We start from the raw sequence: 144,179 nt of genomic DNA, 5'->3' as shown, positions 1-144,179 counted from the left end.
TTCATAATCACAACAGCTTTAAATGTCACAATTAGAGTTTTCTAATTGTGACATATAACAATTATTTCACCAAATTTTTTTCTACTTATGTTATTTGGCCAATATAGTTTTTTAAATGGCGTTAATAAACAAAAGGACCCCTGTCATGAAAGTATCTTTGGGATCATAAATGGCCATTACCAAATGGTAAAATTTTAAAAAGTTGATTCTTAAAGTTTAGTGACCTGATTCTGTACCCTCATCTCAAAGATATTTTGTAATATTTTTAACATCAACTTTTGCATGCGTCTCTTGGCTGAAAAGTGATAAGGTATTCATCCCTTGTCCCATTGGAATTACAAATAATTGGAGTGTAGGAGTTAGGGTTTGGAGGAGGAGGAGGAGAAACAAAATCAAATGAACAGATTTGGATGCCATAAGATCATAAAAAAGATTGGTTGGTTTTACTTTACAAGAAGAGTTTTCTTTTTTATATACGCCAAGAGTTATATTTATCTCATAGTCTCTGGTAGAGTGAGATCAGGTATGAGATTCATGCCTTGCCATAATTCTATTACTATATAAATTTTTAGGGGAATAAAAACCCTTTTTTTCTAGGAATTTTTATTGTGCTATGAATAACATCTTTAATTGATTATTTATTAATTAAAGATCAATTTAGATGAAACACACATGTGATGCATTTGGAAAATAAACTTCTTTGGTCAAAGACCTAAAACACACCATTCAAAGCTAAAAGGTATCATGTTGATGATTGACAAGGTATATGTTGTGAAAAAAATGTTATCTCAAAGTTGTCTCTCTGGCTCAAATGATTTTCTTGCATTTTGAAAATAGAAATTAACCTGATGTAAGTTTAAAATGTTTTTTTGAATTTCTTGTTATTCCCTAAGGGTTTGTTCTGTTAACTTTTAGGGAAATGATGATTTGGTCTTTTATGTAGGCTAAATTGTTATTGGTGAAGGAATGTGACAAGGTGACCTTTGTTTTATAGGTTTCAAATTAAGAGGCTCGAGTGAAAGCTCAAGATTTTATTAGAAAAAAATTATTTTTTTTAAAATGCTTGTTCTATCAACATGACTAATAATAAGTAGCTTGTTCACAATATCATGGTTTTTATGAAAAACTTCTTTGTATTTTGAGAATGTCACTTATTGATCCAAGTTGCTTATTTAATTAAAAAGTACTTTTAAATGTATGTAATGCTGGCAGAGGCAATCAACTAAAGACTTAGGATCACTGTCATTTGTTTGACTTGTTATATCTTTCAGTCTTTCCTTGTCATATTTCTTTGACTTGCATTCTTTTTATTGTTTTAGTGGAGCACTTTTATTTGGTCATGACGTTGTCATTTTTAATTTTGATTTAGACAAGCCTTCAATATTTGGATTTTTTGGGGGCTCTTTTGCTTTTAGATTTCTCATGACTTTTCTCGAGTTTTTATTTATCACTTGCCTCTTAATATTCTCTTGGGCTATTTGCCTTTTAGATTTTCATTGGTATCCTTTCAACCTTTATACCCTATTTGTTTTTGCATTTCAAAAGCGTTTTTGAAAAAAATAAATTTTATTTTTATTTTTTTCTTTGGTTTAAATTAATATTTTTTTGGTGTTTTTAAATCATTTTGATGCGATGATATCAAAAATAATTTTTTTTTTTTAAAAATATATTTAAATAAAAATAATTTTTTTGATACATTTCTAATTGAAAAGTACTTTAAAAAAACAACCACAACCACACTTTCAAACAAACTCTAATCTCTTTACTTTCTCCAAGTGTGAGGTGTGATCCTAGTCAAGGTTTTCTTGAAGAAAAATTCACACGAGCTCAAAAATAAACTGCAAGGGATTCATTTGTTTTTTGAATGTGAAAGGAAAAATAAAGATGGTCTTTTGTCATTACAATTGTAAGCAGTTGAAGCCGATAAACTTTGACTTTATCCAATATAGTTTGTTTGGATTTACAAAGAACCATGTTTTGTGAGTCTATAACTACAAAATCTATTACATGCTATTAAGCATACATCTAAAACATATAGCTTTAAAGACATGATATGTATATAGATTATATAATGTTTATGCCAGGTCAGGTAGGGTATTTGGTACTTCAATAGGCCTATAGGAGTACAAACGCTAATCCAAGATGTTCTTTAAGAATCTCCTAATGTATTCTTCCAAAAAAGGCCTTTTATGTTATAGATATCAATGTAAATTGTGCTTGAGGGTTTTTTCCAATGGAATTTGTATTCTGTTGTAAGTGACATCAAGGTGAAATACAGGTTAAACATGTAAGAATATGAAAAATCAGTCGCCATCTAGTTTTATGATAACTAGGAACCCTAACTGTTTTTCAGAGGTTCTGAGTAAGAAGTTGGTTATATAATAGGAAATATAAACATTATCTTTATACATCCTACGTAAAATAAGATGCGTTGTTATTTGTTTTTAATGATAAAATGTGTGCTTTCATGTTAAGGTTTGTCTAAACTAATATATGTGTATTTTTTTATTATGAAATATAAAATCATTTATTAATTGCTTCTATTACCCATTAAACAATTTTATATAATAATGTCTAGTGATGATTCATTTATCTTGTATTGCTTTTATAGATAAATACAATTAACATGTTATTAAAATATTTTTTAGGTGGATATTTATGATTAAGTCACATATTGAAAAAAATTATTATCCTTTAAGTCAATTTCTAAGGATAATGCCAAATGCTGGTCTATTTATTCTTAGTCGATCATAAATAATAAAATCCTTAACCAAAACTTCAATAATTATTTAATTGAAAGGCGAGCAAAAAATATTTTTACTAGTAATTTTACTATTCTTTTGGTCATCTTTTAAGGATTAATCTCGTTGAGAGTTTATTTTTCCTAACTAAATGCATGAATATTTATGACTTACAAATATTTTTTTCAAGGTAATTTAATCGAATTTAAGGATAAAGTCCACTAAAAGTATTTTTTATTTCTAGAATAAAAACGATTTTTAGATTTTGTTTTTCATTTAATGTCAATTTATAATAATAAACCACAAATGAAAATCTACTAGCTGAAAATATATTTTTCTAAAGTGATCTTATTATCATTTTTGGATTGATTTTTAAGGATAGAAACTGTTGAGGTTTTTTTTATCCTATATCAATCTACGGTAAGAAAACCTCAAACAAATATTTATGAGTTGAAATTTTTTTTTTCTCCAAAGCAATCTTATTATCATTTTTTAGATTGACTTCTAAGGATAAAACCCCTTGAGGATTTTTATCTTATGTCAATAAATGTTAATAAAACCATAAATAAGTATTTATGAATTGAAAATATATTTTTTGTAAGAGAATTTTATTGTTATTTTTAGATCGACTTCTTAGGATAAAATCATTGTTTTTTTTTTTTTTTTTTTTTTTATCGTTTGTCAACTAATAATAATAAAACCAAAAATACACTACACAATCATAACAACAACCACTACAAAAAATCAACCTAATAAATCAAATTAATTTTGTCACACAAAAAACTCTGTAATTACATCACCATATCATAAATCAAACCCACCCTTATCATTCAAGAACGTATCCAATAATAATTCTTAATAATCTCAATCATTCATAATAGATTGTAAATCAACACCAATAATCAATACATTATCACAAAATCTCATCAACATGTTTTTAAAACATATTTGGGTTTGAAATTGACCTTCTAGATTAGTTGAAATCGACTAAAGATCACTAAATAAGAATGAAATAGCTTCAGGGAGGGTAACTCACGTTTGTCTTTGGCTGGTGGTGCATTGAGTCACGCACCGATGACCTAAACAAATTGAGACCCGCAAGATAAGGTAAACCATCAATCCCTTTTTATTTTTTTGGCAAGTGGTAAGACAAATAGAGGTTTAATGAGGGAGATCTGACCATTTTAAGCTTATACTCTCTTTTGCTATCTCCTTTTTATAGGATTGCTTCTCGTTTTAGTTTATCATCATTACTTGCTATTATTGGTGGTTGTGGAGGTTGAAAGAAAGGCTATTTTCATGTACAATGAAGTGGCTTGTTGTTATCGTTAAAGAGGAAATCTTTGTCGGTGTTAATGAAGGTCACGGTTGATGGTGATAAGGGTTGTGTTGTTGTTATCGTCCATTACTCACTTCATGTGTTTTCTGCCTTTTTCTTCTTGAACTTTTCTTTCATAATTTTTTAAATTGTTCCTTCCGTACACTGTTCATTCTCTCTCTTATTTATACTAACATCAAAAGCTTTTGACCTTTTTTATTCTATAACATTTCACAACCTTCCTTTTTATTCTTGTATTTACCCATTCATTTATTTTTATTATTTTTATTTTTGAATTGTTTGGAGGTGGGGTTTCTAAAATTCAAATTAATCTTATCTCTTCCATAATTATTTTATACTCACTAATAAAAATCTTACTGATTTTCTTCTAATTAATTTTTTTTCTTTTTTTTGAAAAGTTCGTTAACATGAAAATGATACCAAAATGATCAAAAACTATGAAATGATAGAATATTGGCCAAATTACATTGAAAATATATTTTTTTAGGATTTGTTTTTGCATTTCTATATTTTTTTTTTCATTTTTGTTTTGAAAATTTATTGAAAACAAGGGGTTAAAAAGGAGTTACAACAATTACCCCCTCTTTACAATATTTATGGTACAAGGATGAGTAAAAATTCAGTTTCCCTTAACTTTGTCTAATAAGTTTGTAAAAGAACAGAAATAGGGTATTTTTTTTTTTTTTTTAGAAACTAAACATCTTGCAAAATAAAGCCATATATGTATGACCATGAATGAGAGGATTAACTTGATATTCATACAAATAAAAATGAATGGATTAACTTGAGATCCATGTAAATGAAAATGAAATGATCATTCTGGGATTTAGATCAACTTGGGATCCTTGTTAAAGGATCAACTTGAGATCTATATAAAATGATCAACTTGGGATCCATACAAAAAAGGATCAACTTGAGATCCATCTGAATCGATCAACTTAGGATTTATATAAAAGGGTTCCACCTAGAAACTACATGAAAGGATCAACTTGGGATCCAAATAAATGAGAGGATTAACTTAGGATCTATGTAACAAACAAGAGCAACTTTAGATTCATGCAAATGAAATAATCATATGAGGATTTATGTTGATGAAATAAACATGATCATCTTGGGATCCACACTACTAAAACATGAATGGGATCATCTTGGGATCCATCAGATGAAATGAAAAAAATCAACTTAGGATTTTTCTAAATAAAAATGAAATTGGTTCAATAACTATATAGTTGAGCTTGACTTACCTGATAATGAAAATTGGTAAAATATGTCCAAATTAAAGAGCTTCACTTGCAATTGTTATCTTCCTCCTTTTCTTTTTATTTTTTTTTTGAAAAAAAAAAACATTACATTTATCTTCTTCAATTATAACGAGACTTATCAATTATGTCCCTTTATGGTTTCTTGATTCATCGACCCGATTGAGCCTACCATATGCAAATCTCTTGCTTGAATAGAAGAGCATAACTCTGTCTTTTCATAGCGTTTGTTGCCTCTTATTTTCAGTAATAGAAACTTTTTTTGACATTGCCCCTAAGTATGGTATTTGTGTGTAATTGCACTCATTGTCTACATTAATGGAGAAGTGGCGATCCTTTTAAAAGAGTTCATTAAATTCTCTACTACAAAGAACTGTTTCAAATTGCCTCCAATTGATTTGACTGTGTACACCCTTTCATATTCATCAAAATACACTTATGTGGTGATATATTCGTCATGTATTATGATCATTTTTCAAATGGTAAATCACTTTTTTAGCTATAGAGATGCTTTCTAGTTAGACCATGTTCTTTAAGGATGGTGTTACTCTTGATAACTGAGAGAATTCACCAAATCATCAACTACTATGGATTTTTTTTAGCATCATTGCCCTCAATTGATATAATCATGTTCATTCTTATGGAAACCATCAAAAGGTGCTCATGTGGCCACATCTTCATCGAATATTATTCATGGCTTTGATGGAGTTCCCCAAATCATTATTTGACTATTGGTTGCAATTCATTTCTTTAAGCTAAATTGCCTCTAGTTGATCGATATGTTTTCATCGGCAATCATAAGGTTCTCATAATTGCTTTATGGTTGCTTGCTTTCGATAACTAATCATAAAAAACAAATGCATTAACATTATTTTTATTAAGAACTTTGCAAATTCAATTAATGATTTTTTTAAAATTTATTTTTTAAAAAATCAAATTGTAGAGTTTGAGGATTATATTTTGAAGTTTAATTGTTGAAATGAAATTATAACGATCTAAATTTAAAAATATTTTGAAGATTAAATATTTTTAGCCAGACCCAAAACAAATTACTCGATTTCAGGATGTTATTTTATGGGTATCTTGTTGATTGAGATTAAAAAAAGTATTGATTTACTTATGTTATTTTATGAACTTTTTTTTTATTTAAAAAATACTGATTTAAAAAAAAAAATCAATATTTAACAACACCACCATCACCATATTTGCTCCCTTGAAAATTTGATGACCAGCTTGTGATATCAAAGAGTTGATAAAGAAGCTTTCGATTTCTCAAGGTGGTCGCTTGTGATTAGTATCGTGATCTTCTTGGCAGTAAAGTTGTGGATGTAATTTAGTTTATATACAAAATAATATTTATAGCTTTTCTTAATCATTTACTTTTGAAATTAAGAATTTCTATAGATTCAATCGCATAGACCGACGGTGAGAAATTTGTTGGACCAAAAAAAACAAACAGTAGAGGAATAAAAATAGGTTGGAGGGAGATTAATCTGCTGCTGTAAAAGAAAGGAAGACGAGGATAAAGAACAGTCCCTATCTACCTAGAAACTGGCAATAAAAGACCTTCACTTAGTTTTGCCTCTTCCCTCCAAATCCGAATCCACTAAACCCTAGAGAGGGCGAAGGTGAAGAAATCAAATCAGAGTGATTGGGTAGTAATGTTAAACAATAATAATACAATGGAAATGGTTGCTTCTCTATCTCACCCTTTCCATTGCCCCCTTCGTCTCCGTATGCATCCATCTCTCTTTATTTCTCTTACTTGCATTTATCTATCTATATTATTATTATTATTGAAAAATAAAAAAAATTAATAATAATTTTGTTTCAATTTGTCATATCTCTGCAGGGTATAAACGATCGAGCAATATTTCTCAACCGTCTCTGTTGCAGGTATTTCTCTCCACTTTCTTCTTCTTTTATGTGCTTGTTTAATTAATCAATTGCCTTGTATATTATTAGGGGTTAATTTTCCATGCGGTGATAAGATGTCTTTGCTCCTATTTACTTGTCCTGAAATGGGTCTAACCACACGCTTTGGCTGTTGCTTCTCTTTTGTCTGATGATTTTCTACTTTTTTCCATACATGATCTTGATTACTGTGATTTTGGGGCCAGTCAAATAGATTAAGCTTTTCAATTGTACCAAAGGGGTTGCGCCCCTCACATTTTGCCTTGGCTTTGTGTCGAAGACACAGTCATTTGTTAGCCTTCAGTTCAACATGTATGAACTGTCGTTAGTAGCTTCTTGTGTTTTTTTGTGACTGCTAGATTATAAAGTGATCCAGATGGTTCAGTGAGTTGAAGGGGTTTGGATTGTGTTATGACAATGTTTAGTGGTGTTGTGTTTCTGGAATGCTACATCTGCATCCACGGCTTACAAATTGGGGTTTAATCAACTAGAGATTTGAAGCATTATTCTCCTATCATATTGTAGACCTACATTCCTTAATGTCCATACTTTCTATATATTGGTATGCTCCCCTATTTTGGGATTTGGTGTTTTATCAGTAAAGTTCTTTTTTTTGCAGATTATGATTTTAGATTTCTTCTTCTGGGATTTTGCAACCCCACCTGCTTCTTCTCACTCTACACACACTTGTCTCTATATGTGCCTTTAGCCTGTCTTTCTGTATGCTGATTTAAATTTCATAGATGGAGTTTATGTATTAGAAGAAGTTCCTTTGCCCTTTCACACTGTTAAAACTTTGTTTCTGGACTTTATTTAGTATGTTTTCCTTAATGCAGTTCCGTGCTTGTAAAGAACCATTTGTTGGGTGCTCTACATATAAACAAGCTGTACTGTGGAATTCATATAACTGTAAGTAGCCACCTAGCTGTCTAAACTTACTGTGTACATGTGTCTTTCCAAGTAAATGACTACTTATTTCAATAAGTCTCATTTGGATGCTTACATATGACTTCATCTTCTTTAGTTCTTTCACTGCTTGTTCAATATGCTTGGGATATCTATTGAAACTCTCTACTCCAACAATTCAGTGATAACATTTAACGTGGCTTGAAGAATAGGGCTGTCTCCGAATTCCCTTTCCTAAAACATTGATTTAGTGGGGTTATAGCCGTTTGTACATTCACTGCATCTATGAAAATTTTAAAAAGAATTATTGGCATGCTTTGTTTTAGATTCTTGTATCCATGAATACACCTGCTCCTGTCTTTTCGATTAAACATCTTGCTTAAAAGTGGAGCAGGGAGGATGTAACCCCCCTTGCATGACCCAGACCACCTTGCTTACTGCAGTTGGCTGATGATTGACCATCTATTGCTGGTAGGAAGACCTTTTTCTTAGAAAAATTGTTTCTGCTCATGGAAGTCTTTTTAAATATCCAAGAGAAAGATGCCTAGAAACGGGTACCAGCATCTTTATATTAATCACTTTTACAGGTTGATGTGCTCTTAAAATTTGACAAATTTGGTAAATAGCAGACAATACAATAACCAAAACCAAAGATTGTAGCACACAGACATCATTTTAGTTCTGAGCTCATTTAAGCTGGCAATAGGATGAATTTAGCTAGTAAGAAAGATTAAGCTACTGGATACTGAAAAATATAGCCATATCGTACCCTTTCCAGATCTAACCTAGTAAGAAATAACAAAATGAAAACTTCAAAAAAAAAAATGAATCCAATATTTTTCTTGTAATTAATTGCTCCTGTGCTGTGAGGCTTATGAATCCTTTTGTTTTGCACTTTTTTTTACAGCTACTCTAAATGGTGCATCCTGCATTCCAAGGAAACATGTCTATGTACCATGGTATAATTATTTACAGGAGTTCAATCAAACAATGGTCCATAAACAAGCTAAAGCTTCCAGACCTGTAGTTGTAAGATCGGAACTTGCTGGAACTGGGATCCCAGATTCTGCCTATCCATTATCAGGTTTCTCAAGAATTCCTTTTGTCAGTTGCTTGGTTTTATATTTAACCTTATGCTAATCATCTTTCTTTTTAACTTGTTTAAAGTGCAGATATTACCTTTGGGTCAAAAGTTAGAGGAATAGGCTTTTATGCTGTTACTGCTATTGCTGCCATTTTCCTTATTGTGCTGATGATAGCACAACATCCTTTCGTGCTCTTATTTGATCAATACCGAAGAAAAGCTCAATTTTCCATTGCCAAAATTTGGGCATCACTGACTGTTGCTCCATTTTTTAAAATTGAGTATGAGAGATTGGAAAATCTACCCCCTCCAGATGTTCCTGCTGTATATGTTTCAAACCACCAGAGTTTTCTAGACATATATACTCTTCTTACTCTTGGCAGAAGCTTCAAGTTCATCAGTAAGACTGGGATATTTCTATTTCCCATTATTGGGTGGGCTATGCTTATGTTGGGTGTCATTCCCTTGAAGCGCATGGACAGTAGAAGCCAAATGGTAGCAGTTTCTTTTCTCTGTTGCTATTAGTATTTATGCTGCTGTGTTCTTTCAGGGCTAGGTGACAACTTACAGTCATCTTATTTTCTTTCTTTTGTTCTTGGTGAATTAGTGTTGTCACTGTTGAACATAGATTTGAAGTTCCGATGGCTATGTTTATACAGGAATGTCTCAAGCGTTGCATGGATCTACTCAAGAAGGGGGCCTCTGTCTTTTTCTTCCCAGAGGGAACACGGAGTAAAGATGGAAAATTATGTGCTTTCAAGGTGAGATCATGTTATAATTTTTATTATTCTTGCTGGCTGATTTGATTTAACTTCTTCCATTTCAAAAGATTGAGAAACCATTAGAGCAGTTTTTGGTTGTTGAGAATCAAGAAGAAATGAACTTGGCTCTTTGACCTTTGGCTCAGCTGGTTGGATCATAGACTTTGAAACTTTAGTGGAGTATTGACACGCTAATACGGCATTACAAGTATATCTGTGCTTTTGTTTATCTAATGTGTACGGGTTACCAATGCACTTTAACCCGCATTAGAAGCTTTTTAGCTGCATTTCTGTTTCTTAATTTCCTTAGGTGTCATCATCTTTGCTGTTTGAGAAACTGATACCCAGAGATGGAGTGTTGTATACTTTCTCTGTTTCTGGATTACACTATGGTTATCAAGAGTAACATGGGAAGGCCAATAATTCCATACTCGAATGCAGCTTTAATTCCTACATTCTCAAACCACTTGAAGAGTTAATATAGCTTGGTCCAATAGGATAGGTTACGCCTTTCTACTACCCTTCCATCCCCCCTCCCTTCTATATGTGCCTGTGCGCCTCAAGTTTTTAGCATCCCTTTTCCTCTGAATGATTGTTTTAACGGTTCTGGATGAATAAAAGAACTGATTTGTTTTCTATTATTCATGGTTTTCTGTTGCTGATAATATGCAGAAAGGTGCCTTCAGTGTTGCTGCAAAAGTTGGAGTGCCAGTGGTACCTATTACCGTGATTGGAACGGGGAAAATCATGCCTGCAGGATTGGAGGGTATATTGAATCCAGGGTCTGTAAAAGTTATCATTCATAAACCCATAGAAGGGAGTGATGCTGCAGTATTGTGCAATGAAGCTAGAAATGCAATTGCAGACGCCCTACAACATCAAGGCTGAGAAATCTTCTATTACTGCAGACTTTCTGGTTCGCTTGAAATTCTATCATGCTTGGCATAGAGGAATGAATCCTGAAGTTGCGGAGATGGCTGAATCCCGTCGAAGCGCTTGCTGTTTGCACTGCAAAGGCAACTGAATTACAGCTGAATCTGAAGAGATAATTAAGAAAATAAAATATACAAGATAGTATTAGCCTCTGACTTGCAACAAGGGAGGTTTTAATAACTCATGATCAACTGATGGGATTACCCTGCTGTAGATAGCAAATCTTGTAGAAACTAATACACCTTGTGTTTGGGTTCTTAAAGCTTTATGAGTTTTTGAGCGAATGTTTTTTTCCTCGCTGAGACGTGGAAAACAAATGACTTGGATCATCTTCTCAAAATTTCTTCAAACATAGAAGAGTTGGAAAAATGTTTATTTTTGGGAATTACTTGTCCATAAAATTTTGAAACAGCATGCAAGCTTTCAATGTTCCATAATGGAAAAGAACTTGAGGACTAATAAATTGTACTGGTTCTAGATGTATTAGAAATCGGGTTGGGTTTATTACGAACTTGAGGGCTAATACATTGTACTGGTTTGATTCCTTGCAGTGCGGGATGGAGCATCTTTAATCATCAAAAAATTTATTGATTACAAAAATAAAAAATTGAGTAGAAAAGTTTAGATCAAAATGTTATTTCTAGAAGTTGAATATTTGTTTAAATTTGAAATTGAATCTAGAAAATTTTAATTGATTTGAATCAATAAAATCAAATTTTCTAAAACCGGTGATCGCGAGCGCATGCATGTGTAGGCGGGCGTCTGAGAGAGAGAGTGAACACAACAGCAAAGCGAAGGAACAAGACGGTAACAATGAGCATAAAAAACAGCCTCAAGGGACTGATTCACCCCAACAACAAACTGAAAAACACGACAAATACAGAAGTTTGGCAGCAAGTTAATCATTCGCAACAGGACCATGAGCAAACTGAGAGGGAACAGCATTCGCTCCACAAACCTTCATCAGAGGAGGAACGCGCTCATTTAAGGAGTGTCTTGACAATAGCTTTCACATTCAACTTCTTCAGATCTGTGTAAGATTGACCACAGCCAACAAACATGACCGGTGAGCCGGAGATGTAAACCATCGACAATGCAGCTCCAACCTGCACCCATTAAAGAATATTGCACACAAGATTTGGATGGTAAATAAAACAAATAGCTAGAAAGAAGAAAAAATCTGACTGCTTTTTGTAACTCTTTACCTTATCATCAATGGTGTCAAACTTGGTGAGCAAAATCCCATCAATTAATCTAGGATTGGGTGAAGTAGATAGGTCGGCTAATTTCTGCAAGGAAAAAGAGCAAGGAATGTTGCTCGATAATCTGAATCTGGATGCAAGAAAAATAAATAACACAATAAAAACCAGGTTATAAGAACTGAACCTGATTGAACTTTGATAGCTGATCAACAGCATCATTTCCAACCAAGGCCTCTCCAACAAACAAGACCAGATCAGGATTGTTGAGGTAAATTAGCTTTGAGAGAGCTCTCATTAATGGTTCATTGTCCTGAAGTACTTGACATTGAATTAGAAAAAGAAAACGAAAGCATACAGATAAGCACATGAGGTAAAAATATTGCCTGGTGCATTGGGTTATTAAGATTTGTTGTTAAAACAGGGATGATCCTATTGAGTTCTTCTATTCCATTTATCTCATCATGTATTCAATTTAGCATTTTATAGTTATATATGCTTTTACAAGAAAAAAAAGTTAGCACAATTCTTGCTTCGCAAAAATGACAAAAAAGGAAATCAAACAATATCATAATTTATATTACACCAGATGGTTCTACTTAATCTCAGTGATAAAGCATTAGATCATAAAGCACCTGCATTCGACCAGCAGTATCAACAAGAACAACATCAGAACCATTGCGTGTGGCCTCCTGAATTGCTTCCTTTGCCACAACCGCTGGATCTTTCTCATAGCCCTTTTCAAAAATAGGGATCTAACCAGGGAAAAAAGTATCACATCAAGTTTCCTTACAGGTATGAATCACAGAAACAAACACTGGATAAAGAGGCCAGATAACATCATCAATATTAATATGTGATATCAATTCCGTACCTGAAGTCTGCGTGCATGAGTCCTCAGCTGCTCAACAGCTCCTGACCTAAATGTATCACAAGCAGCCATCATAACACTGACCTTATGTTGCAGAAGCCAGTATGCAACCTGCAGTCGTGACATGAAAAAACAGCCTACCCAATAAGGAAGCATGCCTCGATGATAATTCTTCAATAATAATTACAACCACAAGAGCTTCAGCTTCACCTTAGCCAGATTTGTGGACTTTCCAACCCCATTGACACCAACAAAAACAACAACATATGGTTTCCTCTGTTCCTTTGCAGCATGTACATCTCTTAATATGTCGATAGAACGCCTAGGAGTTAAAATACGAACAAGTGCTTCTTCCATAGCTGCCTGTAGCCATAATACCAGATGAGCTATTACTTCTTCCTAAGTCAAACAGAAAAGATGGAAAATGAAGAAACTCAATGTCTTGATGCAACAAACCTGCACTGTTGAAGATATCCTTGTGAAAGATGACAGCTTTTTACCTTCTAGACTAGCTGCAACTGATTCACAAAGCTTCTCTGCTATCTCCTCAGCCTGAAATTGCCACAGCACAGTAACTCCATAAGAATGTTAGGTAAGATAGAAAAGTATGATTGGCACAGAACAGATTCACAAACAGAATATTTAGCAAATACGATAATGTACCACATTCTTGGTCATGAGCCTATCCTTAAGAGCTTTCAATGCTGGCTCCAGGTCTGCCTTGTCCAGGTTTGCCTTACCAGCAATACTGAGCCAAGGAAAGCATAAGAAAAGCGATGTAAGGATCATACAAGGAAGAAAAGCCTAGTCCAAGTTCTCAGATTCAACTTTGGTTGATTTGAGAAGGAGAAATGCTTCCGAAAATTCTCTTAAAAAAGGACTTTATGCACAATACACATGCCAACAAACAGGTTGACAAAGTCAAACCATGCATATCTATTGGTAGCCTCCCACATTCTGTCTTAAGATTCACGCACCACGTTTGATGGGCATCTCATAATGCAGGAGAGACAACATAAACAACTGTGGAAGCATCAGTCATGGTGAGGGAACAACAAGCCAACTAGGCAAGCCTTCACTCCAGTATACCGAGCCTCACAACACATATCAATCCCATGGAGTAAACTTCTAACAAGATATTAAATTATAGTAAATAGAACAGTTTGGTATGTCCTATGACACGATAAATTCCTTGCTTCTTTAAAGGATAGAATAAGATTGAACTTTTCTACATCATGGATATGCCAGAGAACACTAAGGGACCTACCGAAGCTTAATTGATAGTGATGGGTTATAACTTCTCAATTACCCAAAAACTAACTTTACATTCCAAAAACAAACGATAATAGTTATTGCCAGTGTCTTTAACATTAGAAAGCACATTGATACGCAATTGCCTCAGATGCCACCATGTGAAACCCACTATTCACGAAGAAAGGAAATCGTGGCTTTAAAACTCAAAAGGAAAAACATGGTTTCAACACCAATCCCAGAAGCACGAGTGAAAGTGATTAGATGCAACATACTGTTTGTTAAGAACCTAGACCTTGAAGAGATACTCTATATCCAGTACCTTAATGATACTCGAGGTAATGAACCAGTAATCAAAGAAATAAATAACAATCTAAGAATTATGATGAGATTTACCTCTGGAACATAGATGAAAACCATCCCTTCTTCTTAGCATCAGGCTTGCTGTCCTTACTGACTTCCTCATCTTCTTCATCTTCACTGTCACTGCTGACAATCTCTTCTTTGTCCATCATGCTTTCACCTTGATCAGCTGCCACAACTTCTATATTCTCATTCCCATTCTCCTCCACATGATCCGTAAAATCCAGTTTCGCATCTTTAGGTGAATCATCCCAAACTCTATTCTTCTTTGTTACCTTTTTCTTTGGGTCCACGTTGGAACCCTTGCTAACAACGCTAGTATCAGAAGTTTTTTTCCCACCTTTACTTTTCAGCTTCTGAAGTTTAGTGACATCAAAAGCCTCATTATTGGAACTCGCATTTTCTTTACCATTCGCGAGACCCATCCCTCTATTACCTTCAACAACAGCAGCATTATGATTCCCATTGGAGTGTCCATTCTCCAATTTCCTCCCTTTCCCATCGTCACCATTACCACCCTCATTCGCCTCACTTTTATTTTTTTTATTCCCTCCACCAAACCCACTACCCTTTTTCATCACCAGCTTCCTCCCGTCATTCACGCCCTTCCCCCCAGGCTTCACTTTCCTCAACTCTTCTGCCCTTGCCTCCGCTTCCTTCCTAAGCTGCCTAAAAGTCTCATCAAAATCAAAATACTCCACACGTTTGGGATCATAAATCTGGGAAAACTCATGCTTGACCATCGCCAACAACTCATCCACATACAACAAATGGAGAATTCGCTGATACACAGCGACAAAAACGAGGCCAAGGTCGTTATGGAAAGTCCATTTAAGGGTGTAAGAGGCGCCAGGGGCATCGTAATTGTAGGATGCTGTACCGGATCGTTCTTCCAACAGACAAGATCGAATCAAAGTATCAATGGGCGATCCTTTTAATGCATTTCCGAGCTCTTTACATGTCCATAAAATCAAACCTCCTTTAGTAAATATTAACAACTGCTCTAACATCCTCGATTTTTTCTTTTTAACAAACTAACCAACCTGCAACTCAAATCAACAACAACAACAACAGGAAACTTAAGAATCAGCTACATATTTCTGTCTTGAATTCGAAAATTGGTTTAGCGAAGATCGATAGAAACAAGAATTTGAAGGAACTGAGCGAGGGGTTAAAAAAAACAAAAAAAAGAGATAACATACCTTCGATTTTTCCGTTTCACAATTTGAGAACCCGAGATTTGAAAAAGAAAAGAATAAAAGAAAACTGACCGGCTGGGGTTTTCTGAATGTTCCGTTATTTATACGAGGTTATTATTATTATTATTATTATTATTATTTATTTGTATTTAATTCAAGTGGGGGATGGTTGTACGGTGAAGTAAAAGCGGTTTTTTTTAAGTGTTTTTAATTTAAAAATATAAATAATATTTTTTTATTTTTATATATTAAAATGATTTAAAATCATAAAATTTTTTATTTAAAATAAAAAATTAAAATTTTATAAAAAATATTATCCAATCACAAAAGCAAATATAAATAAAGATTATTTTTGTGTTTCAAAATTATTTTAAAAAATTTAAATTTTTTTATTTTTTATTTTAAATTAATTATTTTATGTTTTTAAATTATTTGAATATATTAATGTTAAGAATATTATTTTAAAATATTTTTAAATAAAAATTATTTTAAAAAAAAACCGTAATTAAACTTCTAAATAATAAGCAACCACCGGTCACTTACCAACCTCCTCACCTTTTTATTGCTCCTTTTCTGTCCTTGCATAATATTTTAAAATAAAGAATGATTCACTGCTTATTTTAACAATTTTTATGGTTGTTTTTCGATTTTTTTATCCATGTTTGGAAACATTGGCAAATTTATATTTTTAAAAAATTATTTATATATATATATTTTAAATTGTTTTGATATATATTAATCTTAAAAATAATTTTTTAAAAAAATAAAAAATATTATTTTAATACATTACTTAATCTTGTGATGCAACTTTTTTAGTTTAGTTTTTCTGGGAAGATATGAACATTACAGATAATAAAATTATTTTCTGTAACAACGAACGGTTTCAGAAACTAAATAAAGATGACAATTTCAATCATAGTTTTTAGACCTGGCCGGTTCAAGACCTGTATTTTAGGTTTTGACCAGGTTATTTGGTTTTGATCGGGTCGTCTGGATCAATTTTTTTAAAAAAATTAAAACAGCATCGTTTTAGTAAAAAAACAAATCAAAATCAACAGGTTGCAATCAAGTTTTTGACCAGATCTTGCTGGGTTAATCGGGTCATCAGGTCATCCAGCAGAGTCACACCAGGTTTTTTTTCTTTTATTTTTTCTTCAACCCGATCCGGTTCTAGTCCCAAGTCAGCTGGGTTTCGATCAACCCGCTAGGTCAAGCCAGGTTTCAAAACTATGATTTCAATAAATAGATAACAACCACACACAAGGTAAAAAAGGAAAAGCATCTGAAAATATTCTTAAACGTATGAAAAAGTTGATTCAAAACAGTCAGCAAAGGAGATTTCAGAGCATACCAGAGTCCTTCATCTCCAAACAAGAGTAATAGCCCCTCAGCATAAATATTTTTATAACAAAGTAGATGAAGTGGGCGCATGAGCAAACATGCTTGCAAGCCTTAACAACAAAGCAAAGACCTTTCTTCTTTCCATCGAATAGGCTGTGGGCTTGCAGAATTCTTGCCACATTGGTTGCATGTCTGTCCCCCTGAATCACAAGATAAAGGGAGATATATTAATGGAAGATTAAAGAGAAAAAACTATGAATAATTAGCGAAAAAACATTCTGGACGAAAGGAACACCAGTATGTGCATCAAAGAAATGAAAGTGATGAGTGGAACACAAAACATGTCTGGACTTCGGATTTATTTATGTTAACAGGTAAGAACAGAATCTGCTTGAGAAACAGCATACAATGGAGCACACATACTGTTACTGCCCTTCTGAACCTGAGTTGTGTATATATTGGTCAATATAATGAAAGAAAATGGAAATAACAGCGTGTGTTTATTTGGGAGTGTTGGTGGGCAGCGCTGGAATTATGATTTGTTGCAAAAACATTACATAAATGAAGAAAAAAGAGTAGAAAAGCAGCAGTTAAATCTAATTGGATTATAACTGATGGTGTGCCAGAAAAATGGCAGTGAGGAGAGTCAATAATGGCTAGGTAGCTAATTGTTTAATTACAAAGATCCAATTTGAATGAAATGTCATAAATATCAAGTCTTTATGCTCAAGGCAACAAAAGTCATCCATTCCGGTTCCAATTTGAGAAAACAAACAAAGGCTTCTCCTACAGCTTCAACAAGCGAAGAAAAAGAAAATCATTGAGAAACCTGTAAATGGAAGAAACATGCTTGGGTTTTCAATCAAGAGATTGAAATAGAAAAGGACATTGGTATTTTGATTCTTATAAAAAAGTATGATATGAGCTGATAAAGATATTTCAAGAAAAAAAAAATTGATTAGACATTTAATCAAAGATTTAAAGTCAAAAATAAAAATCTAAAAAGATTTATTGTCTCAACTTCTAAGAGAAGAAATCTCTAATAACATATAAGGATGAAGGGACATAAGTGATCGATAGCAATCCTGGACCTATAAAAACCCTTAAACACCATTTGAACCTGTTAATTCCTTTTCTTTTTTTGGTAGCCATGAAACCCATCCTTTATTATGTGTCTTAAAAAGTTCATTCTAATCAAACAAGTGAAAAAAACTAATAAATGACATTCTCAAAAAACCATTTATGAGAGTCGTGATGAAATGAATAGATATTCATCTTTGTTCATGTTTAGAAAATCTAAATATAAGACTTCAAACAAGTATTTGATCCTTCTTAAACCCAATGCTAATTGAGCTATCTCCTAAACCAATTATCATGATGAAATACATTTCTTCAAAAACTAATACAAATCATAAGAGTTTCATGAACATTTTTATTTGATATAACATTAAAAAATTTCAAGTTTTTGAAAAGACAATGTAAATCTTGCAAAGTCTTTGTTAGGAAAACTATCCTAAAAAAAAATCAAAACATGTGTCATGATTATTTGAAAAAACACATGATGTTGTCATAAGGCAAGGTGTTTTTTTATTCATTCCTAATTAGAATGGTATTCATTATGGCCTAAATACTCACAAAAAAAGAAGGCTATAAAAGTCAACTTGACACTCAAGCTTTGAAAGTAACTTACACGGACTTGCTCGGGTAAACTAGAAAGATGAATGAATTATAGATGAATTATTATATTTAATATAAATAAAAAGAATTATAGATGAATGATACTAACCTCTAAAAAAATTAAAATTACATAATGTAATAAAAAATATAATAATACCTAAAAAAAGGGTGAGTTGGGCAAAATTAAATTTTACGAACTTAATAAAATCACAACCATATTTTTCATCAACAACATTACACAATTAATCAATGCACAAATACAATGAGATATGTAGTAAGAGAGAAATGCAATGATTTTTATAGTATTTCAAACAACCATTTACTCCACTCCTTGAATCATCATTCAAGTATTTATAATTAATTACCAATTTTCTTAGCAGTAAAAACCTTACTAATTACACTAATTTTTTTTCAATGATTATGATTAGAAAACCTTATACAATCTTTTGACATGACTAAGATTAAAAGCTATCATAGTATTTTTCTATACTCAAGATTATATAACCCATCACAATCTTTTTCAATGCTCAAATTAAACCTCTCAGCTCTCAATCAAAAATTACCCAAAAGGTTCAAATGCCACTTATACTTTCATAATAATTATAACTCTCGTAAGGTTTATCACATTTCATAATAATTATAACTCTCATAAGGTTTATCACATTTCAAAAGAGAAGATTATAAAGGATTAAGTTCAAGTATTTATAGAATCAAATTAAAGAATATAATAGATGGATTTGATTGAATTTATGGTTTAAAGCTTGAAGAGAATAGAATAAGGAATAAAAACTTTTATCAAGAGCAAAAAAGGATTCCATTTTTTTTTTTCAAATAAGGAATAAAAACTTTTATCAAGAGCCAAGACACTACTTAACTAACAACAAGAATATTGCTTGCCATGCTTCTTTTATTTTTTGAGAGGAATCTTGTAAAAAACAATTGCAAAATCCAAGTCAATAAAAGAAAGTGCAACTTAAATTAATGTTGCAACACTAATAGCATATGATTATTTAAAAAATAATCTCCCAAACACCAACATCTCCAAGCCAACAGAGAAATGGGAGTTGGGCAATAGAAACAAATAGCAAGAGATAGTGACGTGGCGTGAAGATCTCGATGAAGAACATTCCCATACAAAAGCATTCCCTCAATGTGACTGCATAAAACAAATAAGTGGACGCAATAATTGTGAGTTAGAGAATAATATAAATTATATTTTAAAATTTTATCTAACAGTTTAAGTATTTGGATTGAGATAGTTCTTTGATATGATATCAGAGCCTTAATGACATAGTGGTCACGAGTTTAAATGTCACTATCTCTATTTATTTGATAAAATTAAACACAAAGTAGTATGAACCTGTGCAAGTTTCAAGTCCAAAGAGCTTTCACTTGAGAGAGTATGTTAGAGAATAATATAAATCATATCCTGAAACATCATCTAACAGTTTAAGCTTTTAAAGTAAGATGGTTCTTTGACAGACCGACTCTATAGCAAAAGTGCATCCACCATATAAGCAACAATATCAAGCAAAGGCACGTCGCCATCAAAAATTGAATGGAAACTGATATTGCCTGAGATGAAAATGTGCTTACATAACTGCATCAAGATTGAAGTGCATTTCAATGAATCTGATTAGATAAGGAATTGGTTATAGTAATTAACATCTTACTCCCTCTCTCTCTTCGAAGAACAACACGATAACCCTTGTTTTTCTGGTTAAAAAAGCCGAAGAGATGGTGGTGTCGACAATGGACTCTCACCAGCGAACAAAACATGTTGGCCTATGAAATCTTTCTTTTGCTTCGCTGCTATATTTTCAGAGTGTTATTTAAAAAAAAAAAAAAAAAAACCCAAAATATTTAAATCCTAGGCTGTTATAGTCAACTTTCTAGTCATCGAAATTATAATGTACGTATCAATCCTTATTGTTTTCTTTTTATCTATACTATTTAAATAACTTCATGCATCAATTAAATGATCTATTAAACTATATGATATTTCTATTTACTTAGGGAAAAAAACCCATGCAATTTTAAATTTATTTTTTGCTTTTACTTGTATTATAAAAAATCCATCTATGGATGAAAGAATTCATAGTTTTAATGAAAAAAACCCTCATGCAAGATCCATTTAATAATTAATTAAGAGCAGCATTAAAAAGAAGTCAAAATATTCAAAACCACTGTTTGCAGTCGTGTAGATTCTGGTTCACCGATTTGAATTCAATTTTACAACTTACGGTTCTCCAATTTGGAATTCAATGATAAAGAAAACCTCGAACCTTTTGAGCGAGTCGTGCCTTTTTCCCACGCCAAAGTAAGGCTTGCATTTAGCTTAACTATAATGCTGAAAATTAAATTAATTTATAATCTTATTATGATTTTAAATTCCTTGAATATTGTTGGCCTTTGATAACGAAATTTTTTTTGGGGGGGGTCAACTTATAGAACAGAAACTTTTCCTCGGTTTGCATGACGGTAAATCTGGGGTCTAAGCTAACGGATGTTGATCAATTCTAACACTATTTTCAACCTTCAAACCCATGGCTAGGTCAAACTCAGAAGTATTTAACGGTCAAACTTATAGCAAAGGTTGGGGCTCTCCGTTTATATATATATGAGACCATTAATTCTCATTGCTGCACCAAATCAAGAGCTGATTTCCCTCCATCTCAAGAAGATACCGCATTTAGGTGAATAGAGGAGGGAAAAGAGAAAAGCTTCAAGAACAACGTTCTGGTAATTTTTAAGAGATGGGGTTCTGTCACAGGGAAAGCAAGTTCATCATTTTTTTCATTTTATCGATTCTTTCAGCTTCTCTTCAACCTGGTGCAACGAGGCCATTAGGATACCAATTGCTAAAGCAAGAGGGGTTGTTGTTGCAGTCCCTCCCAAAAGATCCAGTGACGCCATCAGGTCCCAATCCATGCACTTACATACCGAGAGGAGCCCCCGGGACTTGCAAATTGAAAGGGATGAATATAGCTGGGAGTGTTGCACGTTCACCTCCTGCATTTTCCAAACATGCCGTGGATTCTTCCATTTCTAAGAACATCCGTGAACAAGTTCAAGTTTCTTAACGTTTTCTTTCTTTTAATCGCCAGAAATGGAGATGATGAGGCTTAATGATCAATCCTTATAGCCTCCTTATCCCTTGATTATATGTTTTTTTATTATTATTTGTTTGGAGCAACCATTTCAAGTTAAGTTCGGTTGTGATGTAAAAATAATGTATAACTGATGATGCTACACAAGAAAACAAAGGAATTAATTTGACTATTTTTTAAAAAACTTGAATAAATATCAATTTTCTTTAATTACGAGGCTTTCTCTAATTATATTTTATTTTTGGATCATTCCATTATTACGTGTTTCCCGACACTATTTATCTTTTTACTAAAAATATTTCATAGAATAAAAATTCTCTTTTCTTTTTGTTGGCTATACGAGTAAACGTGGATTAAATATATGATCTTATATCAAACCATAATCAACAGAACTTCTGTAAACAAGCTAGAAAAAATTGATCAAATCGAACAATCCAATGTGATAAGAACAGACATGTTTCTCTGTCCAAGCAGTCGAAGCTTTTCCCATTCTTATATCCCACCCGTCCCCTTCCCTCTCAGGATTCAAATGAACATGGAATCTCAAGTCTAATATATATACGTGGGGCATCTGTCATATCTTTAGTGAGACTAAAACAATATACTAGATGATAAAAGTTTTAGGGTGCTCCTTCGCTGTTTATATGATACGAACAGTGAAGGAGCTTCAAGCAGGAGTACTTGGAATATATTGGAGGCTTATATGATAATTCACCACCTGTTGTCTCTGTTGTTCTCCTCCAATGTCCCTGGAAACACAAGAAACAGAGAATCAAAACAAAAGCGTGATCATTGACCTCAAAATAATACCGAGGGCTGGATAAATATCTGATAATCTGTAACGTATTATAGAACCATGAGTAAGTCGTGGTAACAATGAAAAGGATATTATAAAAGAAAAACAAAGAAGCAAAACTCAAAGCTAGGTAGCTCATAGTCATGGAGCCTGATCCTAAGAGCTTCAAATGAACTAGCTTGTTTTGATGGTTGCATCAAGATTTGAACATGACTTGCCACATTCTCATACTTGTGCATTGTTGAAAGCTAGAAAGTGAAAGAAGTCTACTGGTCTTGTTGTCTCAGCAATTCTGATCAAGAAAAAGCCCCGCAAAAACTCAAATTTTGGTTAAATTTTCTCTGTTTACGCTTTCTGGAGGAGAAGCTTGAGATTCTGCATTTTGTTTCCAAGATTAAAGCTGTGAGAGAATTGATTATCACTGGTATCCATTTGTAGAGACATGGACTTCAAACAAAAATTAAGAACCAACTTGACAGAATAAGTAAAGAGAATATTACACCTGCAGACAATTACAGCAACAAATCCTATAAAATCTGTTAGTCCCATGCAATCTGCTGATTCCACTACATCAGCCTTGGAAGTCTCCGAATCTCAAGCAACTACATTCCTTAGTTAGAATGATTAATTGACATTCCCTTTGTAATACATGTAATTGATTGGACTTACCTTACAGTGCCGAGTTTCTGTAAATAGGAAAGTCTACCCCTGTACTAATATATATACTTGCATGCAACCTAATAGAAGTTACGGTTGTGAAGCAATAATTCTCAATCTCTCTGCTCTCATCCTTTCCTCTCCCATTGATTTTATATTTCTTATATGGTATCAGAGCTCTTTGGAGCTAACCCTCAAAATATCGATCCTACCCAAACCAATGGCCAACACACCCAAAACTGGAGAATCGAGCAATCTTGATATGCCAAAACTTATTTCTGAAATGTCGAAACTTTCCTCACCTCCAATCTCATCCCACTCCTTGCCCACCTCCTTCAATATCTCATCCTTGTTCACTGTCCCCATGGATCGCACCAACTACCTGAGTTGGAAATCCCAATTTGAAGACATACTGGAGATGCATGGCTTCACAGCAGTCATCAAAAATAACACAGAACCTCCCAAAGTGCAAGAAGATGGTTCTGTGCACCCAGAATTAGCAAAAGATAAATTGGTCCTGAGTTGGATCAAAGCAACTTCCTCCTCTTCCATCAAAACACTTCTCATCCCATGTACCACTGCTCATCAAGCCTGGACCATGTTGGCCAAGCGTCTCTCACCCCTTGCTAGCACCCGTGTACGGATTCTTCGAGACCAAATTCGCACTCTCCGGAAGGACAGCAGCACCACAGTGGTTGATTATCTCAATTATGCCAAATCACTCTTTGATTCTCTCATACAATCTGGTGCAACCATGGACGATGATGAATTAATCAGCTATGTTTTGGATGGACTTGGCCTTGAATACAAAGAGCTAGCCACAACGCTTCACTTGCATCCGGATATTGACTTTGATCAATTCTATGATTTAGCTCTCAGAGAAGAGCATTTACAGAAACGAATGTCCCTTACCATGACTTCAGGAGTTGCTATGGCTGCTGACCGTATGGTCAAAGAACGCCCCTTCCACTCAAACATGCCTAGTCATAATCACAATCTTCATCACGGATTTGGAAGAGGACGTGGTCGTGGCAGGAACTGGAATCAAGGGCGTGGAGCAAGGCGAACAGGGCATTGGGAATCAGCTCAAGGGGCTTGGTTTCCAGACCGCAACTCTCAGCCTCGCGACCCTCAATCTGCTGTTCCCCACCTCTTCTCCTGCAACTCTCTCTGATGGGCGTCCTCCTCTGCTTCCAACACCTCAAGGCCGATTCTCCAATACCCAACGCAGTGAAGTCACTTGTTTTCGATGTGATAAGCCGGGTCACATAGCTAGGTTCTGTCCTGACCGTAGGCCTCATGCATATATGGCAGAGAACTTTACCACCTCTCCTTCTCCTATTGCTGATGTGGAAAATATCAATTGGTGTCTTAATTCAGGTGCTACTCATCACATGACAGCCAACTCAACCTCCCTCCCCGATGCTCATCCTTACACAGGTACTGATACAATTGTTGTTGGAAATGGCAATCACTTAGCAATAACTCATATTGGCAACACACAATTGACCGGGGTGCAAAAATCATTAAATCTTAATGAAGTTTTGTGTGTGCCTGCTATTCGCAAAAACTTGATCTCTATCCGTCGCTTTTGTTGTGATAATGATTGCTACTTTAAAATGGATGCTAATGGTTTTTTCTGTGAAGGACAACAAAATGGAGAAGGTACTTCTTACTGGCAGTAGTTACGATGGACTTTATCACATTCAGACATCCTCTTCTATTGCTCGTCGAATCGCTTGTTATGGAAAGCGTACAACACAAGATGTATGGCATGCCAGACTTGGACACCCATCTCATTCAGTCTTTACTACATTGTTGAATAAGTACCACTTACCACTTGATGGTGCAATTGTCTCCAATAAAAATTGTCATATCTGCCCGTTGGGAAAATCTTGTCGTTTGCCATTTGAAGACAGGCAGTCTCATGCTCAATTTCCATTAGCACTTTTACATCTTGATTTATGGGGTCCTGCACCAATCTCCTCAAATTTTGGCTATCGTTATTATTTTTCCATTGTCGATGATCATACTCGATTTACTTGGTTATATCCATTGGCTAAGAAATCAGATGTTTTTACTACATTTGTTCACTTCAAAAAGTTGGTGGAAAATCGGTTTAGCTCTCACATTAAACAACTGCAGGTTGATGGTGGTGGTGAATTTACCAGCAAATTATTTCTGACATTTTTACGTGATTATGGAATATCTCATCAGATCTCATGTCCATACACTCCTCAACAAAACGGAGTGGTGGAAAGGAAACATCGACATATTGTTGCAATGGGACTCTGTTTATTGGCCCAATCCCGTTTGCCCCACAGCTTTTGGGTTGAAGCCTTCTCTACTGCGGTTTTTCTGATTAATCGCCTACCAACTCCTAAGCTTGATCACATATCTCCTTATGAGAAAATTACTTCAACGGACACCGGATTATGCATTTCTCAAAAGTTTTGGATGTGCCTGTTTCCCTCATATGGTCCCATACAACAGGCATAAATTATCCTTCAAATCTGCTCCATGTGTATTTATTGGTTATGATGATCATTACAAAGGCTATCGCTGTCTTGATCCTATCTCAGGTCGGATTTATATATCTCGGCATGTGGTTTTTGATGAGGTAAGCTTCCCCTACACACAACTTCAGTCTACTTCAATTGCTCGATCCACACCTACTGCTCACCTTGATGTTGGGCCCGGTTTGTACTCTGAAGAAACCCACAATTCTACAAATCCAACCCACTCTGCACCCATTATCCTTGCCTCTCCATTGGTCACAAACTCTGTCAACCCACAACAACCTTCCCCGACACCACCCTCTCTCTCCTAGTCCAATAGAAGTCGTTCCTTTCCCTAATTCTCCGTCACCCGTCACCACCATGGTAGGCCAATCCAGCCATCCTCCACAAACCAGCACTACAAACACCACGCCTGTCATCCACACCACAACCCCTTCACCCGTGTCAACACCTCTTTCTTCCCCTCTTGACCCATCTCTCCTTCCTAACTCTCCTGATACACTAAACCTCCTCAAAAATTCAAGAGTCTCAAGACCATCATCCCCTTTGGTCCTGAACCAAAACCTCTCTACTCTCACACCACTCCGCACCCTTTACCCCAGGCTCTCTCTGCCGCTTGCTCTGATCTCATGTTCCTTGAACCAACAAGTTTCACCCAGGCTTCCAAATATAGTCATTGGCAAGCAGCCATGCAGGATGAATATGATGCTCTCATGCAGAATCACACATGGTCTCTGGTTCCCGCCTCCTCTCACATGAACATTGTTGGCTGCAAATGGGTCTTCAAAGTAAAAAGGAAAGCTGATGGCTCTGTTGATCGCTACAAGGCCCGCCTTGTCGCCAAAGGCTTCAATCAACAAGAAGGATTTGATTATGCAGAGACTTTTAGCCCGGTGGTTAAACCGGCCACCATTCGCACCATCCTGTCTCTAGCTGTGTCCTGTAACTGGTCCCTTCAACAACTTGATGTTCGGAATGCGTTCTTGAATGGCTACTTGGAAGAAACAGTTTACATGAAACAGCCCCTGGTTTTCATGATCCTTCACGTCCTCAGGCTGTCTGTCAGCTCCATAAGGCTCTTTATGGCCTTAAGCAGGCTCCCAGAGCTTGGTTCCAACGTCTCAGTGCCTTTCTCCTTGCTCAGGGATTTGCCCATAGTCAATCTGATGCATCACTCTTCATTCATCGTTCCTCTTCCAGCACCATCTATGTTCTTGTTTATGTGGATGATATCATTGTCACCGGTTTCTGAACTCCAGCATGTCCACCGATTTCTTGATCAATTGTGCTCCACCTTTGACAGTCGCCGATTGGGTGAGCTTAACTTTTTCCTTGGCATGGAAATTACACGGTTCACTGATCATTTATTCCTCTCTCAAACTAGATATGCAGTTGATTTATTGAAACGATTTAATATGACTGATTGTAAACCATGTCCTACACCGTTACCGTCTGACACTCGACTCTCTTGTTTGGATGGAGATCCCTTATCTGATCCCTCTACCTATCGCAGCATGGTGGGTGGCCTCCAATATCTTACTCTCTCGCGACCTGATATTTCATTTGCTGTCAATCAAGTGTGCCAGTTCATGCACAACCCTCGTTCTTCCCATCTTCAGGTTGTCAAGCGTATTCTTCGGTATATTAAGGGTACAGTTGAGCAAGGTCTTGTGTTTCACCAGTCCGATGACTTCACTTTACGCAGCTTCTCTGATGCTGATTGGGCTGGCTCTGTTGATGATCGTCGATCTACCACTGGTGCTTGCATATTTTTCGGCCCTAATCTTCTTACATGGACTGCCAAGAAACAGTCTACTGTTTCTCGGTCTAGCACTGAAGCTGAATACCGTGCCCTTGCCCACACAGCTGCTGAAATCTGTTGGTTTGGATTCTTATTTCGCGAACTTGGTATCCCTCTTCAGACTACTCCTTGCATCTATGTCGATAATATCTCTGCTATCCACATAGCTGCCAATCCAATTTTCCATGCTCGCACTCGGCATATTGAGATTGACTATCACTTTGTTCGCGAATTAGTTGCTCGTAAATCTCTCCATACATTCTATGTTCCATCCTCTCATCAGCTTGCTGACATATTCACCAAAGGCTTGAGTCGTGATCGATTCTCTTTTCTTAAGTCCAAGCTCAATCTTCGCGCTGCTCCGTTACGCTTGAGGGGGGGTAAAGAGAATATTACACCTGCAGAGACAATTACAGCAACAAATCCTATAAAATCTGTTAGTCCCATGCAATCTGCTGATTCCACTACATCAGCCTTGGAAGTCTCCGAATCTCAAGCAACTACATTCCTTAGTTAGAATGATTAATTGGCATTCCCTTTGTAATACATGTAATTGATTGGACTTACCTTACAGTGCCGAGTTTCTGTAAATAGGAAAGTCTACCCCTGTACTAATATATATACTTGCATGCAACCTAATAGAAGTTACGGTTGTGAAGCAATAATTCTCAATCTCTCTGCTCTCATCCTTTCCTCTCCCATTGATTTTATATTTCTTATAATAAGAAGCACCAAGCCAACAACTAATTAAATATTAATTCATATAAAAACAAGAAAGATGATTCTAAGGTGATGCTTCTATTAATGTTGCCTGGTTAGCCACCATATCAAGAAGAAGAAAGAACTTCTCATAAAAAGAAAATAAAAAATAAAAAGAACTGATGTCTTCGTATAAATAATTGAATACTGCATGATTTGCCACACCCCATCTAGAATCAGAAACGCTGCATATTGGATTCTTTTTTCCTCTAAAACAATCAGAAACAACTCTGTTCAGCTTCACTCGGGGGGGAAAAAAAGAGGTTAAAAGGGCTGAGAGGCTTTGCCTAGAAAAACAAGTCATTGCAGGAATCTGCAAACTAGAATAGAGAATTGATAATGCAACATTTCATTAACTTTGCCTGTGAAGGCTAATTAGAATAGAGAATTTTCCATAATGAAGAGATGGATTTAATCGAACGTGTGACTTGATAGTTAATATGGTAACTAAAACAGTTAGTTTTAGCCACTTTGGTGAGCCGAGTGACTTGTTGATGAATCAGTGAACACAGAAGACATGAATGAAGTAAGAGTTTAAGAGTTGGAAACCTGTTTTTCTCGCCTTCCAAACTACAAAATCTTCCACCACCCTTAGCACTGCAAAGAAATTGGTCAAAAACTCCATTCATCCCTAATGGCATTAAGACCATATTTTGCTTTTCCTGCTTTGAATTTTGCATGGCGTGGCAATTTTATGGTCCGAAAGCCGATGCCACAAAGGGCCATGGTCATACATGTGGTTTGATCTAATTGGAGCTTTCTGAATTTCTGGTAAGTTAACAAGACCACTAATTTCTTTTTATTATTATTAACGTGGATATATAGATTAACTTGTGTGTATTTTGACTAATTTTTCAAGTTTTAAAATTAACAACCATATAAACTTTCAATAATTTTAAGATTTGTGGAGCTTGAATTAATTATCTTTATGATACCAGTAAGGCTAACTACCAATAATCTTTCAATCTTCAAGGGCTATTGTCAGGTCGGTTTCATGTAAATTCTTCTAGGGCTATAAATCCCATTTTCCCATTTCCCAATACTGGAGATAAATTCACAGGAGTAGCAAAGGATGTATTGATAATGTCCAGCAGCCTAAGGGATTATTACATGGAGAGTACTTGAGTATAATATTGGAGGTTTTTAACAATGTATGATAGGCATAGCAGTTGAATAAGATTTCTTCAATTTTAAGATAACAATATCATTTAAACAAAACTGTAGTAGAAAGAGAATAGTATTAGATCCACTTGACACGTGTAGGAAATATGAAAATATTTTTCTGAAAATCAAGTCAAATTTTTTCTTTGAAAAGAAAGTATTTTTCGTTGACTGGAAAGTATTTTTCGTTGATCAACTTTTCTAATGAAAAAAAAACACAAGAAAGTTTGGAAAGTAATTTTCTAGAAACCATTTTCTGAAAAACAAACACACCCTAAATCAAAAACAAATGAAAAGCTTTTTTAGGTATCAAACATGGTAAACAAGAGACACAACCATCACTTTGAAAGATGTTGCCCTCTACCTAATGCTTCCTCTTTTTAGGGAAGATGTGTTTAAAGAAGGTCATGTGGACATAGATATGATGTTTCCACCCAATAAGCAATATGAGATACCATTTAGCCATAACAACATAGCAATATTTACGGGTTCTTGATCAACCAATCTTTTTTGGATCAAGTTCTTTTTAAAGTGACCAATAGGGCCATTTTACCTAATGGTAGCCCAGATAATGAACTTTATAGACTTACAATTTGGTTTATGGCTAGCATGATGACTTAAAGAAAAATCAATCTTCTAGTTTTTATGCTTTAAAATATCTTGATTGATTCAAAATCTACAAATTTACTTTTTATATCTGACCATTTTCTTATAATGTTTTTTATTGTAAATCACATCGATCTTCAAAAATTCTTGGTGGACACCTTTCTATATATCAACTACAACTTCTTTCTTAAACATTTATTTAAATGGGATAATGGTATTAATGAATTCATCACAAATAAACCATACACCATATCTTTTGGTTGATTATAACTTCCTTTTAACCAATGGATTAGTGATCTTACATGCATGGTTAAAAGGAAACAAGAATAACTTTAGGAATTACAAGCATAAATATTTTAAGCTCACCTAAGATTAGTTGTTCGGGATTTTTCACTAGGAGTAGGTATAAATGTAACAAATATAGAAAGTTATTATAAAGAGGACAATGAGGCAGATCCAACATAGCCAATTTAAAATGATCTTATTGATCCTTTAGTATAAACTTGTTTTCATATCTTGGTGCAAGCATCTCATGCATTTTCTAACTTTCCTTCAAATATTTTTGGACTTCTGCTTTTAACCTTTGATCATGTTATATATTTGTGTGGATAATTGTTAATAGCTTTAATAAAGCAAATTTAAGGCCTAGAAACTAGAATTGCATGCAAGGAATGGTCATGCATGGTCCACCCTCTTCTTATCGGTCTATGATGGTTGGCTTTGGCCTTGTTTGTTTCAAGAAAACCACTCTTTGGAAAGTAGTTTTCAAACTTTTCAATATTTGGTGAACTCTGAAAAATTATTTTCCAGAAAAATCACAACAAGAATTCACAGTTTTACCGATGAAAATATTCTGTCGGTCTGTGATTGATAGTACATCGGTAAAATATTTACTAACGGAATCCGTCCGTCGGCTTACCTTTCATCGGTGATTGCCCATTCCGTTGCTATATCGGTCAGAAAAACAAAGAAATCATTTACCGACGGTTTTACAGACGGAATTTGCGGGCAAAAAAAAAATTTCCCCGCTTCAATAATACCGACGGATTGTTATTCCGTCGGTGATATCACAATTCACTGACGGTTACTTTCTATCGGTAACTTAGTCGGTGAATTGTTGAAACACCGACAGAATATACCATCTGTGAATTCGTCGGTATTATATCTTACCGACGGAATTAATCCGTCGGTCAATCTGTTGGTGAGTCATGAAAACACCGACCGAATTTATCCGTCTGGAAATTTATCGGTGATGGTCGCGGCTACTGTCTAATGCTGACGGATGTATTCCGTCGGTAAATTCCTTTGTCATTTTTTTTATTATTTTTTTTATAATTATTTAGAATACATAATATAAAATGATATAAATTAATGGTAATAAAAAAACAATTATGCAAATAAAATTTATATTAAGCATCAAAAACAAAAAATCAAAAATAAATAATATTCATTACAAAATGAAATGTTTCAAAAAAAAACATTAAATGAAATTTTAAATGTAAATAAAGTTTATCAAAAATTAATATAAAGGAGGATGAGGAGGATCAGAAGGAGGAGGAGGCTGGCTGTTATGCGGCCAACTTGGATTGGGTGCACATGTTTCACCTTGTGACATGTTTATGACCATTTGACGAAGCTCTTCATAGGCCGCTCTTTGTTGTGCAGATTTTGTTGTGTATTGTTCTTTGAGTTTTGTGTACGCCTCTGATAGGTGGTCGCACCTTTGTTGCAAGGCCACGAACTCCTTAGATTGGGAGCTCGATACTGATTGGGAGCTCCCGACGGTTGAAGCAGTACGGGTTGTCCGCAAGTTGTCGGCCCTAGTGTCGGAGAGCCCATAAACCCGATTCTTATCGGGTCCAACTGACAATCCAGCCTCCATCCACAAATCCAGATCGAATTCCGGATGGATCGAATGATCGTCCCCGTATGTCTCCCTCAACCGATTATTATAGGTCTCTTGAAAATAAAAAAAGTAATCATTATATTCAATTCAATAAACATAATAATAACTTACAAAATAAAATGGATGAATAAACATACCACAAAATGTTGAGTGCGGCTGTCAACGAACTGTTGCACCCCCTTTTGGCGGTCTTGACTTTGCACGTGCGTCTCCACAAACAACTCCATAGGGCTCGGCTCATGTCCAAGAGACGTAGCCTATAATGAAAAAAATTTATTAACAACAAATTAATTGATCGATATATTTCATTTAAATTAATCTTATCATCCGTTTTGTATGTGCAGCAAACAGAACGGGGTCGTCGGTGTGCGTTGTCACCGAGCCATGAATTGGCCGATTTCGGTTGCCAGCACCGGACTGTGAGCGTCGTGTGAACCGCTCAGACGTCACGTGCTTAAGATAGTGCGGCCATATATCCTCCAGGATGTATATCGGTTTGAAATCCCTCCAAACCGCAACATTGTTCCAGCCTTGGAACCCTCTATCCCTCGCAGTGTTTTTTGCCTTTTTTTGGGCTTCGTACCAAAAATCACGCAACCTACTTAACGCAATCGAAAATTACATTTCGAAACATAAATTTTTTTGTAAAAAAAAGTTGTATTGTTTTCGATGTTACCTAGTTGCCGCGTGATTTTCCCACACCCTCCTCACAACATTGTTATGTTCCTCATCCCAGCAGAATCGATTCTGTGTATAAAAAATAATTTTTAAAAATGTTAATAATTTATTTACAATTATATTAAGAATTTATTAGAAATAAGCTGAAAATTATATATTAACACGAACCTCAAATCTGGAAAACCATGCATTGATTTGAGGCATCCATTTAGGATGCTTGGATATCTGACTCCAATGAAACAATGGAATCTGCATCGACGCTTTAAACGCCGATGATATTACTCGGGCGGCCTTAGTGTTTGTGAACCTGAAAAGAATTGAAATTAATTAAATAGTGACTTCATAAATTTGTTTTAAATTTGTTTTTTTTAAAAAAATTAAAACCTTAACAAACTTACATTGAAAGATCGTCCTTCCATTGTGCCTCGTACTTGCAGGTCCATCAATTCCGCTGCGAAGGCATGCCGCTTCTGCAACATGAAACATCGCTGAAAGAGGCAGCATCAGCTGACGGCGCAAGTGGTGTAGGTGCCTCTTCTTGAGAGGCACCTAAGGAAATGTCTTCGTCACTGCTAGACGAACTAGATGCGACCATACGTGCAGCTCTGGTTTTCATTCTTTGCATCTAACCAATTTTATATAAATAATTATATAATTCAATTGAAATGTTAAAAAAAATTCGGCAGCACCTCCCCTATACTTGGATACTACTCAAATCTACAAACCTGCAAATATTAACAATAGCCACAACAAATTGACTCAATCTATACTAATTATTCCAACATATTCAATTACTAATCCTAGGTAAATTCTACATTAACAATTACAATTCAACAAATTATTCAATAATTATGTCAATATAACAAAACTATAAATTCAAAATAAATAGAAACAATTAAACACAAATCATCAAGTTAGAGTAAAATTAATAATTCTTCCAACATATTCAATTACTAAATCTAAGATAAATTCAACATTAACAATATTAATTCAACAAATTATTAAATATTCATTATGGCAATACAACAATAAAATATATTCAATAAATTTTTAAAAAAATATAAACTAACAATTAAAAACATATGCAATTACTAATTATTCCAACATATGCAATCACTAATTCTAAGGTAAATTCAACATTAACAATATTAATTCAACAAATTAATCAATAATTATATATGGCAATACAACAATAAATTATATTCAATAAATTAAAAAAATATATATATACTAACAATTAAAATCAATGGAAATAATTAAATACAAATCATGCAATAATAGAGTAAAAATTACTAATTATTCTAACATAGTCAATTACTAATTCTAAGTTAAATTCAACTTTAACAACAAATATCCAATAAATTAACTAATACCAATTATAACAACACAACAATAAAAAAATTTCAAAAAATTCAAAAAAAAAACCTACATCAAGAAAAGGAACGAAATATACATACCTTAATAATATGTCCAATTCAAAACTTTATCTACATTACAAAAAAAATACACCAAAACAACAAAATAAAAAAAATAAAAACAACTACAACTAAAATAAAAGGAAAATAAAATAAAATAGAAAAAACCACATACCTTTATTCAAATCTTGCAAGAGATTCAAGGTGAAAGCCTTGAAGGATTGAGAGCAAAAAATTAAAAATTAAAGGGTAGCGGAGGAGAAGAAAAAATGAGGGGAAGCGGCGGGCGCTGGAAGTTATAGGTTATATGGCGGATTTACCGAAGGATATTAAAAAGATATTATTAATTTTTTAAATCCGTCGGTAAAAGGTCAACAATTCGTCGATAATTTTTGAATTTCGCACCGAAATTTTTAATTGCCCTCCAACTTTTTCGCGGTCCATCAGTGATTCCGTCGGTAATATGACATGATCAGAGGTGCATTCAATTCACACCCATTGGAATTCATGCATTTCGTCGGTATTTTTGTCGGTAAAATTTGTCCACCGACAACTTACCGACGGATTAATCCGTCGGTATAAACATCGATAAAGTCGTCGGTATGGACGTCGGTGATTGTGGCATTTCGGTGTAAATATTTTTGAACTCTCTGTGAGATGCCGACGGACGAGTTTCCGTCGGTATGAATGTCGGTGATTGTGGCATTTTAGTGTAATTATTTTTGAACTCTCTGTGAGATGCCGACGGACATTTGTCCGTCGGTGATTGTGGCATTTTGGTGTAATTATTTTCGAACTCTCTGTGCAATGCCGACAGACGTCTGTCCGTCGGTATGGACGTCGCTAAAGTCATCAGTATAAACGTCGGTGATTGTGGCATTTCGGTGTAATTATTTTTTAACTCTCTGTGAGATGCCGACGGACTAATTTCCATCGGCATGGACGTCAGTGATTGTGGCATTTCGGTGTAATTATTTTCGAACTCTCTGTGAGATATCGATGGACATCTGTCCGTCGGTGATTGTTCAATGTACAATAAGTGTTGTGTTTGTATTTTTTGTTTACCTTCCTGTAAAAAATTCAATGATAAACTGTCCATCGCACAAAAACAATAGTAACAGTGCTTAAACAATAAATATATATTTCATGTTTCAAAATATATCATCCATAATGTAAATTACATTAAGAAAAGGGTTTTAGACAGGGCTTCATTTTGATAGTTAGTCTGAATTATCTTCTTCTTCGTCATCAATTGAATAGCCATCACCTTCATTGCAATCTTCAATATGGATATCATCTTCTTCATCAATATTTGCTTGTCCGCTAGAGTTCAAAACAACGTTCAACTCCTCTACGTCAACATCAACAAGACTATCATCGGAAACATGAAAATTTGAATTTTCTTCCAATTCAATCGAATGAGCAACTCGATATGGTTCAACCAACTCACTAACTTGAAAGACTTCATCCCGCACACTTGTTTCTTCGTTCTCATCCTGAACAACCTCGACACGACCCCGTGGTTTCATTTTTAAAATGGACAACCAATCAACTCTTGATTGATCCTTTCTAAATGAAGGGGTGTATGTGTAATAAACTTGTTGACATTGCTTTGCGAAAACAAAGACATCGTTTATGTTGCGGAGTCTAGCTTTTGAGTTAATTTCGACCAGACCATGGTGCATATCAAATCTGATTCCTCTGTCCCATCGTGTCATACCAATAGCATTTTGAAATAAAAAACACTATATTATGCTCGCTATGATATTGTAGTTCGACAACCTCTTTCTAATCTACCATAGTAGTCCAACTTCTAACTCACTACTGTGGGATCCTTTAACACAAACACCGCAGTTGTATGTCTTTCTTCCTTGCTCGTATTCTTCAGTATGGAAAACATATCCATTGACAAAATACCCGTTGTAGCACTTAACTTTTCTTTCAGGCCCGAGGCTTAGTGAAGACAATAACTTAGACGCACTTCTTCCCATTTGATAAACCTTGTATACATGTAATGTACATCAATAAACGGTAAATGAACGAGAATCTTGTAATGGCATGCATACGTACAGTAATTTTGCAAGTTAGAATGAGTTTGTGATAGTGCTTACATGTGTTCTAAACCATGCAGCAAATTGCTCATCTTGTAATTGAAAGATCTAGGAGTCGATCAGCTGTGAGTTATTGGAGAGCAAATATTGTTGATGTTGCCTGCAAGTGATAATGAGTGTATGATTTCACAATATATATAATTACCAATATTTGACTGACAAAGTTTAATTAGTATTACACATATATAAACTTACTGAATAAATGGTTTCAGCTCATCACAGTTAAATAGAACATAGTTGTGTGCTTGTTTGAATTCTATTTCCGACAAATATCTTCCTCGTACGACATTTTTAGGTGTGGGTCGTCCAGTATTGGAGAATATTGACAAGTTCCCACTGGAAGGCACTTCACCACCATCGTCATGCCGTGGAACGCGATTGATTCTTGTTCTCAGATGAGGTTCGAAATAGTACGAGATAAATGTTGATATCTCTTCAACAATATAGGCCTCACATATCGAAGCCTCAACATACGCCTTGTTCTTAACCTTTTTCTTGAGATTAAACAAGTACATGCATTGAATTACAATTCAAGTATTTCCAATTAAGAAAAACATAGAAAAAACTTTTAGATATGAATTCCATTGCAACTGTAATATCTCATCGTTCGAATGGGTACATCCATCTATATTGGACCGGTCCTCCAGTTTTTGCCTCGAACGGTAGATGTATAGGGAGATGCTCCATTGAGTCAAAAAATGAAGGAAGGAATATCATCTCAAGTTTGCATAGTGTCTCGATGATATTCGTTTGAAGCCTCTCAATATGCTCAACATTCAACTTACTGGAGCATATATCTCTGAAGAAATGATTGATCTCCGTCAGTGCATCCCATATTCCCTTTGGCAACAAATCACGAAAAGCTAATGGGATGAGTGTTTGCATAAACACGTGGCAGTCATAACTCTTCATTCCAGACAATCTGCAGTCCTCTATGTTAACAAGCCTTGATATGTTCGATGCATGTCCATCCGGAAAACGCAGACTCTTAAGCCATTTGTAGACTAGCAGTTGTGTGTTTTTCTCTAACACGAAGCTTGCCCTTGGTTTTACGACCCGTGACTCCTCATAAACCAACTCCATATTTTTACGGTTACAGTATAAAACTATATCCAATCTAGACTTGATGTTGTCATTTTTCTTCCTCTTCACATCCATGACGGTGTTGAAAATATTCTTCAAACACGTTCTTTTCGATGTGCATGACGTTCAAGCGTTATGGCGGAGGAAAATTGGTCTTCCAATAAGGAAGCTCCCAAAAGATACTTTGCTTTACCCAATTATGGGTCAAACCAAAACCAGAAAACTTTTGCTTACCTGGTTTGAAGGCCAAAACATTAATGTCACCGTTACTTCTGATACAAACATGATGCAATTCTTCACCAGAAAACGACGCCAGGGAGATGTAACATTCTTTTACTCTTGCCAATAAAAGAAATCTTTTCTTGTTCTTTTCTGAACCTATGATTTAAGTGGCAAGAAAGCGAGGGTTGACAGTCAAAAAAAAGAAGCTTTACCTCTGTTTTGTTAGCATGAATGCCTTGTTAGTTTTCCATGCAGTATGGACATGCGAGTTTCCCATGTGTGCTCTACACCAGAAAACATTTCATAAGCTGAAAAATCATTGGATAGTCCACATCAAAAGCCGCCCCTCATAAGAAAATTTTGTTTCCTCGATATATCATAAGTCAGAGCTCCAGAGGACCACAACTGCGCCAGTTCATCTATCAACGGTCGAAGACAAACATCTATATTCCGCCCCGGGCTGCTTGGTCCGGGTATGACAGTAGATAGAAACATGAACTCCGGCCTCATACACATTCCTGGTGGCAAGTTATAAACTGTGAGTATGACCAGCCAACAAGAATAGGAAGCAGCAAATGACCCAAATGGGTTGAATCCGTCTGTACACAACCCAAGAGAGACATTTCTTGATTCAGCTGAAAAGTCAGGATGCACACTATTAAAGTGTTTCCACGCTTCACCGTCAAAAGGATGCACCATTACACTGTCAACCGCATCATGTGTTTGGTGCCATGTCATGTGCTCAGCAGTCCTTCGTGACATGAATAACCTCTTCAGTATAAGTGTGATCGAGAAATATCTAAGGAAGTTTTTTTATACGCCACTAGAGTCTTTCCCCTGCTAGTTCTAGGTTTGTAACGCGAATGCCCGCATGTCATGCACTCGGTCATCTCAGCATTTTCAAGGTAGTATAACATGCAGAAGTTAGGGCACATGTCAATTTTCTGGTATCCTAAACCAAGGGGGTTTCATCATGGACTTCGACTTTTCCAGCATAGAAGTTCTCTTTGAGCCTGTTCTCTTCAGGTTAAAATGCTTCTTGCCTAATCAATAATTTTGTCATACCCGGCCTCACTCAGCCCGTGAGCTGACTTGATGGTGAACACATGTGCCATGGCAGACAATTTACTGTGGTTTGTGCAGCCATCCCATAATGGTTTGTCAGAATCTTTCAACAAATCAAAAAACCTAGCTGCCTCTACATTAAGTTCTTCTTCTACGATTGGACATTGACTAACATTACCTTGATTCATTTCTCATTGCATCCAAACCATGTTTCTGTAAGGATTAGTGTGTCATTTTTACCGCTTCATGCACGTTGCTAGCACTAGAAGTTGACCCAACCACCGTTTCTCCCCATTCTCCTATTACTAAACAAATACCTCTCCATGTGAAAAAACCCCCCCCCGCCCCATACCTAACACCTCGCTAATCCTCCACAAAAACCCTTCTATGTAGCAAGATGCATCATTACAACATCTGGATGCAGATACTTTTTATTTTGACACTTCCTGCATGGACACCTATATCGCCTCTAGTAAAATTTTTGGGAATAGATGTTGCGAAATTAATAAAACCCTGAACCCCGTTACAATAATCCATCCCTTCGCAATCCTTGGGTGAATCTAGATACATCCATGAACGATCATCCAATGACTTCTATCGAACCTCTATAAAATTATGACAAGACTTCTATCGAACCTCTATTAAAAATTGTGATGACATCATGTATATATTAATTAACTAAGTTAGGTAAATAAACTTGTAAATATATTACTTTACCTCGAGATTATCCAACAAAAACCAATCACAACTTCTCATAAATATATTAAATATTCATTATCATTTATCAACATCCATACAAATTAATATATATATATATATATATATATATTATATATATATAAATTAACAGAAATTACCACTCTGCAATACCATTCGATAAAACTATAAAAAAGACCCCATTAAGCAAGCTATTAATTATTTCCAAAACATAACATGTAATTCGGGTAATTCCACAAAGTTTTAACAATTTACAAACAAATACAATCTTACAAAATCTAAAATAAACCCCATAACAGGTATAAAATATATACATTCATAAACTACCCAAGTTTGTTGAGAAATAACAATAAAACATGTACATCTACTAATAAAAATACATATACTAAAAAAACAAATAAAATTGACATTTAAATGTTAAAATTTAAAAAGATAGAATTACTTACAAAAATTGATCTAAAATCCGTCGGCTAAATCAGAACACGGGATGTTGTGACCACAAAACTTCAAAGAAATACAACAGCTGAGATGAGAAAGATTTTTGTTTGGGGGCCGAGGGGGGGCTGGTAATATTGCAGATGGGAGTAGACTTAGGATTAGGAAGAAAATAAGGAGAAATGGGGAAGTGTCGACCCCATAAACACTATAAACACCCCCGCCCAACGGCAACGGCCCCCACCAAAAAGTCCAACCGCCTCGCCACCCCCGCGGGGTATAAGCCGCCGGCCGCCCCTATCCAAACTTCCAATGATTTTAGTCCGAAACGAACCCTCCACCAACAGAAAATACTAAAAAGTGCCCGATAGAGTGTCCAAATGTCTGAACCGTTGTTTCTAACAATTGTGAACAGTCCCGCCCGGGAATATCGCCCCCCACGCAACCAGTCACCCAAAAAAATTTGCTCAATCAAAAATTAAATACCACTTGGACCTGCTTTTTTTAAATCCCTTTTTTGTGTGGGGTGATTCTGTCGGTATTTTTTTTACGGGTTGCACCTGTCACGTCACCATACGGATCTGGCATTCAAATTTCATCGGGTGAATTTCCGTCAAGTATTTTTTACGCGTGAAACCGGTCACTTCACCCGTACGGGTCCCAGGTTTTGAATCTGTCGGTGTGATTTCTGTCCGGAAAAATTACCGCCAAAACCTCCAGCTCAAGTATCCGCCCTTTTTTTCATTAATTCTGAACTTTCCGTTCGTAATTCAGTCGGTAATTACCGACGGTCCTGACGGTTAGATTCCGTCAATTACCGACCGAATTACGGACGGAAATATTCCATCGGTATTTCGACCGAAAAATGGACCGACAGAATATGTCATCGGGATTCCGTTGATATTTAGCGAGTTGTCTGGTAGTGAATAGTTACCAACAAAAAAAAAAAAAAGCCCTTTCTTGCCCGAGAAAGTGTTTTCATCTTCTTAATTCCAAAAAATACTATTTCTTTTCTTTAACACATAAAAATAAACCACATTACAAATACACCTTCCACATATTAGTCTCTTTCAACAACCTCATAAAAATAAAAACTCTTGGTTATTAATATCATTAACTAATTTTTTTTTCATAATTTAAAAAAAATTATTTTGAGTTTTAAAAATGAAAATTTACTTCAAATTTTAAAATATTTTATATTATATGTATATTTATATTTATAAAAATAAGCTATATATTAAATATATAATAATAATTTTGTTTCCACAATTGTACTTTTTGTATCTTATTCTTTTATTATAAGTGGTTATATAGTTACATATAATAATAATAATAAATGCTCAAATAGTTATATTCAATGTTATATATATATATATATATGTTTGATAAACTAGTTTAAAAAATTAAAATATTTAGAAGTTATTTTTCATGGTATAGTCAAATACTGAAAATTATTTTCCAACTTGTTTTACATAATATTGTCAAACATAAAAAAAATTATACATATCCAACTTTTAAAATTTTATTTTTTTTAAAAAATTATTTTTCAATAAACAAACACAAGATTTTCAAATCAATATTTTCACCAACTACACCTTAGCAGCCCTTTCTCTCTTAACATCTTATACACTAAAAAAATCTAAAGACTGTGAATCATCATATTCAAGTATAGACAAAAAAATAATAATAATAATAAATTAAAAAAAAGAAGAAGAAAGAAGAGATTATTGTTTTTCTCTCTAGATTTTAGTAGAGTGGTACATGATGGGCTACTCTCATTCAAACATCAAAGCGGGTATACAATACAGCACAGTATAGATTTTGTCCCTTTTGAAATCTGTCAATAAATAAATAAATAAATATAGTAATCAACATGGAAAGATCTCTCTCTTTCTTCTTTCTTTTTTTTGTATTTTTTGATATGATATATATTGTTGCTTAGTTTGACGTCCTAAAGTTGGATATTACAATTATGGCTCGCAAATGGCTTTCACCTTAATATATTAGGAAAGAAATGCTCTCATGTAGATTTACCCGATAATTATGTGGTATTATTATAAACACAACCACAACGACTAAAAAATATGGAAGCTGGTTTAATTATTTATATAAACAGTAATATATTTTTACTATATTTTATAATAATTTTTCTGCTGCAGATGAGTTGGTTGACGTGCGGGTCGTGTCTAAAAATCATGTTTTAGATTCTAACCAATTTTAGTCTATTGGGTTTTTTCTTATTTTATTTAGTAATTTAACATATGAGTTTTTATTAATTTTATTTTTTATTATTGAATTATAATAAATAAATTTTATTTATTATTTATTTATTAATTATATAAAAAATTAAAATTCATAATTTATATTATTGGTTTTGGCGAGCTAGTCAAGTTAATCTACATATTTTTTTTGTTTTTTTAATTTATTTAATTATTAATGAAAATTATCACAATTCTCACATAATTTAATTAAATTCATGATAATAAAATATCAAAAGTTTTAAGTTTGAAATGGAATTGCTTAATTATTATATAATATATATAGAAATTGGTGAACACTGGAGGATTTAAACCCAATGATCTCTGAATAAAAAATGCTACGAAAAAAAGTGTCGGCTGTACAAAAAAAAAAAAGATATATTATCTTCAAGCACAACTGCTCAGAAAACTGGCATTCTCCCAAGTTGCCAAGATTATATATTTTTGGTCAAAGTCCGGCGCCGTAGCCGTTGGGAGGTGATGGTTGAAGTCACGACTAAAGAAATAAAGTGTTCTTTTTCAACGATCCTGTGCCCACTTGCCAAGACCCTTATTTCCCAGCCCACCGCTCATAAAACAGCCTCGAAACTTTTAACTCAAGCCAATAGATTCTGGTTTCTTGTCTACTCCAACCTAAAAACCCCAAAAGCAAGTCAAAATCATCAGAGGATGCCATTTAATGGATAGGGGACAAATGAAACAGAAAACATGTACAGATGTGGAATTTGCTTACTATTTTCTTGCCTTAATCTCTGCATATTCTCGTATTTAACATCAGACATGGCACGTCCAGTGGTCTGAGCTCTTCTTGCAGATGATCAGGAGTGAGTTTTCACGCCTGCATTGATCACATTAACTAGGGCACGAGTGTGCACGTCGATATAATATATGACCGGAGAGAGAGAGGAAACACATCTCGGAAATCATGGGCAGATCTCATCTGGATGAAGAGTTTGTGTACAGTGCAAGCAACGAAGAAGATCATATCATATAATTAGGTCTCTTGACCATTGAGGCCTGGGGTGTTGTGATTCACTGTTTGAGTATAGGAGAAAACACCATTATTGCATGTGGGGTTCAAGCATTCCATCAAAGACTTCTTTTTGTTCATTTATTTTTTTTCTTTTATCAAGGTAGCTCAAGTTTGGATAATTGGGTTCCAATGCGTGTATTAGCTCGCGTGTGGTCAAACACTGAAGTGCTGAGATCATGCATTAGCTCATGCCCTAATAAATTTCAAATGGGATCCAAGAGAAAATGTTTTTTTTTTTTTTTCCTTTTCATTTGGAGTTTTACAGGTATAGATTAGATTTTCTCTAAACTTCTGTAGGAAATCTAACAAGGTCTATTCAGAGTAAAAAACAGGAACAGGTATGTTCGACAGATGGGTGAAAGAAGGGCAAACAATCTGAAGCTCAGCGCCCATGAAACTTGATTAAAAAGCTTGAAATCAACGTTAAAAATGTCAGAATCTGAACATGTGTCCTTTAGCAACGTTTGTTAATCAATCAAAACAGATTACAGTAGTTAACAACCAGATCATACCAAATGAAACTTATGAAAATACACGAATAAGTTAAGAATATTGATTAGCTTCGTTTTTGCAGATATGGAAGCTGGTGATTTTCTTGGTGAAATGTTTTAACTGCTCCTTCAATAATTACAATACGTGTAATTAAAGACTGTGAGTGATAGAACATAAATTAAAAAAAAATGACAGCAGGTCCAGGCGCACCTGCTGTCCAGCAACGAGACCTGCTGTCAGGCAGCGAGCCCAACCGAGCCATGCGCCAGCGCTCAGTCCACTCATAATTCTCCCTTCTCTTCTTTTATTCTTACACGAACTTTACAGATTTAGTGTAACAAATCTGCAAGTCCGAATAAAAATATTCTCACAGCATCCTTTTTATGAATAACACGAACAATTATGGATGAAAATACTAAAATTTTGGAGGCTCCAATAATAATATTATTAATATGGTTATAAAAATTTTGACGAGACAAATCCAATAATATTAATGAAGGTTATCAACGATGATTAGAGTAAGCCATTTTATTTACTAATTATGATCGTTTTTAGTATTATTGGATTTGTATTGTCAAGATTTTCTAATGATACTGAAATATCGTTATCAAAATTTCAATATACCTCTAGTTATTATAATATAATAATGTTAATATAACAATATTTATTATTGTAATTATTGTTTTTGTTAACAAATGTTCACCTTCTTGAAAAGGTTCGAGGTTCAAGACTTTTTTATCTTTTTATTATTGTTATTTTTTTATTTTTTAATAAAAATGACATGGTTTGTTATTCAACTATAAATGCTCATATTTTAATATGTGAAATAAAAATTTAATTTTTATTATATAATATTCTACTATATTTAAATATTCATATGATAATATTTATTTTTTCATGTATTTTGTTTCTTTGCAAAATAACTAACATAAATAGTTGGTTGTATTTTGTTACATACTTGTTTCAAATTATTTTATAATCTTGCATCCTTAAGATCATTTGGGAAAGAAGGTTTTAGTTTTGGTTGATGCGTAAACTAGCCTCAAAATTTTATTATTGAATAAAAAAAATATTTGTTAGAAACGTTATAACAACTATCATCTTCCAATATAAAAGTGTCACCATCAAATATTACCACTACAATTCACTACCACTTACTTTTTTTGGACAAGATTTGATAGTTAATTTTTTTTTTCTTCTTTCATAAGGTTTCAGCTTTGGCATGTAGCTTAGATGCACATTTACTTGAAACTCAACTAAATATGTCAATGCATGAGTCACACACAAAACGAGTATTCAACCAATTTTGACATACTAGTAAGGTATTTTAGACTTTCCACTTTAGTTTATAACATCATTATTTATTGTTAATTTGTTTTTAAGCATATTCATATACTTCATAGTGTTGGGGTCTATATTTTTGTGTAGCACCCAAAGTATGATCGATGTTGCTAGGAAAGATTTTGAGGAGGAATAAGGTCAACAAGTCAACAATCAATACCCCTTGATGGGGTTGAAGGGATGGGAATGAGATTGATTTATATGAAATGTAGTGGTTTGGCCTTGATTTAGACTTTGTTATGCTAAACATGTTATGTTTTGTTTGATTTTACCTCCTATTTTTTATTAAAAACTTCGTCGCCACCTAAATTGTGAAAAAACATATTCCATCACTAATTTTGTTGGCATGTCCTAAACATTCTATAAGTTTTGTCAAAAGTTTCAGAAAGGAGCAAAGATTCTGATAGGATTACCAATAGATATACCAATGAAATTGCCTTTCCATTTACAATTATATCAGCGTTTTCACTAATATTTTTTGGTGTAGTTGTTATAACCCTGAAGCCAATAATTTCACAATAAACCCACAATCACAATAAAAACACTTGTGCGATGATTGAAACAATGAACACAAATTAGAAAAACATATATATAACAAAATTATCCAATAAATATAAATATAATGCATTAAAGCACCAACAAATGTCTTAAACATTTCCAATTTTGTTACGTAAAGAAGTATCACATTTAAATCAATTCAACACCTTTTACTCGGAGTCCATCTCTTCATGTCTAACATCATCTTTTTTGGTTAAATTCATGGTCATTCTCATCATTTTTGTTTACTTTTTTATGTGCACTATTACTTATTATTATATTTAACTCATCAAAATCAACCTCAACATAAGTATTTTAAGTGACATAAAAATTTATATTTTCTAACTCGGTAAATGGAGCAACTCAATATAGATCAACTAACTCATCCATTTGAAAGACATTGTCTCTCTCAATCACTTTATCATTACCATCTTCAATTACTTAGACATGACTTCTAGGTTTTGTTTTGACAACAGATAATCAAGCAATTATATTATGATTTTTTCTAAAGAAAAGATTGTGTGTACAATACACTTATTCGCATTGTTTGGAAAAAAAAAAAAAAAAGCATCATTGATGTTACAAAGTCTACTTTTTTTACATTAACAAATATTATCACCTTAAAAATAAATAAATAAATAAATTTATTAATAATATAATTATCACTAATATATTCAACTATTTATATAAAAAAAAATGAATTCATGATCCAATAACTAACAGACACTTCATATGTTAAAACACGCATATTAAATCTTAATTGTCAACTAAACCATAAAATTGATAAAACAATAGTAAGTACTTAACTAACAACCAAATATTTATTCAAATAAAAAATAAATAACATCAAGTGATACCCATCATTTCTTCAATTTTAACACACATAAGTTTCCAACAAAAAACCCATAATTGACTTAAATTAAGTGGAACTCAACTAATTGTCCATCATTTACTCACTTCAAACATATTCAACCTAAATTAATATATTTAATTATAATCAATTTGATACAAAATCATTTCCCTAAATTTATAACTTAATTAACCATACAATTGACAAAAAAAAAAAAAGATAATTGATACACATTAAATTGCCCATCATTTCTTCAATTCTAACACTACTAAGTTATAAAATCACACTCAATTTCATCAAGTGAAAAACTAAATCCACTTTCTCAAAACCCAAACAAATTCTAAAATACAAACAATACATTAATACAACAAAATTATAAAATAAGTAAAACATTTAAATACATATGTAAACTACAAATTCAACAAACAAATTTTGAATAAATTAACTTTAAACATAAATGGGTGTTAGAAAAATAGACGGGTTTTCTCATTTATGGAGTGAAGCTTGATAAAAAATGGAACCAATGGAGGGAAGTTGTGTCGATACTGAAAGGTTAGGTTGCTAAATTTTAGAGGGGGCTATTAGAAATTTAAGGAAATTAGGGTTAGGGTTTAAATTGGATTTAAGAAGAAGAAGAAGAAGAAGAATAAGAAATGGAGGGTAGAGAGAATTTTGGGTTTTAATTCCCTTTGAAATTGTTGATGAGAATTTTATTGGCAATTCAGTCAGCAATTTAACACGTTAGAAATACTAATAAAATTGTTTTAAATTTTTTTTATTCCATCATTGATTTCATTGAAAAACACTAATAGAAGTTTTTTATTATGATCTTTGTCGGTAAACTATGACAAGATAATTTTTTTATTTTCATTTCTATTGTTATTTTTTAATTTTCTAGTAGTGTTAATTTGGGTGTTGGGAATGTGCCTTTTTGTAAAAGTAAGTGAATTCAAATTGGGTTGCTTTGATCCCTCATAGTCTCAATGCATATGAATGAAGGCCTTAAGATTCATTTTAATTGTTGTATGTAGCGCGTATGGCATGGCGGGATGTCAACGAGTCACCACTTAGTTATTAATTTGGTTGGGGGTAACTAGGAGACTCGGGTGGACTGGTCTTATCTGAAATTCCAGGGTAAGGAACTAGTTATGGCTAGGAAAGGTATTAGTACCCTTAGCACATCTTACCTAAGATAAGCTACATTATATGATCTAAATGTGGTTTAAAAGTATTGATGGATTCCTAACCAGTGATCAATCTATGGTTCAGAACAAAGATTTACGCTCATGAATAAATTTAGCATTTTGAAATTATTATGGACTTATATGCTTAGATAAATTCTTATAGAAAGAATCTATATAGGTCCCCTGGCTAGGTTCACCTATCCTGAGAGGCGAAAGTGCTTTACATAACTCGTATATTATGGTGAAAAATAATTCCAATTAAATTTGGTAAACATCCAAAATAATTATTAAAATTTTCTAGTCAACTCATGGTCCTTAAATATCAGTGTACTTGTAGGTCAAACATTTATACCAAAATGTTAACCAATAATTTTTAGGAATTTAAATTTTTAGGGTTATCGAAATATTGGTGAAATCCTTAAGGAATTTTACAAACTTAATGTAAAATCCAAAAATGCAAAAATACAAAATCTTCTAAAACAATGCTAAAAATATTTTTTTTCTTGTTTTTAAAATGCAATTTTTATAAGGATTGGTTCATATGCAACAAGTCAAAAAATCATTAAAAAAAAAAATTTTACCCTACCAAGTTGACGTAAAACTTTTGGTTCAACCATAAACAGAACCAAAGTTCATGGTTTAACCCAAAAAACAAACCAAAACCTAAACCAAAATCTAAAATGAATCAAACTAAAAAAACTCAGAAACTCTATCAAAACGGATCAAAACCTAGAAAAACAAAGAATATTGAAAACATTCAACATAAACGCGGCAACATGAATTTCAAGTCAGACCATATATGGATAAACTAAGGACACAAATATGTTAGAAATCATGCAATGATCAATACTTTAGAAATCATGCACTTCGATTATCACTTAAAAACTATGATTTTATCAAAATAAGTTTTGGTTCATAATCAAAACCCTATGATTAAAACCTAATAAAAACATATTATTGATGTAAATAAACTCTATATTATTGATTAATCAAGTTTCCCAAAGGGTTTTGTGTAAAGAATTGAACCAAAATTGATCCAAATGATAGAGTTAAGGCAATGTTCTATCCAAAAACAAGAACAACACTGCCCAGCAAACACAGAAATGAAGATCAAGCTACCAAACCCAGAAAATAGCCTTTTATGCCTTTAAAACATGCTTCCTTAGTTCCAACAAACCACATCACCATAACTATTAACTTAGAGTTCCTTTATCAATCATTTCTTCCATTTTCCTCCTTTTTGCTCTGATTTTCCAAGGGTGTTTATAGGGTTTTGCTCGGATTTTTGATTAATTCAAACATAAACTGATCAAAAATTAGCCCTTTGAACAAAATAAGAGGGTTTTGGGAGTACATTTTATAGATGTGAGCTTTGTACTTGTATTGGTTTTACAATGGTGTTTTGCAACAAACTTGGTTTTTGTTTTTGTGGTTTTCCAAACTTAGAGACCAAGAAGCATATTTATAGCATTTTGATCTTGAGAGAAATGTGGACAACATTTGATAAAAACCCATTGAAAAGGCTTGAAGTGTGAAAATACAAAAAATATTATATAGTGGTTTTGTGAAATTGTTATCAAAACCATCGATGACTGAGTTACCCCACTTTCAAGGTTTCGTCAGAGCAACTCTAATATAAATGTCATTGAAGACCACCTGATCTTGGTAGAGGAGAAGCATACCTTTCATTTGGATCCATCCTTACTCAATTTCAAGGTCTGTAGCTCTACTTTTATTCGTTTAAAAGTGTTAACTCAATTAGCCTATAATAAAAAAAAAATGCAGTGATATTGGTTAATTAGGGACAAGATGTTGAATTTTTTTAAAAAACAAAAAGGGTTGTAAGTGTTTAATGATAATAACTAATCTTTATGGATGAGATTTTTTCAGTTGAATGCACGGTGGTGTTTCTAAGTGTCGATGTCTTGTTAGGTTCAAAAGAAGCCCTAAATCATATTAGATCAAGATTTGGATTTGTGAATCATTAGATCGACCAGTTAACTCAGACCTGGTTGAATAACTATGGTTTATTCAAACTTTTTAATAAATTAAAGTTATGTGTTACATTATGAATAGCAACGATATATATTAATTTAACAGAGAGAGCGGCAGGTTGGTCAACTATTTGAACCCTCCGGATCTTTCCATCTATCATTATATAATCAAGTTCCAGTTTAACAACTCATTGCTCAATCCCACATGCCAATGCTACTGTATGGATAAGTTGATGTGCTTGTTAGGTTTTGACTTGTTAAAATTCAGTTATCAATAATTGGTAGTGGGTAATTTTGCCTTTATTTTTGACTTGTACAATTTAGCTTTCGCCATTTAGCAAGTTTTTTTCCCTCTCAAGAGCAGGACGACGTCCATGATAAGGACGTTTTGTTTGGATATTAATTGTTGAACCCTAATTGATCAGGCTCGGTAGCTAGCTAGCAAGCTACCACCCGTTGTTTCTGCCATGTTCGAGGAACCAGATAAACAGGCTGTTAGAGATCACAGCCCCACAGCCATTAATCTTGATGAGTTCTAAATTCTCTTTCGTATACCCTTTAGATGAGGACCACAGGATGAAAGAGGAAGGGAGGGAGCCTGCACTTGCACAGCAGCACTTTATAAGAGCTTATTTTCAGGCTTGTAATTAAGATCAAAAGAAACCATAATATGTTCGCGTTATCTGTTAAAAATATTGTCAGCAAGGCGTATTATATACTAGCTACTTGATTCGTGTTTCAATACGGGTTGTAATATACATGATATTTTGATATATTTCAAAATATAAATCAAAAAATTTATGAAAATATCTAATTAAATATGTCAATAACCAGATATCTCTTAATCAACTGTTTTAGATTTTGTTGATGTTAGGTAAATTTGTTGTTTTAATATGCATGAAATTTTGTTAAAAAATGACTGACCCGGAACAATATTTTAATGATGAAAGAACCCCCCCGGAAAAGAACACTTAATATCCGCCATTACTCGAGCATTTGTTTATTTAGATGGTCCAAATTTAATACCTGTTTTCTTAATACAGTGAAGATAACAAATAAGAAATTAGTTGGTCAGCTCTAGTTGCTTGTTGCAAGTACTGTGTACAGCTCAGATTGAGAGAGGGACTTGCGATGCATTTATGATCCCTGCTCTGGGTGGCTCCTAGCCAAGTTCTGATCTAGCTCCATCTTCACTTCTTTCTGCGTCTCTTCCTCTCAAAAATCTCAGAGAGAGAGAGAGAGAGAGAGAGAAAGGAGGTCCACTTAGGTCCCCAACCTCCACTACTGGTGTAGAAATGCAGCAACATTAAACTTTAAGTAATTACCTTGGAAACCCATAGTCGAGGCATCAACGCCTCACCCAGCTCCATGTATTAATATCTCACAGTATCTATAGCAACAGTGTCTTCTACTATTTCATAGTTTCTTGAAAGAGAGAAGGGACCCTTCTCTCTTTGTGAAAGGTGCAATGGCAGTTCAAACAAAATCCCATCTCCTGATCTTGTCCTTGCTTCTCGTATCTTCACTCACCACCACCATTGTTGCTTTGAATAGAGAGCAAGAACTAGATCGAATCTCAGCTCTCCCTGGTCAACCAGCAGTCACGTTTTCACAGTTTTCTGGCTATGTTACTGTCAATAAGAAACATGGGCGTGCACTCTTTTACTGGTTGACAGAAGCTACAGCAATTCCTGACAAGAAACCTCTCGTTCTTTGGCTCAATGGAGGTCAGTTAACTTAACTAGCTAAATTATACTCTTCCTTGAATGTACCTTGTATGCTTTCTTGGCCATCATCTTGACATGAACCTGTTTCCATTGAAGTACACAGCATAAATTATCAAGCTATATATCCTCGCTAGGAAACGAGAAAGAACAGTGTTAACTGGGATCAAATCAATTGTGATTTCTACTGCATTTTTTTTAATTAATTCCATAGCTTGATATGGTTGACTTTAAGCAGAAGTATCCTTCAAGGATTCGATCGTCTTCCCTTTTTGTTTTGGAAACGAGTTTAAAAAAAGAGAGAGATGCAAGCAAGTAGCAGTCAAAACCATTTTCAACTATTCCATGAAGCTAATTAATTACTCGCTCTATCTCACCATTTATGATTTGGTGTGAGTTAAGCAAGGATCTTTAATAGTTATTTGCTGATGTTATTTTGAATAATAATGCCTTTATGAATAATGATGATCCAAAATATTTGTGCCTCTCAATAAATGAAGGAAACGTGCATGCCAAAGTATAGTCCCACTCCTGACCTCTTGCTCATGACGACATGCCCACTAGTCAGTCAACAACACATAACACACTCTGTCCTGGGCCTTAATTCCCGCCCCCATTCTATCAGTATTTTTGCATGATGAAATTTACTAATGTCATTATTAGCCTTTGAAGAATGGAAAAAACGACTGTATAGGTTCAACAAAAACCCAAAAAAAAAAGCCAAATGGGCTCTCGTGATCTCTCTGTCTGTGACTTTTTAGGGTTTTATTCCACCTTTAGAACAGCCGCCCCAGTATCTCATAAGGGCCGAGCACCGTGAGTTTTCAGTCACTTTCTTTCGATTTTTCTCTCTCTTTTTTGTGATTCATAGAGTAAGCAAAAGAAAGCACCCCCCCAAAAAGGCACCATAAAGTGAACCAACTTTTTTATGTCGTCAATGGTTTCCATATTATTATTATGAGTTTCCAAGAAAAAGGATGCTTCCCTCTCTTTTTCACTGGTGTTTTTGTCTTGCTTGTTTGAGTTGACCTCGATCGTTCAGACAAGGAATAAAAAGTAGTGGAAGATAGAAACTTGTGGCAACTATGAGTCTGTGTAACTTCTTTCTTTGAAGCACGCGCATTCAGAAGAAGAAATGGTCACGATGATTATGATGGTGGTGGTGGTGGTGGTGATGATGATGGTTCCTGGTGACCTACAAATGGAGGAGGAATTTGAAAATTCTCAGATCAAGACAAAGCACTAGAAAGAAAGAACAGCAACAGTATATAATATTAATGTGGGACGGGAAATGCATTTCAACAACTAATAAAGTGACATTTGAACTTACCGAAATTTGTTCAATTATTGACATTTTAGAATAAAGAGTACTACTGGAAATTTTTGCTCTGTGATTTGGAGGTTAAAATTTCCTTTATATATGTTTTTTAAAAGTAAATTTATTTTGAAAAAATTATTAAATTAATATTTGTTTATGATTTTGATATGTTGACATTAAAAAAATTTTAAAAAATTCCATTTTATTTTTTTTCCTCTTTTATTTCTTAATTTTACCCATTTTTTGTGAATAATTCGTGCATTAATTTAGTGCAATGGGAAACCAATAATCTTAGTTCCTACCTTTTTCTTAATACTGATATATTATGCCTAAGTAATTTTAAATTGCTTCCGGTCATTATTTCCATATCTAACTTCAACTTCCAATATTTAAGTATGGGAAAAATAATTAATCACAGGGATCTCGATATTTAATCATGTGTGTGCAGGACCAGGTTGTTCATCAGTTGCATATGGAGCATCAGAAGAAATCGGACCGTTTCGGATAAACAGAACTGGTTTATCTCTTTATATGAACAAATATTCATGGAATAAAGGTAATTAAAAACTATGATGCAATAATATATTTTTTTTATTTCTTTTTCATAGGAAACATTGTATATTTTTTTGATGTTGTCACAAACTCCAATAGCTTACAAATAGAGTTTTCAAATTGGATAATTAGTTAATTAATTGGTGCCAATAATCTTACCCATTCTCCGGTCAAGATGGTTAATAACTTGTACTTAGTACTTAGTAAACCAAAACAACTTGTGGCTAATACCTGCAAAAAGTTTTTTTTAATGGATGTGGAAATTCTCTGATTTTTAAATAAATATTTTTTAGAGAGAGAAAGTATAGTAATATTCTAGAGAGAGATGCTCTAAAATCTATAAAAGTTTATCTTATGGGATGAAAAGTTAATTTTCAACCCTTATCTAAATGGTTTAGGGTTTATTTATACGGTTATACCCCTTGACCCTTAGTGTTTTCAGAAACGAGAAGGACTAAAAAGTTTTCTGCTTTCGATGATTTTAATGAAAGACAAATATAAAAGTTCCCTGCTTTTAATGATTTTAATGAAAAACAAATATCTTTTATATATAATTAATGAAATAATAAGTATTGTAGGTCTCTTAAATAGAAAAATAACTAGTTTGACTAATCATCAAGCTCGGGTCCTTTAGATTTGACATATTTATCAGACTCGCGCTGCATTGAACCTGGCTAACTGTTGAACTCAAGTCCTTTGTATTTAGCATATTTATCATATCAATTTTATTTTTAAGATCTTTTCTATTTATAAAAATTTATAACAAAAAAAAATATTAACTCATCAACTTTGTTGAAGTTTTCTCATGTTGAAATCATTGTGCTTTATATGTTTACAGAAGCAAATATTCTTTTCCTGGAGTCACCAGCTGGTGTGGGATTCTCATACACAAACACAAGCTCCAATCTTAAAGATTCTGGCGACAAAAGGACAGGTTTATTATATTATATCATCTATAATACTTACTACATTTACTGACACAGATTTAATTGGTCATGCTCATCTCATGTGATCGTAAGTTTCCCTTTCATGACACAGCTCAAGATGCTCTGGTTTTTCTTACAAGATGGATGTCAAGATTTCCTCAATACAAATATAGAGAATTCTATATTGCTGGTGAAAGTTATGCAGGTATTTAAGCAGCAATACATAAAGAAACTAAATATTTGTTTCTTAAGAATCTTGGGATACTGATACCTTTGTTTAGACTAATGTTCTAATCTTATTTTCATGTGCTTAGGGCATTATGTTCCCCAGTTGGCAAAGAAAATCCATGATTATAATAAAGCATATCCACATCCCATCATCAATCTCAAAGGATTCATTGTGAGTGAAATATATATTTGCAAATTTGAAAAATATCGGAGGGCTGAGTTGACTGCAAGCTCAAGAAAATACTAAGTTTCAAGCGATCAAATGTTTCTACAGGTGGGAAATGCAGTCACGGATAACTACTATGATAGCATAGGAACTGTTGCGTTTTGGTGGACGCATTCAATGATATCGGATCGGACCTATCGAGCAATTCTTGACAATTGCAATTTCACGGAAGACACAACCTCTAACAAATGTGATGATGCTGTGGCTTATGCAATGAACCATGAATTTGGGGATATTGATCAATACAGCATTTATACACCATCCTGTATGCAACTGCCAAACAGTACTGTAAGGCTGAAAAATACTCTGCTGCGCAGAAGGGTTTCTGGTTATGATCCATGTACTGAGAAATATGCAGAAAAATACTTTAATCGACCTGAAGTGCAGAAGGCAATGCATGCTAATGTTACTGGAATTCCTTACGAGTGGACTGCTTGCAGGTATATCGTGGTTCCTCTGCCAACTTTATATTTTTTGCAATTGAAAAAAAAAAAAAAAAACACTGAGGAAATGATACTCTGCTTCTTCTTTGATCTGCATGATAAAAATTTTTATTTGGCAGCGATGTTCTTATTAAAAACTGGAAGGATTCTGAATCTTCTATGTTACCCATATACAAGGATCTAATTGCAGCTGGTTTAAGAATCTGGGTTTTCAGGTAATTTTTTGATGTGTTCCAGTTGACAAATATATCACTGGTTAATTATGTTGTTGATATTAATTTGTTAAACGGAAAGATACAGTTTTCCAAAAGTGAAAGGTGTCGAATCACATAAATAACTATCGATTGAACGTCTTGTTTTTTGGATTGCAAATTCTGTTACCGTAAAAGATAGGGCTCTAGAGAAGTAAAGTGTCTGACTGTCAATGGGGAGTTTCCGATTGGTTGTCTGGAGTTGATACTGAACTTTTGGGCCATCAACATATGTTTTTCACATCCACTAGCCATGGCAGAGTGATGGAGTTTCATAGGTTACTTGATGACTTCGTTTCTCTCTTGATGCAGTGGTGATACAGATTCGGTGGTTCCGGTGACTGCCACCAGGTTTTCCCTCAGCCACCTTAATCTCCCTGTTAAAACTAGGTGGTATCCTTGGTATTCAGGAGACCAGGTAATGCACAAAGTGTCTCATGAGAGTAGTTTTTAACTGCTCTTCAAGTTTGATTTTAGTTACTATTTTATAGCAGAATCAACTTACAGTTCAACCTATGATGCAGGTCGGAGGATGGACAGAAGTTTACAAGGGGCTAACCTTCGCAACTGTGAGAGGAGCAGGCCATGAAGTTCCCTTGTTTCAACCTAGAAGAGCTTTCATTCTTTTCAGATCATTCTTAGCCGGAGAAGAATTACCCAAATCTTGATAAAAGCTGGAGAGACGGTGGCGAGAGATTGAAAGTGCCTGATCTGTGGAGCAATCCATGAACAAGTAGAGATCCCATGCAAATGATGGGTGAGGTAGCTTGCTAGGGTAGGGTTCCTTCATTCAAAGTAAGAACTATGTTTTGAAGGCAACTTCTTCTTGTCTAATTGTCGTTTCAGATGGTCACTGAATCAAATGCCATACCATCTATAAATATCCATTAATGCAAGCAGAAGAGTTTTAAGGTTTTTCTGAGAGACAAAATTGCCAATCAAGAACACTACTGCCGCTCGTGGCTGATCAAAATCACCACATGCAAGTAGAATTTGACTGACTTGCTTGATTCAGTTTAACAACCAAGTATTAAACAAAATTGAAGAAGAGGCATTATTCTTATCATTGTATAAAGTAGTTCTTGAAATCTTTTCAAATTCATGGTAGTTTTTTAATAATCAGAGTTACTCGAAATCTTTTTTCAGCATAAATATCATGCAAAATGAGTTAAAAATCTTGAACTTAGTCAATTATATTTCTTTAATCGACTATTTGAAATTTAGAATTTGTTAATTATAAACTTTTTCACATTAGAATTTTTAGCTTATAAAGCTTTCTATGGTGTCTTTGCTATCTTAATTGAATATTATACATGCATATCGTATAACGTGCTGTTCAAACTATTCAAAAAAATAGTTTTTACATAAAAAAATCATTTATGATTTCATCCATCCATAACTACAAAATGGATAACAATGATCAATAATTTATTTTAACTTATTAAAAATATATTGTATTATTTATTATCACATTTATTTTAATTTTATAATAAAACTAAATTTATTTTTAAGTTAACAATGATACATAATTCATTTTATTTTATTTTTTGTCAAAACACTATTAACATGCAATACGCAAACAAAAAATTCTCTACCTCAATTTGTAAAAAGAAATATATAAAATTTTGTTGTAACAAGAGATATTTTTCATTTCTAAATATGCTTATAAAAAAAATATGATTTTTTACTTTATCCATTTTAGAAGTTCCTCTAATATATACATGTATATAAACACACTTTGGACTATCCTTATGCCAGCTCAGCTTTATTTTATATGACTTTTTTCTAAAAAAAGAATTTAACTATTTTAATTATGAGCTACCAAAGTATATATAAAATTAGTTAAGTCTTGAATATCAAACATTTAATTTAACTCAATAAATATCATGAATTTCTTGTTGCATCATGTATATAAATGACTGTTTAGTTTTATGTTTTTGTATTTTAAAAATATTTTTAGAATAAAATTAAAATTTATTTTATTTTTTTCCATCAAATTAATATTTTTTTATGTTTTTAAATTATTTTAATATGTTGATGTTAAATAATTTTTTAAAATAAAAAAAAATATTTGAAAAAAACAATAATTAATATATTCTAAAACATCTAAGAATTAATTCGGCAATCAGACACTTCAAGATGAACTGATTGGCCCAGTTTGATTTGCAGATGCAATGGTAGCTGGGATGCTTTTGTTTGTAACAGTTATTGCTTTGCATTATAAAGAAGAAAAAGACAATACAGAAGCAACCTAGCCCATTGAGATAATGTTGCCATGCACGCAGTAGCTGCTAAGTTCTTGACTGGGTCCAACCCAAGCCCAACGGCCAAGTGAATATTTATTTTTAAGATATTTAAATAATATTTTTTTATTTTTAAAAAATTATTTTTAATATCAATATATTAAATCAATCTAGAAACATAAAAAAACTAATTTAAAATAAAAAAAATAATTATTTTGAAAAACAAAAATAAACAAAATACATACAGAAAGTCCAACCCCAAGTCCCCAACGGGTAAGCTAATGTTTTATGACCATGATGGTCAGCTTGGTGGAGCAGCCATAACCACTTGAGTGGTCTATGGTTCGCTTTGATGTCTTCAACACGTGAGAAGACTTCAACCTCATTGGATCATGGAAAAGTGGCTACCTGCCCTTTCTGTTCATAGACCAATTAACTTATGCTTCATTGCTGGGCACATCTCTTACAAGAAGCCTGTACAAGCTCATTGGATGTTGGAGTGTAATAAATAAATAAAAATCAAATATTAATTTAAATTGAAGTATTATGTAGTTCATTGACATTTGCTGGCTATATGGCTTTAGCTAATTTGGCAACTTGCTTTGTTAACTAATAGCTAGCTTTTGCATTTTAAACCCTACATGAATTTGAGATCGTTGCCCCTTGTTGCTTCACAAATAGGTCTATGAATCACAAGGCTTAGTAAATTAGTTTTCTTTTTCTTTTCTTTTTTTTACTTTTGTCTTTGAATTTATACATGTCGAAACCTCTATATAATTTAAGTTGTCTTACTTTGAAAAAAAAAAAACAAAGAAAAACCATGTCAACAATAAAGTATTGGGCGAAGATAAGACCACCTTGTGTATTTTGATTTTCAAGCCCTTTGACTTAATTCAAGTAAAATACATCATATTATAAGTATATTAAATAAATAAAAAAACTTAAAAGCGTAGTTATTTTCAACAATAGACATGCATTATAGCTCTCTCCAAACTACAATGGTGAAACTCCTTTTAATTTGATTTTTTTAAAATTTTATTTTGTTATGTTTTATTTTATGTGTTTTTCAATTAATAATTATGTTTTTTTGTATTTCTTTGAGATATAAAGGTTTTGATGAGATTGTAGAGTTTGATTATGAGTCAATTTAATTAGGCTCCATTTGTTTGCTGGAAAGTAGTTTTCTTTTGGAAAGTGAATTCCGAAAAAGTATTTTTTAATGTTCGGTAGTGTAATGAAAAATAAGTTGGAAAACATTTTCCAGTGTTTGGTTATGTCATGGAAAATAAGCTGGAAAATATCTTATTAATATTTTATTTTTCTCAAGTTTATTAAAATAATGAGGAACAAATCTTACAAATTAAAAAGTTGAATGAGAATGAAATTGAAAAAAAATATATAATTTCATAAATTATCTCAAATAAAATAAATAATAACCAAAATAATAGAGATCAAATCTAAAAAATTAAAAAAAAATGAAAGATGAAGAAATTAAAATAATAATAATCAACATTTCATAAATTATTTCAAATAAAATAAGTAATAATCAAAAGAATGAGGACTAAATTTGATAAATAATAAATTTCAATAAAAAAAATGATAAGGAAAAAGCAAATAACAATTATAAAAATAAAGACCAAAGTTAATATAAAAATAAAATTTTAAGAGATGAAATTGAAAAATAAATATTCAAAACAAAATATATATAGAAATCAAAATTTTGAGGATCAAATTTGATATAATCAGCAAATAATGACATTTCTAAATTTTTCATAACTTCCGAAAAGTGTTTTCCCCCCAAATTTTTCAGGAAAACACTTTCTTGAAAACCAAGCCAAATTTTTCTTTTACTGGAAAGTGTTTTCCATTGACCAATTTTCCTACTGGCAAACAAACACAAGAAAGTTTGGAAAGTGATTTCCCGGAAATTACTTTCCGGAAAACAAACACAGCTAAAGGGAAAATACTTTCCTGAAAACCAAGTCAAATTTTTCTTTGACTGAAATTGACCGGAAAGTGTTTTCCGTTGACGAGAAAGTGTTTTTCTTTGACCGGAAAGTATTTTCTGTTGACCAATTTTTCTAATGATAAACAAACACAAGAAAGTTTGGAAAATGGTTTCCCGAAACTACTTTTCAAGAAACAAACATGATCTTAGTATAGTTTTAATTTATAGCATTGAGACGTAATTAGAAGAATAAAAAGAATAAAGACCATTTAAATTTCACATTGTTTTTTAATAAGATTATAACATTTTTTTAATAATATTACCAAGTATTTTTTTCTGTATAATCCTTAATATTTTTTTTTTAAATATATTATATATAAGTAAATAAAAAAACAAATTAAAAAAAATTCAATAAAACTAAACAAATCCATGGCCTGGGGTTAGGGGTATATAGAATATAGATTGATACATTGGAGGTTCACTCAACCCAACAACCTTGCTAGTTGCTTCAAATGTTAAATGAAAAGGGCAACAGAGAGAGACCTCATCGCCTGTCTATTCTTTAAACAGATAATACAGCCAACAGTAATCCTTATCTTCCATTGTCAATCTCCCTATGGATCATGATTTTTTAAGAGGAAAAAAGAAAAAGTAATCTGGCCAACGACAAAGTTGCAACAGGAGGGAACTAATCGAAGCCCAGATGCAGCTTTTACTCTTTCCTTCTTTTCTACCCCTGCTGGTAAATTTGGCTTCTCTAGCATCCAAAGCAGCCGTGTGACCTGTGCATGTTTGTTTGAGTTCTTCAATGGTGGGTGGCGTTCAAGTTTGAAACGGGCACCCCATCATGGAAAGGATGTGGTCATCATTTATTTTTGGAGTGGCCATCACATGATTGTTGATTTAATATAGAGAAAGAAAATGTTATGTTCAAGTGGGAAATCAAGCATAGCATCATTTCAACCTCTTTTCCAAGGAGCCTGCCTCTGGTTGCAATTATCAAATTCCATGTTCTGCTCTTTGTCAAATGCAAGTTGGCTAATGGCTAGGCCTGTAGGGTGGTGTGCATCACAAATCTAGAAAGGTTGGATTTTTCAGAATTACTACTAGTTTTTCCCTGCAGGAACTTCATTTTTTAACGGGCTTGAAAATTGATGACAGATTGACCCTGGCAAATTTGTTTCTGACTTGAAGCCAAAACTGGGGTTTTGCTCTTTCTTTACTTCTTGACAGCAGGATCCTGGCAGGCCGCGTGGGAGGAAAAACAGGGAGAAGGGGAGAAGGAAGGAATCCTTGACAACAGAGGAACCTTGAAGGGGTACGTGAGTAAAAGCATGGTGTGCGTGTATGAAATTAATAATGGGGAAATGAAAAGCATCTCTCACAGAGAGAGAGAGAGAGAGAGAGAGAGAGAGATGACCGCAATCCGAAGCCTAAGAATAAGGTACAAGCAATAACTGCAGCAGCAGAAGCACAGGAGAAAAACAGCATCATCCCATTTATCTATTTGCTTAGCTTTTCTCTCTCTGTCACTTTCTCTCACTAGGAGGGGGGGAAAGAGACCCGCGAAAGACCCTCTCTTTCTCTCTCTGTACAGAAGCTAAAAAACACAAAGCCACTAGAAAGAAGGACGAAACATGGAAACTCCACGCACCCCATTCTCAAAAACAAAGAAGAGTCCACACCATCCAGCTCTCTCTTTCTCTTTCTTCAATGGCCCAGCTGGACCAGAATTTATGTTTAGAAGAAGAAAAACAAAAAAGAAAAGAGAAAGAGAAGAAAGAAGGATATCATAAGATGTCTTCTAATGGCATGTCTTCAAATGTTGTCCTCCAACCAAACCCACCTCACCTCTCAAACCCATAATTCAGTATGCCAGAAATACCCTTCTGCAACCCCCCAAAAAATCCCATCTTCATCACTGTCTCATGTCTCAAAAGAACACATTTTTTTCACCGAATTATGTGGGCTTCTTCGGGTTTTCTTTGGCTTGGTCAGAGTTTCGCAGAGAAAACAGGAAAGCGAGAACCTTCCCATTCCCCTCTCTATCTCTCATCTCTCGTCACTACCCTCGCCCCTCTCGATCTCATCTCATCTTTTATTATTTCTTGCCCATCCCTTTCTCTTTCTCCTTTCTCATTAAAACTCTGTCTAACCTTTTATTTCTTCTACCTTTCTCATCTTTCTCCTTTCATTCTTCTCCTCCTATCCATCAAACATACAAAGCCTCTTCTTTGCTTTCAGTTTCTGAGTGCTAGTTTTTATCTTTTCTCACCATGAAGAAGATGAAAGCTGCTGTTGCTGCTGTGGACTTTTCTCCTCCATATGCTGCCATGTATGAAGATCCAAGGATCATGCTCAAGCATCAGAGTCTTATGCAGGACTATGATGAGTTATACAAGGTAGTAGCTTTTCTGGGTTTTCGAGCTTTTCTGATTTCTTTGTGGGTTTTCTGTTAGATCTGCTGTTTTGTTAGATCTCCTTTGTTGGGTTTTGTTCATATGCTCTCTTGGTTGCTTAGATTATTGAGAATAACAAGAGAAATGGACTTGTCTTTGATTTGTTTCAGTATTTATGTGAATCTTGCCTCTCCTAAGCTAGATACTGGGAAGGGTTGAGCCCGCAGCTTATTAAGCCAAATGCTTTATAAGGCTTGTCTGAGGGTGGATTTTGTGCTATTTTGGTATCTTTTCATGATCTCACACGTTTCTTGTCCTGAATCAGCATCCATACAGATCAGTTGACTTGTTATCTGGCAACTGTTTCTGGGTTTAATTCCTGAATTCGTAGTGTCTAATCTCTTTGATTGTATCCCCTGGCATGTGTTTGTATGCTTTTTTGGTTTTCACACAGATGATTTGTGTGGTTTATTAAAAAAAAAAGCTTTTACCCCTGTTTCCTATCTGTCCGGTTGAATAATTCCCAATATTATGGGTTCCCTACCTTTCCCCTTTGGATGCTCAACAGAAAAACCTTTTTGGGTCCGTTTGTTTGTCTTTTAATTACTTGATATGTAGTTCTTCTAAGTTCTCCATCTTAGGTTGCAACATAGAACTGTTTATAGATAGATTTATAATCCTAAGCATTTCTCAGGAAACAGAAGCCAAGAAAAGGAAATTGCAGACGATGAGACAGAAAAAATTGACCCTAATGGCTGAAGTCAGGTAAAGTATTCTGCCTTTATATGCTTTTATATTTGCATAGACTCGTAATCAGATATTAAAGTTGAAACTTGGGTGGTGTTTACCTTGTGAATTGTAGGTTTTTGAGACGACGATACAAGTACTTGACACAAAACAAGTCTCAGAAACCCCCAATGGAGCAAAATTTTGTGCAACCACAGAACTTAGTAACTGCTAGTAAAAAATTAAAGGAGAAGAACTCTAGTGGAAATAATGCTTCTCTCAGACCACCAGTTCCACGTTTTGATTTAAACCAGAAAGGAAAGGTTTACATTGAAAGGGAAGCCACTTTGCGAAACCCTGCTCCAATTTTTGACTTAAACAAGAAGCAAAAGACTCACATTGGAAGGGAGGTGGCATTGCTAAACTCAACAATTCCTGACCTGAACAAGAAGGAAAGGACTTGCAGTGTCAAGGAAGCCACTGTTCAAAATAATACCCCAATTTTTGACTTGAACGAAATTTCGGTAATTATTTATTAACTGTTATTAACTACCGAGCGTTGAACACGTGCATTTGCTTTCTATTTTGGGCTAACATCATAATTTAACTCCATTGCAGACTGAAGAGGAAGAACATGTTAACGGTGACATGTTGAGAACAGAGGAGCCAAAAATTAGTTTGATGAGAGGTGCAAGTGATGAGATGCATAATGATAGGAAGTTATCAGCTTGTAGGAATGTTGGAAATGGATCCAGCAGGGCAGGGAAGAGGAAGATTACTTGGCAAGATCAGGTGGCTTTGAGGGTTTGAGTCCATTCTTATTATTCCAGTTGTAGGGTGCTGTATTGACTATTGTGGCAAGTCTGGAAAAGTATCCCTTGCCTCAACTTGTTATGGTTAATTCTCGTTTTCCTGTTTCTATTTGTAAAGGAAAAAAAAAAAAAGATAGTTCCATATATTGTAAACATAGATGAAATGAAGAAATTGATGCCCATTGTTCAGAAATCAATGTGTTTGCTAAATTCATTAGATCTATTTATTAGTTTTTGTAAATAATTCTTGTAGTTTGGTCAGAAGGAGAACTAGGAGTCAAGAATATTTCAAGAAGTTGCTTTTAGGTTTGGTTAATTGATGTGGGGCTCCTCTCAATTTTGTTTCTTTGCCTCGTGTTCTTGGTTGTTGAATAGGCTTGTACTATTGTATCATTCGACTTTCTTGACCGGCAGCGGCTGTTAGATTTTGCCTGATAGAAATGATATTATTATATTCATATTAATATATATTTATTATTAATAAAAATTTAATTTATTTTTAATATTTATATAATATTAAATTAAAAAATTTAGAGTAAAGATGAAGTTCAAAGGAAAAAAATATTTTGCAAATTATAAAATTGTTATTATTATGGGATTTTTATTACATCAAAATATTAATTAAAAAATATAAAATATGTGATCGATATTCTTTTAAATAATTGATATTTATTAGTGTCGTAAAGATTGATATATATTATATTTTTTTTATTAAAAAAGTTAGTTATTTTTGTATAAGTTAAGATATAAAGAATATCTAAAACTAATATGTTGATATTTATTATAAAACATGTATAGTGAATTGACTCGCATGAAAATTCTATATGGAGAGATCATTTATATATATGGAAAGACTCATGTGATGATTGTATAAGTGATTTTTAGATTTAAAATCACTAAATTATGTTATGTTTTGATCATATTATATATTATTTTAATCGAGATAACAAAAAAACATACATTAGGTATAACATGAATTATATGAAGGTATTAAGTGATCAAAAAAGGATTCATCATTTTAAATGAATTAGAAAAATTATTATATTTGTTCTCAAATAGTATTAACTCATAAATGTTTTATCAAGGTGGAATGAGATTTGAAACAGGATTCAAATTTTATTTAAATAATCAATGATTATTATATAGAAAACAAACATGATTCAATATGACAGGTATACTTCATACTTTAATGTTAAATTAAAATATTATTAATGAAAGAATATTAATTACACTGAGAAACCAGTTACTGAAAGGTTAAGTCAAACACCAATGACTTTTCTGATATTTTAGGAATCATGATACTTTTCTTTATTATACATCTAATCTTCAAATAAAAATTAATTAATGGTTGAATTGATGATAAATTAAATTATTTAATTTATTTAATTTTATTTAATTAGAATTATGATTTTATATTTGGGATAATATATTAGGAACTTAATGATTACACACATTAAGAACTATTAGTCAGAAATTAAACTGGGATGATTTAATTAAGTATGACTTGATTAAATATATATTGTAGAAAATAAGGACTAGAATATGTGTGTGTATATGTGTGTGTATTTAGATTTAGAAAAATCAAGGACTTTGTTGAGTTATTTTTTAAAATTGTCTTGATTTAATGTATGTATATTATTTAGAAGGGAATTGATATTTTATTAATTTATAGGGTTTTTCAGATTTTCTTATAATAAGTAGGTTATGCCTTTTATTATGAGGAGGTTGCTTGTTAAACAAAAAAACTATGTAAATCATAAAATAAAGAGTTAATATTCTAGGCATAACAATCTATTTCTCCTAAATAGAAATTTAAAAGATTTCTCAATTGTGATTTGTATGGATTATTGTTGGAAACCTGACAATTAAACAATTTGTAATTTACAATATGTCACCTAGCCTTTAAAGAATTACTTGAAGTCAAAAAATATTATATTTTTAGATAATAAATCTCTAAATAATTTTAAATTTATATAACAGGATTACATGAACTCCCAACTAATTTTATTTTATTATATTCATGGCTTTTGCCATATTCAAAACCTATCAGCAGCACCCATATTTCCATAAAGAAACATGGACTTCGAATCTTGGTGCTGTAATTGCTACAGCCGATAGTTTGTATTTTGACAAGATAGGTAGGTCTGTGATCCGCTGGAAATGAAGTTACTTTTCTCGTACGTTATCGGGCCTGTGCTGGTGAGGAAGGGAAATGCCTTCAAAGATGGAGCTGATGGGACCTGCTCTCTTCATCAAGCCATGCATAACGATAGTGGTTAGTGAGTTCCTTTCATAAATGAATGGAGATGGAGAGTGCAATCAATGGAGATTATTATTTGTTGCTTTCGGTGGAAGAACAATTCACTAACAAATACTATACACTAAAGCTTTTTTATGGTTTCTCTCACGAATAACTGTGTACTTTAATAGTTAGATTTAAAAAAAAAAAAATTAATTCTCAATTTTTTGATACAATTAAGCTCTTTTAAGCTTCAATTTAAGGTTCAAAGTGAAAATAACATGTAAAATAGATGATAGCTTCAAAGTTTCATACAAAAGTTTATTTTAGCTCTTCATATTTCTTGGTTTATATGTTATTGATCCTTTTAATTTTAAAAAATTTAATTTTAGTATCGAAATTTATTTCCTTTATTTTTCAATCCTTTTCTATGAGAGGAGAGAGAGAGAAAGAACTACTAAATTTTGGTTTAGATAGAAAAAATCACCATTTACACCTATTCCAACTATCAAAATATTTTAAATTTGTGTCAATGAGTTTTATTTGGTGGGTGTTTTATAATAATTGTTCAAAGCTTTAATATTGTTTAAAAACAAGATCTAGATCAAGGATGAGAAAATCTATTTAGTTTGATTTTGTGATTGAGCTTTTTTGGGGTTTACTGGGTTGATAAATTGATTTTTACATGTTTTTGGACTTTTTTATGTGTTTTTTGCTTTAAATAATTGAAAAATAGATTTTTTGAGTTAAAAAATCATAGTACTAATTTTTTAGCATGTTGATAATCAAATCTAGGGTGAAAGATAGACAACATATCATCCATCCCTTAAAAAAAAAAAAAAAAAAACTATAAACATGAGCTTGGATTTAAAAGCCTGCTGGCCTAGGTTATATGTTAACCTAGAATAATCTAAGTTAATTTAACATGTTTTTTCTAAATAAAAATATTTAATATATAATTAATTTTGAATTCATAATATTTTAAAAAAATAAAAAATAAGATATCAATATCTAATTTATTTATTTTTTGTAAGAAAAATAAAAACTTGGTGGCATATCGCTGACTACTATAGAGTTGAACTTATAGGTGGGCCTTTTCACTTCGTAGAAAAGTTTTATTCAGTGTAGATGGTAGGGAAAAAGAGTCAACCAATCGCAAGCGCACACGGTCGGTTGTTTTACTGTAAAAAGCATGTGAAGGGTTTAGATGCCATGGTACAAGGCATGAAGAACATTACTATTCCAAAAGGTTTAGATATATTTTTCAAAGGTTTTTTTTTTTTTTAAATAAAAAAAAAAACATTAAAAAGATTTTTTTTATTTTAAAATTTATTTTTAACATTAACATATTATAATAATTTAAAAATTTTAAAAATAAAATAATTTAAAAACAAAAAATAATTAAAATTAAAAAGAAAACACCATCCCACGGCAAAAATAAATACATACAGCTTACAGCAATGGATAACACAACAGTTTTAAGAGTCTATGGTCACGTCAGCGTGAAGAACATTTCATTCGAAAGACCTTGTCAAGGAGACTATCTAATCTACCGAGTTTCCAGATTTGAATGATCTGCAGGCATCGTCTCACAATTTTACGACTCGAATTAAAAAACAGGGGTTCGAATATGCTACAGAACAGCACTCCTTTACAGCCCCAAACCTATGTCTACGATAAATTAAACTTTTTGAAGATTGCTGGATGGTTGTTTCACTTGCTCATCTTCTCTTGGTTGCTTGTTGTTTCTGACTGATGCACCCCTTCTTCCTCCATTGTTATTGTAGAAGGTGGACGTGGTTCATCTGCATTTGCAACAGCAGTTTCTGTTCTCTCTGTGTTTGCTCCCCTTGCAGCGAGTCCTGAATCAGTTGCTCTTTCAGCCACAAATTCTGAATCTTCAGTTTCTTTAACCCCAACTTCTGAATCTTTTGGTCCTTCAGCCCCTGACTCTGAATCTTTTGCCTTCTTATCAGCCTGTACTGCTTCACTGTTTTGACTAGATTTCTGAAGCCGAACCAGGTGTTTCTTCCCTTTCTTATGAGCCTCCATCACCATTTCAGAGTAGGCTCCAATCTGGCACATTTCGCACCAGAACTTAAATTTCTTTTTCATCTTAATCTCTGTTGTCCTCTCCTTTCTCTGAACTGCTACTGCCATAGTTTTGTTCAAGTTCTCCAGTTGCTGATTTTTCTGCACTAATTGCACATCGTTTCTATTCCCTCTCTCTTCCTTGTTCTCAATTTTCTTGTTTGAAAAGTTATCACTCTTGTTAAGTTGAAGAGATTCATCTCCGATTTTTGCCTCCATTTCTAAGCCTGCAGTGGGGATGGTGACCTTAGCTGTCTTTGTGGTTTCCTTTGGCAATGATGCTTTATTGGGATTCCTCGCCATCTTCTGGGCTCTCAATCCTGCTTCCTTGGCCTTGTGCCTTCTGCCTTGAAGGTGTTCATTCAAACCTCTCTCACTTGTAGCACTAACCTGACATAGGGCACAACTCCATTCTTCCTTGGGTTTCTTCTTTATACCAGCAAAAGGAAGTTCACCAACACCTTCTGCAACTGGTGTTACAGCCTTCCTCTTCACTCCACAAAGATTTGGATCCGGTTTCTTCTGCAACACAACACTCAAACATAGTAAGCACATAACCATAGTCATTTGAAACAGTAATTGCCTTATGAATGGTGAAAACTTCATTGGTGTTTTTCTCAAAATAAGAGAGATCCATGCTCCAATGCTCAAGCATTGATTACTACAAAAACAAAAATTAATAAAATACAATAAATCAGATTGTATTTAAAAAAAGTGCAAAATCAAAGCGTACATTGATTGAATACTTATTGACACTAGTAAAAACTTGTGGTGATAGAATTTTAACAAGGATATCCACCTATCACTCGTCATTTTCTGCCATAACATGCTGATTTATAGAGGGGAAATTAAAATGCAAACATCTGATCCGGTAAAGACTTCCAAAACAGACATCCTCTTTCTATGATCAACAAACATGCTTGCTCAGAATAAGGGTTCCTTTAACTAGTCCATCTCAAATAAGTCACTGGTTTCTTAATTAGTACAACGAACAGTAATGCTATTGAGCTAACTAAAGTCTAAAACGTACCTTCATTCTTCCTCTTTTTTTTTCTTAACATAACTTGCATATGTTAAAGGGGACCTCTGCTTCTCCTCTGTGCGACATTCAATTAACAGAAACATAAATAGCAGAGTGCAACAATTGCAGGGCACACAACCAGACATGATTCACCATGAAGAAAAAACTTAAACTTCTTTGATAAATTTCTAAAGAGCCCAGGAAAGAGCAGGCAACCATTATGCACTTATCACACTTAGCATCTGTAAATCTTGAAACCATTTCAGAGAACCACCACACTAGTTCACACATAAGGCCAGATGAATTACAGTAGTTAATGGTGCGCAATGAGGGTAAGCACTTTTGGTTCATGTGGAATTGTTAGCGTTTCTCTTTACGGTTCAAACCATGGACTTAATGATAACAGAGATCAAAAAAACAAAAAGTAAATTCTGAAGTGATCAGTAAAATTTCTTGAAGTCACCTTCATTTTAGCCAAATTACCAATTAAGGCTGTTAGTTGAACAAAAGTTGAACAATGATTCCTTTGGCAATTTTAAAACAGAGAAAAAAGGAAATTGTTTTTTTTTCCATAACTGTGTCCTTTCTTCTCTTCTCAATTTCAAAAGCTTTAATCATCTTCCTTGGTCAAACCAATGACGCCCATGAGACTCACATGTACACTAATCTGACCAATAATGGAGATTGCAAACTCTTTGGAAAATGGCTTCTGATTTTAGTTTGTTTATTTTATGATGTCCACGGTCCATACCATTCATCTATCGATCTTACATTTCCTGTTTTCAGTCATGTATGATATTTCATATATTACCACCACTCATTCAAATTGTGACGGGTCCCACTCCATATAAGGGAGGCACCAACAAGAGAAAGAAAAGAAGGCTGAAGACATTTAAGCCTTTAAAGCTGCAGGTGCGACTAGGAATACGCTAGTTCAAAATTTAGCTTGTTTATGAAGAACATTCCTTTGAAAGACCTTGAAAACTTTGCCTTTTATATTCCCAAGTCATGCGTGGACTTTGAAAGACCTTCATTGGCTTCTTATTTTCTTTTCATTCTTTCTATTCTTAACCCAGCACAAATTGGCGAGCAGGATGTTAAAATTATTTAGTAAACAGCGAAAAACCAACATTTCTATAAACGCATGCATGCATGTGTGTGTGTGATGGAGGTAAGGATTTCTTGTGATGCATCACCGAGAATTTATCCAGGACTTCCTCCAACAGGTTTTCTCAAGACTCGAATCACGATACGATTCAATTGTACGATTTCAACAAAAAATTGGCCATATAAACCATATTCATCAAGATTTTTACAACTGCCAAAAATAATGCTATGAATCTTGACCCAAACTGATAAGAATATAGTTTGAAATCTGTCATGACAGAAAAGTTTTTCATCACTTAAATTTATTAGGTATAACTTGAATGAATCTTAGATTCTAGATTTTATATATTTCTAACTTGACTTGTGTTCAAATATTGTGCATCCAACAAAAGCACTGGCTATGCATTTTTGTTTTTTCAACCATCCTCTCTTTAAAAACTGATACATCTAACATCCATTCTAAAGATTCATCTAACCACCATTCTAAAGAGAGTATGATGTCATAATTTTCTGGTCCAAAAACTCATAGAGATCACACTGCCTTAATACCAAAATTTTATGACCAACTACAAAAGCATCACGGCTCAAAGTTGCAGATTCTCTCATCCAATAGAGCAGAGCAATCTTTACTAGTAAAGTTAGGCCTGAGATTATAAGCAAATGCTATAGCATTTGGGAACAAGAATAGTATATTGTGTACATTAAAATTAACTTGTGTGTGCATTTAAACCAAACAAGAAGTGTACCAATGAAAGTGATAGCTCAGGCCAAGTAAGAAACAACCAGTTTTAGTACATTTCACAAAAAATCGCACCATGTAAAAAGGTTAATTAACAAACACACTAACTTGAATAGCCGTTTAAGTTCTAACCTTCAAATACCAGCAATCATGACATCTCAATGCACATTTTTCAAAAGAACATGTTTTCTTTCCTGAAAGGATAAAAACCAAATTTTTTTATCAACTGTTAGATTCCAAGGAGTGGAGCAGAGAAAAAGGAAAGGAGGAGAAATAATACCAAAACCATGCATTTCTAGATGTCTTACTACCGGAATACAAAATTCCTCCACGTGTAAAGGACCCCCTTAAATGTGCAAAATAATATAGTATGTAGCTCATAGATAGATGCCAAAGTGCAGCAGAGCGGAGCGAGGGGAGCGAGGCGCACTGAGTAGAGCGAAGATATTATAGAAGACCCTAGCTGTCCTAGGGATATTAGTAATTTTCAATAATACCCCTTTACAGTAATTTGACATTTAGTGACACATTACCGACCCACTTTAAATCTGTATGTTTTTCTTGTTTTCTCTCTTATGCAATATTCATCATTATTGTTGCACGTTTCACAACAATTGATATCAAAGTCTGGCTACGATGTCAAGGATTTCTTATGCAAATTCAACATGGTCAAGTTTGATGGATCTGGTCATTTCAAATTATGGCATAGGGTAAAAATTCTTTTAGTGCAGCAAAACTTGGTGAAGGTGTTATATGAAAAACAACCAAAAAGCATGAACATCACAAATTGGCAGGAACTGGAAGTGTGGGTTGTGACAACTTTTAGGCTTTGTCTGGATGATGACGTTATGTATCACATCATGGATGAGGAATCACCAACAACAATCTGGGAAAAAACTAGAAAGTTGGGAAAAAACTAGAAAGTTGGTATATGTCCAAGTCATTGACGAACAAACTTTATCTTAAGCATAAACTATTTTATCTTGAGATGTCAAAGGGCAAAAATTTGAATCAGCATATCGATGTGTTCAATCAAATTGTTAAAGTGATTTGAAGCAAATTGATGTAAAGTTCGACAACGAAAACAAAACATTGATGTTACTAAATTCCCTACTTGTTTCTTCTAAGTTCAAAAATTTAGTTACAACTTTGATGTGTGGGAAAGAAACAATCCAATTGGAGGAGATCATAAGTAAACCATTAAGCTTTAATATAAGGAAGAAAGCTAAAGATGAAAATTCACAAGGTGAAGGGCTGGTTGTTAGGAGTAATCAAAAGCATGAGAGAAACAAGTCCTAGAGCAAATCAAGGAACAACAAAGCTCAATCTAAATCCAAGAAGAGGACGGACATACAATCTTATAAGTGTGGAAAAATAAGACACATAAAATGAGAATATTCAAAGAAAAAAAAAAAAGGAAAGATACAGAGAACAAAGAAAGCACATCGAAGTCTGTGAATGGAACAAGACTCAAAGAGCAGTATTGGAGATATGCTTTATGCTTCATCTAATTCAGGTCATCTCACAAATTCATGGTTAATTGAATTCAGCATGCTCTTATCACATGACACCCAATAAAAATTGATTAGACACCTACAGGTTAGTTAATTCTTGTTCTATTCTGATAGGTAACGATAATCCATGCAAAGTTGTTTGAATAGGAAATATCAAGATTAAAATGTTTGATAATGCTATTAGAACATTGTATGATGTCAGACATATACCAAATTTGAGAAAGAATCAGACTTTATTGGGCACTTTAGACCGTATTGGGTTCAGTTTCAAATCTGAATGTGGAGTACTAATGGTGAGTGAAAATGCCATGACAGTAATGAAAGGACCATATTCACTAGTGTAGCTATGTTGAAAAAGTGTTAGAAAAGTTTAGTATGGATAATACAAAACCAGTGAGTATACCTTTAGCGAATCATTTCAGAATATCAATCGCTCGGTGCCCAAAGACATATGATGAAGTACATGTCAAAGGTTCCTATGTTAATGCAGTGAGGTGTTTAATGCATGCTGTGATTTGAGCAGGACTAGATTTGGCAAAAGCAAACACTGTAGTGAGCAAGTTTCTATCAAATCTGGGACGACATCATTGAGATGTATTCACGTGGATCTTTAGATATTTAAAGGATACTACAGATTATGGCATAATGTATAACAAAGTGATCTTTCAGTTATGGGATATGTGGATGCAAACTATGCAAGGAACTTGGATGATTAAGGGTCTACCACATGTAATTACTTTGGTATGTTAGATGTCTATGGTCCTCCAGTCCCTAGTTGCACTAGCTATTAATAAGTCAGAATATATGGCAGTGGCTGAGGCTGACAAAGAAGCCTTATAGCTTAAAGTTTGGGTCAAGGAGCTAGGTATTCAACAAGGTGGAGTTCGATTACATTGTGATGGTCAAAATGCCCATATACTTGGCAAAGAACCAGATGTATCGTGCAAGGATCGAGCACATAGATGTGAGGTTTCATAGGATCAAGGAATTGGTTTCATCTAGTGAACTATTGCTTGAGAAAGTTCACACTTTTGAGAATGCAGTAAACATGTTGACAAAGCCTATTACTATAAATAAGTTCAAGCATTGCATGAACTTGATTAATGTTTCCAAGTGCTAGATGAGAGACCTCCCAGCCTATTGTCCCAAGTGGAGTTCCAGGTTATGGTTACTTCAGTTTTCTCCTACGAGGTAGATATTTGTCAAGGTGGAAATTGTTGTAATATATAGCTTATAGATAGATACCGGAGTGAAGTAGAGCAGAGTGAGGGTAGCAAAGCGAACCAAGAGGGGCGGGGGTATTTATAGTAAACCCTAGCTGCCCTAGGGTATTAGTAATTGCTAATAATACCCCTTTACCGTAATTTGACATGTAATGAAATAAAAATTCCTCACTCATGTCAATGCAAGTATATTGTCGAATCACGTTAAATTTGTGTATTTTTCTTGTTTTCTCTCTTATGCAATATTCATCATTATTGCTGCAGGTTTCACAACACAAAATTATTAGTGTATTTCTGTTCCAGAAACTACGTTGTCAAATAATGATGACCAAAAAATGTGGAGGTAGTTAGACAAGTACGCATCAATTTCCTTTATTTTCAATCTTTAACAAAGAATAGAGGCGCAAGGTCATGTCACTTCCAAGAAAAAATAATTAGAAATGTATTGGAACACTCTACTATCATGTAAAATGTTTAAATCACATTATTTTATTAGTAAAGTCTATCATTTTCTAGGAACAAAAATAAACAAAATCTAGGGACAATAACACTGACTCTGTAAGAAGACAGTGAGCAGTGCTCCAGGTGATATACAAGTTAAAGCATGCTTACAATGGCTTACACAGCTTATAAGATATCCTGATGCAAAACTATTTTATTTTCATTGACAATCTGCGTTAACACTAGTGCACTTGTAAATGAACATCTTTCACAAAACTAGTGTTGGCCTGCATGAAGCCAAAAAAGTTAGAAGGAAAGTACAAATAATTGCTGCATATACACAAAACAGCGTTCTCCAAGTAAACCTGCAAATGAAAAATCAGAGCCCAAGGGACCAATGAAGCCATCAATGTAGATCACCCCTTCCCAGATGAAGAAAGACCAATCACAAATTGCTGTAGCAGACAATAGAGCTACAGTGAACTAGGAAGATATCTTTACTCAATGGCTGCAATGCCCCTTAAGCACAGACTTCAAATTTGCTGGATCACAAGTAGAGCCACCACATGTATTGGCAGCAAGCCTAGATGTAAATCATGGGCCAATAATGGCATTGCTCAATCGACAATGGTAGTTTTTATTCCTCCCTAAAATATTTATCATGTGTTTAGCTTACATAAAGTTTTTTTCCTTTTCAATCTTTGAGAGAATTTTCATAAGCATATATTTTCATGTTTACTTTATCAACCTATCACATTTCATTACCACAACAAGTAAAGGACACAATTTTCCTTCAACAATGTTTCCTTCGAGAACATTGGCCTAAAACCATGAATTAATATTCCACTTGTAGCCTTCACAATAAACATCAATTTTAAGATTTGGGTGTTGTTTAATTGGTTGAGATTCTCAATTGTTTTCCTTCATGGGATTGTTGTTGTGAGAATGTTGTCATGCATTGCTTTTATGCAATTCCATTATCAAATTTGCAAACTAATTTCTCTAAAAATAAACTTTTTCCTCAATTGAGATTTAATTCAATCTATGCATGGCTAGATTGATTGTACGAGCAGCACAGTTGAGAGAAATATGGCCTTCTATATGCTCCTCCTGTTCATGTTTTCATGTGTGTTTGGTATAAAGGCGGTACAAGGATGATGTTTGGTATTAAGGTGATGGTGGGGAAAAAAACTTTTTAAGTGTTTTTTCATCTGAATTGAAAGTATAATAGGGTTTCAATTTGGATGAAATTGCACTTAAAAAACTCCTTTTTACTCACTGCTCCCTTAATACACACTTGAGTATCTTTGTGTAAGTTACTTTCCTGTCACTTAAATAATAAAAAGTACCTCCTTTTTTGTGCAAAGTATAATTTAATGCTTTGCTAAAAAACGAAAGTATTTTTACCATTTAAGTAAGAAAAACCCCCTATCATTTAGATGAATGGATCTGTGCTGCTTCAAATTATAAAGGCAGGTCCTGCTGCTCATAAGGAAAAAGAAACAACAAATCAATGCACTCCAAATTTCATGCTGTCAGAAATTTTAGAGCACGAAAAAAAAAACTTTGTGCAAACTAAGAATGAATGGGTTTTGTTGAGAAATATATGGTCATTCAAAGCTAAATATATTTCATTAACTGTAATTGTATTTAGTTTTTTTTTTTTTTTTTTTTTTTTTTTTGTACTTAGACTACCCAGAATAGAATAGTGTAAATATAGCGACTCTCTTGTATAAAGTTTAGTCTCCTACTGCAAAACAATTATTTTGAAGGAAAATATTCTTGTTTTATTCTTTACATGATATCAGAGGAGGGAATGATACACAAGCTTTTCTATTCTTACCTTTTTCTGAATGTTTCCTATTATCATGGAGGAACAACAACCTTTGAATGAAGACAAACTTGATTCAACCAATCCACATTTTCTGCACCATTCAGATCATCAAGATATGATGCTCGTTTTCAAGCCTTTTAATGGTTATGGTACTCATTTCCAAGCCTTTTAATGGGGATAATTACTTGACATGGTGCAGGGCCATGACAATTTCTTTGAACGCCAAATCCAAACAGGGTTTTATAGACAGAACCACCATAATGCTATCTACCATAGACAAGCCAAACGAGTATGCTTCATGGAAAAAGTGCAAAGATATGATTCTATCTTGGATTCTTAATTCACTCACACAGGACATTCCAGATAGTGTTATTTTTTTGGTCACGGCACAAGAGGTATGGGAAGATCTCCGGGATTGTTTTTCTCAAAACAACACTCCTCATATTTTTCAGATTGAGAAAGATATTGCTTGTCTTGCTCAAGATCAGATGACTGTTATAGCCTAATACACGAAACTTAAAAAATTATGGAATGAATTGGGATCCTATAATAATACCATTTGTTCTTGAGACATCAACTGATGCAAATTATGGAGCAGACCATAAGAGCATCGACTGATGCAGTTCCTTATGAGACTCAATGAATCCTACAGTGCAATTCAAGGTCAGATTGTGTTGATGAATCCATTACCTGACATTGCTAAATCCTATGCTTCTATTGTACAGGAAGAGAAGTAGTGTAGTCTAGGGAGTACCCGTGAAACAACAGAGAATTCAACTATGGATAAGCAAAGGACTGAATCAGCAGCCCTGGCGGCTAGACATGGACAGGGTAGTTCTTCTCGTTCCATCGCTTCTAACCAAAAGCCATTGCACTGCTCTTATTGTGACCGTGACTGTGACCGTGACCATCATGTGCAAGAAACATGCTGGAAGTTGAATGGCAACCACCAGAACACCCTAAACATACATCAAACAAGTTTTCCCAAGGAAGTGCTCACTTCAAGCTCAATAATGGCCATTAGTCTTCTGCCAACAATGTTAAGAAGGGTCAAATAATACAGGAGGTATCTTCAGTGACAAATGGGCTTTCAGAATTGCAGATTCAGCAAATATTGTTCATCATGCAAGGAAAACGAACAGCACAACCTGCCAATTCCCCTACCAATTCAAAAGCTAATATTGTTGACACTTCCCCATGTTTGTTACCAACATTGTTAAGCCTCTATCAATTGATTATTGATAGTGGTACGACAGACCACATTACTTCCTCTTCTACTCTACTTGTCGAGTCGCGAAAATATTGTTTTGCCATCAGTCATTATACCAAGTGAAGAACAGGCTTCTATTACTTCCATTGGAAATTTACCTTTAAATTCTGCAATTACTTTAAAAAAATTGCTTGTGCACCATTTTTTAAGGTGGACTTAATGTTTAATGCCTGTTAGCAAAGTTACCAGAGATTTGAATTGCTCGGTAACCTTTTTCCCTTACATTTTGCAAGACTTGGTAATGAAGATGATGATTGATTAGGATAAACAACGAGATGGACTTATCACTTGGTTGCAGTGGCATCAGACAAACCACGATCTCCATATCAGCCGCAACCACTTCTTGTCGTCCATCCAATCCTCAAGTCCCCTCTTCCACAGCTTTGTGGCATTGCTAATTAGGGCATTTGTCTTCCTCTAGATCAGGTTTTATGGCAAAGAACCTATTAAATTTTCTTTTTTTGTTGAATAATGCTTGTGAAGTTTGTGCACTTGCAAAGCAAAGTCGACTTTCATTCTCTGTTAGTTCAATTTCATCCATTAGACCTTTTGAATTAATTCATTGTGATATTTGGAGCCCTTATAAAATTTCAACTTTTTTGGTTCAAAATACTTTTATCTTTGCAAGCTTTTTTTATTTGAATTGGGGTGGATATCTAACATCACGTAGATCCACTATAAGCTATTGTATTTTTTTGGGATTTTCCTTTATTTCTTCACGGACAAAGATCATGTCCCTCTCTTCAGCAGAAGCCGAATACAGTCATGACAAGTACATGTTATGAATTATCTTGGCTATGCACATTGTTGTTGGATTTGAGAATATTGCATTCAAAGCCAGCATTGTTGTATTGTGATAACACATCAGCTTTATATATAGTAGTCAATCTTGTTTTTCATGAAAGAACCAGACACGCAGAGACAGACTATCATTTTATTCATGACAAGATAAACGATGGTTCAGTTAAAACAAAATATGTTTCTTCAGCAGATCAACTCACACATGTATTTACAAAGCCATTTGGGAAGGAAGCATTCTAAACTATGATATACAAGATGGGCAACTGTGATTGTATTTAGTTTTATTTTGTAATTAGACTACCCATAATAGAATAGCGGAAATCTAGCAACTCCTTTGTATAAAGTTTAGTTAAAGAAAATATTCTTGTTTTATTCTTTACAGGTTTGGGTGAGAGTTTATGTGTTTGGCGTAATATATGATTCATAGTTAAAGCGCAAGATTTGGCTAAGCTGATAAAGGCATGCTAATATGAAGGGATGGAGTGCTAATATCATCGCCAATAAATTTTCATCTTTGGATGTTTAATAGACAAAAGAACACTCTTCCAAGCCTTTTTTTTAAAAAGAAAAAAGAAAAAAGAAAAGAAAAGGAAAAGAGGAGAACCTTTCCTCCTTACATGTTAGTAACTAAATCTAATACAGGTTCAAGTGACCAAAAGACTTCACATGAAACACCAAATCAAGCCAGAAAAAGAAAACCACGGCTGAAAATCAACAGAGATTCACACAAGCAAGGCATTCACATGATACTCAATTATCCTTGTGACCATTAAACAAAAACAAAAAAAAAAATGTTCCTAATTTGAAAAAAAAAAAAAAAAAAAAGATTTCTAGACGGGCAAGTTATTAAAAATATAATGCAGGAATTTAAGGATAAATAAATAAATAAACTATGAGTGAGAAAAAAAAAAAAAAAAACTAAGAACATTAGCAAGAGTTTTATAAGACTGACCAGCACGATTACTTTATCCTTGTTATTTTCCGTTGAAGGTTTCATCTCTGACTCTGGTAACCTTGGCACCGGCGGCAACATATAAGACACCCCATGACCGTGAAATGCTAAACGATCTTCGGGCCAGCTACAATCAAATTGGTTCACGAAAGGACCCGGCAGCAGAGGCTTCCTCGAATCAAACTGCATTGTCAATCTTTCTTCAAAAGACATCCTTCGTCCTCCTCGCATTGCCATTTCTCTTTCCACCATCAACTCCCTCCTCACCTCCGCTTCCAGCTCTCGTCGCCACGCCATTTCTTGTGCAATTATTTCCTCTCTGATACGCTCCTTCTCGATTCGGCGCAGGATTAACTCGTTTCGCATTGGCTCGGGAATTTGTCGCGGATCAGCGTTTGGATAGGAAGCTAGAAGAGAAAATTAAAGCATAAAAATTTGTGGGCTTCAATCGGAGAAGATAGTAGGGTTTTTTTTAGGTGTGATGGTGTTTGGTTCCCAAGAAAATCAAAGAAAAGGAAGCAAACTTCCATCATTTGAGCCACAATGAACTTGGAAATCAAGAAACTCTTCAAGAAAATAAATTATTGATTAGAAAAAAAAAATCAAGCGGTACTGTAAAACTTAAGAATTGATCAAGGCTGTTTTTATTATTATGCTTTTCTTTCCTTTCAGTTTCTTAGGAACCAAACAGAGGTTTAGAAAAAATGAAGGTAAGAAAAGAAAATTGCACGGACCTCGCAATGCTTGTTCGTAAAAATAACCGATACTAGATGACGGGGAGAAGCATACCGGTGGCCTGTTGTCTCCAGCTCGAAACTTGAACTCCATGGAAGCAGAAGAAGAGGGTTGCGGAGAAATGAAATTAGCTTTAGAGATTTTTAGACGGTGGAGGAAGAAGATAAAGATGAAAAGTTGGGACAAAGTGAGACGGAGAGAGATAATGCTTTGGCAGAGAACCTTTTTTTTTTTTTTTGGGAAAAAGTCAGTGATTATTTTTTAAATTTCTTTTAATATATTAAAATAATATTTTTTATTTTTAAAAATTTATTTTTTATATCAATATATTAAAATAATTTAAAATATATATAAAAAAATTTAAAAAAAAATAAATTAAATTTTTATAAAATCTCTCAGCAGCACTAAAAGAAAAAAAGTTTTGTTACTTAGTTTTCTGTTTTGAAAAGGAGTTGAATGTGTTTGATATTATGATAAATCAAGTAGCTGTGATTTAAAAAAAATTGTTCTATAAGAAGTATTTTTAGTTGAGATTGATTTGGTATTTATATATGTTTAGTTAAAATTATAATTGAAATTGAAATTGAATAAAAAGTAGTTTAATATGTTTAGTTAAAAATGCTTTTCAAATTGAAGTTATAATATATATATATATATATATATATATATTGATGTTTTTAATTTAAATATTATATATTTAACTACTATTATTACATCACTAAATAAATAATCCTTTATATCAGATATTTTTTATTGGTCTGTTAACCTGAATAATGATTTTACAAATAAATCACTCTAGACTCTAAATCATGATGTTATTTGCAGAAGGTGAAAAAAGATACATAGAATAACTTACGAGGGTTGATGGAAACTAGAGAGCTTGTCGTTGTTGTTGTCTGAAATCTAGATCTCACAGTAGCTGGTGAAAAGAAGGGTTGGTGGTGGTGGACTGATAGTTGATTGTTGAAACTTGGATAGTTAATAGAAGGAGAATAAGGATTTATATATTGATGTTTTTAATTTAAATAGTATATATTTAACTATTACTATTACATCACTAAATAAATAATCTTTTATATCATATATTTTTTATTGTTCCACTATCCTAAATCATGATTTTACAAATAAATTATTCTAGACTCTAAATCATGATGCTATTTGCATAAGATGTAAAAAGATAAATAGAATAACTTACAAGGGTTGATGGAGACTAGAGAGTCACCGTTGTTGTTGTCTGGAATATGGATCTCATGGTGGCCGGTTAAAAGGAGGTTTGTTAGTGGTGGACTGATGGTTGATTGTTGAAACTTAAACAGCTGAGAGAAGGAGAATAAGGATTTAGTGGCTTAGGGATTTTGATTTTTTCCTGTGAAAATTGAAGAAACAACGTGTTATTTTTTACTTTTATTCTATGTGTGTACTTTGAATTGTGTAACAGGCTAATAATCACTTAACACATAGAGCTGGAGGGAACAATGACTCATAATTATTGTTTTATGCTGAAAGCATAAAATTGGTGGTAAAATCGTGTTTTTGCATGATTTCACTTGATTTTAACGATTTTACCCAACTTTAACCTGATTTAACCTATTTTTCGAGTTTTATGAATGATTTAGCATGTTTAGTCTATATTGACTCGTAAAATCGTTGAATCGCGATTTTAACAACCTTGTGTTCCATCATTAAATGATAGTGGGTTCCACACACAGTAATTAAATGAATAATAAAGATGTTCTCCACTGTTCCGCAGACTGAATTAATTCATTTTGCATAGACACAATACGGGGAGAAGGAGATTATATTTGCTTTCGAGTAACCTACGGTCAAAATGTAAATGATAATGGGTCTCATGCACAGTAATTAACATTTTATATTTTATTAAAAATTATGTTTCTGTGATTTATTTTAGAAATAAAAATAATCATAAAAACAATCAATTTCTAAATAGAATGGTGATAATAAAAATAAACAAATAAAAAGAAAGGTAAAAATGTTTTGGGCAGATAGTGCTTTGTTTGGACTTTGGCGTGAGAAATTTTTAAAATTAACATGGATAAAAATTCAATTCGTGAAGCCTCGTATTACTGTTGCCCTTCTAAACAATCATTGTACTTTAATCATTATTGTATTGACGTGTTGACTTGTCAATTCAAAACCTGTTCATGACGTGTTTTCTTTAAAAAAAGAAAAATTGAGATTGACATTAATTCGATCAACAATTTTTCTTTTAAATTTTGATTCATTTAACTATATTTTTTATTATTAAAAAATGTACATAAGTTGATTTCACTAATCCACTAATTGGTGATTTCTAATCCGCTACTTGGTGATTTTTTAGTAGTTTATTAAAAGTTATATTTTATAGTATTTTTTATTTAGAAATATATTAAAATAATATTTTTTTAATTTTAAAATTTATTTTTAATATTAATATATAAAATAATTTAAAAACATGAAAAATAATTTTAAATTTTGAAAAAATACTGTCAAATATTTTAACACTGTCAAATATTTTCTTAAAAAAATAAATATTTGAGACTTTTATTAAAAAAATTCTCTTGTATTTGATTTTTTAAAATAATACTTGTTAATGTATAAATTAACTATTTATTTAAAAAAAAAAAAAAGGAAAACATTGCATAAAAAATTAATGAGTAACTTTAAGACTTTCTTTGCTGTATGAATAAATTCATCAACACAATAATAAAATATTAAAAATTATTAAATTTAATTTTTTAAAAAAAATTAAATAATTCTAAAAAAGAAGCTGGAACGCAGTAACAAAAAGAAAATTACTGAACGCACGAGTTATTAAAATATTAAAATAAAGTGCAGTGCATAGTAGACCGAAGTAAAAAACGTGTGGAATTGATGTGGCGTGATATGAATGGTCAATGAGTACAGAGATGGTGGACAGCGTTCGTAGGAGATAAGACGTGCTATCTTTCACCTTTGAATGTGACACGACCAAGAAGTCAACACGTGTTATATTTCAGTCCAGTCCCGGAAAAATAAGAGTACATTGAAGCGAGAAGGAAGGTTATCAATTCTGTTTTGATAGGTGTTTTGTTTTTTCAATTAAAATAAAATATTTCAGTTTTGAAGTGTTTCGATGTGCCGTTTTGGGGTTGTACTGTTCACACACACATATATATATTCAACAAACGTAATTTAAATTCAAGATAAATTAATTATAAATTATGCAATACAAATACAATGCCAAACAAATATAATTTTAAAATTTAAAATATTTCTAAATAGTTAAGATTAAATAGATCTTTAACTTAAAGTAATTCAACTTAAACAAAATATCAAAATATTATGAAAGTAAAATGTTTTAACAAAAATATTTTAAATATAAAGTTAGGTCAATGTTATCAAGTGGCTAATGAAATCTAAAGTATCTCTTGTTTTGCTCAAATTCCTACAAAGTATAAACATGAAAAAAAAACATGAATATAAACCATATATATTAGTGATAAATCTAATTTTAAAAAATTAATATCATTGTTAATGAAAATAGTAATAATAATTTTCAATATTATTATTAATATCATAGCTATTGAAAATAGTAATGAAAAAAGTTTTTTATAATCAGGTGGTTTAATTAATGAAATTAAGCAAGGTTCAATTTGATTCAATGGCTTTTCAAGAGTGGAACGGAACATGTGGAATGAAACCGGAACGTTTCAGGCGGAATTTTGCCGAAAAATCCGGAACGGACCGAGATTTAAAATAAGATGAAATTTGTTCCGTTTTTTGAATTGGTATGGAATGTTTCGGCCATTCTGGGCGGAACGGAATGGAATTGACAACCTTGCATTGAAGTCATAAGCACCTTCAAAGATTTTTTCAAAGAAAATTATCTATAAAAAGTATTTATTATGGTAGTAGTAGTTAAAAATAATTTTTATTTATAAAAATACTTTTTTTATTTTTAAAATTATCCAACTCTTAAATATTTAGGGTCTGTTTGTTTAGTTGTAGCTTTTGTGTTTGTGGTGTAAAAAACACAATTAGGTGTTTGGTAAACACCAAACTACGTTTTAGACTGTGGAGCCCACAAAAATATTGAGTTTGAGATGCAATTTTTATGAAGCAATTTTTACATGTTTTCTTAACTATGTTTTGTAAAACTCTATTTGTTTTTGCGTTTTCAAAAGTATTTTTATTTTAATTTAAAATTTTTTTTATTTACTTCAAATTATTTTTTTCATTTTCAGATCATTTTGACGCGCTAATATCAAAAATAATTTTTAAAAAAATAAAAAATTATTTTGATGTATTTCTAAGTAAAAAACACTATTAAAAAGCAACCACAACCAAACATTTTATACATGTTTTTTGCTACACATAAAGCTCAACCACAATTTTTACCAAACACGTATCTAAATCCAACTAACCACACTTTTTTTCAGTGTATTTGGTATTGTGGTAGCTATTGTGGTTGTGATTTAAAAAAAGTTGTTTTATAAAAAGTATTTTTAGTTGAGATTGGTTTAGAAAAATATATGTTTAGTTAAAACCGTGGTTGAAATTGAGATTGAACAAAAAATAGTTTAATGTGTTTAGTTAAAAAAATACTTTTCAAATTAAGGTTATAAAATAATTAAAAAAAACATATATTAATATTGATGGTTTTTAATTGAAATATTAACGATTTAACTAATGCTATTACATCATAAAATAAACAATACTTTATATAAAATATTTTTTATTGTTGCATTAAACTATGTTCAATTTCATCACATATGAAATCTATTCAATAAGGATTACAGTTTCCATGGTTTCCTTAACGTGCAACAATATCATGTAAAATATCACGAGGAATAAAATTGGGATTACGATCAAATTCTGCAATTACTACACCATCATACGATCTCCTTCAAATGTAATTATGTAGTGCCATTGAATCATGTTAAAAATTAGTTTTTCAAATAAAACACAATATTTGAGAAACTTTTTCGGATTTTTTTTATTTTACTGGGTCACACTCAGTTCAATGCATTTAGGTTTGGACTGGACCCGGTTAGACCCATTAACAATGGAGTTGCTCTCCACCATTCACATAGCAGAATAGTGGAGACATGGTGCAGAAGAAGAAGGAGAAGGAGAAGGAGAAGGAGAAGGAGAAGACCATGTCTCCATTGTTCATATTGCAAAATAGTGGAGACATAGTGCCGAAGAAGAAGAAGAAAAAGAAGGAGAAGGTGAAGGGGAAGGGGAAAAAACAAGAGCTGGTTGAATACTTCCTCTGTGTTTCTGCAAGGCACGCCATTGTTTATTGTGTTGTAACACAATTGCAACAAAAGTAGTGGGAAGCTGCTTTGATTGACCTTGCTTTCCAAAATGCAGTAAAAGGCGGGGCCTATGAATAGTAAAACCCTTTTTTTCTTTACTAAACATGCAAGAGCTGCGTTTTATTTGAAACGCTTCCACAGCCGCGTAAACAAATGACACTTTACTTTTTTTAAACCACAACCACAAAAACTATCTAATAAACAATCACTCTTTAGTGCTCAACTTCCAATGAATCTCTGTGCATAATCATACCAACAGATATGAGATATACTTTCAATTTTGGATTTGGTAAACATTTATTCACCATTGAAAATGAACTTGCTTCCTCATGCCCATCGCTTATGTTTACTCTTCCGAAAATGTACACAATGAAAGCATTCTACACACACACACACACACACACACACACACACACACACACACACACACATATATATATATATATATATATATATATATATATTACAATTACAAAGGAAAATAATTGGTGTCATATTTTTAATGCTAACGAGTGTTGTTGTGCCATACTATCACAATTTATTATGGATTACATTGTGTAAATATTTTTTATTTTAGATATTTTTTTCTTGATTGCATTCTTTCATGCGATGTTTATTATGTTTTTTAATTGATAGTCTTTTACATTGACATTTGATTGAGGATTAAAGGTTTCAATAAGATTTCTGAACTTTGTTGAAGGCTTAATTAGTTATATTAAGCTTCAATTTATAGTATAAAGATAAAATTAAAAGAAATAGGACCAAAATGAAAACTAAACAACTTCCATATGCCATTTCTTGAATTCACGCGATAAAGTGCACTTTTACCCTTGCAATCTTCATTGACATACATTTTGATCTATTTAATTTTAGCTTTTTATCCATAAAATATATTTTGTTCACATTGTAGTCTGTAATTTTTTTATTACATTTTAATCCCTTTAATTTTAGTTTTTTATACAAAAATTTTATTTTGTTCACATTGTGGTCCCCAAGTTTAAGAGATGAGCAAGAAACTTGCTAGAAAACATGTGAGGGAAAAAAAAGGTTGTTTATTAACTACATTTTTTTCGCCAAAACAATCAATTTTAGCTTCAATGAGTTTTATTTGACAAGGAATTTCATTGGATTGTATTTTTCTTGTCATCTTTCTAAGAAAAGTAGATCGGGTCTCAAATTTTTGTTGTTGTTTTTGCTAAATTATGTTACTTTTTTACTTTTTTTTGTCACTAAGAGTGCATTTATTTTGCACTTGAAGTTTCCATAACTCTTTAACTAGAGCATGTTTTATAATAATAAGTCTAATAATATAAGATAGCTTTAATTTATGGTAAATGCTCATTTTAAATTCAGGCATATCTCACAATTCAAATGATTGATTGATGTGATTAACTATTGAAAGTGAAAGGACAAAGAAAATGTTAAGCTTAGAAAACAGATGCTGATTCAATTCAAATTGAAACACAGTCCAGTCATTAGGTCATATCTAGAGTTGTAGATCTTGGATTTCAATTTGGTTTATATGGCTAAAAAGTTAATACATGGGCCTAAAACTTTCATAAAGAGTCCAAGACTCAATTCTGCCATTTGAAAGTCTGAATTTATCCTACAGTCCATATATTATTCAATGTTCAGCCTATATCTCGAGTTCTAGAAGTCTAAATGACCTCATGAGTCTATCTATTCAAATTCTGATGTTAGCAATGACGTTTTCTGTAGAAAAAAAGTAATGATTATTACCAAGTCAAAAGGTGGTCACTCACTCAACAATTAGTCATTAAATCAATAGTTTAAAATTTTAGCGTATAAAAGGAGACATTTGTCATGCATTTAGGCATTTTGGTTTTCAAATCAAGATTCTATTCTTGCTTCTTTCTTTGTATTTTTATAATGTTTAAGTTTTGCTTTCATTAATCTGTTGTTTATGCTTTTTATCATAATTATGTTCTTATCTAGTTTCTTTATGTTTAGCTAAGTTTATTATGTTAAGATGAAAAGGTTTTACTAATGGTGTTAAAATATGTATAATATAAACTCAACATGGACTTTAATGTTTATATCCAATAAAGTTTGTTATTAACATGTCTTATCTTTTTATCTTATCAATTCTTAATACCTTGCTTATTAAATGGTTAATCTAGATTTGTGTTGTATAACTCTTGGTACAACAAATACTTAGCACTTTCATAGCCAACCCTATGGTATAACCTACACATATGCTATGAAAGGAACTTGATTTGTTGTTAACATAAGTTAGCATCATGAATTCCTGACAATAATTAAAAATATGATGTTACTAAAATAAGATAATTAATATGATCATGTTAAAAATTTATAATGAGCTATTAATGACAAATTATCCAATTGGAACCTTTTTTGTGTGTGGTTTCCAGTTGAGTAATAAAAAGAGTTTATATTATACTTATTTGAAATACCATTGGTGGATCCTCTAACCTTGACATTTGTTTTATTATTGTTTAATCCTCACATTAATCTTACATCTCAAAGTCCTCTTTAACTTATTATTATTATTATTATTATTATTATTATTATTATTATTATTATATAGTTAACCTTCTTGTAGTTCGACCCTAGTCTTGCCGGGTTATTTATTACTTCGACACTCCTCCACTTGGGATAAGACATTAATCTTTTAATCATGTCAATTCACATTGCAACAAAGTATTGTTACTAAAATATTCTTGGTTGGAGCTCTCTTAGATACTAGATATTCATTATACATGTAGAGACTAATACATATTATGTTCTTCCTTTTATAAAAAAAAGCAATTGTTCTTATAAACTGAGGTATAAGAGATACCTAAAACTATTATGTAGGTGCTTATTATAAGACATGTACACTGAACTGACTCGCATAAAAATTTCATATGGAGAAATCACATATGTCTATGGAAAGGTTCACGTGACGGTTGTGTAAGTGATTCTTAAACTTAAGATCACTAAGTTATCTCTATATAGAGAATGTTATGCTTTAATCATGTTACATGTTATTTTAATTGAGGTAACGAGGTGACAAACATTGGGTATAACATGAATTATATAAAGATACTTAAGTGATTAAAAAATGATTCACCACCCTAGATGAATTAGGAAAAATGTTTCATCTTTTCTTAAATAACATTTACTAAGAAATCATTGGTCAATGTAGAATGAGATATAAAAGGAGTTTCAAATCTTATTCAAATGATCAATGACTATTATGTAGATAACAAACATGATTTTACATGGCAAGCATATTTCATGCTTTAATGTTAAATTAAAACATTATTGATGAAATGATATTAATTATAGTAAGAAACCGGTCACTGAAAGGTTAAGTTAAATCATTAATAACCTTTCTAATATTTTAAACATCATGACAAGTTTCTAGATGATGCACCTGATCTCCAAATAAAAATTAATCAATTATTGAATTGATAATAAATTAAATTGTTTAATTTATTTTATTCTATTTAATTAAAATTATAATTTATATTTAGACTAACATATTAGGAACCAAATGAGTCACATACATTAAGAACCATAAGTTAGAAATTAAACTGGGATGATGTAATTAAGTATTACTTGATTATATTTTTTTGTTAACATTAAAAACTAAATCCTTGCCCGCTAGAAATATCTAAGCGAGATTTTTCAAATTAATAGGAAGAGCTATTAATTTGCAAAAAAAATAATGAGATACCAAATTAAAATTGAAGACCTTATCTAAATTTGAAATTTAAATATATATGCATGGAACTAATACTCTCTATCTTTATATAAATTGGTTGGTAGATCAAAATGAGTAGTAACGTATTACTAAACCAAATTTCTTGGATTGACATCAAAATGTGAGAATTGATCTGAAGCAAGAAAAAAGGTATGTTCTAGAAAATTCAATTCTAAATGCCCCTGTTAGGATGCTAAAGAAAAAGTTAGAAATGAACATCAACGTCATATTAATGACAATCAACAGATTGTATGTGTGATGGTAGCCAGTATGTCACATGAACTACAAAGACAACATGAAAATATTGATACCCATACTATGATTATGCATCACAAATAATTGTTTAATAAGGCCAGTAGAACTAAAAGGTATGAGACCTCTAAGGAATTGTTCTGTTGGAAGATGAGAAAGAGTTCTTCAATGAACATCTATGTTTTGAAAATGATTGACTATATTGATTGGGCCAATTGGTTTTTTTCATAGACCATGAGTTAAATGTTGACTTGATCTTGTAGTCATTACCCCGAAACTTTTCACAATTCATTATAAACCATCACATGAACAAGTTGGATAGTACATTATCAGAATTGCTTTAGACTGAAGGGGTCTTTAAAAAAGAAAAAAGCACAGTCCTTCTAGTTCAGTCTTCTAAAATGTCTAATAAAAAGGATAAGAAGAATAAGAGTGTTGTCTCTAAAGCAAACAAACCTACTAGGGGCATCAAGAAAGATAAAGACATTTGTTATTATTGTGGCAAGGGAGAACATTAGAGGAGGAATTGTAAAGAATACCTTACAACTATAAAGGTAAATAAGTTTAATAAAGCTTTTACTTTAGATATGTTTATAATTGAAAACCCATCTTACTACTTTGCATTGTAGTTCTTAGGTATCGGATATCGAAAATGATTTTAACATTTGTAATTGCATATATGAACTAAAATAAATAGAAGATTATTTGAAGGCAAAGTGGACTTATAACGCAGTAAAGAAGCAAATGTTGTTGCATTAGTTATATGAACTAGTTATTTTGTTTTGCTTAATAGGTTAATACTATAAATTTATAATTTTTAATTTGTTCATTATTTTAAGATATTATTTTCATTTTATTTAGTATTAAATGGATTTATATTTATTATTGAGCACAAATATTATTCTTTTATAATAATGATGCTTTTATGAATCCAATAATTATACGAATGGTTTATATATACATGAATCTAATGCACTCAGGATCAATATAAACTATAATAAAATTAAAATAAATATTGAAATAAGTATTAATAAAGTTTGGTTGGATCAAGGTGGTTAATATTTGATAAAAAAAATAAGATTTTTTGTACTTTTTATAACACTAAATCCAAATGAAATATATTATCAAGATTAAAATATTTGATGTTTAACATAAATCTTAAAACACATAAAATCTTTATAAAATTAAAAGAACATGTGATGCATTGAGATATGGATCTCTTATGAATAACATGTTAGACATAATTTATAATATATAGAAAGTAGTTGTCCTTTAATTAATTTGTGATCCACCGTCCTTGAATTCCCAATTTAATACGAGGTCCCATGTTTGTTTTCTTCTCCATTAAGAACCCTAAATACTTTTGGATTTTAATCTTGCAGTTGTATCATCAGCCTTTGTAGCGAGAGAAAATGCCAAGTCGTTGTGAGATCTGCTGCGAAATCCTCATCGCCATCTTGCTCCCTCCTCTCGGTGTTTGCTTCAGGCATGGCTGCTGCAGTGTACGCCTCTCCCTTTCTCTTCTCTGTTGTATTCTTTTTAGATCCAAGAAATTTAATATTGTTGATAACTATTTATTATTATTATTATTTCTGCAGGTGGAATTTTGCATTTGCTTGTTACTGACTATTTTAGGCTACGTTCCTGGAATAATTTATGCTCTCTATGCTATTGTGTTTATCGATCGCAATGAGTATTTTGATGAGTACAGGCGTCCACTTTATGCCCCGGCGTAGCAGTGATCGGTAACGAGTCCCTTTCGTTTTGTAGAACGCCATTTCCTCAATGGAATTTGTATGTTGTGTTTAAACTACGTTTCTTTTAATGGAAATGCTCTTAATTTTCCAAATGTTTTTTTCTTGTGATTTGGTGTTGTGGGTTTTCGATTGATTTCATCGGAGATAGTTTGTTTATTGAGTGTTCATGATTATACTTTTTACTGGCTTCTCACCTCTTAGCATCTTAATTTTCTCAATCTCGCAAAATAGCCTTCTCTTGAGACTTTTTGATTGTTAAGTATTTTAGCCATCTTCAGACAAACAGAGTAGGCTGTAACAGGGATTTGCGGTTTGCTGTTTACTTATTTTTTTGATCGATATGAGCAGTCTACTTTCCGATTTGGATTCATTTGTTCATATCTCTAGCCATGAAGTTCTTCTTCCCTAGTTCTTTCATTCACATGTTAGACATTTTTATTAATCCGCAGCCCATGTTCATGGATTTTAGTTCAGGTTTAGAGGCATAAATTGTTGCGAAGAATGAGTTGCCTGAACTGGGAGCCCTGGAAAATAAGATTGTTGAGTCTTCTTTATGGGTTGGGCTAGAGAGAGAATGGTTAGTTAACTGGAATGAAGCCATTTAGCAGTTATGGGTTGGGCTAGAGAGAGAATGGTTAGTTAACTGGAATGAAGCCATTTAGCAGGCAATCAGAGCATATCATCTTTGTTTATAAAAAAATTTGTTGAATGATCTATAAGATCACCTTGAATTCTTGCCTAGGAAAGTTTTCTTGTAGTAGTTAATCCAATGTTGGATTTCTGTATTGTTATGCTGCGGCAACCTCATGCCTCTTCTCTAGTTCTTCATGCTTCTCCATAACCCTGCCTTAGGTTGCAGAATAACAATAACAAAATCATTAGATAGGTTCTGCTTGAGTTTTTCAGGTGCGAGCAAGGTTGTTTTTTCCCAATTCTGTAATGAAGTAATCATCATATCATATGATCTGAGATCTCTTTGAAACATTTTCTTGGCGAAACCTTTTCATTTTCTCTGCTCCTTTATCTATCTAGTCTTGTGGGACATAAATGGCTGAGAGTAAAGAGAGAGCAACAGCTTGATATAATGTGATAAATTGTTGGCCATCCCCAGCAAGTTGTTTAGACTTGAGCAGATTCCTTGTTTCCTTACAATTTGTTTGGGAAATAAGAGATTGGAGAGGAAGGGAAGGGTTAATGGTATTTTAATTTTGTTGGGGAAGATTATTTTTAATGGAGAAGAGAGGATTAATAACATGTTCAGGAAAATATTTTCAATCTTCATTCTCCTTCAAGTCTCACCCCGGTAATGGAGGGGGAACTAAATAACTTTATAATTTCTTTTTCATAGTAATTTATTATTCTAACTTTATTTTTTCTAAAAAATAAATTCTATCCTTTTTAACAAATAAATCCTTTCAACCTAATTTATCACTCAATACCCTCTCCTCACCTCGCCTCTAACTAAAAAACACTAATGATATTTAATAAGATAACCAGGTGAATATGTCAAGCATGAAAATGAGTGCATATAAATCTTCTCTCCAACATTTGTTTATCCTTCCTTGTCAAAATTATCGACACCGACTCCACGTCCTCTCCAGGGTACTGGCTCCTGATCTTGCCATGGATGAGTCGTTCAAGATGGACGACAATTCTAGCCCTTCTTAGCAGCATTTGGCATTCGATTCCTGCAAATAAAGAGCAGCCGTGTATTATGCTGTTACGAGGAATATGCTAAGTATGCGCTGGCTGGATTACGGGGATTAGTCGTGGTGCGTGTAAGCTGGTCCGGACACCTCAAATTACTAAAAAAAAAACACATTATTGGGCAGACAGTGGACAGTCCACGTAATGTTTGTTTGCTAAGAGTTAATAAAACCATGTAGAAAGTGGCAGCGATAAGAGTTTAAAACTAAAAGATTTATTTTTTCTGTAGTCTCATATTCAAGTCTTGTAAATGCTTATATAATGACTACTAAAAACTCATATGATCGTTAATTTTAAGACTCATAAAATTAATTGAGATATACACAAGCTGGTTTATTGCCTATAAATTATTGTGCTTAATTCTACGCATGTTCTTCCTTTCTCCTTGTGTAGTTTTGCTTGCTTGCAATTAAAGAGAGTGTAGTAAAGACCTCTTGGTAAGGGAATCAGTTAGTTGTTAGGAAAACAAGAGTGAATTGATAAAGAAAGGAAGGGCTCTTATGGGAGTTGAACTGGAACATCGGAGTTGAAATCTGGACAAGAAATTAATCCACATGACAAATGGTATCAAAGCATGTGATATTTTGGACAAAGCAAATAACAGTTCCATGGAAGCCATCGTGGGATAGTTTGCAAATTTGATGGCTGACTTCACATGCCATGTGGTATAGAAGCAATTCGAGAAAAATTAATGCATCTAGAGGGACTTGATGGGGCCCAGTTCCTGAACATGAAGAATGATCGATTGTAGCTGGCTTTGAAAATCAGTGAAGAAAGGTGTTGAGAAAATATTATATGTAAATCCTATGCCTGTGTTTGACAGTTGAGCCAAAAACTCAGTCGTGGTGGGGCCATCCTAATCGATAAGGATGTGGTTCGGCCATACTTTCTTGGTAGGAAAAATTAAACATTTTTTATATTTATCTTTTGAACAAATATCAAGTAATAGAAAAGACCTCGGCCAAGGGTGAAATATCATAATACATCTAAGTGCCTGTGTTTTTGGAATGCATTTTGAATTATAGTAGATATTTTTTAAAGTATTATTATTATTTATTTAAAAATATATTAAAATAATATTTTTTAAATTAACATGTTAAAATAATTCAAAAATATAAAAAAAATAATTTAAAATTTTTCAAAAACACAATCCACTGCGATTTTAAAAACCCAATATAACAGTAGTCTTTGCTGTATTCTACAACTTTGTATCATATTTCCACTGTATTATTCAAACAGGAAAGCTTATCATCTTGCTGGACACGTTAAAGCTACTAGCATGTGTGCGTGTGTTCTATAAATATATTTAAAAACAAGAGGAGCTTAGCTTTCATCATACTAAGGCTGATTAGACGGTTTCTTATCCTATCCGCTAATGTCACACTCAATGCTAAAGGAGAAGGGTGACTTAGACCCCAAGATTTGCATATTTGTCCAAAACAAGATGATGAGTATTAATACCAGGCCCCATGCTAACATTAATATCATATACTGCTAATAAAAAAATATAAAATAAAAAAGGTGGTTAGCCAAAGCTCAAAGGCAAACCGCTAAGCCTGATACGCAAAACATAGGCTAATATTTTATTTTCTTAAAAACATTGTCACGTTGTTTTACACAAGAAAATACAATTTTGAGCAAAAGCAATATTTTATTCACTGCATGGCTGAAGAAAAATAGCAGCCCAGGTACTTGTAAAAGCAACTCCCTATTACTTACCAGCTTCTCTGTCTATGCAAATACACTTTGAGTTGTGTTAATCTACATAAAACACAAGGCACACGCAAACATTAAAAAATAGACATCTTTTTTCACATATGGTAAAAGCACCACTTGGTGTAAAGCCACGATATGAGGATCATTGAATAATCAACTTCACCAAATTGGACGATAAACCATCATGCCAAGACTTAGAGCAGGAAGAAACCGAGCAAGGCAAAAACAGAACCAATCACATGGCTGGAAGGAACTCGGGTTCGGATAGCAGATGATTTGCGACGAGTGCGTGGATAGCCACGGGCCTTTTTTCTGATGTAAACTCCTAGCTTCCGACCCCGCAATGCACTGATCACGTCATTTTGTCTTCCCTGAGGCAGCTGGGACTTGGTAAGAGCTCTATCCAATTGCCTGCCGACAGCCGAACCTGGAAGGGATTGAGATAGCAAGAGGAGGCTGAAGAGCAGGAGAGTGAATACATGTGTGATTTGAGTCATGTCTTCTGAGCAAAAGTAGCTATGATGTCTGTTGCTACGAACTATGTAATTAAGGAGGAGATATTATAGAGGATGGTCATTAAAATATCTCCTCAAGTAATTAACAAGTTTTGGTGGTTGAGGTGGGCCCAATATTATGACAATCGGATTAGCTTCTGCCGACTTGTAAAGTGCCGCTGCACGCGGATGCCGGTGGAAAGATACCGACAACAGCCCAGCAGGTCGATACCAGTAGTAAGAGAATAAGGATAGACGGTTTTTAACCTCATTTGTTGCTGGAAAATAAACTTTTTGTTTAAATATAAATTTTTTAAAAAATAAATTTTAAAAAAATATTTTCTAATATTTGATAGTATAATAAAAAATAAGTTGAAAAATATTTTTCAGTATTTAGTTATGTCATGAAAAATAAACTGGAAGATAACTTATTAATATTTTATTTTTCTTAAATTTATTAAAATAACAAGTAACAAATCTTACAAATTAAAAAGTTTAATAAAAATAAAATTAAAAACAATATAATTTCATAAATTATCTCAAATAAAATAAATAATAATTAAAATAATAGAAATCAAATCTAAAAAATAAAAAAAATTGAAAGATGAAGAAATTAAAATAATAATAATTAATATTTTATAAATTATTTCAAATAAAATAAATAACAATTAAAAGTTTGAGAATCAAATTTAATATAATCAACAAATAATATAACATTTCTAAATTTTTCACAACTTCCGGAAAGTGTTTTTCGTCCAAAATAAAAGGAAAACACTTTTCTAAAAACCAAGTTAAGTTTTCTTTTAATTGAAAAGTGTGTTTCATTAATCTAAAAATGTTTTCTGATGACCAACTTTTCTAATAACAAATAAACACAATAAAATTTAAAAAATAATTTTTTAAAAGCTACTTTACAAGAAAGAAATACAGCCTACACTTTCCAGAAAGAAGAGGGAACATGGAAGAGAATGGTTTTACTTCGTTTGATTTCATGATCAGAAAAGGCAGAACAGGATCATAGATCACATGTCAGGAGAGAAATTAAGCTAAGACCTCTTTATCCTAAGCCCTAGCTTCGAAGTTTCTACAGGATACCCCGACCAATAAAATCCAAAGGGTGAATGAAATGCCCCGATGACCTACGCAGACTAGACTCGAAAAGAAGCTAGGATGGAGGATTATCACTGATGCTGGTGTCAAATATTGACTACCCAGGCAGTGGTGCAATGTCAAGAAACCACGACAGCGCCGAAAGTGGAAGATAATTCTTAATTGCATAAAATCTTTCCATCTATCTGTTCAAATACAATGCTTCCAGAAGTCGGCTTTATTTGGATCTTAGATAGGCAAGGGGCTTCCTAGTCTGTCGTTAAGCATACTCCTTAAAGAATATCTTGAATAATTCACGCTTTCGTCAGCAGAATAAATTGTCAAGAATATCTTGGCTGAGTTTCTGAGATGATGAAACCTGGCCCACATGTTTAGCCAGTTCACCTGTGACTCGATCCATGTACAAAACATAAAGCCCATTTCTGCTCTCAAGAAGTTCTAATGCTTTACGAGCATGGAGAACTGAGGTCACCCACTCTTCAAACAGAACTGCAATGAAACTATCGGATGTCATGTGTATGGTTTCTGATGCCTGCTTATAAAGTTTGATCTCGAACCCAATAAAGAGGAGTATACTAACAATGTTCAATGCTGAGAATATATTAAATTCAGATCCAGCTTTAGAGAAATATTAATTGTAAAAAAGCTAGCATGAAACCAGAGTGCGAAATGAACAGGAAAGTTTAATCAACAAACACCAGTGCTGTAAGGATACATACCATGGTCAAAGCCCTCGTCCCTCGACCAAGTTAACAAGTAGTCTGATATCAAAAACTCGATAAGCTGGATCCTGTCATCCACAAAAAGTTAAAATAATAATGGTAATCATAGGATAAATAAAACCATACTTGCATCTGAGTTCTATATGGAAGAACCAATATGGCATTTCCATAGTAATGAAAGTACAACTCAAAATGAGCTCGTATATTATCCTCAAAGACATGTCTGATGATAAGATATAATGGATAAGTTGAGCCAGTAGAAATATGCACGGATTAGCATCTCATGATAATATGCTGTTTCCAAACTTAAATTAACAGGCTTTGGCCTTTCAATGGGCTTAGTTTTGAAAAAAGGGTTAGGTTTAGGGATGGAATTGATGATCATGATTGTGAATCTTACCATAGATTACTTACATAATGAACAAGCACTCATGCATGTTTGAAAAGGCCTCATCGAATGGATCCAAGAATAGCAAATTTTCTGCTACCATGGAAATTCTTTGAGAAACTGAAAGTATTGCTCGCTGCCCAATGTGAGGTTCACATCCAAGCTTGCGGATCAATTGTTGAATATAGAGCTGGGTGTCAGTGTCAGTTTGACGTGACTCTGTAATAGCATGTCAAGTTATTAACAGGAAGAACTCATTAACAAGCCAAAACTGCAATAATATAAAACAACCTATAGTATCACTCATTGGAACAGACCAAAACATTGTGTTCTTACAATTTTGTTAGCAAAGAAATCAAGAGTTTAGTTCAAATAAAAGAGAGGTTGAAAAAAGATCAAAGTTCCTACTGTTTAAATACCATGTGTATTTACTAAGATTTAATACATCTTAAGTTCCAAAGGCAGCCAAATGCTTACCATCTCCATGTGAAGGGGAACACATCCTTTTAACTAAACGCACAATTAAGCGACTGACAATCCCTTCAATGAGCTCAATGTTATTTCCTATTGATAACAGGTTCCTCAATGATGCTACAAGAGAAAGGGAGAAGATTAAAACTGAAAATAGCATAAGAAACAGGGGGGAAAATTAGCAGAAGTGGTGATTGCGGGTAGATATGATGGCTCCTAACCAATCTATCAATGAGAAGAAACAGTACAAAGAAAAGAGTCTGACAACGCAAAGCTTATCGGTCCATCACTAGACATAAATAAAACAGAAAGCAGAAAATATTCAAACTTTAATGTTTGAACCTAAAACTTTCTTGTACTGAATCGAACAAATGCCAGATAGCGTCTGGTACTTGATTGAACAAATGCTAGCACCTATCTGATGGAGATTGGCTAGTAAAATAAATAGGCATATTTTTATTTATTTTATTACAAGTTCTCCATCACTAACTACTCTGAATCACTTACTTGAAACATTTTCAAGGTACTAGCACCATTTAGAACCAATAATCAATCCATTGAGAATTTGAGATATTATGTCCTCTAACAGCACTGCAACCCACTTTTGCTCTGTAGCGACTTCCACTTGAATTAATCGACAGCTACTGCTGCCGAGGACAAATCCAACCTCTTCCTCCCCTCATCCTATGATACTTTTTCCCACGGCTTGCATGAGTTCATACAGGATATAGCCAGAATACCATCATGTTTCATGGCGTCGACACATTCAATTTAACTTATGAGGTTTAACTAGGTTGAGAACATTAAATAGTTCACGTTATATCTTATAATCCTAGAGGTGTGTCATACCTATTATAGCATAGACAGCGAGAATACTTCCCTTTCTATCTGCATCTGCATTATGTCCAATCAGTTTGCACATTTTTTCCTTCGTGAAAGTTAAAAGCAAAATCACCAATCTACACAATATAACAGCAGCAATGGGATTGCACCCAACTCATTCCTGAAATAAGGAACTGATGGTAGATTCATTTTCCATCACAATTCCTTCACTTGCAATAGAGCAAACACCAAATCCTAAAACAAAATTCCAAATAAATCTCTTGAATATGATAACAAATCTGGAGGTCTGCCTGGCAAACTGAGTCGAATTTTGTTCAAATTCATTAGAACGCTGATTGGGACACTCCACAGTTATTCAAATCGGATTTGAATCATCTTAATATACCAACATATTTGTTCCAAATAAACAGAAAGGTGTCTATAAATTCCTCTCGTTGTTCTTGCCTCCCAAATCCTTGCACTTATCATATTCTACTAGATCAATCATATAACTTCCATGGAGTAATCATTAATGAACTAATATGTAGGTTTTGTGACTTCCTAAAATAACAAAAAAAAAAAAGTCAACTGAAGATGTTTTAAGCTTATTCCACATGTATCAAAGGTCAGGGCGATGAAAAGAAAAGAAATATCTATTGATCTCAGTGTCAAAAAATTACAAATACTCATGTGAAGAAAATAAAATATACTAATCAAAAAGCATTTTAAAGCCATAAATATGCCATTCAAGGTACTTATAAATTCAAGAAAATGCTATTTCATGGAGATTAAACACTACTCTGTTGAAATAGATGCTAATGCTGATTGTGATTATTTTTAGTACTTTCTTGTGGAATGGGATCTAAAAGTACTCTGTGATTACCTAAAATGAAGTCTGCAGCTTGGTGTGACCAGTTAGCAAAATTAGCCTCCTCTACCTGCAAAATTTAACAGATGTAGAATCAAAACATGAAAGATAACTCAACCAAGTAACATGGTTGTCTTATGGTTAGTGTGAGAATATTAAAAAAACAAAACAAAATAAAAGCAGCAAACAATAGTAAGTAATTCACTCTTGCTGGCGAAGTAGTGTCACAAAGCTCCACAAGAAAATCAACGGCGGCCCTAAGTTGCTCTGCTTCATTTTTGCTGCATATATCTGCCATTTTATAATAAATAAAACATCCATTATTAATGTAACAAGAAAAGGTCTAAATGTGCAGCCACATTGCTCTGAAGTACTTGAATTTTTCTCTTTTCATAAATTTCCGAATATCTAAGTAAATTAAGCAACAAATAAAAGAAGAAAAAATCATAAGGATAAACAACAAGGAAAGAAATAAACAGGACTTAACTCAATTAAGCACATTTGAATCAAAATGCCACTAATTTGAGGTAAAAAAAAGAGTCAATATAAGCCCAATTACCTGAAAAGCGTAGTTTTATATTTGAATTATTTATTCTCTTCCTTCTTTCTTTTATCCGCACTGCAAAATTCAAAAATCCAATCAAGTTATTGAATTGATTGATTGGTGAAACTAATTAATAACCTAAGAGTGAAAATCGTATGTCAATCATAATGAGACCTTGTCTAATAAATCGACGGCGAAGAATATCGTTAAATCTGCGATCGGAGCCGTCTCCGACTGGCTTAGGGCTTAATTTCCCCAAATTATCGAAGAAATAGCATTTGCATAACGCAGTTTGAGGAAACAAATCACACTGTGAAGCATCTAGAACACAAAATAGAAAAGAACATCAGAAAAATTAAAAAATTCAAGAACCTAAACCAAAAGAGAGAGAGAAATATATTCTAGAACCTTCAGCTTCCCTGAGATCTTCTCTCAGTCGAAGAAGTTCTTGTTTTCGCTCTTTAGCCTTTCAAGAAAAACATAGAAATCAATAGTGGAGCAATTATACTCTGTTTGTTTTCTCAAAACCTAATCGCATTCATTTTGACTTAAACGTCTGCATTTTATAGTGAACCAAACAGAGAATAGAGATGATGAAAAAACCTTTCGTTTCCAGCGAAGAACGTCGGTTTCTGAAGGAGGATTGCTAGGAGGAGGGGGAGGGGGAGGAGGGGGAGGCTGTTTTTGAAGAAGTTTTGATCGGAGAAGTGAAATTGCAACGGCGAGCTTCAGTGACTGGTCATCTGTTGGTGATGATGCCGTTCTGGTGTCCGTTGCTGGTTCGCTAGAGGCCATTCTTTCTGAAGTATTTTGAAAATTCCTTAACGCGGGAGAATCTCCGGCTCTGTAGTTGAGTTTGCTCATTTTATAGGAGGCGGAAGCTTATATAGTGGTTTGTTTCGTGTTATTTTTCATAAGAAAAAAATTAATAAAATATAATGTTTTTTTATGATTTGTTTTGCATTTGACAAAATTTGGAATCTTGAATAGAATTTCTGGAGAGAATTTAGAAAAAACATTCTTACATGAATTAGTTTAAAATTATAAATCAAACAAAATAAAGACACATCAATTAATGTATGAATCAAAAATCTAGTTTATTAAATAAAGATACATAGAATAAATTTATCAATCAAAATCAAGTTCTTACTTGAATTTATTATCATAAATAATATATCAAATAAATTAATAATTTCTTAAAATTTAATGTGAACTCTCATTAAAAGAAAAGCTAAAGTACATAATGTTTTTACTACATATATATCTTTTTTTTATCCTAATTTTATTGGTGAAAAGATAATTTGGCCTTGAATAATCTCCCAAAATATTGTCTTTTTAGGAGTAAAATAGTTTTTTTTTTTTTATCAATTTATCATTTAATAATTGTCCAGGGATTTTATTGTTTTTTTATCATTATAAATACAGTAAAATAACTTTGTTGCTCTTAAAAAGCAAAAAAACATTTAACCCTAATAAAGAGTTTTCTCGGAACATTTCACACTTTGATTTATCAAATCAATTAATAACTTCTTAAAATTTAATGTGGACTCTCATGAAAAGAAAAAGCTAAAATGCATAGTGTTTTTATTGTATATATACCTTTATTTATTATGAATTTTAATTGTGAAATAATGATTTTGCCCTTGAAAATACTCTTGAAATGATGCCTTTTAAGGATAAAATAGTATTTTTATTTTTTATCAATTTGTCATTTGATAATCATTCTAGGGTCTTATTATTTTTTTTACCAAGTTATACATGATAAAATATTTTATTATCCTTAAAAGTAAAAAATCATTTAACTCTATCTTTGAAATTAAAAGGACATCCTCTTCTTAATACTCTTTTATATTTTATTGAGTCAAAGAGAATCACTCTCCATGCTGAAGTGCAGCCATCACGAGAGAAAATAAAAACGTGTTTGAAAATAGTTATTTTTTAAAAATATTTTTTACTTGAAAATATATTAAAATAATATTTTTTATTTTTAAAAAAATATTTTTAACATTAACATATTAAAATAATCTGAAAATACCAAAAAAATATTAATTTGAAGAAAAAAAATAAAAAAATCTTCAAATTTAAAGGTTTAAAGAAATGCTTGTTGTTTTTTTAAATATTTTTTATTTAAAAATTTATTAAATTTTTTTTTTATTATTTTTAAAAAATAATTTTTAATATTAACACATAAAAATAATATAAAGTAATAATTTAAAAAAATTAAAAATATATTGCTTTTGCATAATCAAAACTTTTTTTGAACCTGATTTTATGAAGTTAATTGAAATTCTCAAAGGAATTTTAGGTTAAAAATTTAATAGAATCATGGGTAAAAATTTAATTCAATTACCCAATCTATAATTTAGGTAAAAATAATTCGAAGAATAAAAGATTATTTATGTGAAAAAGATTTAGATAATTCAAAATATTCTCCAAGTGCTCGTAATCAACCAAGTGAAAAAGGAAATGATTAATCTTCAAAACCAACTAAAACCAGGCATACAGCACCAGCAATCAGGCTAACATCAAAACTGATTTATGAACTGATTAATTCAAACAATAAACTAAATTACTCAGTCCGGAAAAAAAAATTGATAACTAATCAAATACAAAACAACTGGATCTTCTGAAGGGCCATTCTTCTCGAGCTGAAGGCACTTGTTTTTCCATACTCGAGACCAAAATCAACAGCATTATGCTTTGATTTCTTTTCTCGATAACACCCCACTACGACCTCAGGCAAAAAAATATACAGCTCAAACAATGTCCTGTTCTTGGCAGCTCCACCCTATCACATATTACAAGTTGCTCGCCTCAAAATGGTGGAGGCGGAGCATCGGGATCTAAACGTATGCACAAGGTTGGATACAGATGCTGAAGTAGTCACATAACAGAATGGTAAGACTGTAACTAAAACAAACTCTGGCAGGCCTTAATATCGGATGCTTGAGTATCTAATACAACTTGCCCATCCGGACTTGAACTAATGATCCTTGTTGCTGCATCCAATACAGCTCTCTGGCACTTATCATCCTCCATCTTCTTAAGGACCTCCATTACCACTTTGAAGTCCAATCCCCCCACCAAAACTAATTTCCCGGTAATTTGACCAAAATTATATGGTGCCTTTGGCAAATCAATGCCAATATCATCCAACATAGAACCATAGAGTAAGCACCCAGTTCCTATGTCTTTCACTGTGATGACCTTCTTGGCAAACAAATATTCCAGAAGTTTGGAAACTGGTTCCACTCGTGGTGGATTTGCCTCTAATGCAATGGAGATAGCTTCCTTGACAACTTCGGGGTGGTACGCTGGAGACTTCAGCTCTTCCACACATTGCAATGCCTCGTCCAGAAGCAAGACACTGAAATATTCTTTCAAGAGCGAGAGAGACTTTCTCCTAAGTTCATCAGGATTCACCCTGGAAGCTGGAACAACTGGTCTATCTGCAACTGGAGGCACATAAGGGGCAGGAAGAGTTTTACTAGGTATAGGGGCTAGAGCAGGAGGCTCTGCACCAAAACGAAAGTTGGATGGCCTAGATGGAGGACCACCACGTCCCTGCAAGGGGGCACTACTCTTTCCACTCATAAAACCACCACCGCCCTGAGGTAACAGCTTCGTGTTTACTGACCTTGACTTGTTAAAACTTGGTGATGGGAGGCGTTCAGCAGGCTGCATTAGACCATCACCCCTTGGCATTGAATGGTTTCTAGGTGCCCCCCAATTGTCATTATCAATTCCAGGCATCCCAGGCATTCTCCTAGCTCCTGGCATGCCAGGCATCATGCCCCCAGTGCCAGGTCGGTTGATGGGGAAGTCCCCAGGGCCAGCAGTCCCTGAAGCAGCAGAAATAACACCTCGGTTATTTCTAATGCTTGCAGCAGCACCTGGACGCAGCCCAAGATTCTTTTCTGCCTCAGCATGTATCTCTGTGATGGTTTTCGCTTTGATCTGCAATGACAAACCAATGAAATTTTCCCATAAAAAACAGCATCTATTTGCTAAATTAGAAATTGACAGGATAGAAGTCTTACCTCTTCACGCCTGGGAATCCAGTTGTTCATCCGCAGATCAAGAACATCTTGAACAATGAACCTCAGTCGAGGAGCCAGCTGGGGATTTGATGACAGTTCCTTCAATTGACCAAAGTACACATCATTTATATGCCGTGACCTTGGGCTCTTATCAAGCTGCTTACCAATGGTGTTAAAGAACTGACATGTGGCCTCAACATTTTCTTCAGCAGGACAAACTTTATTATCATGCCCTAGAAGCTCCTGTTCACATTGCAAAGTAGATGTAAACAATCCTAAAGAACCCCACCAGTATCATCTGAGGTGTTATACAATTGGAGGCTTCACTGCTAACCTGAACAATATGATGGACAATCTTTTCAGGAACCATTTTCTGCTTCAAAAGCTCTCCAATCAAACGGATGTTTCCAAGAGTGCGGAGCTTGACCAGTCTCTCCTTATCCCTACGCTCAAGCTCTTGCTCTGGACCTGTCATCTGCCTTACTTCCTCCCTCAGTTCATCAGCACCCTCAAATGCCTCCTGACAGATATTTAATAGTACCCGCTTAAATGTGATATCTTTCCCATCAGGTTCATCTGATGGAAATGGGGGGAGCTTTTCATTAAGATCAGAGCACAGCTGTGCATACATGAAACAGAATGTGGGTTCCAGAACAGCCTTATCGAATATAAGTGATATCACACCCTGCATTCCAAGAGCCAACCTTAAGCTCAACTGGCTGCTGCTATAAATCTAGAGGAATAAAAGAACTATGAACCAAAAAATTAACCTTTAAGATATCAGCTGATGTAATTCCAGAGTTGATAAGTTGACCCTTGAGAATATCAAACTTCTCAGGGGTAAGCTTGTTCAGTATACTGCACAAAAAACAGAAAGCATTCAGCATACAACTACCATGGGTAATTGTGTTTGACAAACACTTTCGATTATTTTAATGTAAATAGCATGTGCCTGAATCACATAAAGAACCATATAATCCAAATAGTTAAAAGCACAAAAGGAAATGATGAGTATATCCAGCAAATTAACAAGTGAGAAACAACAAGGGTTAAAAAAATTAAAAAACGAACCACTAAATACACAAAGTGACATATACTTTTAAACTACTTGATGCTGTCATGTTTTCTTTGTTGTTTGTAATAAATCACCAGTTCGAGGATAATGAAATTTCCTACATTCATAAATCCAATTTATAATATAGTGCGTACCATATACTTTGAGCACATTTTAAAACCATGGTAAATCCTTAAATTTAAAAAAATATACCAAGTACATTTTGATATTCAATTTTAACAAGTGGCAAATTCAAAGCGTCCAGAATTACAGTAGAAAATTAAATTCATGGGTGTTTTTGTTACTCAAAAGTAAAATCAAATTATACAAGTTTTAACATAGAAAAGAATTTGCATAAACCCAAGATGACAGCAATTTGTGGAAAGTGTCCAGGATTCAAGGTATAAAATATCACCAAAATGCTGTCAATTTACCAACAAGCCCACACTATCAATACATATATATAGAACCATTGCTCGTTGGAATGGAAAATGCCTTGGGCTGGCAACCATGTCTTGGGTACAAGCACAAGCATGCTTGTCCCCATACCTTAATGCATTCATCCATGACCATGAAATGCCACACACAAATCCTATTTTGATCGTTTCCGATGATAAAAAGATACACATAGAAAATCATTAAATTAAATTACCCTTTTACAGTCTTCAAGACACGGTCCTTCTCTGAAAGATTTTCCCTTCTGGCAGACCAAGGCGCCTCAGCCTTGATCAAAGCAGGAGCAGGTCCTCCCTGGTTTAAAAGAAAATACAGGATGTTGAAGCTAAAAGAAAATGTGCACCCAAGTACAGAATTCTGTACAAAGAAAGCACCAGAATACAGCATAATGATGATGATGATAAAATAAACCAGTTACCAGAAATCATCACGGAGACAAAGTTAAACAAGTGGCATATTCATAAGAGTGGAGTGGAGCTGAAATTCAAACAAAGAGAAAAATTTGCACTTCTAGACTTCCAGTACATTGTTCCTAATTAGAAGATCAACAACAAGCTAAAGAAAACTTCTAACAATATGCATTTCATCAAAGATGATATGGTTGATGTCAAGAGCATCTGCAACGTAACTGCTTGGTAAAACTTTCGACGATATACAATAGAAAAGGATTCAAATTAGAAATCTCGATGGTAAATTATTGCTCTCAATACAGGTAGAAGTTCTGCTTCAGAAGAAACTCTAAATCTAACAACAGCATTAAATAGATTTACAAATTACAACAAAAGTGTATCAGAATAGCACATGAGAAAAAAATAGTTGTATAGATAAAAAAAATTTAAAAAGATTACAATAAACAAATAAAAGGAGAAATAAATTACCTGATTAGAAGAGACTTGTGCTCTTGAAAATTGGGAATTGAGTTGGTCTTGACGATTAGACTGATTGCCTTCTTGCTGCCTGGAGTCATATCTCCCACCAAAGTCTCGATTTTCTCGATTAGAATCCCAGGACCTCTCCTCTCCAGATGGAGAAAATTGAGCATGTGCATAATGACCACGCCAATCACGATTGTCTGGCTCAGAATAACGACTCTGAGATTGAGTTGGAGGCTGGAAGGAGCAAAAGAAATCACAGCTATAAACACCATCAATCAACCAGAAAGGACGTCTGATGCAATCCAAATAACTAGCTTCCACTCTTATCCAATACTATTTTAAGCCATCAGCCTCTTCTAGCAACAAATGGGAAAGATTAAGAAGGAAGCCAATCAAAATGGAAAAAGGACTCACATTGGTTTCTCCACGACTCCAGCTCTGATCTCCGCCAAAAAACTCAGCTTCAATTTCTTGTTTGATTTTTAGAATCTCATCAGAGATTACAATAGCCTATGAGAAAATAATGACAAATAGATGAATCATGCCAAAATATATCTTAGTTGACAAGAATGACCCATAACCATGCTATTTACAGCATTTGTACACTTTATTCACCATTATAAACATTAGTATGCCTCAGAACAGAATGTGTATGAAACCAGATTTTAAAACTTAATGGAAAAGAAAACAAAAGAACGCAAAAGTGATTAGAAAGGATGAAAATGAAAAAAGGAAAACCAGATTTTAAAACCGAGGATTGAAATGAAACATCATCCATATATTCACACTGGTTTTTGATATTTTATGCCAACAAATAAACACTACTCAAAAAAGCATACAAGCCAAGAATCACAGGTTCTTCTATGGAAAATCAATATCAACAGGCTTAGTAGCATCCTCTGGCTTATTTAAAATCGCTACCTCTCTAAGCTGCAACAGCTGGTCTCTAGTGTACTGCACATGGTCACGACCCTCAAACCGCAAGTCTCCAGTCTATAAGAGGAAAATGGTTGGAGTCAAGAGCTTGCAACAAAATCAACAAGGTTGAGTATGCTAAAAAAAAAAAACAGGCTATTAAACAAGCAATGAAGGAAAACCTCCAGCAATAACTTCAATGAGAAAAATGTACGACATGGCTTGCAAAACTAAGATGCTGTATTGCAACAGATGCCACCAATATACATTAATATTATATAGCTATTGCCTTGAATCCACAAAAATGACTGATATCATGCAGCTTCATTTCCTCGTTAAAATAAAAGATGAAGGGGCAGAAGAGTTCAACTAGAACATAAATCAAACCAAGTTAAGAGACTTGTCATAATTGGCTTCTAATATGACAGAAAAGGGCATGCGTGAGATCATTAACATGGACAATTAAACTCAAGTTGTCAATGGATTTGATATAGTTCAATATGGAGACTTGAAGAATAAAAAATGGTGAAAATAGAAATGGTACAATTTGCTTGGCCCGACCACAAATTCAAAAGCCCCTTTCCTTTTGATATAATAAACCACAGGAAAATGCAAAGCTGAGCGTCAACCTTGCAGAATATGAAGCTCAATGCTAAACCGCAAGCTAGCACCCACATCTAGTACATCTAGTAGAATTAACTGGAAAGCAGAACCTAACTAAACTTCCAAGGTTTCATCATCACTATTACTAAGAATCTAAATGTCCACCTAAAGCTTACATTTTTTTGTTTATCCATAGTTACAGCAGGTACACATATCAAGTAGCCCACCAAGAATTAGGACACTAAAACTTCCCGACCTTTTCAATGCTTACAATGGAATAACCTTTTTCATCATCGTTGAACTACTTAACAATCCGACTCTCAATAGATGAATAACTGAGAACATCAGTTTAAGAACATGGAAGATTGCTGGATACCAATTTTAAAAACAGTTGCCAAATCCATCCGGGAATAAAATCCCAGACCACTCTTTAGCCCAGAAAACAAATAAAAACAGCAATTAGATATCATAAGCAATGAAAAAATAAGTGACAGATCCAGGTTTTCTTCGAAATCAAATCCGTGCTTAACAGAGCAGAACCAATTTAAAACCCAAAAAGCCAATCGCATAAAATCAAAACAAACATGTTTACATAGCTAAGTGAGTAGATCCAAAGAAAGGTAATGATAAAGACCTTCAGAAAAGGAGCACCGCCACGAGGACGCAAGTGAGGGAGATCACTAAGAGAAATGGAGGAAGATGTAGAAGAAGAAGATGATGACTGCTCCAAGCGAGGATTGAAGAGTCTACTCCCTCGACCGCCACCAGGTCTTAAGCTTAACACCGTCCGATCACCTTGCTGCATAACTCGATCTTTCACTAGTTTTTAAATTTGAATCTCCACTGTCCAATAAAAAAGAAGGAAAAGGAAAGGAGAGTAACAGATGGTGCTGCTAGTGATGATAGTAGTGGTAGCAAAAGCTGAATCAAGAAAGATAGATAAAGGGAGAAGGTTTGGTAGGGAGAGAAAGAGAGGTTTTTTTTTTTTTTGGGGGGGAGGTGGGGGGGGGGTATTCTCTCTCCTCTGCGAAGAGCAAAGAAGAGGAGTGTGAGGCCGGCGGGGAAAGAAGAAAAAAACCGAACCCCTCTATATTTGAGTGTTTTTTTTTTTTTTTCCTTACTTTTCGAGGTTTATCTCCTGTTGTGTTTAGGAGTGTCCTCTTGTCCGTTTGGGAATTTTAGCTAGATTCTCTGTATGGCTAATTGACCAATGTGACCCTTCCTATCGGATGGGATTTGGTGAAATTTATAGCAAAACTTGCTTTTTATGATGAAAAGTAACCTGAAAGCCCCCCCCCTTTTTTTTTTTCCTTCCCCAAACTAGAGACACCATTTTTTTTTTAAATCAAAAGTTCCAAGGAACAACCCTTTATCACTACAAAATAATTAAAAAAATATAAAGTTTATTTGGGCTCAAACTTGTATGCTAGAATTAGGACTATGTTATTAGCATGTGTTTTTTATTTGTTTTCTAATAAAAAAAAATATTATCAACTCAAAATATAATGTATAATATATATATTTTTTTTAATTATTGATACAATAATAATAAATTAGATAATATTTATTTTTTAATATTGAGATGATAACAAATTGAAATTGACTCGACTTAACTTGTAAAATCTATTATTTAGGTTTTGAGTATGTGAATAACCTTATAAAAAGTAAATCAAAATAAATTATGAATGTTTGTTTTTAATCGACCTCTAATATTAAAGGGAAAAAACTAAGAAAAAAAATATATTTAAATTAAAAAAAATATAAAAACTATCTGAGTCAGCCCAAGTTAACCTGCAAAAACATATAATCTGAGTCATAAAATTGGTTATTCTATAGAAAGTAATTTAAAAACAATTACATAAGCTCACTTACAAAAAAAAAAAAAAAAAGCAAGTCAAACTAATTGTGCTAGACTAACTTGAATTAAAAAGCCGTGAATGGGCTTATAAGCTCAGCCCCCCGCAACACCTAGTTCTTTCCTTTTTTTTTTTTTACATCAAGAGCGGAAAACACATTATTTGCTCTAAACTAGCTTGAATTAAAAAGTCCAAGTGTAAATGTGCTAGGAATAGATCGTTTGTTAGATAATTGCCTGGAATCTAGACACCACTATGATGTTCAAAAAATTAAGGAGTTTTCCCTAAAAATCCACTTTTTAATCCATCCTCACAAAAAAAAAAAAAAACACCTTATAACACCCTATAAACTACAATAAACCAATATCTTAACTAAAAACACTTATAAATCAATTAAAAAACACAAAATTAAATTGAAAAAATATTTTATCTTGAGCTTGATCTATTTTTTTAGGCAATGTGAAATCCAACAACTATCATCATTGAACTCATCTAATCAAATAAATCATTTAACATGAAACTTGATCATTTTTATAGCTGAAATCTTGATAACTAATGACCTTTTTATTTATTTTATATGTTCTTGGTGAGTTTTTTTTTCTTTATTTAACACAGGGACTAAAAAATAAAATAAAATGAATTTTAAAATCAAAATAAAAATTATCATGAATTTGAATTAACTATATTTTTTATCTTTGTTTTATATTCCAGTCCTTTATATTTTAATTTAGTATGTTTATCATAATTTCAGATCTAATTATGTTATAGAATGGCTGAATGACTCAATTGGAAGGAAAACGTTTGAAAATAAAAACGAAAGCCCAGCGTTTTATTATTCATGTAAGGTGTTAATATATTGTATAATGATTTAATGAAGATATTAGTTATTAAATGTAAAAAAAGAAAAAAATCTCTCGCCAAGTTTAGAGTGAATGATCTCTGAAAAAAGTTCATATGTCTTCAAAGGAACAACAAATATTTATGGTTAATGCGGGACATATTTGGTGTTGTTTTATAATGGTATGCTTTGATTAGTATATACGTATTATAAGTATATATATAATATATATATATATATATATAATTGAGTTTAAAATTATGGAGGATTGTTTTTTTTTATTTTTTATTATTATTTTTGGGTGGATTAATAAAGAAACACAAGCCCACTAATTTTCTATTTGAAAGTGTAGTTATAATTGTTTTTTAAAATATTTTTTTATGTAAAAAAAAATTAAAATAATATTTTTTTATTTTTTAAAATTAGAATATTAAAATAACCTAAAATATATTAAAACATAATTTTTAATAAAAAAATAAAATTTTTATTAGAACACGATTTTCACCGTATTCTCGAACGTTTTGGCCACTGATAGCTTCCGGGTCGCATTAAGGAAGGATTATACAAGGACAAGATCGGCACTTCACAATACCTTTCCTAAACTCCCCACCGTTTCCAAAACAAAACTGGGAGACAACAGGTTTTTTCTGTTTAGTTTTAGCTGGGTGCTTGCCTTAACCTGCGAATCCTCTGGGCCCCACTCAGGTTTGGTGAACTCACTTCCTTCTCTGTTGGCGGAATGTCAACAAGCGACAGCTACTAGCCTTGACACTCACGTGCCGCTTTACTAAACCTTTTGTGATTTGATTTCCCTTCTTCGGTTTTTTTGTTCTCCACGGTTTTTTTCTTTTTTTTATACTATGAATTAATTAAAAATTAAATTTTATAATCTAAGTTATAAATTTGATATATTAACCTGATTTATTAATTTAATATATTACTATTTTAATATTAAAAAAAATATTATTTTAAATTTTTCTAAATTAAACTATATTTATAAAGTCAACTAAGTTATTCAGGTTATTTTTTTTATATTATATGTTATTCAAAATTGTTTTTAAACTCATAAAATTAATTGGGTTATGATGTCAAATCTAAAAAAACATTTATTGGGATTCACTTAATTTAGGCTTTTGATATAATTCTTGAATATTATTATAAATCTTAAGTTTAAGTTTAATAATTATTTTTCAATATTTATTTATTTGATTTAAAAACAATGATACTAATAGTAAATTATTTATAAAAATTTGATTAAAATTATTTATTTATTATTAAAATGTTTAAATAGATTTGAAACATGATTTTATTATATTTATAAATATTTTAGCTTTCAATCATACAAAATATAAAAATATTATTTTGATTTTTTTTTCTTAACTTACCTTAACAATTATAATTGTTCTTTAAGATAAAAATAATATTTTCAGTTAAAAATATTATATTGACTAAGATAAATAAAACATATATTAATTGAATTTTTTTTTAAAAAAAATAATAAAATTATATTTTAAGGTTTAATAATAATACCAAGAATTTTTCTAAGATTTGAATTTTTTTTCTATGTTTAAAAAACTTTAGATTAACCGTACCAGAATACAAAAATACAAACTAGTTCGATACATAATTTAACTAATGAAATGTCCATATTACATGAGTGGTACGGTTTTAATTATTTGATTGTCTATTATTAATTCAATTTTGAGAAATTTGATGTATCCATATTTTTAAACATTATAGATGGAATCTAGAATGCTAGAATTGGAGCTATGAACCCACACCTAAATCGGGCCTTTTAAGTTTATATGGGCTGGAAAAATGGGCTACAAGAAACGCAGACTCAAATTTCTCTGTTAACGAGCCCAGCCAACAGTGACAAGCTCTGCGCCACTCCACTGTCTCGCATACACACTCGCTAAACTCACTTTTTTCTCCAAAAATAAAAATAAAAACTCAGTCCCGATAAGGAAAGATTATCTCTCTCCGAAATTTGTAAAAAAGAAAAGAAGAAAAAAAAACGAAAATAGAAGCCATGGCTGGTATCACCAGCACTAGCGGCAGCAGCTGCTTCCCACTACTAACCCGTATCACCGCCACCAAGATGACACCGTATATCCTGTCTCTGTCTGCTATTCGGGCTCCGATCCCACACTTCTCCCAGATTCATCATCACCTCCCATTACGGTGGTCCACGGTCCTACGGTGACTCGCGGCGGCCGCGGAAGAGTGATTCTGATGGAGATCAGGCTCTTGATAAATCTAGAATCAGGTGATTATTATTGTTGTTGTTGCATGCTTTTTTTGTGACTTTGAAATGAAATGAATTGTCATTAGAGTTTTTTTTTGTAGTTCAGCTACTGTGAGGCTCATTGATCAGCAACAGAATATGGTTAGTTTTAAAATTCAAATTTTTGTTTTCTGTTTGGTAGCTGAGAAAATGGAATAGAAAAAAATAAACAAAAAAGGAACTTTGAGCGTTGTTTTCTTTTTAAAAAAATAAAAATTGATACCTTTTCTTTTCTTTTCGCCTTTTCCTTTTCACTTAACTTGCTTACGTACTTTTTTCCATCCTTTTAATTACGAATGTGATTAATTGCTGAACTGATCGTGAGGATTTATTTAAGGTTGGAGTGGTACCTGTACGTGAGGCAATTCAAATGGCTGAAGATGCTGAGCTTGATTTGGTTTGTTATTGATTGATTTTTTTTTTTCTTCAATTGTTTTAAAATAATTTTTAATTTCTGAACTCTATATGTATAAAGAGGAATATAGTGTGAACCGTGGGAAATGGGGCTGGCCCGGACTGCATTCTTGCTTTCTCTTCCTCAAAAAGTATTAGCAACCATGCTTAGATATATTTTCTTGCCTATGAACTTTTGTGAAAATGGCAGATTTTAAATGGATGATGAAAATTAGGAATGACAATGCCCAATTTTTTTTTATATATCCTTATCAAGGTCATCAACAGTGAATTTGTCCAAGCATGAGTCGTGAAAGATTTTTCATGCTCTTGATTAAAAATTCATAGGGAATTGTTTGATTGTTTTGTCTGTAACACTTAACAGAGTAAGTGTTCTAGTTTGTGCCCCTTCCTTTTGTTTTAAAAGCATTTGAACCGCGCCCCCCCCCTCCCCCCAACCCCAAATATTCCTCTTTGGCTGGTAAATTGGACGCGGGACATTTTCTGTTGTTGTTGCAACTATCTACTTTATCTGACACGCAACAAAGTTCACTATCTGAGCTTCTGTTATTTTTCTGCGCAGGTGATAGTTTTCACCAGATGCAGACCCTCTGGTTCTCAGGATAATGGATTACAAGTATGACGCTCCCTGGATTTTCCTTTTATAAATAATTGAAATGAGGTACATGTATGTTTATGCAGTTAAATTTTTTACATCTTCAATATTTCTCTGCTTCTATTAAAAAAGATGAACTAAGTAGTGCATTTTATAGATATTATATACTGCCAAAAATTAGGGTTAACCATCATTATACTAAATCTCCTCAAACGATGAGCATTGAGATTGTCATTTTTTATTCCTTGTGCTATCAGAATTATTCATACCATGCTGGGAACAATAAACTATGTAAAATGTAGATTTCTATATTTGCTGTCGGGGGGCTTGATAATCCCTTGAGTTACAGGTTTTAGGGGTGGCAGGATATATAACTAGGTTCTTTTAATCTGTTTAAGCCTGATATAAAACTTAAAAAAAAAACTCCAATTGGGTTTTCAGTACAACTTCTTTTGGGATTTGTATTCTTTAGAGCATGGATTTTGTATCCTGCTTTGATACCAGTTGTTTATAGAGAAGCATGGAGGTCTATTTATTAGCGGCCACTTCTGGTTCTGCCATGGGTTATCTTTAGGGCATAGAGTGTTTGCTTTCCATAGTAGAACCTGTGCCCTTGTACTTGGTAGTTCTTTTACCAAATGCCATATGCCTTATCCAATGGTTACATTTTGACCTGTAAAGTTTATGGCTTGCCTGCTGGTCTATCTTCTCTTTAAAACTGAATCACTATGTCCTTTCAATCAGGCATTCAGCTATTTTTGGCTTTCTTTTCTTCATGTAACTCCTTAAAATGAAAGTGCACCACCCTATTTTTTGTGCTTATCCATAGATTTTGAGTTATGGATAAGGCAATTTGCTGGAGCAATATCAGGATGGAAGAAATTGCTTGTGTTTTTTCTGCTTGGATGGTGAATCCCATTTATTAGGCATGGCATTGTTCAAAATCAATGCCCTGTACAATTCTACAGTAGATATTCTCCTTCAATGTCTGCATTGTGAGCATTGCCAGTTGAAAAGTGTCATAATCTTGATTTACTTATTTTTTCAGCAAATTTAGATATGAACCGCAAAAGAAAAAGAGAGAACAGCAGAAGAAAAGTGCTGGTGAATGCCTCTTCTATTTTAGAGTTTGATGCTTTACTGCATTTCTAAATTCTCTGTTGCGAGAATGTATACTGACCAAATTGTGCTATTGAATGTTAACAAATCGCATGTATTTAAAGGAGCTTAAAATGGGGTAAGTAATGTAGTCTTAACATGTCTTTTCATTTAGCTGCCATCTCATTTATCTTTATTCAGTTTGTAGCTTGCTGTGACTTTGTTAGTGTTTGTTCACCAAGTGCTAACTGTCATTGATAGCTACAAAATATAACCTTTTTTTCATGCTATTATGAAAAATCCTTGCTAAGGCACAGTTTCACATTGATTAGCAAGTTGTTAATGTCCTATCTGAAAGTTGATATATCAACATTGCTGAAAGGAAGCTTGTTATTAATAAATAGAAAGCTAAGAAGTTAAATGACAAAATGTGGGTGGAGTCTACTTCCATGTGTATGTTGTTCACAGGAGTATTAGCCTCTTGGTACTGTGAAAGATATGATACAGCAAATAAAATTTCTGCCTTGTCTATGCATATGCTTTCGCTTCATTTGAGGTGGCATCAAAAAAAGGTAAGCTTTACTATAGGAGCGGTTCTGTATTTTGCAAATTATGAAGCAGCTAGATACCACTTGGTCATGAGGTTGGTGGCGCTCGCTCAATTAAATTTATAAATGCCCTTCTTTATATTCATTCAATTTTCTTCTTTTGTCAATATTGCCTGGATGGTATCCTCGCTATCGTAGGTAGAAGTTGGAAATATAACAATTAGAAAACAATCATTCAGAAATGAAGTATACATGTTTCAAGCTGTGTGATTTCTTCAAGATCTTCACTAGAATGCTCAAGAATAATTTAATTTAACTTATAAGCTATACTTATGCATTCTATGTTTAACTTAAACTAACATGATTACTCTTATTAATTCTATTGACAGTTACAACATGGACCAACATGATTATGATGCGCGTTTAAGAGCTGCTTGAAATTTTTTGAAAGATGGTGACAAGGTCATCTTTATTTTTCTTTTAACATCTATTCCTGCATGAACTAATTCCATTTGCTGGATTTTTGTTTTTGATTCATCTATTATGTTTGGTTATTTCAGGTTAAAGTCATAGTGAACTTGAATTGGCGTGAAAATGAGTTCAGAAATATTGCAATTGAGCTCATCAGACGTATCCAAAATTTTGTTGGAGAGGTATTAATGAAGTATTTGATGTGCTTATGCCAAAAGAAAATAACAATAATAATACACGATACAAGAAGATTGATGTGCACTATATTCTGAAACTCCTAACGTCTCGATAACTGCATTGAGTGTGGTTGGATACTTTGTTCTGTTTCATTCTATTTAAGTGTTAAGTTCTGGCAAAGGGTTAATAAAATGAAAAAAAACAAAAGAATAGAAAAAGAGCCTGTCTTTTATGGGAGATTTTCTAAACCAGGCTGGACTAGATCTACATGTCTTAGGCTGACCAAATTTGAGAGAACAGTGCAAAATTGCTTATAATAATAGCAGTGAATATTAGCTTTTATACTTTCAAATGGACACACTGAAGGCCATTCAGCAACAATTCACAATTGTGCTATTTTTTACCAGTATTTTCCCTGCATATCATGTGTCTGTTCTCAGTTTTCATAATCTTAGAAATATTGATTGTTTCTTCATTTAATTTTGCATTATAACTTTCATTTTATGCTCTGATTTGCAGCTTGCTACTGAGGAGAGCAAAAACTTCCATGATAGGAACATATTCATTAGTCTGGTACCAAATAAGGCTATTCTACAGAAAGCTCTGGAACCGCCCAAGAAAAAGAACAAGTCAGCTGCAAATGAAGTATCAGCTGGTATGAGTGCATGCAAGTTTACAAGGGGTTTTAATTATGGAACACTTGGTCCCGATCACATTTTGTAGGTAAGTTTGGGATCCTGGTGTTTGTATAGCTTTAGTTTAATATGACATGTTCAACAACATTATTTCATAATTTTATTTTTTAACATACTAACCCCTTTATAATCTGAATAATTGTGAGGTTAGACAAGATAGTACTTATAAGTTCATTTGTTTATTTTTAAAGTTTGAAGCAGATTAGGGTGCAGTGTAATGTTGGATCCTCTTTAAATTCATGACCACTGTGGTTATATGAGCATGCTGTTCCAAGAATGTGAATTTGTGATTGTTACAACATGGTTTCATATTATTTTTATTTTTATTTGTGATTATAGTTTGCCATTTTATAGGTCACATACCTAGGCAAGTAGTGTTTTGCTCAAAGGAGACTGGATAACAAAAAGCTCTAGAATGTTATGTATTTTTGAGAAAGTACAGTTGCGAGACCTCCTCCCATGATTGCTGGATAGGGTGTCAAAAGGTGAAGTCATGAGAACTTCCTCCTGCAGTTGCTGGATATGGTTTTTAATTGGGAGGATTGTTTGTAGATGGTGACTTCATAGACACATGCAGTCAACTGCTCAAGGTAGTAATTTGGAGAGACAATTTTGTTGGGATTGGAAGTTTTAATCCCTTGGTAAAATAAAAAAAAAATCCGGGAAGATTATATCTTAAATTTGAAGAGCTTACAGGTTAAAGGAATGGAAAGAGGGTGACTGGTGGACAAACTTGCTTTCAAGTAATTGGTACTTCCAAGATGCTTTTGCCATTCCAGAGGTTGGATTATTCGCAACTGAAGTAGTTACTTGATTCCATGCGGTTTGTCTTGGCATTTGAAGTAGTGGATGAGGAGTGAGATATTATAGATGGTTGAATAAGTGGTCGATGTAACAGTGTTTGTGATCTTCAAAAGTTCATGGGTTTGAGCAGAACAAGGCGAGGAATGCTTGTGGCAGTTTTGGGCATTTGGCAGGTATTGATAAGGACTGCTCAAGGACAAGGCCAGTAATTCACTACAAGTGAGCAGAAAGCTGAGGTTAGAGAGTTTCTTTGTTCAAGCTTCTTGCCAACAAGAACAGGGCATGGCAGCAAAGGTGCGTTGAAGTCGCAAAGAACAAGGGTTGCGAAGAATGACGAGCTCAGTAAGCAGGCTTAACCAAGCCGGGGTTTGTTTAGTTTTATGATCAGCGGAAGTGTTGAGCTTACCCAGACAGGGCAGCCCTTTGTACCCTTCCTTACCAGGTGGAAAAGCGTCTTTTTCGAGTAAAGCTTCAAGTCGGATACAAGATGTTGTAGCCGTGTCTTGATAAGAATACAAGGTTGGTACTTCACTTTCTTAAACAATGGTGCTTTTCTTTCTAGTGTCGTAGTTTTAATCTCTTAAATTGACATAAAAAAATGAACACAGCCACTGCCTGTGCCAAATTGCCACAAGCATATCACGAACAGTTACATTGCGTGGATGTAGCAAGTTTTCACAAATACAAATCTTGTGTGCAGGTAGGAGAGGCTACACTGTCTAGATGGAGAAGCTCTAACATACCCAACTAACGATTGGAACATGACTTGAGTTTAAAGTTCTTGCATTCTAAGCATGCTCATTCACGTGTTTTTCAGCTTGCATTAACAGTTGACGGGCTGCGGAAGTTTTGAAAGGGAAGGATTTTGAACTGTACCAAGTATCGCCGGTTGGCGGATAGTAGGGCCTCGGCTAATGTATGTATGCATGTATGTACATGGGATTCTTAACTAGTAATTCACTCATAACAAGAAACTGAAAAGTGGAAATATCTTGTGCTCCATGAAAATCAAATTCCTATTAATGATTTAACAAAGAATTCAATGTAGCAATGCTATTTTGTGCTGATAAGTGATAACCTCCCTGCCATAAATAAATAAATGTCAAGTTTGTTTTGTTTTTTAAAAGTGTTTTTAAAAAAATTTAAAAAATTTTTTTTATGTTAAATTAATATTTTTTTAATAATTTTAGATTATTTTGATATATTGATATTAAAAATATTTTTTTAAAAATAATAAAAAATTATTATTTTGAATATATTTTTAAATAAAAATTATTTTAAAAAATAATCATAATTATATTTCCAATGAAGGTAAAATCAAAAATAGCATTCCTCTGAGAATGAAGTAAAACCGAAGTAATACATTCCTCTTGAATTCTATCCATCTTGAATCCATTTTCAAATTAATATTAATGTTGATAGACAGGAACCATTGTTTTTTTAAAATGAATTTTGTTTAGAAATGTATTTAAATAATATATTTTTTTAAAAAATATTTTTAATACTAGCATATTAAAATAAAAAAGACATAAAAAATAATTTTAAATGAAAAAAATCAAAATTTCGAGAAATTTTATTTAGAATGTAATCTCAAAAGGCCTCTGAATAAACTCAACTGGGAATATTTAATTTAGTATGAAAAACATGTTTGTAATCATTATTTTTCATAATACCAATCATCATATTGTTCTGGAAAAAGAATTCGGAAGTGGTTTTTCATCATGAATAGCATTAGTCAAAAGAGAGGGATAAGATTTTGAGTCTGAGTTGATCAAGTTTACAGCCATTACTAAAAGGCCTTGAGTAATTTGGTAGAGCCACGATTACCAAGAGTATTTTGAGCAACAGAAACAATTAATTAACAAAAAGTAATGAAAAAAAAAATTAGAAAAAGAAAAGAAGCAGACATGAACTGTTTCAGTGTTAACCAAGAACTTGTCTTCGGCTTCCTTCAGCCTAAACAGCATGCGACTAACGAGCATGCATGCTTAACTCAAACGCCAAGTGATCTTCACTTGAAAAATTACAAAACTAGTACTGTGCCCAAATGTCAATCCCAAGTACAAATTAACGTGGTCTCCCTTTTTCTTCTTTCGGTTTTTGCTAGTATAAGAACAACATTTGAGTTCCTCTCCAAAGAGCAATAAAATTCGAGTCCGAATCCATGCCCCTCTTCCTGCTGTAAAGAAAGTCGTTCTAATTTGTTTTTGAATCAAACAAGAACACACCCATGTCAATATTAAGTAATGGGTTTTTTTTTTATTATTATTAACATGGGTGTTCAGGCTAGCTTGCGTGCATCTCGACTAATTCCACGGGCCTTGAAGTTAACGACCATGTAAGCTTCCAGTGACCATCATATGAGCAACCTAAAGTTTGAACCTGGAATCACAAAAAGAACAAACCTCTTGGTCCCAAGCTTTACTGCAAAAAGGAAAAGTAAAAGAGTAAATTCATGTCTTTTCTGCTGTGTTTTTTTACTTCTAGTAACTTCTGCGTTTTTTTATTGTGAAGGGTTAACCATAGCGAACGCAAAAACAAACACAAACACAAACATACTAGTAAAAATAAAAAATAAGTGTAGTTAAAGGGAAGCCATTAATTACTAGGACGTACAGTGTAAGATTTACTTCATTTTCCAAGTTTTTTTTTAAAAAAAAAATACAAAAGAGGTAAAATAAATTATCAAGAAAAGATATCCGAAAACTATAGATATAATACTGACACCGAGTTGGTCGTCGAAAAGAAGGCATAAGAGAAGGGCACGGTAGTTGAAAAATAGACGAAGCTTAACTTCAAGGCAATGGCGACTCTGCAACCAACTTCCACACCACCACCCTGAACATGCCACATTAGGTGAGAGCAAGAGATCCAGCACAACTTTCTATACCCTACCCTTCCATTCATAAAAAAGAAACACTCACCCCCTCTCAACCCAATACGTAGCTCTCTCGCCCCTTCCCATTGCTCAACATGGAAGCCAGTGCTGGACTTGTCGCTGGCTCTCACAACCGCAACGAGCTTGTTGTCATACATGGCCATGAAGAGGTACGAAACACTAGCAAAATATACTTCAGACAAGAGCCTGCAGCAAGTAACCATGCATGAAGTGACTTCTTTGTGTTTGTTTTTGTTTTGGTGCAGCATAAACCCTTGAAGAACTTGGATGGCCAAGTTTGTGAGATATGTGGGGATGAGATTGGCCTAACTGTAGATGGTGATTTGTTTGTGGCTTGCAATGAGTGTGGTTTTCCTGCGTGTAGACCATGCTACGAGTACGAAAGAAGAGAAGGGAGTCAAAACTGTCCTCAGTGCAAGACTAGATACAAGCGTCTCAAAGGTAAACTATATATGTAGCCCAAAGCTATAACAGTGTTGTCTTGGCATGGATTTTTCAAGTTGATTTTATTTGAGAAATTTGTGTAGGGAGTCCAAGGGTTGAGGGGGATGATGATGAAGATGATTTGGATGATATTGAACACGAGTTCATCATTGAAGATGAGCAAGACAAGAATAAGTACCTCACCGAGGCAATGCTTCATGGGAAGATGACTTATGGAAGAGGCCATGACGATGAAGAAAACAGCCACTTCCCACCAGTCATAACTGGTATCAGATCAAGACCTGTAAGTGATGCTGCTCTTAATTTTGTTTTGGTTCCAATTCAATGGATTTGTTTTAGAAAATTTAAAGTAGAGAATATATATATATATATATATATATATATATAAATGGTTTAACATCTGTGCAGGTGAGCGGGGAGTTCCCTATTGGATCTCATGGAGAGCAGATGCTACCTTCTTCACTTCACAAGAGAGTGCACCCATATCCAGTTTCTGAACCTGGTATTTACTTGTGGTCACAAGCATTGATTGAAATGATTAACCGAAACATTATTACGATAATTAATCTCACATGATTTTCATGTATTTGCACGAAACAGGAAGCGCAAGATGGGACGCAAAGAAAGAGGGAGGGTGGAAAGAGAGGATGGATGATTGGAAAATGCAGCAAGGGAATCTGGGGCCTGAACAAGAAGATGATGCGGAAGCCGCCATGTATGTATCCAGTTTCTTATAGTAGGATATGGCTAGACCAATCTTGCCATGTTTGTAACGACAAATTAGCCTTCTTCCGAAGTCATCAGTTGACATTGAATGATATGTTGTGAACTATTATCGCAGGTTAGACGAGGCAAGACAGCCACTCTCCAGGAAAGTACCAATTGCGTCGAGCAAGATCAATCCGTATAGAATGGTTATTGTTGCTAGGCTGATCATACTTGCCTTCTTTCTTCGCTATAGAATTTTGCATCCGGTGCATGATGCAATTGGGCTATGGCTGACATCTATAGTCTGTGAAATCTGGTTTGCGATTTCGTGGATTCTTGATCAGTTCCCCAAGTGGTTGCCAATTGATCGCGAGACTTATCTGGATCGCCTTTCTCTCAGGTCCATAGAATTCTCAAACCATAACAAATTTGGAATTTTCAAGATTTATATGTTCGGAAAACCGACTCCAATGGTTTCTTTTCCTGCTAAATCAAGTTTCAGAAAAAAACCACTGATATTTTTTTGCAACGCAGATACGAACGGGAAGGCGAGCCCAATATGCTAGCGCCAGTTGATATCTTTGTCAGTACTGTGGATCCTATGAAGGAACCCCCTCTTGTTACGGGTAACACACTTTTATCAATTTTGGCCATGGACTACCCAGTTGAAAAGATCTCATGTTACCTCTCTGATGATGGCGCTTCCATGTGCACCTTCGAAGCCATGTCTGAAACTGCTGAATTTGCTCGAAAATGGGTTCCATTCTGCAAGAAATATAGCATAGAACCTCGAGCTCCTGAGTTTTACTTTGCTCTGAAGATCGATTATCTCAAGGACAAAGTTCAGCCAACCTTTGTCAAGGAACGTCGAGCTATGAAGGTTTGTTTGTAGTTAGTGGAGAACCCTATAGAATTTTTCAAAGCTTGAAGTACTTGCAATCTATTTTAGCTAACATTCTATGATTTTTGGTCTTTTGGCAGAGAGAATATGAAGAATTCAAGGTCAGGATAAATGCAATTGTAGCAAAAGCACAGAAGGTTCCTCCAGAGGGGTGGATCATGCAAGATGGGACACCATGGCCTGGAAACAATACCAGGGATCACCCTGGTATGATTCAAGTATTTCTTGGTCACAGTGGAGGCCATGACACTGAAGGAAATGAGCTCCCTCGCCTTGTATATGTATCTCGTGAGAAGAGACCTGGTTTTTCACATCATAAGAAGGCCGGTGCCATGAATGCCCTGGTAAATAAACTTGAGAAAAATTCGTTTATCTTACATGCATCAAGTTCTCTCACCTTTGAAAGCCCTGCATGTGATGCATCAAGCTCTCTCACCTCTTACTTTTTGCAATTTTCAGATTCGAGTCTCTGCAGTACTAACCAATGCTCCTTTCATGCTGAACTTGGATTGTGACCATTACATAAACAATAGCAAGGCCGTTCGAGAGGCTATGTGTTTCTTGATGGACCCCCAGATTGGAAAGAGAGTTTGCTACGTGCAATTCCCTCAAAGATTCGATGGCATTGATAGACATGATCGTTACGCCAACAGGAATACTGTTTTCTTTGATGTAAATCCTGGACTAAAAACAACCCATGCTTGTGTATGTTCTCATACGCCGTGCGTGTGGAAAGCGAGATAATGTGTTGTTTCTCTGTGTCGCCTGCAGATTAACATGAAAGGTCTAGATGGAATTCAAGGTCCGGTGTACGTCGGTACAGGATGCGTTTTCAAAAGGCAAGCTCTGTATGGGTACGACCCTCCAAAGGAACCCAAGCGCCCAAAGATGGTGACCTGTGACTGTTGCCCATGTTTTGGGCGTCGCAAAAAGAAGAATGCTAAGAATGGTGCAGTTGGAGAAGGCACAAGCCTGCAAGGTTTTCAAAGATCTTTAACTGGATAACATTCTTTTCATACTGATTTCCCAACAATCTTCTTTCCCTTCTCTCATCCTAATGTATAAGGCATGCTGGACAGGAATGGATAACGAGAAGGAGCAACTGATGTCTCAAATGAATTTTGAAAAGAGGTTTGGACAGTCAGCAATTTTTGTGACTTCAACTTTAATGGAAGAGGGTGGCGTACCTCCTTCCTCGAGTCCAGCGGCTCTGCTAAAAGAAGCCATCCATGTGATCAGTTGTGGGTATGAAGACAAAACTGAATGGGGACTCGAGGTAATGTAAACAGCAAAAATTCTGTATCTCCACAATGCGTTGAGTAATTGAGATTGAAAAGAAAGCTTACTTGTTGCTTAGAAGTTTCTCCATTGAATAAATTTGCCTTTTCCTGTGCAGCTGGGCTGGATTTACGGTTCAATCACAGAGGATATTCTGACAGGTTTTAAGATGCATTGCCGTGGATGGAGGTCTATTTACTGTATGCCAAAGTTAGCTGCATTTAAGGGCTCAGCTCCCATCAATCTATCAGATCGACTCAATCAAGTGCTTCGATGGGCTCTTGGTTCTGTTGAGATTTTCTTCAGTCGTCACAGCCCTGTGTTGTATGGCTACAAGGAAGGAAAGCTCAAGTGGCTCGAGAGGTTTGCATATGTGAACACAACTATCTACCCCTTCACTTCCTTAGCACTCGTTGCCTACTGTTGCCTCCCCGCCATCTGCCTGCTTACTGATAAATTCATCATGCCAGAGGTAATAATGATACAATTGTTATTTCCTCCGTTGAAACATAACGGAAAGCTTTAAAAGGCAAGACCATTATAAAAAACGATACTGGAATTGAACTCTGAAGTAACAATAAGATGTTTTCAAATGCTATGTTAACACGAGAACATGATTTCGTTCATTTATAACAATATCATTACATGTTCTCAATTTGTTTGTGATCCAGATAAGCACCTTTGCAAGTCTTTTCTTCATTGGCTTGTTTTTGTCAATCTTTTCAACGGGTATTCTTGAGTTAAGATGGAGCGGAGTAAGCATTGAGGAATGGTGGAGAAACGAGCAATTCTGGGTTATAGGTGGTGTATCAGCTCACCTCTTTGCTGTTGTCCAAGGTCTTTTGAAAGTTTTAGCTGGTATCGACACAAACTTCACTGTCACGTCCAAGGCAACAGATGATGATGATTTTGGAGAACTATACGCATTTAAATGGACAACCCTGCTTATCCCTCCAACCACTATCTTAATCATCAACCTCGTTGGAGTTGTTGCTGGAGTCTCAGATGCCATAAACAACGGGTATCAGTCATGGGGACCTCTATTTGGGAAGCTCTTCTTTGCCTTCTGGGTGATTGTCCATCTCTACCCATTCCTCAAAGGTCTAATGGGGAGGCAAAACAGGACACCCACTATTGTCGTCATATGGTCAGTGCTCTTGGCTTCCATCTTCTCCTTGCTATGGGTCCGAATCGATCCATTTGTGATGAAAACCAAGGGACCTGACACCAAGCAATGTGGAATCAACTGTTAAATGTGTGCTTGTTTTCTAGTTGATTTGTGCATCTCTAGAATATACATGTACATATTGCTTCTATGGGAATACGACATGCGATGTAACCAACAAAATGGAGATGCCCAAGGAATAAAATTAGAGTGAAAATCTTGTATAGCAACGAGCATTGAACCCAGCATTGAACCCAGTTTTGTATTTGAAATGAAAAACATTTTCCTTATCACGCGTTCACCCTAACAGCCCCAAGGAGTGCATAATTCTGCTTTATACACTTGGATTGCAAAAGTTCTAGCCACTGCACCTATCTCAAAACACCAAGAATCTTAATCTTTGAAAGTCTCACAAATCATCCTGGGCCAGTAAATAAATCTCTCATAAGTCATAGAGCATGTGTCAATGATGGTTTATATTAAAAATTCACCTAATATGTTTGAAAACATAGTTCCTTGTCAATCAAGAAACCTCCAAGTGCATGAACATGGATGTCAAAGCAAGCCTGGTGTTTCTGGGAAGATCTTCACTAGAAGAACTCAAATTATAATCCTTTATTGATTAAGGATCCTATGCTGGAACATGCCATTATCTATTTATACCGCAGTCCATTTCTGCTTGTTCCTTGAATATCTGATGAGGTCCCAAAAGCACACACCAAACATAGTTGGTATATGTTATGCCAATCTCTGCGGGAAAAGAACGTTAATTCCATGAGGGAAAGAAATGGAAAAGGAGGTAATGTATGAAAGTTCTCAAGGTCAGTCTGAAAGGCAAACCTACAGTGAAGATTTGAGGCTTATGCGCTTATCTTAAGGTTGTGGCTGCAAGGATGACATTTTCTATTCTCTTTGAGAATAGCCATGATGCAAGCCTCAGCAATTGTTCATCATTGTATGTTCAAAATAGCATTTACTGATATCCAAAAGAACTTCCAATTGGCTCTTGTCCAAACTCTTCAATAAACTAAATTTCAGATAACTGAGGGAGGATAATAAACAACCTTCGTATTCTAGTTCCAGATAATGCAAACAGCATGCAAAAAAGCAGTGGAGAATTTCGTTGATAGATACACAAAGCACATGGAGGAAAAATAATGCATGAATTAGTTCATTAATCTTATTTGAAGCACAATTTCCTTTTTCACTAAAATGCAGCGCATAGATTTGTTAAGAAATTTTCCTACGATTACCTAGAAGCAACAGGATAAGTTCAAAAGTGGCAACCCAGGGAACCAAAATTGACTGTAAGTGTTATTTTGTTTAATCTCTCATGGTATCACAACCTGAAAAGCATTTACTTACCAGAAAATATCTGCTATCCTGAAATGACTTGAAAAGATTGAAGCAGGACATCTTTTTTCACCAATAGTCTCCACATGAACAGAGACCATCTTTGAAGTGATGGAATCTATTGGCATCCCTTACCACAATAACTCTCTCTGTGATCTTTGACAAGAACTTAGTCCAATTATGACAGTCTAAACAAACTCGGAGATTCTTGATAATCTTAATTTCAGCTCCATGTTCAGAAGAGATAAGGCCAAAGGCAATGGCCAACTTCTCACTGTGAACCTTCATTGTCAGTTCCTTCTCTTCCTCCTCCAGATCATGCAAAACAGTGGTAGTCTCTGTCTGGAATCCTGCCTCTGTCATCTTTCCAGTCAATTTATCTAGTTCTGCATAGATTGCCTTTGATTGTGGATGGGACTGGTCACCAGATGTGAAGACATGTGGGACCTGACCAATCTCAATCAATGTACAGCCTGGAGTCTTTGCTAGCCTTTTCTTCTTAGCTACTTGTCTTACTGAAGCAGCTTGTGGATATTTCCTCTCTACTGAATAGATATTCGACATTAAGACATAGTATCCTATATTTTCTGGGTCCAATTCAAATAACTTTTCAGAAGCTACATGAGCTAGGTTTGTGTCCTTGTGGATCATACAAGCTCCAAGCAGGGCACCCCACACAGGAGGACCAGGCTCAACGGGCATTGCCTTGATAAATTCCAAAGCCTTTTTCAATTGTCCAGCTCGTCCAAGGATATCAACCATGCATGCATAATGCTCAGCTAATGGTTCAAAGCCGAAGTCATGAACCATAGTGTGAAAAATTCCATCTCCTTCTTTCACTAACCCAGCATGACTGCAAGCATACAATACAGAGAGAAAAGTGAGACCAGTGGGTTTAACAGAAGAAGACAACATATCGTAAAAGAGCTTTAGTGCTTCCTGCCCGTGCCCATGGAGACCATAACCAGAAATCATGGCGTTCCAAGTCACCTCATTCTTCTCAGGCATCAGATCAAATAATTCCCTAGCTACTGTAATGCTCCCACACTTTGCATACATGTCAATCAGAGCCGTTGAAACATAGACATTGGACTCAAAACGATTGCTCTTAATTAAACTGTGTACCCATTCTCCAAGACTTAAGGCTCCAATTTGAGCACAAGCCGAAAGAATGCTGGTAACAGTAACTGGATTTGGATTGACATTATTTTTTTGCATCGTCTGAAAAAGGGAGATTGCTGCATCTGTTAAACCATTTTGGGTACAACCCGAGATCATTGCATTCCAAGAAGCTAAAGTCTTCTCTGCTGATTCATCAAATAGTTGCCTTGCAAATATCATTTCATTCAATCTACAATAAACAGTAGTCAATGCAGTTGAAACAGAAGAATGGGAAACGATACCAAGTTTCACACAAAAACCATGGATACAATTACAAAGATATGAATGACCGAAAGGATAATACACAGGAATCAACCCCACAATAGTACTTGAACTAACTCTCTCTCCAGAACTAAGCAGTTCTTTGAACAACCTCACCGAATCCTCAGTCTCGCCATTGCAAGTAAACCCTGAAATCATTGCATTACAAGAAATCAAGTCTTTCTTACGAATCTCCCCAAACAACAACCTCGCAATCTCAACTTCCCCACATTTCGAGAACAACGAAATCAAGCCCGTAAGCAACGAAACATGAGAATAGAAACCACACTTTATAGCCAAACACAGAATTTGCATGCCTAATTTCAACTCTTGTAACTCAGCCACAGCAGGTAAAACAGCTATAACTGTAGTTAAATCAAACCTGGGCCCATTACCCAAAACCATATCTCCAAAAACTCTAATTGAGTCCTCGAAACAAGAATTCTTAACAAACCCAGATATCATTGTATTATACAAAACAGTATCTATTTGAGGCAATCTATCAAACACCTTAATAGCTAAATTTTCCCGCCAAATTTTAAAATAAAAGTCGACAAGGGCAGACCCAACAAACAAATCCAAACCAAACCCATCAATTATTGCCTTTCCATGTAATATCCCACCAATTCTAGCATCCCCAAGACTCGCCGCAGCCGATACAACGAAAGCATAACTATAATCATCGGGCTTTAAACGAGTGCTTTTTCTCAAATGGGTAAACAGAGAAATCGCCGACAAAGGCTTGTTATTGGTGGAGAAGCCTTTAATGAGAACGTTAAAGAGGAAAAGATCCGGTTTCGGGACGGAGAAGAAGAGAGCACGAGCGTGAAGAGTGGCGTTGAAGTCGAAGAATTTGTGGGTGAGTTTGGTGGTGATGGAAATGTCGTTTAGGAGGAGGCTGTGGTGGATTAGCTGGGCTTGGAGTTGGGTTAAGTGAGAGAGAGTGGCAGCTTTTCTGAGGAGATTGAGAAAGAAATCGCGGGTACGAGGCATGTAATAGCAAGTTTTAGCTACTGCCGATGATGCTAGTATGGTTTTTGGGAGAGACATCTGAGTGTTTTCTGCTATTTCCTATGCAACTGAGGATTGGTTATTCATTTTTTTGTTGCTGCTTGGTTGGTTGTTATCGAAGAAGAGAGTGGGGGAGAGGGTGGAGCTGGAGACTTGAAGAGAGCTCTCCTCGAGACACCACCACCGCCACAGCCTACAGCCTTCAGGGGTTTTTCCTTCTGTTTTTTTTTTTTTTCTTTTAATGCGAAACGATTATTGTTTCATGTTGAACGACAAAGTTGTTTTCGTGGAGATGTGACTGACCTCTTTGCGATGTCGTTTCGTTGGTGTCTCTAGCATAAAGACTTTTTATTGGTCAAAGTACTTTTGATTATATATATATTTTTTATAAATTTATTAACTTTTAAGATATTTTATTTTTTAATAGACTATGTAATTTATGTTATGGAAATTGGGATGTTTGATTCCAATAAATAAAAAGAAGATGAATATAAAGATTAGGAGATTCCCAAAAAAAAAAAAACTAATATTTTCTTAAAATGAGAAATAAACTAAAAAGTGAGGGTGGTGTTGGTTCAGAGACTCATAATGCATTATGGATGATAATGCATTATAGATGAGAGCAGTTTTTTTTATATATATCTTTTTTATTTTGACCCTTTAACTTTTGTTTTCATCATTTAAGTCTTTTAGTTGCAAAGTTAATAGCCAATTGATTTATATTTGCTGACTAGAGAAAGAAAATAAAAAAAAATAAGGACCAACATAGAAAAGACGCCAAGAAAAGGTGATGTGTTTAAAGTTGGTGAGAAAAATATAATTTAGCCCTTCAATTTTAAAAATTAGAATTGTTCGGTTACTTATATTTTTTTAATTCAATTTTAGTATAAAATTTTTTATTATTATTTTCAAGTCTCTAGTTTGTGAAGATAGAGAAAGTTTCAATGAATTCTAGTATAGAAAGAGAATTCATTGTTTTCGCACATACGATCACCAAATTGATTTATCTTGGTGTTTATGGGTTCCATTTGAAGAAAATAGTTTAATGGTGATTGTTTAGAACCTCAATAATACCTAAAAAGTATCAAAAACAAGATAAAAAATATAATCCGGTTTGATTTCGTATGTTATGATTGTTTTCCAGGTTTTTTAGGTTGATAAATTGATTTATAAATGTTTTGATGGTCTTTTATGAGGTTAAAATGGGTTACAAAATGAGTTTTTAGGGGGGGAAATGAGCATGCCCTGATTTTCTGACTATTATTGTAATGATTAAAACATGAGCAAACAAACAACACATCATTTAATTTTATTTTTGTTATAAAAACAAGAAGGCTTGTGGTTTTGGGCTCTATTTTAGGAGGATTTTTTTGTAATTTTTTATATTCCTTGATTTGGTGCATCAAAAACTTAAGAAAAAAATATATTAGATATGGTTTAGATCTTGGTACGGATCAAAGTTTTGATGAGTTAAGACATAATATCTAGGGTTTTTTTTTTTTTGTTTAATGCATTTTAAGAAAAAAATACAATTTAACTCTTTATTATTGTTAGTTTTTTTTTATTTAACTTAAAAAATATATATATAGTTTCATTATTTTTTATCATTTAGCTTAAAAACATTATGCCTAACTGAAATCATGTCCATGATCTAAGTTATAAATCTTGTTGATTAATTTAAATTGACTAGAGTCGATACAATATGATTTTTTTTTTTTACTTTCATCTTCATTTATTTCCAAATTTAATCCAATTCATGGTCAATTAAAACTCAATCAAGGCCCCTCTAGGAAAAGAAAAGAAAAGAAAGGAAAGGAAACATATTATCCAATTAGGTTAACTTATTATGATCATGTTCATTACTCGGGTTGAAAAATTTACTTATTAACCCGGGTTAATATAATCTGTCATATTTTCATCCCCTCTCCCTGCAAGTTTTTATTTATTTAATCCCTTGATATTTTGTTGTTTCACTTTTTAACTAGGGTTAAGTAAAATTAAAATGACAGCTTTATAATTTGTTTTAACCATATCATCATTTAAGCAAGCCGACCAATTTACTCTTGTCTCTTAGATCAAAGAAGTCACACAATTTTTTTATTTATTTGTTAACACTTATGATGGTCAAGTCAAGTTTGTAATCATCATTTTAAATATTTCATTACTAGTAAATAAAAATAACAAAATTCATATTTTTTTATGCAATTATTAACTTCTTAGCCGAGCTGACCCTCAACAAAACATGGGCTAAATGGTTATACTCTAATAATCAAATTCAACACTTGTGTTTTTCAGCTGAAAAATGCTCTTTAAAAAAAAAAAAGCATAATTAATGCCTTTGCTTTTGTAGCCAATTTTTTTTGCTGAAAAAAGCATTTGTAATATCAACACCAAACATATTATTTTCTTTCATCTCCTTCCACTGACGAGTACTACCACAAGATAACAGCGTTGTGATATATATATATATATTTTGCGCGCTAAGTATACAGGGAAACACAGGATATGAAACTTTTTTTTTTACTTATCTGAGATCAGCTTCTACATTGAATTTCCAATCCTTTCCTTCCTTCTCATTTTCTTTCCATTCCCTTGATACAAGAAAATTACAGGAAAAGATGGAGCCGAAGGCTCACTACTGGAATTAAAAAAAAAAAAAAGAATAAAACAAAATAAATTTCCCCACTGAAGTTAAGATGAAAAAAAATTCAATTTACAATTGACCAGAGAAGACCCTGTAATTTTATCTCTACCGAGTGAAGAAAAGTTAGTCTAGTGGTTGATCAGGGCCATGAAGGTGTTTTCATGGCCATGAGTGGTGGTGGTTGCTTCTCCAGAGCTTCTTTCATTTGTATACGATGAGTCCTAATGCTGTACTCCTCTACCTGCTTGATGCTGAAAGCAATTAGATATATCCAATATATACATTCCACGACAATAATATTTTTAAAAAAATAAAAGAAAAAAAATACCCTAAAAATGTGCACGACAAGCTAGCTAGAAAAACTGAAAAACTGAATGATTTTGATTTTTTCCACAGGTGTTGTACGTATGTATATGCAAGGTCCCCAGCTACATGCTTGCCCTGGGACAAAAAATATAACTTTTTGTTTTTGCTAGAAGACCATCCTTTCAAGCCATACAAGTAATGGTGGACTGATCTAGGCCAGCCAGTCTGATAGAGGACAGACCAGATTGTCCACATGTGTAATAATTACTCTGTTGAAGACAATCGTGAGCGACAGGGAGGGAGGGAGAGAGATTGAGAGAGAGAGAGAGTATTGATTGATCCCAACAACTTGAATATCTAACCAGGTAGCACTGCCATTCCTCAACCATATCAAATAAATAAAAAGCTCGAACCATTGATACAACTTAACGAGGATGATGCTGCATGAACAAGTTCTGTTAGGACAGGTAATGCTACAGCAATTTATTGACTGATAAGGATTTTGTTCTGCATTTACAGGGGCAACACTCAAATCCAGGCCTAACCACTCCCACCATGCAGCAAACATGTTTTAAAGTGGCCATGACAGCCGGAATATAAACAGTTTATCAATCCATAGAAATACAATATAAGCTTGTTCTAGCACATGTATGCTGGGATTGGATTGTTGGGTTTTATCGGAACCTTGCAAATGATGGGATTCTTCAAGCCAAAGCAAAGCTTGAACTTATCTACTTGTATCAAGTTCCATCCTCAATAAATAATTTTCTCAAGTGTTTCTAGACAGAAGTTTGGTAAAAAGAACAGAAAAGGAAATCGATCCATGAGCTGTTAAGATTTCTAATGGTCAGAACCAAAAGACTGTCTTGCTTAAAGAGAAATATGGCTTTTGTTCTCACCTGCATAGCTGTTGTTGACGCCAATAGAGCTTCACATTGATCAAGCTTGGCTTTCTCTTGTGCTGCAACAATGGCGAGCTCATAAACCAAAGCATTCATCCCCTCCACCTATAACACAAAATATAATAAATGAACCACAAATAAGCATTAGATCTGCAAATAATTTTGGCAACAACTGTATGTAGTTTGAGGTGAGCATTGGAAATTGAGAAGCGTTGCCTAAAATGGAATTAATTCAATTTAAAATTTAAAGAGTTAAACTAAATGAAGAAAAATCCATGAAAGAATTGATAAGAGTTTGATTTTGCACTTCAACTGAGTGATTCCTAGTCATAATGGGAGCTTAAACAACAAGGTGAGCATGGATCATAAAAATAAAAATTCAATATGCCAATCTATTTCCAGCTATCTCTTCCCTTGTTATCCACTTCAACCATCAAGAGGGAACTGATTGCGTGATGGCCTCAACGATGCATGGTTCATATAATGGTAAAATGAACATGCAGCTCAAATGAGAACTAAGGGGGGAAACCTCGTCATCATGCTTTATGCATTAATTGACAAAATTGAAAGAGAGATAGCTAAGACATGTATCTCACTCTTGGAAGTAAAGAGCATATGGAAGATCCCATTGCCTGCATCACATCAACAGCTGAGCAAATAGCAACCTTCAAAGATTCTATATCTGCCTGAAAAAGTACAGCACCAATAATGACATCAATGTCCATAATTTCTCTCTCCAGAAATCACTTCTGATTTTCTGTTAAAACAAAACATACCTTTGCCCCACCAGTCACTGGAAGACGAAGAGTGCTTGCCTCCAGATCTTCCACAGCCCCAGATAAAGAATCAATATGATCTTTCTCAAGTAAAGCCCAATCATCAAGGTAGGCGATCTGAATCAATTGGCATGGCAATTAGATAATGGGGTAACTCAATTGGATTCAACTCAGCAAGACTAAACCTCAGTTCGAAACTAGTTTAGGAAATGATGCATGAATAAAGAACTTGGTATCTTTTTCACATGAACATGTTTCTTTGTAAGAAGTACATCTATATAATTGAGAATATAACAGGAAACTAAGCTGGTTTTCTTCAACATCAACTTGATCCTACAACAGCAGAGACTTCTTCCGATGTGTTGGATTTTAAACCAGCTTAAGACCCTATTTTATCTATTAAAAACATGAAAAGCAACCACATTTTGTCAAATAATAACATGTACATTATTTTTCAGACAACAAACAACCTTGCATTTTATTGGCTTGCTCCTTGTGCAAGAACTTGTTTTTTCATAGATCCCCAAACCACTACAATGTTCTATTTAAAAATATAGATTTCAAATTATACATTCACTGCTTTTCAAAATTTCAAATGCTCTAGTGTACATTCGATTCAACCATATCTTTCCAACTTCACCATGCTTTGGGCACTACGCATTCATAGAACAGGAGCATGGTGGTGTTTACCTCAGAGAAACAAATGGATTATCATTTTCAATTCAAATCCCATGAAACTAATTTTACAGAAGAGAAGGGATAGCAATTCACTTTTTTTTTTCTTTTTCAAATCAACACTTTTCTTTCCCCGCCAAAAATATCACAAATCCACATTTCACTGAGAATAAAATTGCCAAGTGATTACTTATAGCTTCGAAAAACTGCTTTTCAAAGCTCCCTTATTCAACAACTGTTAACCTTTGATCTGTCCATATAATTCAAGATCTCTCAGATGCATATAGGCGTATATTTGCACATGATTGGTTAGAAGCCCCCTACTCTTCCATTTCTGTAGACAATAAGTTACGATGGCAGGTGCTTCGTCACAAATATTTGCTTACCCTATATGTTGCAAGAACCTTAAACAATTCCAATCTAAGTTGATGCCAGATAGCATGAACATTTAGATAGGACTAAAACTCATCTTTCTCCCAAACACTTGACATACTACCTCCATGTTAGGTGTTTTAATGAAAAGTGCTTATCCACATTCAGCGGACAGAACCTGGATCCCTTGTTGCAGGTCATTACAATCATGGATTTGAATATAGTTTTTTTCCCTCATTCCCCTCGAGTAGAAATGATTGCAACTTCTATTTATATAATTTTAAATTAAATTAATGACAATTAAGGATCAGAACGAAATAAATCAATCTAAAACACATATTGGTTGCCATAAAGAACCACAACCTACAACATATTGACAGAGAAAACCACTCAGCAGATAAATAGAAACAATTAGATCATGTTGTGAAATACCAAAACAGTAACGTCATGGTAAAGAGAGGCATTACTTGATCAGTCAATACTGCATTCAGTTTGAGCTCCAATTTTAGCTTTTGGAGATTGATCCTCTTCCTGATTACCGAATCCCACAAAGCTAAAGTGGTGTCCCAAACGTTGTATAAGGTTCTCTGCACCATCAAAACATGTTTTGTGAATTTAAAACATCAAAGAAAAGGAAATTCTCTTTGAATATCAAATTTAAGAACAAAAGCTTAAGCATGCTCTATTCATGAGCCAAGGTTCATCTTCAATTAAAAATCACTGAAACATAAAAGGCCTATCAAACCATAAATAGCGGTGCATTTAACAACCAGCCCTATTTTTTCTTCACCAGAACACCATTCTTTTTTCCCAATGGTTTTGCATTACTCGAAACAAGCATACAACTTTCTGTGTTTTTTAATAAAAAGAAATCTAATAGCTGTAGCCACTAAAAAGGAATGAAACTAAGAAAATATTGCCTTGAATAATGACTAAAGGCACCATATGGCTAGAATTATATTTAGTGGAAGAAGGCCCACATGAAATATGGCATCATAAGTTCCATGAAATTAACAAAACATTAAGATAAATGGCAGATTCAGGAAACCTACATTCTAAGGAAGTCGTTAAATGATTACTACCTCGGCGGTCTCCTTCTTAAAGTAAAGAACAGCCCCTGCCCGGGCATTAGCAAATCTCCACTGCAAATATCTATTGTATAGAAGTCGTATCTGATGAGCATCTTCAATATAGCTTGCACCCTTTTTCCCCTTTTTAAAATCCGCTATAAAACTAAGCACAGAAGTAGAATTATTGAATTGACTGGAGACACTTGATGGCCTTATCCGAGATGGGCTAACCCCTGTAGGAGGAGTAGATGGTCTTGTCCGTGCTGGACTTACACCTCTACTGATGCAAGTCCTACTTGGTGATGCAGGACGCGATCCAGGAGTTGGCAAGGACTGAGATCTAAATGCAGGACTTACCAATGATATTCTGTCCGATAAACTTGATGCAACAAGCTTCTGAGCCCCAGTTATCCGCTGCAATTTATCACCAACTGAATTCACCTCGGACACCATGCCAATTTCTTCTAGCGATAACCTCGCAGTATCACTAGCAGAAACTTGTAAAGGTTTTGTTACACTATCAGGTGTGGGAGTTCTCCTGTGTGAAGATAATCCAATTCTAACTGGAGTTGACAAAGATTTCACACTCTTATCGGTGAGATCCACACTTCTATTCAATGATGTATTCGAAGATACCTTCCCACCTATCCTACTAGGCCATCGATGCTGATCAATCAATCTAGAATGTAAGCCATTCACTGGTTTAGCGTTCTCTGATTGATCCTGCGAATTCTTCCCTTTAAGAGGACTCCTCTTTCTCTCTGGTGTAGGCTTTCGGGACCCAGTAGGCATTTCAGCCTGCTTATGAACTACATTTGAAGAAGGCCTCAATGTTCGATCGGAGGTGACATTATTAACTGGTTTTTCCTTCTTACTGATAGGAATAGAAATACTATCTGATTGAAATGAAACACTAAGACTTCTCATTGTAGAAGGCCATAAACTCTCTTGTAACCGGCCACCGGAACTTTGCCTTCTAGATGGAAATTGCACATCTACTGATGAATCTTGAACCGGTGTGGAGGGGTTTGGGGGTGAAGGTGGAAATGAAGGGCGCCGCCTCTCGGCCGATTGAGATCTTTTAGGCAACACTTGGGAAGGTGTAGGCAATGTTCTAGTGAGGCATGGTGACGGGAAACGCCTAGCAACAGAAGGTGTTGTTGGAGAGGATGATTTGTACCTGGAACTAACTTCCCTCGTCCGAGGACGGCGGGTGGCTGCTGCTGCGGTTGCATTGCTGTTTCTTTCAGCTGAAACCAAGGGAGGTCTTGGTTTATCAAGAACTCCTGTGTGCTTCTCTAATTCACACACCTCCATCAAAAACTATCCAAATTAGACCACATTTATGGATTCTTTCACATAACTAAACAACCGAATTTGACAGCTTCATTTTCAAGTATACCACATTGAAAGGAATCACACAAATTGCTCATAAAGAAGATCCTTTTCCCTGCAATAAATCTGCCACAAATGCACATAACCAGAAAGAAAAGAAAAGTAAAGATACTAGAGGATGGCAGTAAAAACAGCAAAGAATATAAACCAATAAAAAAGAAAAAGAAACCCCAAAAATTGAAAAAAGCTTACATCTTTACAGAGACTCGGATCTGAAAGATTATGAATTTGAGAATAAAAATAAATAAATGCAAGTGCGTATTGGTTTTTCATCAAAATAAGCCCGAATCCAAGCAGATCAGGCCATGACAAAGAGTCTAAGCAATGGTTACGATAAAACACCATCTGGGGCCAAAATGTGGCACAGAAAAATCCGGAGAATGGCACAACGTTCATTAACGGTCATCACTGTTTTTGGGGGTTGAAATAAAACTAACTCTTGGTCTAAGGGGTCCCCTGTGAAAATGGGGAGACTGAAGAGTGGACTACTGTGATGGAGAGGCATAGGATAGGATAAAAGACAACAAAAACGGGTGCGTAGGATAAGAATGGTTGTTTTTTCTTTCTTGTTTTTTTTTTTTTTTACTCCCTCTCACGGGATTGCCATTGTCGGCTGGGCTGGCAATTGAGGTACACTCACCAGCACAGCATTACCCCCCTCTTTCCCCGTTTCCTTCTCCCTCTCTTTTTACTTCATTTTATGATGAAGAGGTGTGGGTGTAAAAAGAGTTTTTTTTAAAAAAATATATATTAGAAAAATATTTTTTTATTTTTAAAATTATTTTTAATATTAACATATTAAAATTATTTAAAAATATAAAAATAAATTAAGTTTTACATGAAATTTCAAATCTAACGCGTATTAGCAGACATCAACAAAGAAAAAATAATTATTTGTTTCACCTTCTATATTTTTATCCATAACTCCCTGTGCTAAAATTAGCATAAACATAAACATTGTATCTTAGGATGAAACTGTGATTCCCATTAATATGGGCGTTAGGGTTTAAAAGTCTGTAAAATAAGGTAATTGTGTGTGATCTGCACTAACTGTCCAAATCGACTCTATCCATCGCAAGTGTTCTTAACATGTTTTTGGATGAGAAATAAAATGACAGATATTTGTTCAAATATAAATTGTGATGGGCATTAATGAAACAAGGAGTTACCTCATTGGGATCCCACGGTGAATTAATTTCAACTGTTCTTCATTTTCTAACCTGAGTTTTCTTGAATTGTCATCTAGTGAAACTAGAGTACAAGAAAAAAAAAAAAAAAAAACAATGGAAATAATGTGATCTGTTCTTATGCAAATAATTTAAAATAGTTTAATGATTATAAGATTGAAGTTGCAGGTGCTAATGTTCTTGGGGGATATGGGAACAGACATGGAGGACCACGTGCAAGCAAGATCATTGCCCATCCCCATGAACTACTACTACTTACTCACACTCACTGATTCATAATTATTAAGTATTAATTCACAGTAGTAAAAATCTGTTTAAGTTATACTAAATCGTAGAACTGATTCCCTTAAGTGCAGAGCTTGGTGTATTATACTATTTACGTTTTGACCACTGGGGAATCCTTATTTCTTGATTTAGTTGCACAGATCCATGAAAACCCAGAAAGATTTAATGAAAAGTTTGGATTTTTCATAAAGAATCTATTTTGGCAGGTTTATGTCTCTGGTATGGAAGACAGGTAATACAGTGATAGAGAGAGAGAGAGAGAGAGAGAGAGAGAGAGAGAGAGAACTGTATAAATCTCTCAGAAATGGCAGAAGAAAGATACACTATGAACCATACAAACATTTTATATTTCTCAAAATTCTGATTAAAAACAGAATTTAACCCATCACCCCAAAAAGGAAAAAAAAAGAAAGAAAGAGATCAAAGTTTCTCCATAACTGGCAAAAGGGTAAAAATTTAATATATTTATGTTAAAGGAAGGGAAGATTTCTCACCTTTCACTACTGACACAAGTCAAACTGTCTTTTGATGATGGAAAGTAGGAGACTTATCAATTATAATTAACTCTGTTGATACCGCTTCAGTATCCTGGAAAAAAGATCGGAAATTGAACAGAGAAAGACTCTGGCCGCTTCAAGAGATCGCCGGAGACAAAGATGAGAGAGAGTCAACGGTGGTCGGGGAGAGAAAATTCCGGTGAGGGGAGTGCAGCGATTGTAGTTTTAGAGAGAGGGGGAGGAGGGAGGGAGGGGGAGTAACATGTAAATTAATAAAATAAAGAAAAGAAAAGAAGGTTTTGAATGAAAAATGAGGGAGAGGGAAGGAATGCAAGAGGCGGTTTTTCAGTTAAGAAGAGGGACCGTTGTTTTCGCGCCACCTACTTTATTGACGGTTTTAAGGAGGAGTGGGATGATAATCGGTATCTGCGGTCGAGTTTCTTTATATTTATATTTTATTTATTATTTATTAAATAAGAAATTTCAAAATTTATATTTTATTCATTGAATTTATACTATTTATTATTCAATTATTATTTAATATTCAACAAAAAAAAATGTTAGTTTGATAATGAATTTTATAATATTTATATCATATATATTATTTATAAAAAAAATATATGTTGTTTGAATTGGGTTAATATCCATTGAATTTAAATTAAATTATAATTTTTATTTTTTTTTTCAATTTTTTATTTTTACCTTGTAACTCATTGTTTTTTTCTTTGATAGTGGTAATTAATTGTTTTCTAACACTCATTTAAAGTCTAAAATGCTTTTCCAGAGAATGTTTGTTTTATTTATGCTGGATCTTATTTATAATTGTGTTTTAAATTTTAATTTTGTATAATTTAAAATAATATATTTTTTATTTATAAAAACTTATTATTTTTTTATTTTATATACAAAAATTCATCACTTTGTAGTTTTAACTAAACATATTTTTTTAAAAAAATACAATAGCAAAAACTGCTAAATATCAAACACATATTTAATACCTTAAAACTGTCTCTAGTTTCAAGGAAATAAATAAATAAAAATAACATTTGAAATAAATTAAAAATAAAATTTGTAAGTTCTTTTGAATTTTCTGTAGAATAGTCAGAGCAGTGGAATCCAATATTAATTAAAAGCTAGATTGGAATAGAGTAAAACAAGAAAAGTCTTAAACCAGAATTTATCTGGATCAAACACATTGTTTTATAATGTCAAAATAGAAAAAAAAAATTAATTACAAAAATTAAACGAAATTTATCATCTAAAATCCTTGCTGAATGGTGGCTGTAATGTGCTGTGAAGATACGAGGGACTGTTTGGAAACACAATTTAATTTATATGTTTTAAAAATTCAAAAAAAATTATTTAATTTTTATTAAAAATTAATTTTTTTATATTTTTGAATCACTTTGATGTGATGATCTAAAAATAATTTTTAAAATATATAAAAAATTATTATTTTAATATATTGTTTTAATAAAAAATATTTTAAATCACAATCATAATTATAATATCTCAAACCCCATTATACCGTGGAAACAATGACATTAAGGGTCAATCAATTTCCAAAGTCCAAAATTAGACGACAATTCAAAGAAATATCAAGCAATAACAAACTTTTGAACCCGATATTTGTACACTTAGAGCATTTTTATTATTCCGACGTGTTTGCAATTTTTATATTTTTAAATTAAATTTTATTCATGTTTCTAAATTGTTTCTATGTACTATATTAAAAATAATTTAAAAAAAATATATATTATTTTAATATATTAAAAAAACACTTTATAAAATAACTACTACCATAATATCATAATCATAAAGTAAAACTACTAGAGTATAAGAGAGAAAAATACTATAAACTATAATAATTTTTTTAAAAAAAAAAATATTTAACTCACTGGTAATTTATCCTAATTATCTTGCTATAAAGTTTTTATGATATTGAAAAAATATTTTAACATTAAACTAATACTCAGGTATAAAAATTAATTTTACTCTAAAGACAAATCAACATTTTGAACAAATTTGACACAAGAAAAAAATTATCTTTTTCTCTTTTTTCTTTTTTTTTTTTTTGCTCTTTATGAGGCGTGTTTTTTTTATTCTACTTAAAGAGAGTGGACTCCATCTTTACTCAGTTCACTTAATACAGGTAAACTCACTACGCTGCTGGGTTTATTGTAGTTTAATTAATCGTCAAGAAAAGGATAGCAGAAGAAGCCATAAAAGAAATGTTTAAAGGGCTTGCCATTTTCCATCAGTGTCATCATAGAAAATTCTCTTCGCCTCCGGGAAGGAACCAATCCTCTCTATGTCTCTGTCTTGTCCTAACCTCAAGTTTCTGTCAGGAAATTGGTACGTTGCGCAACTTGTCCACGGGAAGTTGTTAACCACACGATGCTAGCTAGCTAGCTATCATCACTAGCCATCTCACAAAATCCCAGTACAAAGACCTAGAGGAAAAAGGTGAATAAATAATTATGAAGACTTTACACGCATAGAAGAAATGAAACTTATAAATTAAGCTTATTTTAAAAGTATTTAAAAAAATAAATTTATATTTTTATATTATTTTGATATGTTAATATTAAAAATAATTTTTAAAAAATAAAAAATATTATTTTAATATATTTATAAATAAAAAATAGTTTAAAAAACAACGAACACGCTTTACGCTTCACTGTTGAAAAGTGAAAAATATTTTAATATATTTTTTAATATGGTAGTACGGGAACGGTTTTTGTTTAAGACGCATGATTAGTAAAGGCTATTGTCCGCATCCTTTATGTTTATGATGATTGTTAGCGACTTTTTGAGCAGCTGGAGACTTGGTCATCCTAAATATGTGGAAAAATAGCATGCGGGCTAGCATACTGTAGGAACTAGTGGTTCTCTGGTTTGACTTCTTCTAATCTTTTTTACACGTAATCTTCTTCGTTGACCAAACACGATTGCTCAACAACAGGCTGCTGCCAGGAACTCCCAGAAGGTTATATTATTACGGTGTCATAGTACACGAGTTTGGAGCTGTTTTGAAAGTTGAGATTTTTGAGCCACTTCAACACTGATGTCAGCATACTTTTATTTTATTATAATGTTATTTTAAATGGACATAGAAATACATGATCAAACTTCTAAAAAAAATATTAGTTATGTGACCCCATGCTCCATCATGGGTTAAATATTTTATTTTTTATAAAAATATTATATATACATGTTTTTTTAATGCATTTTTTTTTAGTTTAAAAAATCTAAGCTGAAATCAGAAAATTTATACAAGCATGAAATTAAATAAATTAAGAGAACTCTTCAAATTTAAATGCATAACTAAAAAAATAATTGTTATTTGAAAGAGGTTCTCCAAACAAAATGAAAAAGAAAAGAGGTACTAATTAAAATATAAATTAATAAAATTAGAGAAAAAATCATTAAAAAAATAATTAGAAAAAAAAAAAAAGAGCACATGCTAGGTGTTGTTCGGCTTGGCAAGCCTAGCCAACTCACCTGGCCCATTTTTTCAACCCCGCATGATTGAGCTCATTTTTAGTTTGCAACTAGAATGAATGAATTTTGAAAAAAAAAATTCAAATGATGCATCACTTACCGAGGTTGACAACGCGTCATCTAATTTGTTTAAATTCCAGCCAATGTGGTGGTAGAAAAATCAAAGTTAAAGTTTTTTCACCCAAAAACTTGTTTTTCAACCCATTTTGACTCAAAACACTTATAAAACACTGTAAGAATCATGATAAACATATTTTATTACCTTGAAAAACCCAACAAACCACCCTAAAAACCAAAATCAACCCAAGTTCACATGTGTTTTTCACAAACTTTAAAGGTACAAAAGACATAATATCCCTCATCAAATGAAACCATTTGACACAAATATCATCTTTTCTTATGGCCTAATCAGTGTTAATGATAATTTTCTCTTTCTATCACCGGGATTTAGCAACCTCTCTCTCATTTCTTGACCAAGGACAAAAAAAAAAAAAATGAACTTTTATACCAAAATTGAAATTGAAAAAATATTGAGGTATTGAAATTGCATGATTTTTAAAGTTCATGGACCGAAATGCATCTTTTGTGAAATTTATGGCATTCCACCCATGTTTAGTGCCCATTTTCATTTCGGAATCTCATATTTTTATAATAAATCAAAATTAATTGGTCTTCAATTAGAACTAAATTGCCAAAAAACAGTTTAAGTACCAAATTGAAAAAACATAAAATTTTGCATAGCATGTCCACAATAATATGTGAGAGAATGAACAATGGAGCCTTGTACAATGAAAAACTCATATATCTTCTGCGTTTTCTTCCCCTCTTTTCTCATTGAGCAATGCCACCTGAGCTACTTTAGTTTTAGTGGATTACTAGATTTGTGGCACACACCTCACCATGAGCCAGTAAAAAAAAAATGTAACGTAAAAAATCACTAAGAAAAACAATTTGAGACCCGGGTCATCAACCAATTAGTAATTTAAATAATATAAATAAATAAAATGATAAAAAGATAATAACAAAAAAGGTAAAAAAAAATGTGAGCCCATTTGAAATATAAAAAAATCAATATTGAAAGGTGAAATTGTAGAAAAAAAATTAAAAAGAAACAAAAAAAATCAATATACTAGGTTAACTTATAAATTATATGACAATGAATATAAGATTGGATAGTCTCATAGAAAGAAAAGCAAGAAAAAAGGATCACTTGAAAGGAAATGAAAGAAAAGCATGAAGATCAATATCCAATGCATCAAATGTTAACCTTTGAAATCGATGAATCTAGTTATTAATCTGAAACTAACCCTACATAAGTTAAACTTTGTTTAATTTTTAAAACTCACAACCCAATAAATTTTGGATCCAAGTTAAATCAAGAAACTTAATTCATAATTAATTTGATTTTTAAGGATAAAATCATGAAAAAACAGAAATAAATAATAAAAAGTTCTTAAGATGGATCTCAACTTATTTGAAGTTAAAGCACTTCATTTAATCAATGGGCTAGAAGAAAAGGGAGATTTAAGTTCAATATGAATTAAGGAGCAAATAAATAAAACATTCACATAGACTCTCAATTTAATCTCAATTTGAAAAAGAAATAAAGTATGTTGCAGGTGTCCAAGAATTATTAAAAACTATAGTTATTTATCAAGTGACGTGTCATCATGTAATTAGAATTTTATCAATTACTCAATTTATAATTATAATCTTAATATTAAATTAGATAAGAATTACTTTTCACGATTTGAATTTTTTTTTTATAATAAATACGATGTCATTTAATGAGCAAATATTGGTAAGAAAAAAAAAAAACGGAAGAAGTTTAGGATCTCTTCCTAGCATCACTCCTAAAAATATAAAATCCTACTCTCTTGCTAGCTGCCATTATTCTGTTAGACCTCCGTTCTTTTTTAGTGGGCCATTGCTTTCAAGCCGAAAGGAAAAAGTCTCATTTATAGCTCTTTACTTATTGCCGATGAGTTTGTTTTACATCGTGGTGGTTGGAAGATGTTTTTATTTAATATATTAAAATAAAATTTTTAGATTTTTTTTTATACCACACACCATTACATTAGAATTATAAAAAAAATATTAAAAAAAAAGTTTAATATTTTTTTTAAATATCTTTAAAAAGTATATAACACATAATTTTAAAACCCAACCCGGCTTGGCGGGCCGACCCGGAACTAAAACTGGACAGGGTTGAAGAAAAAACAAGAAAAAAAAACCTAGTGGGTTGACCTAATGACTTGATTGATTCGGTCAAAAACCCGGTTGTAGTTTGTTGATTTTTTTATTTATAACTAAAATTATATCGTTTTTAACTTTTTTTAAAAAATAAATTGATTCGAATAATCTGATGACTCGATTAAAATTTGAAATTCGGATCAATTACTGAACTAGGTATAAAAACCATGCTGTATAGTTATTAAAATCTATTA

At 33.5% G+C, this 144,179-nt stretch overlaps 11 protein-coding genes and 1 pseudogene across 17 annotated transcripts; 6 read left to right on the top strand and 6 right to left on the bottom strand.

The window, feature by feature from the left end:
- The first annotated feature begins 6,586 nt into the window (after positions 1-6,586).
- On the top strand, positions 6,587-11,233 carry LOC118043859 (1-acyl-sn-glycerol-3-phosphate acyltransferase BAT2, chloroplastic). The gene is made up of 7 exons (XM_035051956.2): positions 6,587-7,073; positions 7,192-7,235; positions 8,090-8,162; positions 9,067-9,243; positions 9,332-9,738; positions 9,903-10,004; positions 10,677-11,233. Exons 1-7 carry the CDS (start codon positions 7,001-7,003, stop codon positions 10,890-10,892), a joined length of 1,092 nt encoding a protein of 363 aa, XP_034907847.1. The 5' UTR covers positions 6,587-7,000; the 3' UTR covers positions 10,893-11,233.
- On the bottom strand, positions 10,875-15,937 carry LOC118043858 (uncharacterized). Of its 2 annotated transcripts, XM_073410003.1 has the most exons (11): positions 15,824-15,937; positions 14,655-15,664; positions 13,671-13,755; positions 13,464-13,559; positions 13,218-13,370; positions 13,011-13,118; positions 12,772-12,891; positions 12,324-12,449; positions 12,143-12,226; positions 11,896-12,043; positions 10,875-11,012 (listed from the first exon to the last, which is right to left on the bottom strand). In XM_073410003.1, the coding sequence occupies exons 2-10, from the start codon at positions 15,629-15,631 to the stop codon at positions 11,918-11,920; spliced, it is 1,875 nt and encodes a 624-aa protein (XP_073266104.1). In that variant the 5' UTR covers positions 15,632-15,664; positions 15,824-15,937; the 3' UTR covers positions 10,875-11,012; positions 11,896-11,917. The 2 variants fall into 2 exon arrangements, with proteins under 2 accessions (XP_073266104.1, XP_034907846.1); XM_035051955.2 differs by lacking the exon at positions 10,875-11,012 and having other exon boundaries at positions 11,731-12,043.
- Positions 15,938-50,623: 34,686 nt separating this feature from the next.
- LOC118043860 (serine carboxypeptidase 24) lies at positions 50,624-56,151 on the top strand. The gene is made up of 9 exons (XM_035051957.2): positions 50,624-51,295; positions 53,059-53,166; positions 54,001-54,096; positions 54,201-54,293; positions 54,403-54,488; positions 54,591-54,982; positions 55,105-55,200; positions 55,549-55,654; positions 55,761-56,151. Exons 1-9 carry the CDS (start codon positions 51,037-51,039, stop codon positions 55,902-55,904), a joined length of 1,380 nt encoding a protein of 459 aa, XP_034907848.1. The 5' UTR covers positions 50,624-51,036; the 3' UTR covers positions 55,905-56,151.
- Positions 56,152-60,595: 4,444 nt separating this feature from the next.
- LOC118043861 (uncharacterized) lies at positions 60,596-63,712 on the top strand. The gene is made up of 4 exons (XM_035051959.2): positions 60,596-61,829; positions 62,521-62,591; positions 62,689-63,076; positions 63,171-63,712. Exons 1-4 carry the CDS (start codon positions 61,704-61,706, stop codon positions 63,360-63,362), a joined length of 777 nt encoding a protein of 258 aa, XP_034907850.1. The 5' UTR covers positions 60,596-61,703; the 3' UTR covers positions 63,363-63,712.
- Positions 63,713-67,031: 3,319 nt separating this feature from the next.
- On the bottom strand, positions 67,032-79,541 carry LOC118043862 (uncharacterized). Of its 2 annotated transcripts, none has more exons than XM_035051960.2 (3): positions 79,331-79,541; positions 78,597-79,003; positions 67,032-68,216 (listed from the first exon to the last, which is right to left on the bottom strand). In XM_035051960.2, exons 1-3 carry the CDS (start codon positions 79,422-79,424, stop codon positions 67,317-67,319), a joined length of 1,401 nt encoding a protein of 466 aa, XP_034907851.1. In that variant the 5' UTR covers positions 79,425-79,541; the 3' UTR covers positions 67,032-67,316. The 2 variants fall into 2 exon arrangements, with proteins under 2 accessions (XP_034907851.1, XP_034907852.1); XM_035051961.1 differs by having other exon boundaries at positions 79,386-79,536.
- A 10,335-nt stretch (positions 79,542-89,876) lies between these two features.
- LOC118043863 (UPF0057 membrane protein At4g30660) lies at positions 89,877-90,462 on the top strand. Its single transcript, XM_035051962.2, has 2 exons — positions 89,877-90,115; positions 90,212-90,462. Exons 1-2 carry the CDS (start codon positions 90,026-90,028, stop codon positions 90,347-90,349), a joined length of 228 nt encoding a protein of 75 aa, XP_034907853.1. The 5' UTR covers positions 89,877-90,025; the 3' UTR covers positions 90,350-90,462.
- A 4,764-nt stretch (positions 90,463-95,226) lies between these two features.
- Positions 95,227-100,121, bottom strand: LOC118043865 (protein MULTIPOLAR SPINDLE 1). 2 transcript variants are annotated; one of them, XM_035051963.2, is made up of 10 exons: positions 99,816-100,121; positions 99,621-99,678; positions 99,387-99,533; positions 99,228-99,287; positions 98,874-98,959; positions 98,684-98,738; positions 96,985-97,098; positions 96,534-96,726; positions 96,117-96,187; positions 95,227-95,988 (listed from the first exon to the last, which is right to left on the bottom strand). In XM_035051963.2, exons 1-10 carry the CDS (start codon positions 100,074-100,076, stop codon positions 95,702-95,704), a joined length of 1,332 nt encoding a protein of 443 aa, XP_034907854.2. In that variant the 5' UTR covers positions 100,077-100,121; the 3' UTR covers positions 95,227-95,701. The 2 variants fall into 2 exon arrangements, with proteins under 2 accessions (XP_034907854.2, XP_034907855.2); XM_035051964.2 differs by having other exon boundaries at positions 95,227-95,886; positions 99,816-100,119.
- Positions 100,122-101,726: 1,605 nt separating this feature from the next.
- Positions 101,727-108,291, bottom strand: LOC118043866 (eukaryotic translation initiation factor). Its single transcript, XM_035051965.2, has 9 exons — positions 107,790-108,291; positions 106,559-106,630; positions 106,052-106,147; positions 105,641-105,871; positions 104,959-105,056; positions 104,023-104,110; positions 103,587-103,937; positions 103,253-103,495; positions 101,727-103,169 (listed from the first exon to the last, which is right to left on the bottom strand). Exons 1-9 carry the CDS (start codon positions 107,958-107,960, stop codon positions 102,123-102,125), a joined length of 2,397 nt encoding a protein of 798 aa, XP_034907856.1. The 5' UTR covers positions 107,961-108,291; the 3' UTR covers positions 101,727-102,122.
- A 3,462-nt stretch (positions 108,292-111,753) lies between these two features.
- Positions 111,754-117,985, top strand: LOC118043747 (translation initiation factor IF3-2, chloroplastic-like; annotated as a pseudogene).
- Positions 117,986-119,785: 1,800 nt separating this feature from the next.
- LOC118043725 (cellulose synthase A catalytic subunit 7 [UDP-forming]) lies at positions 119,786-124,563 on the top strand. The gene is made up of 13 exons (XM_035051781.2): positions 119,786-119,986; positions 120,083-120,278; positions 120,365-120,564; positions 120,690-120,783; positions 120,882-120,996; positions 121,123-121,389; positions 121,524-121,869; positions 121,971-122,234; positions 122,350-122,562; positions 122,662-122,869; positions 122,970-123,166; positions 123,287-123,640; positions 123,840-124,563. The coding sequence occupies exons 1-13, from the start codon at positions 119,912-119,914 to the stop codon at positions 124,419-124,421; spliced, it is 3,111 nt and encodes a 1,036-aa protein (XP_034907672.1). The 5' UTR covers positions 119,786-119,911; the 3' UTR covers positions 124,422-124,563.
- On the bottom strand, positions 122,662-128,376 carry LOC118043727 (pentatricopeptide repeat-containing protein At4g30700). Its single transcript, XM_073409971.1, has 2 exons — positions 125,699-128,376; positions 122,662-125,083 (listed from the first exon to the last, which is right to left on the bottom strand). The coding sequence occupies exon 1, from the start codon at positions 128,156-128,158 to the stop codon at positions 125,756-125,758; it is 2,403 nt and encodes an 800-aa protein (XP_073266072.1). The 5' UTR covers positions 128,159-128,376; the 3' UTR covers positions 122,662-125,083; positions 125,699-125,755.
- A 2,247-nt stretch (positions 128,377-130,623) lies between these two features.
- Positions 130,624-138,626, bottom strand: LOC118043899 (AUGMIN subunit 8). 4 transcript variants are annotated; one of them, XM_073409673.1, is made up of 9 exons: positions 138,226-138,626; positions 137,429-137,510; positions 136,267-136,325; positions 134,877-136,162; positions 134,262-134,381; positions 132,748-132,864; positions 132,568-132,657; positions 131,969-132,076; positions 130,624-131,004 (listed from the first exon to the last, which is right to left on the bottom strand). In XM_073409673.1, exons 2-9 carry the CDS (start codon positions 137,431-137,433, stop codon positions 130,903-130,905), a joined length of 1,887 nt encoding a protein of 628 aa, XP_073265774.1. In that variant the 5' UTR covers positions 137,434-137,510; positions 138,226-138,626; the 3' UTR covers positions 130,624-130,902. The 4 variants fall into 4 exon arrangements, 3 of the variants coding, with proteins under 3 accessions (XP_073265774.1, XP_034907900.1, XP_034907901.1); XM_035052009.2 differs by lacking the exon at positions 137,429-137,510; XM_035052010.2 differs by lacking the exons at positions 137,429-137,510; positions 138,226-138,626 and adding an exon at positions 136,452-137,422.
- Between the last annotated feature and the right edge of the window lie 5,553 nt (positions 138,627-144,179).

The sequence above is a fragment of the Populus alba genome, chromosome 6 (assembly GCF_005239225.2).
Source record: "Populus alba chromosome 6, ASM523922v2, whole genome shotgun sequence".
In the NCBI taxonomy this organism is placed as follows: domain Eukaryota; kingdom Viridiplantae; phylum Streptophyta; class Magnoliopsida; order Malpighiales; family Salicaceae; genus Populus; species Populus alba.
This window is presented reverse-complemented; position numbering and strand designations above follow the sequence as displayed.

Excerpts from the sequence above, each read along its gene's own strand:
- LOC118043859 (XM_035051956.2), top strand. The coding sequence starts at position 7,001 with ATGTTAAACAATAATAATACAATGGAAATGGTTGCTTCTCTATCTCAC. Across the intron at positions 7,236-8,089 it reads CTCAACCGTCTCTGTTGCAG|TTCCGTGCTTGTAAAGAACC; the intron begins GTATTTCTCTCC and ends TCCTTAATGCAG. Across the intron at positions 8,163-9,066 it reads ACTGTGGAATTCATATAACT|CTACTCTAAATGGTGCATCC; the intron begins GTAAGTAGCCAC and ends TTTTTTTTACAG.
- LOC118043858 (XM_073410003.1), bottom strand. The coding sequence starts at position 15,631 with ATGTTAGAGCAGTTGTTAATATTTACTAAAGGAGGTTTGATTTTATGG. Across the intron at positions 13,560-13,670 it reads GGCTCATGACCAAGAATGTG|GCTGAGGAGATAGCAGAGAA; the intron begins GTACATTATCGT and ends TGGCAATTTCAG. Across the intron at positions 12,044-12,142 it reads TTGACACCATTGATGATAAG|GTTGGAGCTGCATTGTCGAT; the intron begins GTAAAGAGTTAC and ends TAATGGGTGCAG.
- LOC118043860 (XM_035051957.2), top strand. The coding sequence starts at position 51,037 with ATGGCAGTTCAAACAAAATCCCATCTCCTGATCTTGTCCTTGCTTCTC. Across the intron at positions 55,201-55,548 it reads TTAAGAATCTGGGTTTTCAG|TGGTGATACAGATTCGGTGG; the intron begins GTAATTTTTTGA and ends CTCTTGATGCAG. Across the intron at positions 55,655-55,760 it reads CTTGGTATTCAGGAGACCAG|GTCGGAGGATGGACAGAAGT; the intron begins GTAATGCACAAA and ends CCTATGATGCAG.
- LOC118043861 (XM_035051959.2), top strand. The coding sequence starts at position 61,704 with ATGAAGAAGATGAAAGCTGCTGTTGCTGCTGTGGACTTTTCTCCTCCA. Across the intron at positions 62,592-62,688 it reads ACCCTAATGGCTGAAGTCAG|GTTTTTGAGACGACGATACA; the intron begins GTAAAGTATTCT and ends TGTGAATTGTAG. Across the intron at positions 63,077-63,170 it reads TTGACTTGAACGAAATTTCG|ACTGAAGAGGAAGAACATGT; the intron begins GTAATTATTTAT and ends ACTCCATTGCAG.
- LOC118043862 (XM_035051960.2), bottom strand. The coding sequence starts at position 79,424 with ATGGAGTTCAAGTTTCGAGCTGGAGACAACAGGCCACCGGTATGCTTC. Across the intron at positions 79,004-79,330 it reads TTACGAACAAGCATTGCGAG|CTTCCTATCCAAACGCTGAT; the intron begins GTCCGTGCAATT and ends TTTCTCTTCTAG. Across the intron at positions 68,217-78,596 it reads AGGATAAAGTAATCGTGCTG|AAGAAACCGGATCCAAATCT; the intron begins GTCAGTCTTATA and ends GTTGTGTTGCAG.
- LOC118043863 (XM_035051962.2), top strand. The coding sequence starts at position 90,026 with ATGCCAAGTCGTTGTGAGATCTGCTGCGAAATCCTCATCGCCATCTTG. Across the intron at positions 90,116-90,211 it reads TCAGGCATGGCTGCTGCAGT|GTGGAATTTTGCATTTGCTT; the intron begins GTACGCCTCTCC and ends TTATTTCTGCAG.
- LOC118043865 (XM_035051963.2), bottom strand. The coding sequence starts at position 100,076 with ATGAGCAAACTCAACTACAGAGCCGGAGATTCTCCCGCGTTAAGGAAT. Across the intron at positions 98,739-98,873 it reads ACACTACTTCGCCAGCAAGA|GTAGAGGAGGCTAATTTTGC; the intron begins GTGAATTACTTA and ends TAAATTTTGCAG. Across the intron at positions 97,099-98,683 it reads AGCTGCAGACTTCATTTTAG|CATCATTGAGGAACCTGTTA; the intron begins GTAATCACAGAG and ends TTTCTCTTGTAG.
- LOC118043866 (XM_035051965.2), bottom strand. The coding sequence starts at position 107,960 with ATGCAGCAAGGTGATCGGACGGTGTTAAGCTTAAGACCTGGTGGCGGT. Across the intron at positions 106,631-107,789 it reads GCGGTGCTCCTTTTCTGAAG|ACTGGAGACTTGCGGTTTGA; the intron begins GTCTTTATCATT and ends TTCCTCTTATAG. Across the intron at positions 105,872-106,051 it reads GGAGTCGTGGAGAAACCAAT|CCTCCAACTCAATCTCAGAG; the intron begins GTGAGTCCTTTT and ends TGCTCCTTCCAG.
- LOC118043725 (XM_035051781.2), top strand. The coding sequence starts at position 119,912 with ATGGAAGCCAGTGCTGGACTTGTCGCTGGCTCTCACAACCGCAACGAG. Across the intron at positions 120,279-120,364 it reads TAGATACAAGCGTCTCAAAG|GGAGTCCAAGGGTTGAGGGG; the intron begins GTAAACTATATA and ends AAATTTGTGTAG. Across the intron at positions 120,997-121,122 it reads GATGATGCGGAAGCCGCCAT|GTTAGACGAGGCAAGACAGC; the intron begins GTATGTATCCAG and ends CTATTATCGCAG.
- LOC118043727 (XM_073409971.1), bottom strand. The coding sequence starts at position 128,158 with ATGTCTCTCCCAAAAACCATACTAGCATCATCGGCAGTAGCTAAAACT.
- LOC118043899 (XM_073409673.1), bottom strand. Across the intron at positions 136,163-136,266 it reads GTGTGATTCCTTTCAATGTG|AGAAGCACACAGGAGTTCTT; the intron begins GTATACTTGAAA and ends TGTGTGAATTAG. Across the intron at positions 131,005-131,968 it reads CGTCAACAACAGCTATGCAG|GTAGAGGAGTACAGCATTAG; the intron begins GTGAGAACAAAA and ends AGCATCAAGCAG.